This window comes from Nicotiana tabacum, chromosome 14 (assembly GCF_000715075.1).
Source record: "Nicotiana tabacum cultivar K326 chromosome 14, ASM71507v2, whole genome shotgun sequence".
NCBI lineage: Eukaryota > Viridiplantae > Streptophyta > Magnoliopsida > Solanales > Solanaceae > Nicotiana > Nicotiana tabacum.
In genome coordinates this window covers 74852969-74997147 of record NC_134093.1, presented here as the reverse complement: position 1 = coordinate 74997147, position 144179 = coordinate 74852969, and the positions used below count along the sequence as shown (strand labels likewise).

General features: G+C 40.1%; 3 protein-coding genes, 1 long non-coding RNA gene and 1 pseudogene across 8 annotated transcripts; 2 read left to right on the top strand and 3 right to left on the bottom strand.

Moving 5' to 3' along the window:
- Positions 1-103: 103 nt before the first annotated feature.
- Positions 104-13175, bottom strand: LOC107814127 (uncharacterized). 2 transcript variants are annotated; one of them, XM_075229666.1, is made up of 10 exons: positions 12887-13175; positions 12733-12808; positions 12263-12360; positions 3519-3620; positions 3318-3404; positions 2879-2995; positions 2221-2324; positions 1138-1277; positions 904-1040; positions 104-784 (listed from the first exon to the last, which is right to left on the bottom strand). In XM_075229666.1, exons 1-10 carry the CDS (start codon positions 13073-13075, stop codon positions 608-610), a joined length of 1227 nt encoding a protein of 408 aa, XP_075085767.1. In that variant the 5' UTR covers positions 13076-13175; the 3' UTR covers positions 104-607. The 2 variants fall into 2 exon arrangements, with proteins under 2 accessions (XP_075085767.1, XP_075085768.1); XM_075229667.1 differs by having other exon boundaries at positions 3519-3608.
- Positions 13176-67300: 54125 nt separating this feature from the next.
- Positions 67301-90155, top strand: LOC107814128 (uncharacterized; annotated as a pseudogene).
- A 17728-nt stretch (positions 90156-107883) lies between these two features.
- On the bottom strand, positions 107884-109294 carry LOC107814131 (uncharacterized). Its single transcript, XR_001654498.2, has 2 exons — positions 109185-109294; positions 107884-108254 (listed from the first exon to the last, which is right to left on the bottom strand). It is a non-coding gene; the product is annotated as an uncharacterized LOC107814131 (long non-coding RNA).
- A 149-nt stretch (positions 109295-109443) lies between these two features.
- On the top strand, positions 109444-113114 carry LOC107814130 (ENTH domain-containing protein C794.11c-like). Of its 2 annotated transcripts, none has more exons than XM_016639466.2 (5): positions 109444-109582; positions 112092-112228; positions 112324-112446; positions 112511-112672; positions 112743-113114. In XM_016639466.2, the coding sequence occupies exons 2-5, from the start codon at positions 112122-112124 to the stop codon at positions 113056-113058; spliced, it is 708 nt and encodes a 235-aa protein (XP_016494952.2). In that variant the 5' UTR covers positions 109444-109582; positions 112092-112121; the 3' UTR covers positions 113059-113114. The 2 variants fall into 2 exon arrangements, with proteins under 2 accessions (XP_016494952.2, XP_075085766.1); XM_075229665.1 differs by lacking the exon at positions 109444-109582 and adding an exon at positions 111724-111913.
- Positions 113115-113145: 31 nt separating this feature from the next.
- On the bottom strand, positions 113146-115853 carry LOC107814129 (actin-like). 3 transcript variants are annotated; one of them, XM_016639464.2, is made up of 5 exons: positions 115751-115853; positions 115065-115136; positions 114582-114975; positions 113543-114156; positions 113146-113393 (listed from the first exon to the last, which is right to left on the bottom strand). In XM_016639464.2, the coding sequence occupies exons 2-5, from the start codon at positions 115122-115124 to the stop codon at positions 113328-113330; spliced, it is 1134 nt and encodes a 377-aa protein (XP_016494950.1). In that variant the 5' UTR covers positions 115125-115136; positions 115751-115853; the 3' UTR covers positions 113146-113327. The 3 variants fall into 3 exon arrangements, with proteins under 3 accessions (XP_016494950.1, XP_075085765.1, XP_075085764.1); XM_075229664.1 differs by lacking the exon at positions 115751-115853 and adding an exon at positions 115432-115663; XM_075229663.1 differs by lacking the exon at positions 115751-115853 and adding an exon at positions 115231-115386.
- Positions 115854-144179: the final 28326 nt, after the last annotated feature.

The following is a 144179-nucleotide window of genomic DNA, read 5'->3' as shown; positions in this document are numbered from 1 at the left end:
TTGTTTGACTGCATGTGTTATTATTTAGTAGCAAACGATTTTACGTATTTGTCGAATTTTAAAGGTGATCAAACTCAACGGGGTCATGCATATCCAAGTGTGAGTGATAACTCCTACTTAGGTTGATTCAAGTATAAGCCATAGATATTTACAACAAAATATCGTGTACAAGCACATAATTTGGCACCTGAGTACATCATGCATCAACTTCTTGTATAAGAAACAACAGTTTTCCTCAACTACTAGTAGAGCATCTTTTTTATCATATCCAAAACTACTTTTTTTAATCTCTTAAATATTTGAGTATTTGCATTGCTGAACCACGGAGGAGCACTCGAGGCTGAGGATCACATCCATGCGCACAAGCTCAACAAATTGTTCGGTCATCCACCTACAAATACAATTCCTATAATTTCACCAACATCAAGAACTGCTGCCATGTGACCACCTTCATTAACCACTCTCTATCAAGAGCGACGGTTCCTTTCATCTTAACGCAGCAGCTTGTACCAAACAAGTCCTGTTCTTGAGAAGCTGTCGAGCACTGCTGATATGGTTTAGCACAGAACAAATGGAGTAGCTTCAAGCTTGCAAAACTTATATGATATCAAGATGCAAGTGCAACTACAGAATGAGATTCCTGAATTGCATTTCCAGTAAGCAAAGGACTCTTCTGAAACTCATTTCTCAACTGTCCACAAGCAGCACTTGCATCAAGTCCCCTTGTTTGACGTACACTAGCAGTTACTTTACGAGATTCAAGAGCAGAGACAAAAGCAAGAACCTGCGCCAAAAAATTCAACGTGAATGCATCAATGCAACATAAACTCAGATGAAGTGTTCGGAAGGAAGATAAATGGGGAAATCCATCAGCTAAGGTTGTAGAGATTGGACGAAGCATACTGATCTTTTGGATGGACGCTTATACTCCGAGCCCTCTATTGGATTAAATGGTATTAAGTTCACATGATGACCACGACCCCATTCATGAAGCAATTCTGCCAGTTCAATTGCATGCTCGACCGAATCATTCACTCCGGCTGCCAAAAAGCGAAAATTGGAAGTCACATACTTAGCACATGTTCTCTAGACAGTCCACCACAAAGGGGGAAAAAAAGAAAAGAATTCACTGAATACCTAAAAGTGTATATTCAAAGGAAACCCGTCTTCTAGTTTCCAGGAAGTAATCCCTGCAATCCTTCATAATTGCATTCAAAGGGTAGGACTTTGCACTTGGTACAATCTTTTCCCGAAGATTCTGATTTGGAGCATGTAAGCTGATGTACAGCGGTGAAACAAAGTAGAGATCAGAAATTCTAGATAGCTAAGGATAAATCAGCAGGGAACAAAAGAATGTCTCCGTTAATATGCAGCATCTTCACAGCTCTATGTAGGCCAATATAAGAGTCCTCGAGAAAACTTGTTGTAAAGTCCCAGTGAAAAAATGAAACTAATCACATCATGAAATATATAAAGTTCCACCAATATCTGAACTGTCCGTTCTAAATTCCTTGCCTAGAGTTTGCAGAAAACCACTCTTCAACTTTTGCAAATCCGGTTTTCTATTCAATGGCAAGAAAAAAAAAATGATTTAGGCCACAATCTCAGTACACTTGCTTCTTCTGCTACATCTTGTCCAGATCTGTTGGCCACACTTCTCTGAAATTAAGTGGGGTATCAACTTTCTTGCTACTGAAATGTGTTAGCTTCATGGTTTCTTAATCTAAAGTCGTCATTAGAGATTTGGTAGCAAACATCATTCTTATGCTTTTATTCAATGTTTAAGTTTAGCCTGCATATGGGCTAGAACAATCCCCAAAGTAGTATAAAAGCCACATATCAGGAGGCAAGGACATTATGCGAAGGGGCACAAGAAAATCTATATGCTGTAAAGGGCTCAGACTAATCCTTTTTTTTATTTATAAAAAGGGCTCAGAATAATCTTTACAACATATTGCAAGAAGGAAATAAGCACCCAAAGTCCCACACCACTACCATAGCAGTGCAAAATATTCTGAATCTCATGGACACAACTAGCAGTTAATAATGAAAAGCCAGAAGTATCTGCTACCAGACATGCATTTCTCAGCTGTCATTTTAAGATTCTTTTTCTTCCCTTTTGTTGTGCTTCATTTGAGTTGTTAGTGTGTGTGGTGTTTTTGTGTGTGTGTGTGTGTTGGGGGGGGGGGGGGGGTTGAGGAGGTGGCTAGTAACTACTACCTAAGAGCCAATGTTGACTGAAGTTTGTAAGATGCGAGCTTCTTTATGGTGTTTGGAACTCCAACAGTTGAAATCGTAATCATCCTTTGCCCAATCAAAATATCCTTATAAGAAAAGAAAGAATTCAAATTTCATACTATACCATATGAAATAACATGGAGCAATTTTGCTGCTTTTCTACAAAACTTAAAGGTCAACTATATGGAAGAATGATCCTACCACGCTTGTGTCAGCTCTTGGCACTTATTGTCCAGTGCTTTTATATTACTTCATCAAGTTTGATTTACATTTGAAGGAAAATATTTCTCTAGCAAGACATAATAGATCTCTGAGTCACTTGCATATTTCATACCCTCTGAAAAGGAGTAAGAACCAAGTGCCCACATTTTTCAAGGTGAATATTCATAGAAAGCTATTCAAGCAGCAGCCCAATTATGCAATGAAATGCATGTTTAAGCAATCGACACACCACTTAACCTCAGAAGCTTGAAGGCAACAGAATCTTGGGAGCCTTTTATACCAAGAGAAACATATAAAATACACACTTATGGACAGGAAATACGTTGTACCAGAAAACATTTAAAGTTCAATCAACATGTCAGACTCGAGGGAGTAACTCAAATGAACAAAAAAAGTCATATCAAGGATGTTACAAGACCTTATTCAGGCAACGATGTGCTTCAAGGACTTCTTTCATGTTCAACATTGGCTCCCCCATACCCATAAACACAACGTTTGTCACTCTCTGCTTGAATAGCTCTTCTATTGCCAAGACCTGCAGCAGTTAATTATAAATCAAAATAATCTCCATAAGTTTGTGCCAGACATACCATGTTCTTGAATTTGGCATCAACTAGAAAACGAAAATCAATACGTGTGCCCACAGAATCCTCTTGACTGATCAAGTTAAAGTTCAAAACCATGACTGATAAAGGTAACAGCTTTTAGCAGCTATGGTATCTTAACAGGCCATCCATTTTCTATCCAAAATGATGGATAGAAAATCTATTGAAAATCCCACGATATAGCTTTTATAGCTACAAGAAAGCAATTATGAAGACGCGGGTATATATTAAGGGCAGAGATGCAAAGAAAACCTGATCAACAATTTCATGGCTCTTAAGGTTCCTTGAGAATCCTCCTTTGCCAGTGGCACAGAACGAACAGCGCAATGGGCAGCCCACCTGATTAGCAAAGAAATGAATGACCACAGTGGCAGAATAAAGATTAAAAGCCACATAAAATTTTAGTAGCTAATTCTGAGAGCATATATTTAATCAATGATGACAATAAGTTACCTGAGATGAAACACATGCTGTCAAGCGAGATGAACCATCATTGTCTTTAACTGGAATTCCAACAGTCTCGACCAATCGGTTGTCCTCGAGCTTTATTAACAACTGAAGATAAATATCAGGAATTCTAAGATAGTTAAAGAGGGAAAGGATGACAGAAGAAAGAGATATGTACTACACAAAAGAATTCAACCTCCCAAAAATAATTATAACTTTTTTTCTTTTTTCTTTTTCAGACCAAAAAAATTATAACTAAAAAGTACAATCTTAGGGAAGATTTAAATAAAAACACCAAGACATACAAAATAAAAAGCTGTCTCAGGGCATAACACAACTTGCTATATAGCATATGCTGGAGGTCCATTATCTAACTCATTCTTTAAAAGTCACTTCCAATTTGCTCTCCTTCAGTAGCTGGATATGGACACAACATCCTTCCGTGTTAACACAATCCTAGCTTCCAGTTATGCCACACACACGCACCAGAAAAAAAGAAAAAAAAAAAGAGAGAGAGAGAGAGAAAGAGAGAACCAGTTATGTCCTAAAAAGTTCAGCTAGAAATTTAATTATTTCATTATTTCAACTTTAGCTTGAAATATTATTTGCAAATCAATGTTTGTCTTGTAATTTGGTCCGTTTTTTCAACTTTAACTCGAAATAGAGAATTTAAAGTTGAAAAACTGGTTTGAGGGTATTTCAAATGAAACAATGGTTTTCAATCAAAAATTTCAACATTTTTTCAAGTGATATTCATGTCTCCAAACACAGCTTGAACTTCCAGATACCCCTTTTCCAACTACAACTTCAAATACTCTTTTCAACTTCAAGTGAAAATCTTTTGTTTGTTTTCCTTTTCTGTTTTGTATTCGACCTCATTATCTGCTTCAGGATTCTTAATTCTCATCTTCCCTTCAACTTGCTTTAATTCTCATCTAGTCCCGTATTTATTTGTTGTGACCTTCCCCCATCCTCAATGCCAAGCTCCCAAATTGTTGGGCTTTGTTAAAACCTTTAGGTCCGTTAATCCTAAGCCTCCAATCTTCATAGGTGTTAAATAGTTATATCTAAATAATCCTATTCCCATATGTAGTAGGAGTAGAACATATATTATATATATAGGGCTCATTGTATCATTGTTCATAAATCAATAGAACATTTTCCCATGTATTATTTCTCACATGGTATCAGAGCATGAGTGAGACATATCCGGGAAAGTCAGACAGTCATCGTGCGTCAATTTCCGGCGATTCTAGGGCAGATTTATGTCAAACTAATTTCCGTCGGTGTTCTGCAAAAACCAACACCACCACAAGGTCCCTCAACCCCCGGCGACCAAACCCTAACAAATATCTCCGGCAGCAGAGCTCTCACGCACCTATCGGAGCAAAAAATTTCCTGCGAGATCTGGTCCACGCACAGGCGCATGGGACCCCTTCCTGCTATTTTTTGGCCGACCTTCTTTGAGACAGCTTGTTCGCTAGGCATTTCCGACTCTACCCATTTATGTTTCATCATATTCCGACAACTTTTTTATTTTTGGCGACTATTTGCAGATTCCCGCGACTGTTCCAGTTTCCGAATCAAGATTCGCCATCAAGAGAGGGAAGAGCCTTGACTTTAGGTTAGGCCGGTCTCATCATTCACGCAATTCCCTCGTCCATCAATTGATCACGCGAGTACGCAACCAGTCAGGCATCCAGTCAGCGCATAGCGAATGAAAAAAGCGTTCATCCTGGATTGCTCCAGCATGAAAGTTCCATTTCAGGCGGCTACAGTGTATTTTTTCTGTTGCTTCTCAACTGTTTTGTGACCCAACACAATTTTGGACCAACTTCGCCACCAATTTTTGTGACTTCGTACTTATTTGATCCAACCATGTCTCTCGGACTTGATGCATTTGGTTCCAAAAACAATGGAATTGGAAATTCAGCCTTTATGATTACTTTTGAACCCCTACTTGGAAGTTCAAATTATTTATCTTGGGCTTCGTCTGTGAAGTTGTGGTGTAAAGCTCAAGGTGTTCAAGATCGCTTAACCAAAAAGGCTAGTGAGGGAGATGAAAAGACCAAAGCACAGTGGAAAAAGATCGATGCTCAGTTATGTAGTATCTTGTGGCGATATATTGATTCCAAGTTGATGCCTTTGTTTCGTCCATTCTAGGCATGTCATTTAGTTTGGGAAAAGGCACGTACTTTATACACTAATGGCATATCTCGTTTCTATGATGTGATATTGCGGATGACAAATTTGAAGAAACAGGAATTGAATATGTCGACTTCCTTGGGACAAGTACAGGCAGTCATAGACGAATTTGAGAAGTTGATGACAGTTTCTGCTAGTGTTGAAAATCAACAAGATCAACGACAAAAGATGTTTCTAGTTCTTACACTCGCTGGACTTCCTAATGACCTTGATTCAGTGCGTGACCAGATTTTGGCTAGTCCGACTGTCCCTACAGTTGATGAACTATTCTCTCGATTATTTCGCCTTGTTGCAGCACCTAGTTACATAGTGATCTCATCACAGACGGTTGACTCATCTGTTCTCGCATCCCAGACAATGGAAAATCGGGTATCTCAGACTATGGAGAATAGACGAGGCGGATTTTGTTTTGGAAGGTCTCGACCCAAGTGTTCTTATTGTAATACAGTAATAGGCTTGGACACACTCGTGAGACCCGTGAGGTGTGTTACTCTTTGCATGGTTGACCATCTAAAAATGCTCATGTTGCTAAAACAGAGACTGCAGGTAACCAGAGGTTTTCTTTATTTGAAGGGGAATATAATGAGTTCCTTCAGTAACGAGCAAGTAACCAGACACCTCCACAAGTAGCCTCAGTTGCTCGGACTGATACTTCTGTCGCTGGTAATTCCTTTACTCTATTTCCCAGTCTACTACTCTTGGACCGTGGATCATGGACTCAGGCGCCTCTGATCATATTTTTGGTAATAAGTCACTTTTGTCAAATATTGTTTATTCACAGTCTCTTCCCAGTGTTACTTTAGCCAATAAAGTCCAAACAAAAGCAAAAAGAGTTGGACAAGCTAATCCCTTATCCTCAGTCACTTTAGATTTTGTTCTTCATATCTCTGGTTGTCCTTTTAATCTTGTATCGGTTAGTCGGTTGACTCGTGCCCTCCATTGCGGTATATACTTTATTGATGACTCTTTTGTTATGCAGGACCGCAGTACGGGACAGATGATTGGCACAGAGCGTGAATCACAAGGCCTTTACTACCTTGACTCACTCAATCCTTCCACAGCATGTCCAGTTACAGATTCTCCAGACCTAATTCACAGACGTTGAGGACATCCAAGTTTATCCAAGCTTCAAAAGACGGTGCCTAGTTTATCTGGTTTGTCTAGATTGTGAGTCGTGTCAACTTGGGAAACATACCCGAGCCACTTTTTCGCGTACTGTTGAGAGTCATACAGAGTCTGTTTTTTCTTTAGTTCATTATGATATATGGGGTCCTAGTAGAGTCAGTTCAACCTTAGGATTTCGTTATTTTGTTAGTTTCATTGACGATTACTCAAGATATACTTGGATTTTCTTAATGAAAAATGGTTCTGAGTTGTTTTTTATATTCCAGAGTTTTTGTGCAGAAATAAAAAACCAGTTTAGCGTTTCTATTCGTATCTTTCGTAGTAATAATGCCTTAGAATAGTCATCATCTCAATTTCAGCAGTTTTTGACTTCTCAAGGAATTATTCATCGGACAAGACTTGTCCGTATACCCCCAGCAGAATGGGGTAACAGAGAGAAAGAATTGACACCTCATTGAGACTGCTCGAACACTTCTAATTGAGTCTTATTGTGAAGAGGAGATGCACAGATGCACCGGTGAAGAGGTGTGAGAGGCTGGCATTGGAGGGCCAATGGGCCAACGGAGAGGTAGAGGCAAGCCGAAGAAGTATTGGGGAGAGGTCATTAGGTAAGATATGGCTTTGTTCCAGCTTATTGAGGACATGGTCATGGATAGGAAGGTGTGGAGGTTGAGAATAACAGTAAAGGATTAGGTAGTCGAGCGTTGTCCTTGTTTGTATCAGTAGCTTTGATACATCACTTAGTGTCTTTCGTGTATTTTCGTATTCCTAGACTTCTGTTATTACTTGTTGTCTTTGTTTCGGTTTTCTGATTGCATTACCTGGTGTTAGTTTTGTATTTTCGCTTCGGTTGTCAGATTGGTTTGCTTGTTATTGCCCTTCCCTTTATCTTTCCTGAGACGCGGGTCTACCAGAAACAGCCTCTCTGTCTTCTTAAAGGCAGAGGTAAGGTCTGCGTACACTCTACCCTCCCAGACCCCACTTGTGGGACTACACTGGGTATGTTGTTGTTGTTGTACTTACTTAACATCTTTATTTCTTTAATTGAGGGAAGGGAAAGAAGTTTTCGAAAATTCAAAACACCAACACATGTGACATGTATAATTTGGTTATCCGATTTCATCTGTATCAACTCAAGTTTCAGAGGTAGAAACAGACCAAATTAATGCGTTCAAGGAAGAATGTTTTCCCTTTTCTTCTCTAGTCCCCCTAGACGATCCATGCAAAAAATGGTCTTTCCTCTTCTCAAATGGCAAAGTCGCCAAACAGTCCAACAACGCTTCATTTTACATGTGCAACACTAAAAGAAAGTCTACATTTCAGTATAAATGTTTTAATTAAATACTACATCTCTCTACGAGTTATTGATCGAGGTTTAAACTCGAGAGCAATTTTTGTCAATAATTTCTAACACACCCAATTATTGGAATTGCGCGAAAAATGGCACCAGTACGGAAAAAGATTCAGCCTTTACGATGGTAATAATTCCTCTTTAATTTGCATTCGCACTTTCCTGACATGCGATAAAGGCTTGATAATGCTTTTAGCCTATTTATAATCGTGGAACCCATTTAGATGGATTGGAAGCATAATAAAGTTAAAAGGGTTTTCCATATGATGATTGAGGAACATTTAGGTAAATCCAAGTGAAAATACAGTTTAGTGTAAATGATAGGGCAAGGGACTTTCTATTGTGTCCAGCAACAAAGAGAAGAGCTACACCTTCAACTAACGAGCAAATATGCCAATTCCATAGACATTGCAAAATTTAGAATAAGGTTTGCATGTAACATGGTTGCAAGAGAATGAACTTATTAAAGCATTAGGATCAGAAATGCTCATGTCATGGGACCATAACTGAGTGATTAGTGGACCACATGCAGCACGTGTCAGTGAGATAAAATATCCATCAATCAAGGGAGGTTCATAGTATTGTTTGGAAGAAAGCCCACATAAAGACACATTCATTGTGCAACAAAACCAAGCATCCTCATGATCCTTGGTGGTATGTGTTCCCCCGGGATTGGCTCTCTCCATAAGATGGGACAAATTTTGCTTTATCCGTACTAATTTTGGCCTTTGGGGCCTTGGCTATCATAGTGAGGTGTGAAAGCACTATGTAGCACATAAGCAATGTATGTCGTAGTTGCATCAAGCTATTTGTTGGCACTAGGATCTTGTTTCAATAGTGCTAATGTCATTCTACACCTTCTCCAACCGACACTATAGATTTTGAGCTGGTTTGTTTCTTTTCTTCTTCTTTTTCACCAAGCTGGTTTGTTTCTACTTCTGAAAAATTTTGCACCTTCTGGTTTAGACAGGTTTAGCTAGTATCTTGGGTTAACTACAGTTCTTATAGCTCCTTAGCACCAGAATAAATCTTCGAGATGTCTCTTCTGGAGGGTAACCCTTGTGCTAATGACACCACTTGGGATCTCATACTTATAATAACAATTGTCCATCATTCAAAAATAAGCAAGTTCTATGAGTGTATGATACCACCACAAACCCCCAAGTCAACATTCAATCCCACAAAAATCACAATCACTTTTATACAACAACAACAAAGCTAGTGTAATCCACAAGTGGGGTCTGAGCAGGGTAGTGTGTACGCAGACCTTACTCCTACCTTGTGCAGGTAGAAAGGTTGTTTCCGATAGACCCTCGGCTCAGGTCAACATAGTCGCAGCATTAAAGCAAAAGAAAAATAGTAATGAGAAGGTCATGAAAAAAAGTAACAGCAGCGAGATAGTAATAAAACCGAGCCAGAAGCAACAACGGATAGTGATAAACATCCAAGAATAAGATAAAATAAGAGTAATACTAAAACTGTCGGTAAGGACAGGAAGTAAGCTCTACTACCAACTAACTTTTTACCCTAATTCTTGACCTACACAACTTCCTATCAAGGGTCATATCCTCAGTGAAGATACACCATGTCCTGCCTACTAATCACCTCTCCTTAAAACTTCTTCGGCCTCCTCTCCCTCTCCTTAGACCCACCATATTCAATCTCTCACACCTCCTCACTAGGGCGGTGGTGCATCTCCTCGTTACATGTTCGAACCATCTCAAACTTAATTCTCACATCTTATCCTCCACGAGGGTCACCCCCACCTTTTCCCGAATATCTTCATTCCTGACATATCCCTCCTAATATGCCCACACATCCATCTCAATGTCCTCATTTTCGTTAGTTTCATTTTCTGTACATGAGAGATCTTGACTGGCCAACACTCCGCCTCATACACCATAGTCGGTCTAACCACCACTCTGTAGAACTTACCTTTAAGTCTTAGTGGCACGTTCTTACCACATAAGACACCGGATGCAAGCCTCAATTTCTTCCACCCCACTCCAGTACGGTGTGTGACATCATCATCAATCTCCCCATTACCTTGGATTACTGACCCTAGGTACTTGAAACTTCTTCTCTTGGGGATGACTTGTGTATAATACCTCACTTCCACTTCATCTTCCTAAGTTACATCACTAAACTTGCACTCCATGTATTCAGTTTTAGTCCTGCTAAACTTGAAGCCTTTGGACTCCAGGATCTGTCTCCAGACCTCCAGCTTAGCGTTAACTCCGTCTTGCGTCTCATCAATCAACACTATGTCATCTGTAAATAACATGCACCAAGGCACCTCCCCATGAATGTGTCACGTCAATACATCGCGAATAAGAACGAGCTAAGAGTCGATCCCCGATGCAATCTCATCATGATTGGAAAGTGTCTCGAGTCTCCTCCCACTGTCCTTACCCGTATTTTAGCACCATCATACATGTTCTTAATCGCCGCAGTGTATGCTACAGGAACACCTCTAGCCTCCAGGCACCTCTATAAAACTTTCCTTGGAACTTTGTCGTATGCTTTCTCCAAATCAATGAACAGTACATGCAAGTCTCTCTTCCTCATCCTATAGTGCTCCACCAATCTCCTTATAAGATGAATGACTTCGGTAGTCGATCGTCCCGACATGAAGCCGAACTGGTTCTCGGAAATAAACAATCCTCCCCATCCTCATCTCCACCACCCTCTCCAAAATTTTCATAGTGTATCTTAGCAGCTTGATATACCTATAGTTGCCTTCAAAACACCAACATACAGGCATTAGTTTTAACTTCTAAAGACATGGAAAGCTCCTACCACCATATAGTCAGTACAGCTACTAAAATCATACTTTACAGCTCCTCTCAATCCAAGTAGTTATTCGAAATCATAATTTGGTTGATACTTCATCCATGCATGATGAGGTGAAGCCATATTACAGTTGTTCTGGGGCTAGTGGGATATTTGGGTCAAAAGAGGTCTAACATTAAATGGTTCATGACAGGAAGGATTCACAAGAATATGAACTCCATCGGCAAAAAGTCAACCTGTTGAAGAAAAAAAAAGAGGTTGAAAAGTCAATGCTACTAAAAAACATCACTTTGTCATCTAAAGTGACAGAGCAACGCAAACCGAGTTCTCCCATGGGTGAAATGATGCGCCTATGAGAACAGCATGCTTCAAAAATGAGGCATAGAGTGCTTGAGCAAAAACTGGTCAATGCTTTGAATCTGACTTTAATAAATGTAGAAAAAGGAAAAACAGGACCTCTTGCTATGTAGATTCTAGGTCTCCTCTCCATATACATATCAATGTTTTCACTGCCCTCGTTTTCTTCTACGACTGTTTCTCTGCTACATCGTCTGCTTCATGTTATTTTCATACACAAATAATCTTACTACTTCTTGCAGACTTCTCTTTTGCTTCTTTTTTCTACTCTCTTAGTTCAGTTACTAAAGTAACTAAACATGAGGTTCAATACTGCAACTTAATTTTCTAATAATTGACTAGCCGAATATAAGTATTAATTTTGTGATTGAAGTTATCTTTCTGTGGTCTTAGTGAAATTATATTTTATTGATGTCTGATTAGAATTGTTGGATTACTATAAAAGTTGTCATTATTATATACTGGAAGCTGAAGTTAGCAACTTGATGTTATAAACATATATTTGGTACTTCTTGTATTTTTCAAAAATGTGCACTTTACTTCTAAGATGTGTGCACTCCCATTCTCGATTTTCACTTAAGATCCCATGAGTTCTATCTCTTTTTGCTCTTTGCGCTTTTCATACTGCAAAAAGCCTGCACTCCATGGTATAATGGAGGCACCAGACATAAAAAATGGAGTCACCACATGCCAAAATGCCTTGTATAGGTATATCGACAATCTAGGATCAGCTTCAACTGGCCATCTTTTTGTATAGTCATTAAAATAACACCAGACTAAACAGTCAACCAAAGTTAAGCACACAAGAAAGTTATTTCTAAATGAAATTAACTGGAAAACTACTATACTTAGGGCAACAAAAAATCTGTAACCACTAACACACAGCATAACCAAAATATAAGCATGCAAGAAAATTCACCTTGATGGTCCCATCAGCTGCGGTGACTGCTTTATGAATTGGGGACCTTCCAACCCTCCATCCTGCTTCTTCTAAATCGTATCTGAATGCCAACGGCACTACAAAATTTAAGTAATTACAAAACGTAAGAGCAAGCATAAAAATTAAACAAACTTTGCTCTTCTTTTTTTTGATTTGCACCGGGTGTCCGAGTCTCTTTGAGCCCGACTAATCCCGGGGTGCACAGGCCCTCGGCAAGGAGTTTTCCGCCACCACGGTTAATTCAGGTTTTACCCAGTCCGATGGCCCTCAGAAATTGTTTGGACCCAGTGAGTTTCGAACTTGAGACCTTGAAAGGGAGCAAACCCCAAGGCTCAAGTCATTTGCAACCGGGCCAACCCTGAGGGTTCATACTTTGCTCTTAAATAAATAAAACTAGAAAACTATTTCCAACAGTAAGAAAGAAATAAGGGCTAAAACAAAAAACTCACGCTGACTAAATTCCTGAATTTCCTTGACCTTTCTCTTGTAGATGAGATGATACAGCTGTTTACCTCTAAAACTTTTCTGTAGCACGTTAAACAGAGTAATTAAGTGGAGTACTATTTAACAGTTTGGTTACAAATTGTTGGGCTGTGAACAAACCTGACCAAAGTCGAGCGCTATTTGCTGAAGTTGTTCGTCCGACAAGCCAAGGAGGACGTGCGAATCCATTTGAGAAGCCTTCTTGAGTGAGGGTACTCTGACGCTACTGGAGGCGACTGTAAAAGTGCGAGACCGTAAGGCCCGTGCGAGGGGAAGTGAGCAGCCGTACTGAAGAACAGCCATCGCCATTTCAGCTCAAACCTCAGAGTGCTCTCAAGAGGATAAACCCAAAAATAAACCTCTATGGATTTTAAATGATACAATAATATAGGAATTAAATAATAAAGGGACTTTAGTAAATTTTATAATGTTTGGTTAATTATAGATTTTTATTTTTAATTTTAACCTTGAATTATTTTAAAGGACATTGAAAAAGTAACTTTGAAGAAGGGCATCTTTGTAATTCGAGTTTTATTTCGAGATTATTAATTCAAAAATTGTTATCCCACTCTCAATATGAAATTTAATTTGTAAGTTGCTTATCCTAAAATTAAAAATTCAACAAAATGCGGAATAAACTAATTAAGTATTTTGTCTCGGGATTGTTATCTTTTATTACAACAAACAAATGATCAGTTGGAGTCAAAGAAAAGGGAAAGGAAAGATACTCATTAGATTTATTTATTTTTCATTAGAGGTCCTTTAAACTTGTGAAAGATTTTCATTTAAACAACTTAACTAAGTATCCGAGCTATTGAACACCTAAACTCTTTATTTAATGGGTCTATTGAATACTTAATTGACAATTAAAAAGTATGAATCTCAATCGTTATGACATGGCCAAAAAAATAAATAATCACATATTCTTTCATTCTTTTCTCCAAAGCAACTTAAGTAGTTTCTCTTCAATTTCATCCTTGTCACGGCCAAACAATAAAAATGAGTGATACGTCCAAATTATACCTTTATAATAGAATAAGCAGTCATCGTTAAATATAGAACCAACGAGGTTGGGTCGAATCCCACATAGAATACGACGAAGAACGGATTACTTGTTAAATGTAACGCCCTACTGAAAGTCTAATATTTTTATGATAGTAAGTAAAAAGGTTGAAATCTATACCTAAAAGCAAATAGATTAATGGGTTAAATACTACAACACAAGACTAATTTTATATTGTGTAACGAGTAGGTAAAGGGACTAAAGTTGTGGTTTCCATCGGAAGATAATGTCAATGGGGTATGTAGTATAACCAGTTTAATGATGTGATATTATGAATAATAATAACTAAACTTTTATTAAAAGTCTCTTGACTCATTAAATAAATATCACTCTTAGATTCTCTCAAAGTTAAAGTGTGTGAATGTGAACACTCAATATATTTTAAGTTAAACTCTTTCTATCACTAGATTGAATTTATTATATGGGATTTAAGCCCCAAATTCATACTATTTACTCTTTTCGAAGCTTAACTCTCTTTTTCAAGTAAAGTTTAAGGTAAAATGGCATTATTAGATGTTTGAAAGCACCAAATAACTAATAAAGCATAAAGAATAAATAGAAAATATAAACTTCAAAAGACATGTGCTTTTATATTCATACCCGTTCACTTAACAATAAGGAAGTCATGTATTCCTAACTAAGATATTTAGGTAGACATTAAGGATAAAGAAAGGATACAATAGTTAATGGGAACCATTGATTCTTATAATGCAATGAAGAAAATGAACAAAAAAGATAGATTCTCTTTGTCTTTAAAGCTTCACCAACCAGAAAGAATAATATTTAATGAGGGAGGCAAAGGTTGGAACAAGATTGGCCCACAAAACTCTAAAGGTTTTGTTTATAGTATCTGTAAATGTATACAAAAATCTGACAAAAAGGTTCCCCGATATCCTTCTGCGATCGTAAAATGGATCGTAGACCTGGTATTCGATTCGCAAAATCACCCTAGGGTTCGCAAATTGTACCTCTGGGAAATGGACCTAGAACGTCTGATATGGACTGCAGATCGTAAAATAGACCGCAAACTGGATTTGTGATACGCGGAGTGGTTCAGGTCTTCACAGACTGAAATTTTCCTTTTTTGATCTCTCATTGCAAAGTCGTTTTGCATCTTGCATGTCAGTTCTGTGACTCGTAGAATAACTCGCAGAATGCTCTCCAAAAACTATCAAGTTCTAGCTTCTTTTGTGGCTACCTACTTTCCTTTTACGGCTCACATACCCTTTCTCCGGCTTGAAGAATTTCTGGCAACACTTCCCACAAATATGATTCGACACTATTGCTTGTTTCTTACTCCTAGACTCAAAATTCCTACAGAAACATTAAATAATATAAGAAATAATAGAAAATATACGTAAAGGACATTAAAGCTTATGAAACGGTATCAAAAGTGCCATATTTTTCACGGGATATTAACACCCCTAACTTAAACTCTTGTTTGTCCTCAAGCAACTAAAATACAACATACACTATAGGCAGAGGCGGATGTAGAGTGTTGACGACGGTTTCAATTGAACCCATAATTTTCCAAGCGGAGTAAAAATTTATAAGTAAATATTCGTTAAAATTATAAAAATAGTAGATATAAACTCATAACTTTAAAAATACAATGGGTTCAATGCTAAAACCTTAAAAATTGTACCCATAAAGTTTAAATCATGAATCCGCCTCTAACTATAGGCTAAAAAATTCCTAAGTTTTACAAAGCGAGAATGACTACAATTGATACTAACTATTAATTACAAGCATACGACTTTATTAGAGTTAACCCCTCAATTTCAAAACAAGAACCCAAGAGTGCTTAACTATCAAACAATCACCTCTATGAATATCATACCATAGGATTGCCTTGATTTTAAATCGCCACTAACTCAAAGATCACATAGGACTTTTTCATGGCTTATAGCGTAGGCCTGGGAACGGGTAGGATAAGTATTTGGGATAAAAGTAATTGTGCCCTCCTAGATTACTACCCACATTTTTCTTTTTAGACACTTTGCTTCTTTGCCTGCCATAGAGCCGTGTTGTGAGTTATATTTGGATCGGGTTGTACGCTGCAACAGATTGATATTTGGATCGGTTTGCACGCCACAACAGATTGATATTTGGATCGGGTTGCATGCCGCAACAATTATATTGATTATTGATTAGTGCTTGGGTCAGGATCCACCCTCCGCAGTCTGATATTATAGTTAGCGCAGACATAGAGATATATGTGCTTTGGTGACGGAAATTTATGGTTCGCGCCGGTTGACTCTCGTCAATGTACACATTATTTAGGATCTGACCATACGACCTCGGCATAACTCGTGTGTAGTATCGCTAGGAGTCTGAATATTCTTGAGATCTCTCTTTTGATTGAGACTTGGTATTTACATAATATTATTTATCTATCTGAGATAGCGCTTGATATTCCTTATCTCTTAGAGATAGCACTTGATATTCCTTACCTGGTTGGGATAGCGTATCATATTGAGGGATTTATACGGTCACTGCAATTGTAGGATTTTGTTAGTTACACATCTTGCCTCATTATTGTTGTTGTATTTCATATCTATTTATAATTTATTATATTTATTTATTGGACCACTATAAGTGTCGATGTCGACCCCTCGTCACTACTTCTCCGGGGTTAGGCTAGACACTTATTGGGTACGTGTTGATTTACGTACTCGTACTACACTTCTGCACTAATTATGCAGGACCTGAGAGGTTCATTTAGTGGTCATCTTGGCGCGTAGGCGCAACTACTAATGGGGCTTTATGGTGAGCCGCATTCTATGCTATGTGTCGCAGCACACATAGTCTCCATCATATTTATTTATTTTATCTTGTCTATTTTATATTCCAGATAGATGTTGTATTATTATTGTACTCCTTAGTAGATGCTCATGCACTTGTGGCACCAGGTTTATGGAGTTTTTAGTAGATGTTTATAGATTTTATCTAATTGTCGTTACTCTTTTCTTTTATGTATTATTAATGCTTTATATTTTCATGGTTTTTTATGCCTAATTTTCTTTACTTAATAAAACCCATAATTTTTCAAAAATAATAAAATGAGTAATTAAGTTGATAGTTCACCGTTGGCTTGCCTAACGGCGATGTTGGGCGCCATCATGACCTATAGCGGGAATTGGGTCGTGACAACTTGGTATAAGAGAACTAGTTTCACTTTGGTCTCACGAGTTATGATCAAGTTTAGTAGAGTCTTGCGGATCGGTACAGAGACATCTGTACTTATCTTCGAGAGGCTACAGGGTTGTTAGGAGAATTTTCCTTTCTTGATTCCTCATCGTGCACTTTGATTTTGTTGAAGCTTATGTCTTCATATTCTTCCTACTCATTCTTACGTGACGTCGAGCATTCGGTCTCAGTTGGGCACCTACGAGTTGCGGAGATGCTACAAATATGGTGCAGGATGTCTTTCCCTGCGTATGCGGGCATACTATTATCGTCGCCTTGTGGAAGGGTGTTCTATCATTTCAGCCCAGAGTTGCATATAGTTTAGAGGCTATGCAAAGTGCATTATGATGTTCATGCTTATTGCGCAGTGCTGGTGTAAATGGTAAGGTGCTTATTTACATTTTGCGGCAATGAATGATTCAGGAGGAGGATTATTCGGCTCATGATTTGGGAAGTTTGGTATTCGTTACGGTACTGGAAAGGCAACTGGTCTATGAATGCTTAGGTTTTGGTTGACGGAGTAGCGAGATTTGATATTTCCAAGTGGTGGAATTCTTGTTTGTGTAGTGGCATCGTCATCCCTGTTTGAATGCAGTAAGGCTCGTGAGTATGATGATCTCCATTTGTTTGCCTTTGGGGCATGGTGTTGTGAAATGGTACCTAAGAAACGGTTATCAGAGATGGCGCTATGTGGAAGTTGCAGGGTCGAATCAGTGTTTCTATTATCGATGATTCGAGGGAGATGGTTGTCACGCCCCAAACCTGTGAAATAGTACATAGCTTGAGTTGATTAAACTCATTCCTTTTGTAACTATCATGGTCCAACATGGCCACAACTCATAATATACAATTGTAAGTGGGTAAACGTTGTATCAGCGATCCATCGTACTTAAAACATGAATACACGCGGGTCGTCAAGGCCTCTGACATACTGTACATAATGAACATGTGTCTACAAAGCCTCTAAGAGTGTTTGACATCAAAACGGGGCTGGGTCCCAACCTACCCATAAGTCTGTAGCAAAACGCTGACACGATGACTCACAGACTCGGCTGCACTCCGAATAAAGTGGAGTCTTACTGATCCTTCGCTGAATGCTAATCTTGTCTACTACGAGGGCTCATCAAACTGATTACCTATACCTGCAGGCATGAATGCAACTTCCACAACAAAAATGACGTCAGTACGAATAATTTACCGAGTATGTAAAGCGGAACGGAAACATAACAATAAGTCAACATTAATTAAAGAGATATAAGAATCAACCTGAATCTCTGAGGTGCCACCGTATATGCATACTAATTATACTTATAATATATATAATGCCTCTCTTTGTGACTATTAACCATATTGTAACATGACTACACAACTGATCAGTGGTAACTGCCTGACAGGCTCAGTGGTAACTGCCCGACCAGCCGTAGCTCGATGGTAAATGCATGACTGCCTGACCGGCTGTAGCTTGGTGGTTAATGTATGACTGCCCAATCGGTCGTAGATCGATGGTAAATGCATGGCTGCCTAATCGGTCGTAGCTCAGTGGTAAATGCATGACTACCCAGCCGGCCGTAGCACAGTGGTAAATAAAGATTCATGACTAAACAATCGGCCGTAACTTGGTGGTAAATGCATGACTGCCCAACCGGCCATAGCTCGGTGGTAAATGAAGATGCATGACTACCCAACCGGCCGTAGCTCGGTGGTAAATGAAGATGTATGACTGCCCAACCGACCGTAGCACGGGGGTAAATGGAGATGCATATAACACTACATTATGAATATTAACATCTTTATAGTATGCCTCAATAGAGACTTAGGAACATACTTTGACATGCTTTGAATATCATTTTACAGGAAAGAGTAACGTAGACATCCTTAACTTCTAAGAATATAACCATTTATGGAATAACATTACATTTACGTATCGTTAGTTTTATCAGGCCAAAAGAAGAAAGGATTAGCCTTAACATACCATGTCTTAACCCACTGGCTCAAGAGCTCAACTCGTATCCGCTTCACGACCTATACGATAACAAGAATAATACTATTGTCAATCGTACGAACAATTCTCTTAATCGCATAACGGAAGACAACCTATCCTAAAATGAAATGGATAGTATTTCCCATGTTCTTATCATTCCATCAAGCCCACCATAGGCAGGGTAATACAACAACACAACCAGCAGCTCCTATAATAAGGTTTACAACCCAAACAACGCTACAACGAGCGAAAAGCTCAGCTACGATTATCCATACTTCTCCAATCTTTTATTTCCTTCAAAACACATATCAATGACTACACCAACTATATACGCAAGTTACTCCCACAATTTCCAGCCATAACACAATTTAGAAAATTACCGAAGAGCCGATACGACAACAATAACGTCAAAATACGATTTCTCGCTATTAACTCCATAATTCTCATCCCACAATTTAGCTATGACCTAGACGAATTTAAATATACCAAGGAGAGAAAAATTCTTACCTTATTTTTTTAAAAATACTCTTATTCCACCTTACTTTCATATCGAAGAAAGCCCGGATTAACCAACGCGCCAAAATGGAACAACGAGATCGAGGTGGTGCGCAAAACCCGTATATTGATCTTGTGAAAAATTGAATTGTACTTCATTAAAAATGCAAGTGTCATTGATGCTATAACAATAAATTATCTTACGTTGCATCTATAGAAATATAAGTTACCATTTAAATATTGTTGTTTGCCTTCATAAAAGCCAAGAAAGTGATATAAGGTCTTAAGTAACCTTTTCCTCTTTACATTTGTCATCCCTAGGTCAAACTTTCATTAAATGATGACACCACATACTTTTTTTTCATGTATGGATATATAACAGTTACTTCCACTTATCGACATCCCACATGGCTTATGTCCACGTACTACTTATTCAATAGTCCTAATTAATTTCTAGTCTTACACTACAATCTTCCATTTAACCAACTACACATATAATTAATTTTCATTTTACTTAAATACTAATCACTTTTAAACTACTTCATATATCCTACTATCATGGTCATGTGGTATAACACTAGTCCATATATACGGGGTATTATAGCTTGGACCGTATTTTCTCCCAAAATATCAAACTTCAACGAAACTTATTTTTTTTAATTTGTTTACCCTCTGATCTTCACGAAACTTACTTATCACTTGTTATGAATAGCATAAATACTTATAACCTCAAAAATAATCTTGTCCTTGAACTTATGTCAATTATCTTACGACTAATCCAAGATACAAAAGTACGAGATGTAACAATGGTCCTCGAGGGGGCTCAGAGATTGTGGTAGTTTATTTGTTCGTATGCCATAGAGATGGGTTATGATTTGAGGCAGTATTTTTAGTAGCGAAGGATGAGGAAAGACATGGTGGGATGTAACTCGCGGTGGTTGAATTGTTAGCAGGTTGAGTATGAGTAGCAGATATCAAGCAGGTCGCTTCGGAAGATGGTTTACCCGAAATGGGAGTGTTAGCGTATCGTATGAATTTTGTGGTGGGATAGCCACATGCTTTGAGGAATCTTGGTGCGAGATGGGTTAAGGTGAACAAACGACTAAGTCTGTGTATTTCGTTTGAGATGGTGGTTTCTATATCTAGGAAGTTCGAATATGATAGAAAGCGTTTGCTTGGGGTGTAGAGGAATGTGAATGCTAGATTACCGTTTTGGGGTGTAATATGACTTCGAAGTATGAACGTATTGTTGGACCTTCGGTTGATGTTAATGGAATAAAAGGATTCTTGCGGCTGGCGGGTAAGTGTGGACCCAGGAGAATTAACTAGTTTCATAGTAGTTATAACTACGACAATGTCGTTGGGGGATATTGGTATGAGGTTACACAGGTGGGTTATCCCATGTGAGAAGGTTAGGGTCGCATGGTTCCTCATAAAGATCCTATGAAGAATTATATTTTCTATCCTACATGAGGTATGTACTACGAGGTGGGCTTGGATCGCTTGAAGAAGATGGTCAGGAGGTCGAGTTTTCGGTTGGGGATGATAATTCGGGATATGTCATGAAACGTTTAACAAGAGCTTGCAAGAAAAATGACGGAGTAATAGTACGAGATTATGGTAACTGAGAAGGACGAGTCATTGTGGGTTCCTAATTTATATGGTTGTGGCTTAACGCTAAGTGGGGGAGCCTACCGTCTATGATTGGGTCATGTGGTTATGTGCCTATGCAGTTTCTGGTTACAGGTACGTTGGTGGATTAGTTATGACTAAGGGAAGGAAACATGAAGGGTAATTCGGTAAGGAATTTGATGAATGTGTGCTACCTTTCGCCTTATCGATTCATGCGTAGATTTTGGGATGACTCAGATTTTATACTTCTTGTGGATGTGACGTACAAGGGAAAGGATTCATACTGTTGCTTATTTGGAGTGTTTATGTGCTAACGGAGCACTAGCTTTCGGTTGTATAAGGGACTGGATTAAAGTGGGCGAATCTCAATAATGGTTCTAGTGGGTTCAAGAGGTAAAGTGTGGTGCCTAAGGATTTTCGAGTTCATCGTGTGGCAAAGGAATTAGTTTTTCAGCAAAGTGTGAAAGAGACTTGGAGTATTTCTATGAATGTCACCTGGTCTGCGATGCAATGTTAAAGAGATGGAGGAAATAACTTCGGATCCGCAGAAGATCTTTTGGAGCGGGTGTATCAGTTGGAGATGTTATTGTATGCTTAATGGGAGTATAATTAAAATGGTTTATGGGTATTGAGATGACGAGGTCTCGTGATTTGGGTCACTTGGGATGAGTGTTGTTTGAGGTCCGTTGTGTGGTTGAATAGAAGTGTTGTTTCGAAGGCAAGTCAAGAGTAAATCGGAAGAAGTTGAGTCAGTTAGAAGTGGTTTGAATCAACATGGTTTAGGAAAGGGTTAGTTCCTTCGGTGCGATAAGGTTATTTAGGTATTCATGGCTACACTTGCGGTCTTGGCAGTGTCCGTAATTTGATTGATTTGGAGGTATTTAATTTTGATGGTTTTGTTATGTGTGAATGGTTCCCAAAAGAGTTATGGCGGTTTAGACTATGGTTTGAGGTTGGCGTATTCTGTGATTTTGGGAATTTGGTTGTGTGATGCAATTGTTCTTCTGAAATGAGTTAAGTAAAAGGTTTCTACCCGATGAAGTGTTTATTCTACTGGTGGTTCAGGAGTTATAATAAAATTCTTGTACTCTCGCGTAACAACATGATATATGTAGTGAGCGGTATAGAATTGGGATTGAAAGGTCAAGGTTGTGGTTTAGTTTTGTCGAGGATGTTACGAGTTTAAAGAAGCGGCAGAGATTTCAAACTTTTAGAGTATGCTGGCGCTATTTTAGTGTCACCTGAGAATGGTGATTTGTGGAAGAGGCATTGTATATTAACTTGCGGGTTCATGATTTGCATACAGAAATAGTATGGTTGGTAGCCATGGGTGTGCAGATTTTACTACCCGGTGTGGAAGGTTCGGGGAGTATATCCCACGGGATAATCGTATAAGTGTGACGTGTTAGTCATTTAAGTGTTAGAGATTGAAATATTGTATGAAGATTCTGGTACTGTCGCTGATTGGAGAGTTTGACTATCGATCATATGTGTCATGGATAGGGTTATTATGGGTTCTTGGGAGGTTATAGACTTATTTGGGGATGATCGGAATTAGCTTGAGGTCCGTTGGTAGATCTAATATGAATGTATGCTCTACATCAGGTTGGATGTGTTCATTCAGCATATTATTGCTTATGGAGGAGTCTTCGGCCGTTGGATGTTATTCCTGTCGTCAGCTACTCTATGTAAAACTCTATTATACCAAGTGGGTTGTGAGACAGCTTGATTATTTGCACATGTGTTGTGATTCTGTGTAGTTTGTGGTGTTATATGAGCGAGATAGCTCTCCAGATATAGGTCGTTTATTGCACCTTAGCCTTGTTTGGCATTTTATAGCACATGGCACTATTTGTCTCCCTAGGGTTGTGTTTATGCACTTTACGTGCAGGTGGTCAATATTCGGGCATTTCGTGGTATGAGAATTCTGGCTCGGTAGGTACTTCCTTATTTATTGTATGTGTGTATCGGGTGGCACGCCGCCATAGGTATGATGTTTAGATTGGGTTTCACGCCACATCAATGAAATATTGAGTATGGTTCCTTATACTTATTTTGGTGTGTGTTGTTTCTTACCCTTGGGATAGGTTCATAGCGTTTGAAAGGTTGATTTGAGTGTTATGCAGGTTGGGTAGTTCTTTACCCGAGTTTGTTTTCTCTATTGGTCATATTTGAGTTGTAGCTTGTTGGCGTATTTATGGCGTTGTATCAGATTTTAGACGGCGTTTAAGGTGGCTTATTGCCCGAGCGGCTTGTACTGGGTGAGACGAGGTTGTTGGATCTTAAATCAGTGCAATCAGATTCATATAAGGTATATTAGAAGGAAAATATTACTATTTAGTTCAGAATGAGGCAATGGTTCTTGTTGAGCGATTCCATGAATTATTGATTTGGCGGGTAGTTATGAGATTCTACACATCCCTTTCATAGTCGCAGTATTGCGAGGGTTGGAACAAGGATTATATGTGTTATGAGGTATATTACGGGCATTAGTTAGTGAATTTACAGCTTCTATGGTTGGATGATGTTATTATGGGCATACAAACGTGCATTGTGTGATTTCAGCATGGGTGCATGATCATGTTTTGGTACAGCGTGTTAAGATTGATGCTTTGTTCTTATGTTAGAATCGGGTCTTGTAGGGAATTTCGAATGTTGTAATTTGGTTCTAAGGCTTGTGGACTAAGGTGGCAAGAAGGATCTTCAGTTTGGCTTGAGCGAATGTGCTCATATGGGTTTTGGTGGCATGGGTAGGTGCACGAGGTTTTAAACAGTGCTTTTGGGCAACTCTGGAACGATTCTTGTCACGTTCAAGGACGAACGTATGTTTAACTGGGGGAGAATATAATGACCCGATCGGTCGTTTTGAGCTCTAGCATGTTGTTCGGTGGTTTGAGGCCTTGAGTAACTTCAGTTCATGTATTATGACTTGTACGAGTAGTCGGATTTGAATTTGGGGAAGTTCGGAGTTGATTAGGAAGAAAAATTCTCAATTCGGAGGCTTTAAGTTGAAAGAGTTGACCAAGGTTTTATTTTTGAGTAAATGACATTGGAATCAAAATTTGAAGGTTCCAATAGGTTCGTATGACGATTTTGGACTTGGGCGTATGTTCGGGTTGAGTATCGGATGTTCTGGGAGCGTTTCGACGCTTATTGTGAAAAGTTGGCATTTTGAAGGTTTTAGAATTTCTTAAGTTTGATTTGAAGTGGACTTTGGTGTTATTGATGTCCTTTTGGGATTCTGAGCCTTGGAATAGGTATGTATTGTGATTTGTGATTTGTACGTAAAATTTGGCATCATTCCGGAATGTCTAAGTGGGATTCGAATGCGTTCGGGGAAGCATGAAGGTTTGAAAGTTAAGAGAGTTTAATAAATTGAGTTTGTTCTTTAATTCTTGGTTTTGATGTTATAATTCGTGTCCCAAGCCTTTGAACAAGTTTACATAGGGTATATAAACTTGTTAGAATGATTGTACGGGGTTCCTTGGACCTCGGGTGAGCTTTAAGGTGATTTCAGACCACATTGAGGCCCTTTTGAACTGCTGATATCTGATACCATAGGTGTGAATCGCGACCGCGGAGGTCTGGGCTACGATCGCGAAGAGCAATGTGCATTTCTGGCCTTGTGAATCGCGATCGCGTAGGATAGGGTATCAGATATCAGCAGTTGAAAACTATAACTAATTTGGAGGTGATCCAAAAAGAAAAGTTGTAGTCCTTTGAATCTAGTTTTCAGAAAATCAAACAATTTATCATTTGGAATTTTGTACAAAATGTTATGGACATTATACCGAAGGGTGTTTGTGTAGAAGAAAACAAAATTTGTACAACGCGATTGTGGGATTTTGGCCACGATAGCGGTGAAGGAAATGATGCTGGAACTTTTATTAACTGCGATCGCATGGCTAATAACCGCGATCGCAATGAAAAAGGCCTAGCAGGTGTATTAAACATCTAATTTCAGGATTTTGAGCTCATTTCTTCACGTTTAAGTTCTTGGAGCACATGTAGAGCGATTTGGGATGATTCTTGAAGACCATTTTCACCGTATAAGGTAAGTTATTACTACTTGTTGTAAGTTATATACAAGGATTATATATGGATTTAAACATGAAATTTGGTAGAAATTATGGGATTTTTGAAGAAAAACTAAAAAAGAAAATCTTGGATTTTTACTACGAAATTGGACATGGAATTAGGAATAAATTATATATTTGAGTTCGTAGTTTTATGAGTAATGTTTATGTCACGACCCAAACCGATAGGCCGCGACGGGCACCCGGTACCTTACTCAATCGAGTACCAACATAATATATCTTTTTGTATCATACTATCAGATAACTGAGCCGGAGAGGCTGCCGTGAGATAGGTAGAATACAATATGTAATACCAACTTATACATAAGACATATGGGCCTATAAGACCAAAATAATCACTCGTACACTGAACATAGGCCGACAAGGCCATACAATCTTTTACGTACATAACATCTGTCTACAAGCCTTTAAGAATACATAATTGTCATAAAGGTAAGGACAGAGCCCCGCCATACCAAAGAATACACATCTAAATCATACTGACCAAACAAGCAACTCCGGAGCAAATGGAGTGCACCAACATCTTCCGTTGAGCCGATCGCCTACTTGGAATACTCTCGATCTGTCTATCAAGACCCGCGGGCATGAAACGCAGTGTCCCCAGGCAAAAGGGACGTCGGTAATATACCGAGCATGTAAGGCAATATAGTGAAAGTTGAAACTGAACTGATAATATAATAACTGAAAGTAACTAGGAGTCAAAGATAGTCTCAAGATATGCTTACCTGCTGATATTGACTCAACTCTCTCAATATAGTAAGTAAAATAGTTGCCCGGCCCTATAAGGCTTGGTATATGTACAACTGCTCTGCCATAGTAGGCTCGCTCATAGGCGCTCTGCCATACTAGGCTCTGTGTCTCGGCCAACTGGGCTCGCTCATAGGCGCTCGGCCACAGTAGGCTCGGTATATAACTTACCATCTGATCAGAGGTTGCCCAATAGGGGCCTGCCCATCGATTATAGCTAGATGGTAATAAAAATACTGTAATACTGTATATATAGGCTCTCTGCTCTCTTGACTGGAAGAAGACAATACTCAATTAAATATGAAGTCCCGATAAGGAGAATACTGTAATTTATGAGACTAGGATAATGTATATAAATTCGGGAGTATGAACTTCTCTTTATGTCTCGTTATCAAACACATGTAATTATGAGATCATGCCAAAATGAAGTAAGGGCTTAGCCTTAACATACCTGGAGTAGGAAAAATTCGTATGATATTCTTGCGAAAGATTGCACCGTACTCCCTTAGAATCGCAAAATCTCACGTTGCTAAGGTGCTAAGAAATCTCGTTGGATTGAGATTGCTAACGTTGGAATCCTTGTAGGTAATGGTTGAAGGTGTTATGAATTCTTCTTTATATAAATTCTTAACGTCTTTTTTGCAGTGTTTTGTATTTAACACATCCAAATGAAGTCAAAATGCTAATCTTCTATGTCTTTACACGTAGAAACATGTAGTGTTTTGTATCTAATACATTAGTTTGCCACATAACCCATAATGACTAAGAGTCATATGTTTAGGTAGTGGCTTGCTGCCACGTGGGGGTGGGTTTTTTTTAATCTTTATCCCATAATTCATTAGTTAATTTAGGTAATATCCTGTTACCCAATAATTAACCAATTACCCAAATAATTAAGAATTATCTCAAATTACTTAAAATACTACTTACTTTTAACACATTTTATGTATCCTACTATCATGGTCATGGGGTACCTTGTACGACACTAGTCTATAAATATGGGGTATTATAGCTCGCTCCGTATTTTATCTCAAATTGTCAAACTTTGACGAAACTTATTTTCTTCGATTCGCTTACCCTCTCACCTTCAAGAATTTACTTATCCCTTGTTGGAAATAGCATAATACTTATAATCTCAAAATAATCTCATTCCCGAGCTTTCATCAATTTATTTATGACGTACTTTCACGTACGAAAATATAGGGTGTAACATCATTCCCCTTTTGGAACATTCGTCCTCAAATGTTGACTGATGCGCTTATCATTCTCATAACCTATAGCTCTTGCTAATACTTTAGTACTCCTCTTGGCATCTAGGCAACTGTTCTGTGAATGAATCCTAAAGGCCAGGGCATTCCCCCATTTAGGCCTCTTTCTCACACCACGACTCGTGGTCGGAATCCTTCTAATCTCGTAATTGTTGCTACCTTTTTGTCATGCAGTCTGTACGACTTTTTTCTTATATGTGTGCTTATGCGACTCTTCTCTCCTTTTTCCTCCAGCTTTTATCCAATCTCTAGGCTTCACTTTGTAAACATATATAGAGTTATGACAAGTTGTCCCTCTGGGTGTCTATAGGTATACTTGAAGTTCTTCGCTTGGTACTTTGTTGAACTTACGAATATATCTATATCTTGTTTCATAGCTTTGGTTATCTCTCCTTATGGCTTTACTACATCTAGGTAGGTTAGTATACCATCACTCTTACTTCGATTTATCGTTACTGAGGTCTGCTACCAAACTCCAGGTTACTCTCGTTGCTTATCCTATATGTCTAAATCTAAGTCCTTTAATGCTTCCTCATTACTGTTCATCTTAAGAATGACGGCCTAATCTCATCTCATACTTTGAAACTTTTATCCATCCATTGTTGATTCACCTCAATATTAATCTACAATCCATAATTGTATTTCATAGTATCCCAACGTGATTTACCTTATGTGGGTATTTTAATCCTGTACAATTCATGAAATCATTACTCAGTCGAAGGTCCAAACGCCATCCTTCATCTATGACAATTACACCTTCATTCTACTACCAGGGCAACATTCCGTCTCTTTTAAATGCTACTAGTCTTAGACTCCTTTGAGTTCATTCAGGCTATACAGAACTTTCTATAACTTAGACAAACCATCAGCTCTCTTGTTTTCATAGGCGTAACCCCGGGGACTTATACATTTTCGTCACCTTCTTACTTGACTTTTCTTATCCTTACTCTTGTCTTTTTAAAACCTTATCGCTCTACCATACTTTAGCTTGCGACCTACATATATCTATTTTTATTATTCGCAACCTTCCTTCAACTTGCTTGCACCATAGATTTCCTTGTGTTATTCTGGAACATCAAGCAAGACATCACATCGTCTCTAACTTTTCTTTTACTCTCTTAACTAGACCTCTCGATACCTAGAAACCATAGGCTACAAGATATGCCACTGACGATGCCGTTATCATTCCTAGATATTGAATCCCTGCGCTTCTAACCTTCTATCTGAAGTATGGACTATTCACAACCTTCTGCATTTGAGTATCTCATACGTTGTTCACCTTTATCTTACTTACCTTAAAGTCTCGCATCACATCTTCTATCTCCTTCATGACCTCCCATTCACACAGGTATAATTCACATCCCCAACTTGAAGCTCTCTTATAATACTTGCACCTCTGGTGCATACACAATCTGGTGGTAGCTCCATGCTGACTTTTTACGAGGCTGGAACTCTTATAACTGGCTCTATCGTAGGGCCGTTATAGAATATGGTGGTTTTGTTGTACTATCTCTCTTATGCCTCTAATATTAAGGATGATCTTGCAAGGTTCTCAATCACGATTTCTATAATTGTCTGGGCCAATAATCAGATTCCTGATTTACTTGGTTGATGTAATTCTTTAGTTTCCTCTTCCTTCTGATCAACCTTTATGTAGGCTTAAGTTGTCTTCCGATCTGTGGCTCATGGTATTAGTTATTACTTTAGCCCTTCATTGACGCTATGGAATATCCAGGATACAATCTTGTAACAATTTAATCCTTTTATTTATGCCCTGGGCTCAATTCTCTTTTTAACTTATACCGGGGTCTTCTACGGCTGTATGATTGTCAATATCTATGCTGCATGGATAATACTCCGAACTCTTAAGTGGATCTAACTTTGGATCATTGATCAAATAGTTCCTTTTGTTCCTTCTCAGTTTTCTTTAAACGTAAGCTATTACTTCTTCTGGTCGTTCTGCCACTTGTTGCGTGCCTACTTAGCTTATCTTAGTTCCCACGCATGCCAGAATTTTCGTGCAACTCATACGATCTCAAGTATTACTTTTGGTTTCATTTCCCGCTTAGTAGTTCCGATAGGTGCCACTTTCTTATGGAATGCATACAATGTTGTAGTGAGACTGCTATTACAAGACCATTTCTTCTTCAAGTTACTATGCTTAGGTTGAAGCCTTCTTCCTTATTTCCTCAGCTAGTCTTTCATTGTCGTACTTAGGGAGGACCCTCTGACTCTTGTAAAGCTGCGAGCTTATTACATCGTATACTTGACGAAATTTTTGATGTTCTTCCTTGCCTATAATTATCCATAGTTACTTATTTCCACGCACTTGTGCTTGTAGGGTTGCTCCTGAACTGAAGTTTTGACTGTCTTCCCAGTGAGACTATTTTTAATTTCCATAACATTCATACGGTACCTTTAACTACCCCAACTCTTGTCTTAATATTTTCCAAGGGTCACGATGTCGTATCTACGAGACTGAATTCCCCATGTTGGGGTTCACTATGTTCGTCTTGCACAATCTGTTGATTTTTCTGTGTCCTCTTGTTTAGCCATAACTAGGCTCTTCTTGAATCAACTACTAACTACTTGTTGGCTCATTCTCATATCAATATTCCGCGTAATCTTTCTTGGGTTATTTCCCCTGTCTTAACTTACGTCTTGCACTGGTTCCTTATCTATCAATAACATCTCGGGTAGGAACCCTTACTCCCTCTCCTTGATATCGTGTTTGCATAATGTTCAAGAATCATAGCATATCTGTAGGATTTGAATGAGTGAAATCTCATCCTTTCTTATTTTTTATCGCATTCTTCTTTTACCATTCCATAGTTACTAGAACCACTTAATTCTGACTTAATGCCATATCACACCATATTCCCCCTTTAGGGGAGCACTAAGATTTAGTACTACGATAATCTACGTATAGATGTTTTACCTTTTCATCTTTGGCATCTTTTCAGATCATCGATGATCCTTACTTGCCTCGCGGTAATCCTTCTGTACCAAGGATAATAAAATTCCTTACTCGCGAAGGTGACACTTAGTATAACTGGCACATACAGTCCCTTAAGCTTAACTTTGCTCACATTCCTTGCTTTAGTGAAGCTTGTTCCTGAAAGACCATTCTCTGAATTTCTCATGAATCTCCTTCTGTTGTCCATTCTATTATCGCCGGAATGAAATCTGAAATTCTCACGATACCGACTATTATCAAATTACTCAGTCCCTAATTCATGGTTAGTTTACCTTGTTCATCAGTCCATATTGATTTCTATTACTATGGGGTCTAACTTTTCCTTATGGTAGTCGCGTTGGAGTCACAAACTTATTTCCCGAAATAAGGATATGACTTTATGGCCTATACTCTTTTGTTGTCTCAAGGCCTGTCACCTCTCGTGTTTTCCTTCACTTGACTATAGACTCTGTAATACTGTCATTCATTTCATTTTTTTTAATCCTCCGTTGTCATCCATGTATCACATCTTACTCGTAATACTTCATTAACTCTCTTCTTCATTTTCTTTTGCTAACATTTCTTTCTATCACTTTATTCTGAAAACTTCAACAAGACATTCTTTTGCTTTTAGCTCCCCTTGCTCCATCCATTGGTTCTTCAAATTGCCTAACATTCTCTCCCTACTAGGGACGGGAGCCATACTAAGGTAATATTTATCCCTTCAAGGCTTCCAGTGCCTATCTTTATAGTACTCATATCTAATTGTACTATTTTAGAATGCACCATCTGGGTGTTTCACAAGGAGATCTATTAGCACCTTTGTAATATCCTTCGGAAATGTCAACTAACACAAACAATCCATTCACCATTTTGGGTTACTCTAACCCCAGACGGATCCTGATATCCCGTCCTTTTCTTAAACTACACCTGTTAGCCCCCAATAAGGTATAACTGATATGGGTGTGGCCAATAATACATACCTTTGTTATTGTTGTAGGTAACTCAAAAGGCTTATATTTCTCTGCCTGAATTGTAAATACTAATAATCTTCATTAGTTGGATGCCTCGTACCCTTCTTCATCTTGCTTCTTTTACTTGTTGAAACTTGTATCTATCTTTTGGATCTCTCATTGCCTTTCACCATAGGGGTGGATAGATATTCCTGCCTTAAGGCTCCTTATCAAAAGGGTTACACGTCTTAGTACACACATGATCTACTAAAGACCTTACATTTATCCATCATAAGCATCATGCAAAATCGAGTTCCTCTGACTCAACTCTTCCATAGCCACATTCAATCTCTTCCCAACTACCTTTCTGGATGTAGGCGTCGTCGTATTATGAATAGGATAGAGTTTAGGAAATTGAGTTCTTAAAACTGAGCTCTACCACACGATCTAGAGTAAGAAGAAAGAGTGACAAACCTAAATACCCTGTAGCCTCCTGCTTATAAGTGTGGTGCACGACACACCCATAAATAAGACTCTACTAGACACGACTTGTAGACTCCCTAGGACAGAACTGCTCTGATTCCACTTTTGTCACGACCCAAACCGATGGGCCGCGATAGGCACCCGATACCTTACTTAACCGAGTACCAACATAACATATCTTTTCGTATCATACTGTCATAGATAACTGAACCATAGAAGCTGCCGTGAGATAGGTAGAATACAACATGTAATACCAACTTATACATAAGACATATGGGCCTATAAGACCAAAATAACCACTCGTACACTGAACATAGGCCAACAAGGCCATACAATCTTTTACGTACATGACATCTGTCTACAAGCCTCTAAGAATACATAATTGTCATAAAGGTAGGGACAGAGCCCCGCCATACCAAAGAATATACATCTAAATCATACTGACCAAACAAGCAACTCCGGAGCAAATGGAGTGCACCAACATCTTCCGCTGAGCTGATCGCCTACTTGGGGGACTCTCAACCTGTCTATCGAGACCTGCGGGCATGAAACGCAGAGTCCCCAGGCAAAAGGGACGTCGGTACAAATAATGTACTGAGTATGTAAGGCAATATACTGAAAGCTAAAACTGAACTGATAATATAATAACTGAAAGTAACTGGGAGTCAAAGATAGTCTGAATATATGCTTACCTGCTGATACTGACTCAACTCTCTCAATATAGTAAGTTAAATAGTTGTCCGGCCCTATAAGGCTCGGTATATATACAACTGCTCTGTCGTAGTAGGCTCGCTCATAGGCGCTTGGCCATACTAGGCTCTGTATCTCGGCCTACTGGGCTCGATCATAGGCGCTCGGCCATAGTAGGCTCGGTATATAACTTACCATCTGATCAAAGGTTGCCCAATAGGAGCCTGCCCATCGATTATAGCTCTATGGTAATGAAAATATTGTAATACTGTATATATAGGCTCTCTGCTCTCTTGACTGGAAGAAGACAATACTCAATTAAATATGAAGTCCAGATAAGGAGAATACTATAATTTATGAGACTAGGATAATGTATATAAATTCGGGAGTATGAACTTCTCTTTATACCTCGTTATCAAACACATGTAATTACGAGATCATGCCAAAATGAAGGAAGGGCTTAGCCTTAACATACCTGGATTAGGAAAAATTCGTATGATATTCTTGAGAAAGATTGCATCGTACTCCCTTAGAATCGCAAAATTTCACGTTGCTAAGGTGCCAAGAAATCTCATTGGATTAAGGTTGCTAATGTTGGAATCCTTGTAGGAATTGGTTGAAGGTGTTATGAATTCTTCTTTATATAAATTCTTAACGTGTGTTTTGTATTTAACATTTTAGAAATGAAGTGTTTTGCAGTGTTTTGTATTTAACACATCCAAATGAAGTCAAAATGCTAATCTTCTATGTCTTTACACGTAGAAACATGTAGTGTTTTGTATCTAATACATTACTTTGCCACATAACCCATAATGACTAAGAGTCATATGTTTAACACATTACTTAAAATTACTACCTACTTTTAACACATTTTACGTATCCTACTATCGTGGTCATGGGGTACCTTGCATGGCACTAGTCCATAAATACGGGGTATTATAGCTCGGTCCGTATTTTATCCCAAATTGCCAAACTTTGACGAAACTTATTTTCTTCGATTCACTTACCCTCTTACCTTCACGAATTTACTTATCCCTTGTTTGAAATAGCATAATACTTATAATCCCAAAATAATCTCATTCTCGAGTTTTCATCAATTTATTTATGGCGTACATTCACGTACAATAATATGGGGTATAACAGTTTATCTTCGAAAATATTTGGAATCCGAACACGTGGCCCCGAGGGTTAATTTTGTTGACTTTTCGAGCGGAGTTGAAAATTATTATAAACTGATTAATTAAGAGTCTTTGGGTATATTTTGATTGGTTTGCATGTTGTTTGACTAGTTTCGAATTATTTGGCATTGGTTGAGGAGTTAGAGAGGCATTGGAGCCGGTTATCAAAATTCGGAGCGAGGTAAGTCTCATGTCTAACCTTGTGAGGGGGAAACTACCCCGTAGGTATTAAATTATTATGTTCTACTAGTTGTGGATGCTACGTATGCACGAGGTGACGAGAGTCCGTACGTAGCTAAAATATGTTTATGTCCGGGTAGACTTAGGAATTTATCATGCAATATTTGTATTATTTGAACTCAATTTGTTAGTTTAATTACTTGAATTTATAATGGAAATTGATTTGGGATTATGTTAGATCGAGCTTCACCACCTTGAGTTGTTTTGAGAAATATTTGATAGTTGGTAAAAGTCATGTTTACTTTATGTTCATGTTCTTGTGTTGCAAACACGTGACCCGTAATTCGATAAAATTTCTTCTCTTCTTGTGGATCGGACCGAACGCCTCAGCAGTATATTGAGATGCATCTGTGATTCGCGTCGGTCGACCCTCGACAGTGTACACATTATTCAGGATCTGACCATACGACCTCGGTATAACTCGTGTGTAGTATCGCTAGGATTCCGAATATTCATGAGATCTCCCTTTTGATTGAGACTTGGTATTTACATGATATTCTTTATCTGTCTAAGATAGCACTTGATATTCCTGATCTGTCAGAGATAGCAATGATATTCCTTACTTGGTAGGGATAGCGTATCATATTGAGGGATTTATACAGTCACTGAAATTGGAGGATTTTGTTAGTTACAATTCTTGCCGCATTATTGTTGTTGTGTTTCATATCTATTTATAATTTGTTATATTGATTTATTTGACCACTATAAGTGTCGATGTCAACCCCTCGTCACTACTTCTCCGGGGTTAGGCTAGACACTTACTGGGTACGCGTTGATTTACGTACTCATTTTACACTTCTGCACTAATTGTGCAGGATCTGATAGGTTCATTTAGTGATCATCTTGGCACGTAGGTGCAACTACTAAGGGGACTTTATGGTGAGATGCATTCCATGCTATGTGCCGCAGCACACAGAGTCTCCATTGTATTTATTTATTTTATCTTGTCTATTTTATATTCCACACAGATGTTGTATTATTATCGTACTCCTTAGTAGATGCTCATGCACTTGTGGCACCAGGTTTTGGGAGTTTCTAGTAGATGTTTATAGCTTTTATCTAATCTTTCAAAATTTCTTTTAACGATATAATCTTCTCAATCTCGTATTCCATCTTAACAACTCAGAAAATATCAAGTGCCAATATCAAATGAATAAGAAACACCATATAAAATACAAGGCATCAGTGGAAGGAAAATCTCGTGAATATTCGGACTGCTAGCGATATAACGCACGATTATGCTAAGGTCGTACAGCCCGATCCCATAAGGAATATGATACTACCGAGGCGAACGATCCAATCCCATAATAATGTGTACACTGCCGAGGGTCGAGCGGCACGAACCATAGATACATCTATTATACTGCTGAGGCGAACAACCCGCTCCCATAAGAGTGTGGTACAAAATCCTGCCGAGGCGAACGGTCCGATCTCATTAGAATAAGAAGCTTTAATGGGTCCTTGACCCCACTCACAAATATACATGTGATTTATGAAATTTAAGGAAAACTTTATAATGAGTACGCACAACGCGGGAGAAATTCATAAAGGAAGCACAAATTATTCCGCGGATTATCAAGTTGCTCATCACATCTCTACAATAGCGAGTCTATCACCCTATGCAAGTCTAGTCTCAAGTCGTAACGCGAAATAAAGTAATTAAACGAGCAAAGATAACTCAAATAGTACAATTATAGCATGGCGTGAACCTAAGTCTACCCGTACATAATCAGGAATTCTAGCATAGGCACGGACACCCGTCACCTCATACATGTGTAGCTCCCACAACTTGTAGCACATAAGAATATAACACCTACGGGGGTAAATTCCCCCTTACAGGGTTAGACAAGAGACTTACCTCGCTCCAAAGTTCCATAACCGACTCCAATGCCACTCTAACACCTCAAACTGATGCTCGTCGCTCCAAAACTAGTCAAACAATGTGCAAACTAATAAAAATATACTCTAATACTCATAAAAAATCAATTTATAACAATTCCCAACTCCGCTCGAAAGGTCAATAAAGTCAACCCTCGAGCCCACGTGCCTGGATTTCGAAAATATTTGAAGCTAAACTTTACCCATAACATTACGAACTCAAATTTATGATTTATTCCCAATTCCATGTCCAATTTCGTGGTCAAAATTCAAAAATACCAATTTCTAGGTTTCTTTCAAAATCTCACAATTTCTACTAATTTCCATGTTTAAATCTACATATAATCCATGTATTTCACTAACATTATGTGGGAATTACTTACCTTGCAATAGATAATGAAAATCGCCCCTTGAAGAGCTCCAAAAATTGCCCAAGCCATGTGAGAAGTAGAAGAAATGAACCAAAACCCGCAATAAAACAAGTCTGCCAGCAACTTCCTTCTTTGCGATCGTGGAAAATGCCTCGCGATCGCTAAGGCCAATTTCCACTGCCCAAAACCTCTTAATCGCGAAAGCGAACCTTTCCACGCATTCGCGATATACAACAAATCCTGAGCAATGCGATCGCAACCCAAACTTCGCGAATGCGAAGGCATAATTTCCCAGCTCAGAACTCCCTCATACGCGAACGTGAGTCCATTTTCGCGATCTCATAGAACAACCATTCCTCCAGTCCACTTTACTCTTTGCGATCGCGTCCTCTATTCCGCAATCGCATTGCATACCCAAGACACCAGAAACCAACAATCACAAAACTAAGAAAAATGGTCTGAAACCATTCTGAAACACACCCGAGGCCCCCATCCAATCATACCAACCATTCCCAAAACATGATGCCAACTTACTCGAGGCCTCAAATCACACCTAACAACATCCAACCTATGAATCGACGATCAAAATCCTTCTTTAAACTTTCAAACTTCCAAACTTCGACGAACGCGTCTGAACCATATCAAAACATTCTGGAATGATGCCAAACTTTGCGTACAAGTCATAAATCACGATACGAACCTATTCCAAGGCTCGAAATCCCCAACGGACATCGACAACATCAAAATTCACTTCAAATCAAACTTAAGAAATCCTTGAACTTTAAAAATGTCAACCTTCCATAATAAGCGGCGAAATGCTCCCAGGCCACCCGATACTCGACCCGAACATACGCCCAAGTCTAAAATCATCATATGAACCTATTGGAACCTTCAAATCCCGATTCTGAGGTCGTTTACTCAAAAGGCAAACCTTGGTCAATTTTTTCAACTTAAAGCTTCCAAATTGAGAATTTTCCTTCTGAAACCACTCCGAACTTTCCAAAATTCAATTCCGACGACACGTACAAGTCATAAAACATGAAGTGAAGCTACTCGAGGTCTCAAATCACCGAATGACATGCTAGAGCTCAAAATGACCGGTCGGGTCGTTACACATATTTTGTTCATTTCTCTCAACTTGTGGCCAATTTTAGAGCTCTTTGGAGAGGGTTTTTCATCTAGCACATTGAGGTAAGTAATATATACATTGTGTGAGTTTAATACATGGATTGTGGGTAGGTTTTAACATGTAAAATGAGGAAATTTAGAATTTTATTGAAAAATTTAGGTTTTGATAAAAATGGGATTAGACCACGAAAATGATTATGGAATTGAGTAGAAATTATATATTTGTGTTCGTGAAGTTATGGGTTATATTTATTTATAAAAAAATTCGGAATTAGGGCATATGGGCCCAGAGGTGAATTTTAGGAACCTTTTAATTTGGGTTGGGTAATTACTCTAAGAGTGAAATTATAAACTTTTGAGCATATATTGATTAGTTTGTACAATATTTGGCTAGTTTTGGATTGCATGGCACTGATTTGAGGCTTTTAGTGTGAATTGTTGACCGAGAAGAGGACTTGGAAACTAGGTAAGTCTCTTACCTAACCTTGTAAGAGGGAATTATCCCTGTAGGTGTTATAAATAGTTATTTGCTAATAATTGTGGGTGCTACGTGCGCATGATGTGACGAGAGTCCGTACGTAGCTAAAATCATGCTTATGTCCGGGTAATTTTAGGACTCTACCATGTATTATTTGTATTACTTGCACCCAACTTGTTAGTTTAATTACCTAAATTTATAACTAAAACTGGATAAAAATTTTGTAAAGACTGAGCGTCATTACTTTGAGTTTTGGCGGAATACTTGATTGTTAGCGGAATTTATGCCTTCTTTGAGTATTATTCTTATGTAGTAGTCATTAATCGGAGTTTGTAAAGTATTCTCTATTCCTATGGATCAGGCCAAACACCTCAGCAGTATATTAGATACATCTATGGTTCACGCCGGTCGACCCTCGACAGTGTACACACTATTCTGGATTGGGCTGTACGACCCTGGCATAAATCGTTCGTGAAATTGCTCGGAGTCCAATTGTACTTGATATTTCTTATCTTGATTTGAGACTTGAAAATTACTTGGTGTCTCTTATGTGTTAAAGACTTGGCATGTGATAGTTGGAGACTTTAAATTGATATTATGTTTAAGAATCATTATTTACTACTTCTTATTTCAATGTTATTGTTGTATTTCATGTCTACTTATGATTTCTACATTTTATTTATTGACCTCTAGTAAGTGTCGATGTCGACCTCTCTTCACTACTTCTTCGAGGCTAGACTAGATACTTACTGGATATATGTTATTTATGTACTCACGCTACACTTCTGCACTACTCGTGCATGGTCAGACGCAGGTGCATCTGGTGGCCAGTCAGGCGCGTACCCCCGCTACCCGAAAATGTAGTGGTGAGCTGCTTTCTATTCTCCGTTATGCAGCACTCGGAGTCTCTTCCTTTTTGTATTTATTTTTCTATCTATCTTACTCCAGACAATAGTATAAGAGGTTTTGTATATTCTACTAGTTTGCTCGTGCACTTGTGACACCGAGTTTTGGAAAATTCTAGTAGATATTCACAGTTTTGATTATTAAATTCACTACTTCACTCTTACGTTTATTTCATGCTTTACATTACTATGGTCACCTACTAATTGTTTCTTTATTAAATAAAATCAATGACTTTAAAAATATTAAAATGAACAATTAAATGGATAGTTCACCGTTGGCTTGCCTAGCGGCGACGGTGGACGCCATCATGGCCTATAGTGGGAATTGGGTCGTGACAATAAGTTTGGCCATATATTAGGTGCCAAATTGGTCCAAGAGTGGAATGATTTGGACCTTCTCTAAGGGATATCTCTTGGATTCTAATCCACCTCTTCTAGCACATGAATTTGGGCCACAAAATAATTGTAAATCCTAGCCGATTCATATCTGTTATCCTTGAGCTCTTCCTCCCAATTAAAAATTTCTTTTTTTGATTTTGAATTCTAACGACCTTGTTTTGCACCTCTTTAGCTTGAGATCTTGTTAAAGGCCCTCTTTGAGATTCCAAAATTTTTTCCTTATCATTGAATAGAATTGAGCTTCCTAGGATGCTATCGTTCCTCTCTTCTTGAACAAAATTCGTCCTCGAATTTAAACCTCGCAAAATAAAGAAGACAAGCATTAGGAAATGGCATACACTACTTAGAAGTGAAAATTATAGTAACAAAATAAGATAGTGACCATGTGTCCACTTAACCCTATTAAGTCTAATAGATGTAAATATGTCACGACCTAAATTTCCAACCGAGGGATCACAATGGAGCCTAACACCACTTGGTATGCAAGCCAACAATTAATAGAAATAAAGAAACAATAGTTGGCATAAAACACTATGATATCATAATAAGGAATAACCCCGACGAGGTAGTGATGAGGATAAAACAGAACACCTACCTATAAACCCATGCAATTAAGTAACTAAAAATAATGAGAGATATAACAATTAAGAGAACAAGAAAAATAGCAAGAAGAAATAATACAATGAATAATGAAAGGAGTAACTAAGGAATATAATGACTATAACCTGGAAACAATACCAAACAAGCTTTTCACAACAGTTCAAGTCCAAGTAATTTAGCAATACAACCATGAAACAACATAGTCAAGCTCTCAATCTATATAGTAAAAGCGAGGAATAAGAGATATCAATCAAATGGCATGACATCACCCTTCGTGCTTTTACTCTCATCCTCACAAGCATGGAACACCCTTTGTGCATATTCAGTCTTCCTTACAAGCACAGAAACATCCTTCGTGCAATAGTAATAATGTAAAGAAGCACGAAAATACCCTTCGTGCATAATCACTCTTTGTGCAGTCCACTCTTCCTCACCAAGCATAAACATGTAAAGTAGTACCAAGCAAGGTGGGAAGCACAAATAATATTAAGAAGAGTGATCGAACATTACTCCTCATATGGAAAAAGTCATTACTTTGGTACCAATAGCCAAATCAACATTTTAATAGTCTTATTGCCCAATATCACAACAAGCTCAACACGACTATTAATCATGAATAAGAACAATCAAGGAGTGTAACGATCCGGCCATACGTTTTGAGAGTATTAGCCCCGAACCCCTATTTATTACTCCCTCTATTTCATTTTGTGGTTGCGTAACTTGCCGAGAGGATTTATTTTTGGTTTTGGAGTGAAATGTGACACATAGTCCCAAAAAACTAAAAGTTTGAGTCGTAGGAATTGACCATAATTTGAACTATATGAAGACAACCTCGGAATAGAGTTTTGACGGTTCCAATATCTCCGTAGGGTAATTTTGGTCTTAGGAGCATGTTCGGATGTTGAATTGGAGGTCTGTAGGTCATTTTAGCGTCAATTGGCGAAAGTTGGATAATTGGATCATTTTTGGGGAAGTTTGACCGGGAGTGGACCTTTTGATATCGGGGTCGGTTTTCGATTCCGAAAGTTGGAGTAGGTCCATATGTCAATTATGACTTGTTGCAAAATTTGAGGTCAATCGGACTTGATTTGATAGGTTTCGGCATCAGATGTAGAAGTTTGAAGTTTTAAAGTTCATTAGGCTTGAATCGATGTGCAATTCGTGTTTTCAGTGTTGTTTGATGTGATTTAAAGGCTCGAATAAGTTTGTATGTTGTTTTAGGACTGGTTGGTATATTTGATCGAGGTCTCGGGGGCCTCGAGTGAGATTCGGATGGTTAACGGATCAAATTTGGACTTGTGAGAATGGTTGAAGGCACCAGTTCTGGTGCAATCGCACCTTCGCAAGATTGACCGCAGGTGCGAGCTCGCAAAAGTGAGCGGGCAATCGTAGATGCGAAATGATGAGGATGGCCAGGGGTCGCAAATGTGACATGAAGACTGCAGAAGTGGAGTCGCTTCTGCGGAGGAATGAGTGCAGAAGTGGAAAGTCCTGGGAGGCCTGTTGATCGTAGAAGCGAACAAGGTTTGCAGGAGCGCGAGCATAGAAGCGTTCCTTGACCGCAGAAGCGGAAGCGCAGATGCGCATTTGGGTCCGCAGATGCGGACGTGCCTGAGCTAAGTTAGAACCGCACCTACTATGGAAATTCCGCAGGTGCGGAGCCGCAAATGCGGCTGTGGGTTCACATGTGCGACTTCGCTGGGAAGAAAAGGGCCAATTATGAGGGTTTAATTTCATTCTTCATTTTTGAACCTAGAGAGCTCGGATTGAGGCGCAATTTCGAGGGTTTTTTAGAGAAAATATTTGGGTAAGGATTCTTGACATGTTTTTGATTTATTTCCACTAAGATACCATTTATTCTTCATTTAATCAAGGATTTGGGTTGAGAAATTTGTGAAAAAGGTGGAAAAATCCTTAGGCCGAATTTTGAAGTTTTGATCGAGAATTTTGTATCAGATTTGAGTAATTTTGTATGGGTGAACTCGATATCGAATGAGTGTTCGTATTTTTTGACTTTTACCCAATTCCGAGACGTGGGCTCGAGTCTACTTTTTGGGGCGATTTTTTGATTCTTTGCTAAAGTCGTAGATTTATTATTTAAATTAGTTTCATGTTGTCGTATTTATATTATGTAAATGCTTTTGGCTAGATTTGGGCCGTTCGGAGTCGGAAAATCGAGGGAAAGGCATTCTTATCGATTGATTGAGCGAGATTTGAGGTAAGTGACTTGTCTAACCTTGTGTGGGGAAAATCCATTTAGGATTTGGTACTGTTGTAACAATTTATGATATGTGAGCACTGTGTACGCGAGGTGACGAGTGCGTACACGGGCTATTTGTGAAAATTCTTGTTCTTGCTGAGTAGTCTTCTTTTAAATTCCTTAACTGAGTTGCCTTAGCATGAGTACCTGTCATGTTTAGCCTAGTATCGCATGTCTACATGTCTTAACCTTTACTGAAAATTTGTGCAACATGCTTAGTTGAATTGCCTGTTTCCTTTATTATTGTATTCGGTCTTTAACTGTAGGATTTCTTGCCGAAATTTTGTTGTTCCATAATTTATGAGTAGCATATTTACTTTTGGGACTACAAGGCGGTACCTCGGGAGATCCCCCTGTTTCATATTTACTTTTGAAACTATGAGGCGGTACCTCGGGAGATCCCCCTATTATGTATTTACGTTTGGGACTACGAGGCAGTACCTCGGGAGCGTCCCCGTTGTTTACCTCTATTTGTTGTGCTGTTATTTTTCTGAAATTTCTCGTTGTTCACTTCTCAGTCATTTCATTGTATTATTATATTTTCTGTCTCATTTCCTTTTATTCTAGTAGGTCCCTGACCTGACCTGACCTCGTCACTACTCTACTGAGGTTAGGATTGGCACTTCCTGGGTGCTGTTGTGGTGTACTCATACTACGCTTTTGCACATCTTTTTGTGCAGATTTAGGTACTGCTTACCAGACCAGGTACCAGTGATCCAGACCGTACGTGGAGACTTCAGGGTATATCTGCCAGCGCCCGCAGACCTCGGAGTCCCCCTCTATCCTTATTATGTTGTTTTCCTTATTCTCTTTAGACTCTGATGTATAGAGACACTTAATATTTTCTCTTAGAAGCTTGTGACTTATTTCTATCGGGTTTTGGCAGTTGTAAATATTTGAATCACAGTTTCTATTTATATATCATGTGTTGAGATTTGAGTTCAGTTTTATATTTAGTTTTTCTGCAATTTGTTAGGCTTAACTAGTCTTAGAGACTAGGTGCCATCATGACATCCTACGGAGAGAAATTGGGGTCGTGACAAGTTGGTATCAAAGCTCTAGGTTCATAGGTGTTATGAGTCATAAGCGGGTTTAGTAGAGTCTCGCAGATCGGTACGGAGACATCTGTACTTATCTTTGGGAGGCTATGAGACTATTAGGAAAAGCTTCACCTCTTTGATTCCTTATCGTGTAAGATTTTGACTTCGGATTTTAAAATTGTATCTTTCTATTCTCTCACAGATGGTGAGGATACATACAACTGGATTAGATGACCAGACTCACGCGCCCCCTGCCGGGGGCAGGGTAGAGGCCAAGGATGTCCTTGTGGTGCAGCCAAATCACCTGCACGAGCTGCTACAGAGGAGCCATCAGTAGCTCCAGTGGGAGGGCAGGCACCTGAGATGCCTGTTACTACACCAGCCTTCCAGGAGACTCTAACCCAGTTTCTGAGCATGTTCAGCACCTTGGCTCAGGCAGGATTGATACCACTTGCTCTCTGCCACATCTCAGGCCGGGGGAGGAGGACAAACTCTCGCCGCCCGTACCCCAGAGTAGCGGGTTCAGGTCAATCGGGTTCCAAAGATCATACCGATGCAGCTGGTAGCTACAGTTTAGCCTGAGGTTAGAGCAGCAGTTTCTGAGGCGGAGCAGCTCAGGATCAAGAGGTACAAGAAGTACCACCCTCTTACTTTCAGTGGCTTGGCTTCAGAGGATGCCCAGGGTTTTTTTGAGGAGTGCCACTGTATCCTACGTACTGTGGGTGTTGCGGAGACTAGTGGGGTTTCTTTCACTACGTTCTAGCTTAGAGGAGCGGCTTACCAGTGGTGGCGAGAACATGAGTTGGGTAGTCCGGTCGAGGCAGCTTCACTCACTTGGACTCAGTTCTCAGATATGTTCTTGAGGGAGTATGTTCCCCAGAGTCTCAGAGATGTATGGTGCGCAAAGTTTGAGCAGTTGTGCTAGGATTCTATGACCGTGTCAGAGTATGCAGTCCGATTCAGTGATTTGGCTAGGCATGCGCCAGCCTTGGTTGCTACTGTTCGAGAGCGGGTTCCTCAATTTATCGAGGGGCTCAAACTGAGTATTAGGTTCAGCATGGCCCGAGAGTTAGAGATGGATATACTGATTATAGGGATCGCCAAGAGGTTGGAGGGTATATTGATTATGGAGAGATAGGAGAGGGAGGCCAAGAGGTATCGAGAGTCTGGCACTTATAGTGGTACTCGTGCCCTAGCTGCAGCTTGTTAGGGCAGGGGTCATATGGGTTCATTCAGCACTTCCAGCATCCAGTGGTGCTCCGGCCACTTCTAGGCCCCAAGATCTCTATTATGCACGATCAGCGTCTACTTTACCTCCAGTATGGGGTGCTTTCAGTGGTCAATCCAGTCGATCATGCCCGAGCCAATTACAGTAGCCATGTCCTCTAAGAGCTTGTTTTGAGTGTGGTAGCACTCGCCATATGGTGAGGGATTTCCCTAGATTTAGGAGAGGGACACCTCCATAGATTTCTCAGGCACCGCATGCTCCACCGGGTCCTTAGGCTATGGTTACAGCACCAGCTACCACCCCACCTACACAGCCAACTAGAGGTGGAGGTCGGACGGGTAGAGGTCACCCTAAAGGGGGAGGCCAGGCTAGATATTATGCCATTCCTGCTAGGAAAGAGGCAGTTGTATCCGATTATGTCATCACAGGTATTGTTCCAGTCTGTCATAGAGATGCATTAGTCTTATTTGATCCAGGCTCCACTTATTCCTATGTGTCATATTATTTTGCCCCGTATTTGGGTGTATCCCGTTATTCTATGAGTTCTTCTGTATATGTGTCTACATCCGTGGGTGATTCTATTGTTGACCATGTGTATCGGTCGTGTTTGATTGTTCTTAGTGGATTTGAGACCAGAGCTGATTTATTATTGCTCAGTATGGTGGATTTCGATGTTATTTTGGGCAGGGACTAGTTGTCACCCTATCACGTTATCCTTGATTGTCACGCCAAGACGGTGACGTTGGCTATGCCAAGTTTACCATGGCTAGAGTGGAGAGGTACATCAGATCATGTCCCTAGCAGGGTTGTCTCATTTCTTAAGGCTTAGTGAATGGTTGAGAAGGGGTGTGATGCATATCTGGCCTATGTGAGGGATGTTAGTGTTGATACTCCTACCGTCGAGTCTATTTCGGTAGTGAAGGACTATTCAGATGTATTCCTGACGGATATTTCGGGCATGCCGCCCGACAGAGATATCAACTTTGGCATTGATTTGTTACTGGTCACTCAGCCCATTTCTATTCCACCTTATCCTATGTCCCTAGTAGAGTTGAAAGAATTAAAGGAACAATTGCAAGAGTTGCTCGATAAGGGCTTTATTCGGCCTAGTGTGTCACCTTGGGGTGCTCCTGTCTTGTTTGTAAAGAAGAAAGATGGTTCTATGCGAATGTGTATTGATTATCGCCAGTTGAACAAGGTTACAGTGAGGAACAAGTATACACTGCCACGTATTGATGACCTATTTGATCAGCTTCAGGGTGCCTGAGTGTTCTCTAAGATCGACTTGTGTTCAGGCTATCATCAGTTGAAGATTCGGGAGCCAGATATCCCGAAGACTGCTTTCAGGACTTGGTATGGTCATTACGAGTTCCTTGTGATGTCTTTTGGGCTGACCAACGCCCCAGCTGCATTCATGCACTTGATGAACAGTGTGTTTTAGCCCTATCTTGACTCTTTCATCATTGTATTTATTGATGACATTCTAGTGTACTCCCGGAGTCGAGAGGATCATGAGCAACACCTTAGGACTATGCTTCAGACCTTGAGAGAGAAGAAGTTGTATGCAAAATTTTTGAAGTGTGAATTCTGGCTGGAGTTAGTGTTATTCTTGGGTCATGTGGTATCGAGTGAGGGGATAAAGGTAGACCCGAAGATTAAAGCAGTGCAGAGTTGGCCCAGACCGTCCTCAACTATGGAGATCCTGAGTTTTCTTGGCTTGGCGGGGTATTACCGTCGATTTGTAGAGGGTTTCTCGTCTATTGCAGCACCTATGACCAGATTGACCTAGAAGGGCGCTCCGTTCAGGTGGACCGAGTATTGTGAGGAGAGCTTTAAAAAGCTCAAGACTGCTTTGACTACAACCCTAGTGTTAGTGTTGCCTATTGGTTCGGGGTCCTATACGATGTATTGTGATGCGTCGTGCATTGGTCTCAGTGCGGTGTTAATGCAGGATGGTAGGGTGATTGCCTACGCATCTAGACAGTTGAAGGTGTATGAGAAGAACTATCCTGTCCATGACCTTAAGTTAGCAGCTATTGCTCATGCCTTGAAGATATGGCGGCATTATTTGTACGGTGTCCCTTATGAGGTCTTCACTGATCACCAGAGTCTACAGCATCTGTTTAAATAGAAGGATCTTAACTTGCGGCAGCGGAGATGGTTGGAGCTGCTTAAGGATTATGACATCACCATTCTCTATTATCCCGGAAAGGCCAATGTAGTGGTCGATGCCTTGAGTCGCAAGGCGGAGAGTTTGGCCAGTTTAGCATATCTACCAATAGCAGAGAGGCCTTTAGCCTTGGATGTTCAGGCCTTGGCTAACCAGTTTGTCAGAGTGGATATTTCCGAGCCGAGCAGAGTTTTGGCCTGTGTGGTTTCTCAGTCTTCTCTTTATGATCGTATCAGAAAGCGTCATTATGATGACCCCCATCTGCTGGTCCTTAAGGACACGGTTCAGCACGGTAATGCCAAGGAAGTCACTATTCAAGATGATGGTGTATTACGGATGCAGGGCAGGCTATATGTGCCTAATGTAGATGGTTTGCATGAGTTGATTCTCCAGGAGGCTCACAGTTCGCGGTACTCAATTCATCCAGGTACTGCGAAGATGTATCAGGACTTGAGACAGCACTATTGGTAGAGGCGGATGAAGAAGGACATAGTGAGGTATGTATCTCGGTGCTTAAATTGTCAGCAGGTGAAGTATGAGCATCAGTGACCGGGTGGATTTCATCAGAAGTTGGAGATTCCAGAGTGGAAATGAGAGCAGATCACTATGGATTTCATTATTGGGCTCCCACGAACTCAGAGGAAGTTTGATGCAGTTCAAGTGATTGTGGATAGATTGACCAAGTCAGCTCATTTCATTCCTGTGGTTACTACTTACTCTTCGGAGCAGTTGGCTCAGGTTTACATTCTCGAGATTGTCAGACTTCATGGCGTACTGGTATCTATCATCTCTGATCGGTGTATGCAGTTTACATCATGATTCTAGAGAGCCGTACATCATGTTTTGGGTACTCAGGTGGAGTTGAGTACAATATTTCACCTTCAGACAGACGGACAGTCCGAGCGCACTATTCAGATATTGGAGGATATGCTTCGTACGTGTTTGATGGATTTTGGGGGTGCTTGGGATCAGTTCTTGCCACTTGCGGAGTTTGCCTACAACAACAGTTATCAGTCGAGCATTCAGATGGCACCGTATGACGCTTTATTTGGTAGGCGGTGCTGGTCTACAGTGGGTTGGTTCCAGTCGGGCGAGGCTAGGCTATTGGGTACAGACTTGGTTCAGGATGCTTTGGAAAATGTTAAATTGATTCAAGATCGACTTCGTACAACCCAGTCCAGGCAGAAGAGTTATACGGATCAGAAGATTCGCAATATTGCAATCAGGGTTGGGGAGCGGGTCTTGCTCCGGGTTTCGCCCATGAAGGGTGTTATGAGGTTCGGGAGGAAGGGAAAATTGAGCCCTATGTATATCGGACCTTTTGAGATTCTTAAGAGGGTTGGAGAGGTGGCCTACAGAATTGCACTTCCACCTAGTCTCTCTACAGTTCATCCAGTATTCCATGTTTCCATGCTCCAGAAGTATCACGACGATCCGTCTCATATGTTAGACGTCAGCTCAGTCCAGTTGGACAAGGATCTATCTTATGTTGAGGAGCCGATGGCCATTTTGGACAGGCAGGTTCAAAGGTTGAGGTTGAAGAACATCGATTCAGTGAATGTTCAGTGGAGGGGTCATACGGTCGAGGAGGCGACTTAGGAGACCGAGAATGATATGCGCAGCCGTTATCCTCATCATTTCACCACTTCAGGTATGTCTCTATACTCGTTCGAGGACGAACGTTTATTTTAAGAGGGGGAGGATGTAATGACCCGGCCGGTCGTTTTGAGAGTATTAGCCCCGAACCCCTATTTATTGCTCCCTCTATTTCATTTTGTGGTTGCGTAACTTGCCGGGAGGATTTGTTTTTGGTTTTGGAGTGAAATGGGGCACATAGTCCCTAAAAATGAAAGTTTGAGTCGTAGGAATTGACCGTAGTTTTAACTATGTGAAGACGACATTGGAATGGAGTTTCGACGGTTCCAATAACTCCGTAGGGTGATTTTGGTCTCAGGAGCATGTTCGGATGTTGAACTGGAGGTCCATAGGTCATTTTAGCGTCAATTGGCAAAAGTTGGATAACTGGATGATTTTTGGGAAAGTTTGACCGAGAGTGGACATTTTGATATTGGACTTGTTTTCCGATTCCGGAAGTTGGAGTAGGTCTGTAATGTCAAATATGACTTGTGCGCAAAATTTGAGGTCAATCGTACTTGATTTGATAGGTTTCGGCATCAGATGTAGAAGTTTGAAGATTTAAAGTTCATTAGACTTGAATCGATGTGTAATTCGTGTTTTCAGCGTTGTTTGATGTGATTTAAAGGCTCGACTAAGTTCGTATATTATTTTAGGACTGGTTGGTATATTTTGTCAAGGTCCCGGAGGCCTTGGGTGAGTTTAGGATGGTTAAAAGATCAAATTTAGACTTGTGAGAATGGCTGAAGGCACCAGTTCTGGTGCAATCGCACATGCGCAAGATTGACCGCAGGTGTGAGCTCACAGAAGAGAGAGGGCGATCGCAGATGCAAAATGATGAGGATGGCCAGTGGTCGCAGGTGCGATGTGAATATCGCAGAAGCGGAGTCGCTTCTGCGGAGGAATGAGCGCAGAAGCGGAAAGGCCTGGGAGGCATGTTGATCACAGAAGCGGACAAGGTCCGCAGGAGCGCATGCACAAAAGTGTTCCTTGACCATAGAAGCGGAAGTGCAGATGCGCATTTGGGTCCGCAGATGCGGACGTGCCTAGGCTAAGTTAGAACCGCACCTGCGATGGAAATTCCACAGATGCGGCTGTGGTTTCGCAGGTGCGACTTCGCTGAGCAAAAAAAGGCCAATTCCGAGGATTTAATTTCATTCTTCATTTTTGAACCTAGAGAGCTCGGATTGAGGTGCAATTTCGAGGGTTTTTCAGATAAAACATTTGGGTAAGGATTCTTGACTTGTTTTTGATTTATTTCCAATAAGATATCTTTGATTCTTCATTTAATCAAGGATTTGGGTTGAGAAATGTGTGAAAAAGGTGGAAAATCCTTAGGTTAAATTTTGAGGTTTTGATTGATAATTTTGTATCTAATTTGATTAATTTTGGTATGGGTGAACTCGATATCGAATGGGTGTTCGTATTTTGTGACTTTTACCCGATTCCGAGACATGGTCCCGGGTCGACTTTTTGGTGCGATTTTTCGATTCTTTGCTAATATCGTAGATTTATTATTTAAATTAGTTTCTTGTAGTCGTATTTATAGTATGTAATTGCTTTTGGCTAGATTTGGGCCGTTCAGAGTCGAAAAGTCGAGGGAAAGGCATTCTTATCGATTGATTGAGCGCGATTTGAGGTAAGTGACTTGTCTAATCTTATGTGGGGGAAATCCCCTTAGTATTTGGTACTGTTGTAAAAATTTATGATATGTGAGCACCGTGTACGCGAGGTGACGAGTGCGTACACGGGCTAATTGTGAAAATTTCGGTTCTTGCTGAGTAGTCTTCTTTTAAATTCCTTAACTGAGTTGCCTTAGCATGTGTAGTTGTCATGTTTAGCCTAGTATTGCATGTCTACGTGTCTTAACCTTTACTTGAAATTTGTGCAACATGCTTAGTTGAATTACATGTTTCCTTGATTATTGTATTCGGTCTTTAACTATAGGATTTCTTGCCGAAATTTCATTTTTCCATAATTTATGAGTTGCATATATACTTTTGGGACAACGAGGCGGTACCTCGAGAGATCCCCCTATTGCATATTTACTTTTGGGACTATGAAGCGGCACCTCGGGAGATCCCCCTGTTGTGTATTTACGTTTGGGACTACGAGGCGGTACCTCAGGAGCGCCCCTATTGTTTACCTCTATTTGCTGTGCTATTATTTTTCTGAAATTTCTCGTTGTTCACTTCTCTGTCATTTCATTGTATTATTATATTTTCTGTCTCATTTCCTTTTATTCCAGTAGGGCCCTAACCTGATCTCGTCAATACTCTACCGAGATTAGTCTTGGCACTTACTGGGTACCATTGTTGTGTACTCATACTATGCTTCTGCAAATCATTTTGTGCAGATCCAGGTACTGCTTACCAGACCAGGTACCAGTGAGTCAGACCGTACGTGGAGACTTCAAGGTATATCTGCCAGCGCCCGCAGACCTTAAAGTCCCCCTCTATCCTTATTATGTTGTTTTTCTTACTCTCTTTAGACTCTGATGTATAGAGACACTTAGTATTTTCTCTTAGAAGCTTGTGACTTATTTCTACCGGGTTTGGGAGTTGTAAATATTTGAATCGCACTTTCTATTTATATATCATATGTTGAGATTTGAGTTCAGTTTTATATTTAGTTTTTTCGCAATTTATTAGGCTTACCTAGTCTTAGAGACTAGGTGCCATTACGACATCCTACGGAGGAAAATTGGGGTCGTGACAAGGAGTTCACAATCTAATTAAATATGAAAGACATAATACATAAAGCTACAAGATGTAAATAAGCTAATTCTACCCGCATGCTTGACCCATAGCAAACATATATACACGTTACCTTGCATATACGCCACTCCCAACACATATAGCACATAGCAAATAGACATAACTACACCTTAATTCCCTCAAATAAACATTAACCAAGACAATTACCACTTTTCGGCACAATTCAACCCTCCAAAATCGCCTTTCCTTTAGAACAAGCCTCCAAAACACTCGAATCTAGCCAATCAATACTTAAATAAGACAAAATAAGCTTTAGAAACAACCCATGTATAAAAAAATTTGATCTTCGACATATCTGGAAAGGTCAACAAAAAGTCAACTTGGACGGACATGGTCAAAATCCGAAATTAAGTCCAATTCCCATTTACCATTCTCCCTGAGTCCTAATATGTGATTTGCATCAAGATTGGACCTCAAACCGAGGTCCAAATCCCCAAAACAACCCTTATAAGGTTTTTCCCAAAATTCCAATTTCTACATATAAAATACTAGATTTACGGATAAATATCTATGGGAATTCATGAGAATAAATAAAAACTAGGTAAAAATTACAAACCTAAAAAGTTGAGATGAAAATCCCCTCAAAAATCTCCTCAATCCATGATCTAGGTCACAGAAATGGTGAAAAGTGGCTAAATCCCGATTTTCAACCCTTTATATACTTGGGCATCAAGTGTTCTTTGCGGTCGCAAAGCACCTGTCGCATTCACGAAGATGGCCAATTTGCCATCGCATTTGCTAAGTCTTCTTCGTGTTTGCAAAGGCTATCGCCCCCATATGTCACGATCCAAACTCCTACGGGGGCCACGATGACGCCTAACACTGCTTGCCAGGAAAGCCAACAGTTTCATAATAACAATGAATCTAATAAAACAGAACTTAATATTCTCAACAGCAAAAATATCATGAAATATTTGAGAAAAACAACGATAACACTACTACAACCATCCCAAATATTTGATGTCAACGAGTACATGAGCACTATAGAATCTCAATACATGGATACCTCAGTACAATTGTCTGAACAATAGAATGGTAATAACAAAAATAAATGAAAGAGAACTTCAAGGTCAGTGAACGACATAGCAGCTACCTCGTAGTCTCCATAAGCTGGTACCAATGCAACTCTAGCAATCACCGCACCCGAAAGTACCTAGACCTGTATATGAAGTGCAGAGTGTAGTATGAGTACAACCGTCCCCATATACTCAATAAGTAACAAACTAACCTTGGGTTAAAAGGAGTGACGAGCAAGGAAGAAAGTCAGTGACCAACACCAATAATCAATAACATTTCATAATATAATGAAGACAGTAAGAATGAATAACTTAAAAGATATCATGTTCCGCTCGTTCATAATTACGGGAAATTAGACATGCTTTCCAAGTATAATAGTCAAGGCCCAATACATATAAGACATTTCATTTACCAGCTAACATGAGGAAAAGACATCTCTATGCCTACATGTCAATTCAATAACATCACAATGAAATCATCAAGTACTCCCTCTCTTAGCACACTCACGGTGCCTGGCACAAATGCCCCTCACTATCACACACAACCACTTTCAGCATTGTACGGGTGCCTGACTTAAATTCCCCTCACCAAAGAACATATATATTTGTGCCTGCGCTTACTATAATATTAGACTCCGGAGGGGCGGATCCTTGGCCCAAGCGCTAATCAATAAAACTGTTGCGGCGTGCAACCCGATCTAAATATCAATATACTACAACGTACAACCCGATCCAAATATCAATCTGCTGTCGAGTGCAACCCGATCCAAATATAACTCACAACACGGTTCTATGGCCCACATTAGTCATCAACCGCTCAAGTCTCAATGGTTCACATCTCATAGAACTCAGCCCAAATAGTATCACATATAGAAGGCAACGACAACATGTGATATGACAAACAAATAATGTACAAAGACTGAGATATAATATGAAGATGAAGAATTATATAAATACAATTAAGGCAAACAGCTCAAAATAACAAGAATAACCTTATTATGTCTCAAGCAGATAAGCACATATCCTAGACATAATTTCTAACATGAATCATAGCTCAAATAATCATACAAGTAGAGAAAATACAGATATAACGCGTCATGATAATAAAATAAGTCTTGTATAGTCTAAAGTCCACTCGGATCATGAATACCACCGTGTGCGCCCACATGCCCGTCACCTAGCACGTGCGTTACTCCCAACACATCTCAAATATCATAGTTCTCAGGGATAATTACTCCCAATACCAAGTTTAGATATATTACTTACCTCAAAACGCAGGAATCAATACTCCAAAAATCCATTCTCACACGAATCGGCCTCCGAGCGACTCTAATCTAATCAAAATAACCTAATATCATCAATAAAAGCCATCAAAAATAATTCCAAATGATAAAGCTAAGATCATGAATTAAATCACCGCATCTGCGATTTCCCTCCATTTGTCGACTTACCGCATTTGCGGTCAACCTGCGCATCTGCGGTCGATTCCACTTTTGCGCCCAACTAACCCTTTCTGTGGTCCCTGCCTTCTCCAACCAAATTTGCATATGTGCTCACCTGTCCGCTTCTGTGGCCATTTATTCGCAAATGCGAAAACATCAGACTCAACAAAACCAGCACTGCCAATAACTCCACCAATGATCTGAAATCCATCTGAAACATACCCAAATCCCCGGGACCCCATCCAAACATAGCAACAAGTCCTAAAACATAACATGAACCAACCCGGGGCATCAAATAACACAAAATAACATCAAAACCACGAATCGCACCTCGATTAAGGCCTAATGAACTAATGTACTTTCAACTTCTAAAACTCATACCGAATAACATCAACCTCAAATTTTGCATACAATTTCCAAATGACACATCGTACCTATTCCAACTCCCGAAACCTCACTCTAAACCTGATATCAATAAAATCAACTCTCGGTCAAACCTATGAACCTTCTAAACATTCAACTTTCCAACTTTCTCCAAAAAGCATCGAATCGACCTACAACCCTCCAAATATAAATACGTGCATACGCCTAAGTACAAAATCATCATACAAAGCTATTGGAACCATCAAAATACCATTCCAGAGTCGTCTACACAAAAATCAAACTCCGGTAACTCTTATAACTTAAGCTTCCAACCTTGGGACTAAGTCTCCCAATTCACTCCAAAACCTCTCTGAAACCAAACCGACCACCTCGGCAAGTCACGTAATCAAAATTACATATATGAAAAGCATCAAACAAGGGAAACAGGGCTAAAATACTCAAAATGACTAGTCGGGTCGCTACATTCTCCCCCTCTAAAACAAACATTCGTCCTCGAACGAGTCTAGAATCATACCTGGAGTCTCAAAAAGGTAAGGATATCTGCTCCGCATCTCCTAATCGATCTCCCAAGTAGCCTCCTCGATCGGCTGACCTCTCCAATGAACCTTCACCGATGCAATATTCTTCGACCTCAAATTTCAAACTTGCCGATCCAAATGGCCACCGAGTCCACATCATAAGTCAAACCCCCATCCAACTGCACCGTGTTAAAGTCCAAAACATGAGATGGATCCCCATAATAATTTCGGAGCATAAAAAATGAAATACTGGTGAACTACCGATAGACTAGGTGGCAAGGCAATTCTGTAGGCCAGCTCTCCAACTCTATCAAGGCCCTCAAAAAGATCAATATACTTAGGGCTCAACTTTCCCTTCTTCTCGAACCTCATCACACCCTTCATGGGAGAAACTCTGAATAGAACCTTCTCACCCACCATATATGCAACATCACGAGCTTTCCTGTCTGCATAACTCTTTTGCTTGGACTGCGTTGTACGAAGCCGCTCCTGGATCAACTTCACCTTCTCTAAGGCATCACGGATCAAACTAGTGTCCAACAACTTAGCCTCCCCAGGCTCAAACCAACCAATCGGAGAACGACATCGCCTCCCATATAAGGCCTCATAAGGAGCCATCTAGATACTCAACTGATAGATGTTGTTATAGGCGAACTCTGCCAATGAAAGAAATTGATCACATGAACCTCCAAAATCAATGACACATTCACGTAACATGTCCTCCAATATCTGAATAGTGCGCTCAGACTGTCCGTCCATATAGGGATGAAATATTATACTCAGCTCGACTTGTGTGCCAAAATCTCGCTACACTAATCTCCAAAAATACGATGTGAACTAAGTGCCTCGATCCAAGATAATAGACATGAGCATACCATGAAGGTGAACAATCTCACGAAGATAAATCTGAGCTAGCTGCTCTGAAGAATAGGTAGTCATGACTGAATGAAGTGTGCAGACTTGGTCAGTCTATCCACAATAACCCACACTGCATCAAATCTCCTCAAGGTCCATGGAAGCCCAACAACAAAATCCATAGTGATACGCTCTCACTTCCACTCCGGAATATCAAGCCTCTAAAGGAAACCATTGGGTCTCTAATGTTCATATTTAACCTGCTGACAGTTGAGACACTTGTCCATAAACCCAACTATATCCTTTTTCATTCTTCTCCACCAATAGTGCTGCCTCAAGTCCTGGTACATCTTCGCGGCACCCAGATGAATGGAGTACCGCGAGCTATGGGCCTCCTCAAGAATCAACTCCCGAAGCCTATCTACATTGGGCACACAGATCCGGCCCTGCATCCTCATCACACCGTCATCACCAATAGTCACATCTCTGGCATCACCGTGTTGTATCGTGTGTTTTAGGACAAGCAAGTGGGAATCATCATAGTGACATGCCTTGATGCGCTCAAACAAGGACGATCATAATACAACACACGCAAGAATCCTGCTAGGCTCTAAAATATCCAACCTCACAAACCAATTGGCCAAATCCTGAACATTCGATGCTAACGGTCTCTCCCTAACTGGAATATAAGCAAGACTCCCCATGCTCTCAGTCTTCCTACTCAAAGCATCATCAACCACATTGGCCTTTCCCGGATGATAAAGAATGGTGATATCGTAGTCCTTAAGTAGCTCTAACCACCTCCATTGCCTCAAGTTCAGATCTTTTTGCTTGAATAAGTGCTGGAGACTCCTATGATCTATGAACGCCTCACAAGACACGCCTTTCCAAATCATACGTGCGTGAACAATGGCCGCCAACTCCAAATCGTGCATTGGTCTCATGGGGTTTCAACTTACGTGAAGCATACGCAATAATTCTACCATTATACATCAACACCCATCCAATGCCAATCCATGAAGCATTACAATAGACTGTATAAGAACCCGATCTAGAAGGCAAAACTAGAATTGGAACTGTAGTCAAGGCAGTTCTGAGCTTCTGAAATCTCTCCCCACACTCATCAGACCACCTAAATAAGGCACCCCTCTACGTCAATCTAGTCAATGGGGCTGCTATAGATGAAAACTCCTCCACAAAATGGCAATAGAAACTCAAGGAAACTGCGGATCTTAGTAGAAGAAAACGGTCTGGGCCAACTCTAAACTTCCCCAATCTTCTTCGAATCCACCTTAATACCCTCACTGGACACCACGTGCCCAATAATGCCACGGAGTCTAACCAAAACTCGCACTTAGAGAAATTAGCATAAAGCTTCTGCTCCCTCAAAGTCTGGAGCACGACCCTTAAATGATGCTTATGATCCCCTCCCCCCTCCCCCGGCTGCGAGAATACACCAATACATCATCAATGAAAACTATGACCAAGGAATCAAGATAGGGCAGAAATACGTTGTTCATCAAGTGCATAAAAGTTACTGGGGAATTGTTCAGCCCAAAAGATATCACCAGAAACTCATAGTGACCATAACGGGTCCCGAATGTCGTCTTTGGAATATCTGAAGCCTAGATCTTCAACTGATGTTACCCCTATAAAGTCAATCTTTGAGAATACCCTAGAACCCTGAAGTTGATCAAGCAAATCATCAATACGCGGTAGTGGGTACTTGTTCTTGATAGTGACCTTGTTCAACTATCTGTAGTCAATACATATCCTCATATATAAACCATCTTTCTTCTTCACAAATAGAACCGGTGCACCCCAATGTGATACACTAGGCATGATGAAACTCTTATCAAGAAACTCATGTAACTGTTCCTTCAACTCCTTCAACTCTATTGGCACCATGCGATATGGTGGAATAGAGATGGGCTGAGTGCCCGGAACCAAATCAATACCAAAATCTATATCCCTGTTAGGTGGCATGCCCGACGGGTCTACAGGAAACACATATGGGAACTCCCTTACAATTGGAATTGACTCAATAGTAAGAGTATCAGCACTAACATCTCTCACGAAAGACAAATCCAAACACCCCTTCTTAACCATCTGTTGAGCCTTCAGAAAAGATACCACTATACTAGGAACATGATCCAGGGAGCCTCTCCACTCCAACCTCGGCAACCCCGGCATTGCCAATGTCACGGTCTTAGTGTGATAATAAAAAATAGCGTGATATGGTGACCACCAATCCATGACAAAAATCACATCAAAATCAACCATACTAAGCAGTAAAAGATCAACTATGGTCTCATAACCCCCAATGAGTTAACCACACATGATCGATACACATGATCCACTACGATAGAATCACCCACGGGTGTAGACACGTGAACATGTATATCTAAAGAATCACGAGGCATATCCAAATAACGAGCAAAGTATGATTCCACATATGAATAAGTGGAACCAGGGTCAAAAAATATTAAAGCATCTTTGTGAAACACAAAAACAATACTTGTGATCATGGCATCAGAAGCAACTACCTCTGACCTAGCGGGAAATGCATAGCAACGGGTTTGGCCACCACTTGACTGACCTCTCCCTCTAGGGTAACCTCGCCTCGTATGACCTCCACCCCGAGCTGGCTGGGCGGGTGGTGTAGAACCTGGTGTGGGAGTCATAGTTTGACATCCATGCTATTCGGGACCTCTGCGAAAATAGGGGCAATACCTCCTCATATTCCCTAACACCTCACACTCATAGCAACCTCAAACAAGGGATGACTGCGGGGATTGAATCGAACCCCGTGAATTAGTGTAACAACTGGAAGAACCCGATACTGACAAGCCCTGAACTGATAGAGTGTGGTACGAGCTCTAAGCTAGGAGTGCACTGAATGGTGACTGAACTAGGCGAGCACTGTATGAACCGTGGCTAATTGATAAACCACGAGGAATCTGACAAGCTGCATGAGCGAGCCTAAAAAGACGACCTCTGCTATGATGTGACTAACTTCTAGATGAGGTGCACCAAAACCACCTGAACCACAGGGTCTCTTGCCCTCCTTCTCCTCTCGCTCAAGCCTTCGAACCTGCTCCAAGCTCCTAGCAATCTCAACCACTTGGTAACACCTAGCATCCGTCTCGGCCTCTCAAGATAAAATGTAACATAGACCATAGTTGAGGCCATCAATGAACCTCCTGATCCTCTCTCTATCTCTCTCTCTCTCTCTCTCTCGGTGGAAACCAACAATACTGTGTGATGAGCCAAATCCGCAAATCTCATCTCGTACTGGGTCACAATCATATCTCTCTGGCATAGCTACTCAAACTCCCTATGCAACTCCTCTCTGCGAGTTTGTGGAGCAAACTTCTCTAAGAAGAGAACTGAGAACTGATGCCATGATAGTGGTGCTGCATAAACTAACTTGCCTGACTCATAAGTCTGCCACAATTTGTAGGCTTCTCCTGTCAGCTGAAAATTAGTAAAGGTAACTCTATTGGTGTCCACCCATTGTACGAAGAATCTAATGACACAGATCCAGAAAACCCTAAGCTTCACTAAACTCGGGAGGATAAGCCTCTTAAATCGCTTCAATCTTTTCTGCTCCTCATCGAACATAGATAGACTAGCCTCTACCCGAGCATCAATAACTAACTAAACTAGTAACACCCCTGGTGTATGATAACCCTAAGCTAGCTGCTCCAGTGTACGGGCGGCGGGAGTATAGGCTCTTCGCCTATCCTGTGAGGTAGCTGGTGCAACTGGTATCATACCCACATGAGCTCGTGTACACACTCAAGATCTGAGCCAAAGTTTCATGAAGACCTAGTATGGTAATAGGCACCACAGGTGTCTAAGTCGGTATCATCGGCTCAACAGTATCCGGAACCTGCTCCTCTACTAGAGCAACTGGTGGATCCACAGGTGCTGCTCTAGCTGAAGTGCGAGCCCCACCCCGGCCTCTACCTCGGCCCTGACTGGTGGCACTAGTGCCTGATCAGCTAAACGTGTCCTCGCCATCTATGAGAGAATAGAAGAGTAAATGTTTAGACTTCAGAATTAGCAATTCCGCACGACAAAGATGCAATAAAAGTGAAGTTTCCTAATAGTTCGATTGCCTCTCGAAGACAAGTATATACGTCTCCATACCGATCTGCAACACTCTACTAAACTTACTCATGAGTCATGAGACCTAGGCAACCTAGGGCTCTGATACTGTCAGGACCCAAAATCCACTATAGGTCTTGATGGCGCCTAACACCGCCGTCAGGCAAGCCAATGGTGATTGATCAAATTAATTACTCATTTTTATAACTTTTCAAACCATAATTTCCATTAACTAAATAGTATAAAATGGAATTTACAGGGTAAAATAATAATATTTATGTGAACTACAATAATGAACTGTAGCACCCCGAAAAATTTTGAAGTACTTAAGCGCTATTAAGAAAGTTGATGTGTGCTAATTATATTATTTTGTGTGCAGACGAGGACTATTAATATAATAGATATCAATTGGATATGATAATATGTGTACGAGGCATATTATAAGTGATGTGGGGTCTAAGGAGAGCCCTAAGTCTAAGTCAAGTTGGAAATTACATGATAGACTAAAGTTCCAAATGAGAACGCACAAGTCCAAACTTTGGACGAGCATGATTTATGTGATGGACAACCTATCTAATGATAGATCTTTGAGTCTAGTTCTAACATTTTAAACAGGTTCTTCATTTTGAAACACCTACAAGAAGTTATGACCAAATTCCCAAAGGCTGGCAGAATGTGATTCTGCGGTCAATTCTGCGACCACAGAATCATTCTGCGAACCGCAAAAGTGATCTACGGACCGCAGAATGGTCGCAGACTGGTCCAGTGTAGCCCAATTCTGGGCATCAGTTTTGCGGTCCATTTTGCGGACCGCATACCTGTTCTGCGGTCAGTTTTGCGATCGCAGACCTGAGTTCGGAAGGTTAATTTTCCTATTTTTATAACCCGACCCCATTTTGATAAATATCCTTTGGGGATCATTTTGAAGGCAAAAACCTGATATTTTTAGAGAGAAGTGAGAGTGTTCTAGAGAGAGGAAGTACCTCAAGTGCTTTGTTCATCAAGATCTTGTCCAATATTTGAAATCCAACAAGGAAATCTCACAAGATCTTCACTCAAGAGGTAAGGATCTAACCCTAGTCTTCAATTTCGAGTTTGGGGTAAAAGATGGGTAATTGGGAGTATGATTCTTGGGTGTGAGAGTATTATGTATACATGCATGTACCAATAAGGTTTGTGGGAATATTGTTGAGCCCACATGGATAAAGATTGGGTTGTGAAGTGAAACAAATCTTGTGGAAGAACCTAGTAAATAATTTGCACATCAAGTGTTTGATAAAATGCTCAAATGAGCTAAGACCATGAATATCTTCCTAATTTGTGTTCAATTTTGTTATGTCTCAAAATAGATTGAAGTTGTTAGGATTTTCGGAACGTTGTAGTATTTTAAGAAAAGCTCAAAGCGAGGTATGTTGGCTAAACTACTCTCTTAGGATCGAATTTCATAATGTTCCCGTAAGTTTCAAGTATTGATGGATCAAGTTCCTAATTCTTATGTTCCGGGTTATCCCTTATAAACTTGGCTATTCCGAATGAGCCTTATGTCGAAATATATATGTTCAAAGTGTTGATTGTGTATTAAAATATTATGGCTTTGAGTCGTGTTTCAAATGAAAACTAGTAGGCCAAATTGTGTAAGAAAAACTCGATATGCCTAAGACTCTTAATTGCTCATATGGGTACTTAAAGTCTTGATTGGAAATATCTTGTTGTTGATAATCTATAAAGATGCTTGAAAATGAAATAAGTGAATAGGGGACATAGAATGTGGCCAACGTGCTAAGAATGAAAGTTATACTTGTGGCTAGTGGTGCCAATAAAATAAGATGATGTGAGAAAGATTATGAAATGAGCTTTGATTCAAATGTTCCAAAATTATTTCAAAATAGAATTGCCTAAAAGCTTATGTACTCAAGTCATGCCCATATGTGGTTGTTTTAACTAATGCTATGCTTGGTGAGTATTTTCAATGTGTTTTGCGTTCTTACATATTCGTGAGTGGAAATTGTGTATTGCCCTTTTTGGGAAAAAGTATTTCAAGAATAAATGGTGTGTTACTTGTTTATGATTTTAAGTTGCGCATCGATTGCCACTCATTTTACTCCATTCTTATAAAGAAATCTATTGTGCTTAAATTCTTCATTTCTAATGAACTTAAAGTTGTGATTTCCGGATTATTATATATGTTGATATTTATGATGATGATACATGAGAAGGAAGAAATAAAAGTGTGGAATATCAAATACGACCAGCGTGCATTGAATAAAGAATCTTGTGAATGGCCAAAAGAGCCAAGTTGTTGTTATTGGTTGAAAATACTAGTGGAGATTCATACAATGTGAAAGATGATGAGGTAAATATATTTTTACCTATGTTACCTTTGTGTGCAAAAAAATAATAATATTTTTGGAAAGTATCATTAGCAAACCGAGGAAGGGTGGGTTGTAACAACCCACACCTAAAACTACACGTGTCGGTGTAGGAGAGAATTGTGATTATTCCCCTTATTTGGGATGAGATTGATGGGTTGATATTATTCCCCTTAATTGGGATGAAACTGGTAATAATTGTAGATTGGAAAAGTTAACCCACACGACATATGTGGGAAGGCGGTCTAGCTGATCGGGTGGAGATCGGACGCCATGTTGCACACATGGTGGTACTACTCTTGGTAACATATTTCTTTCGCATCACATGTCGAACCACTTTGTTCGTGGGGATATGGCCTAGCCGATTGGGCGTGATCGGACTCAGTGCTACAAACACGGTGGTATATCGGTGATAATGATCTCCCAACCAATAATATATATTAATTTCGTATTTGGAAAATTGTTATATTTTAACTAGACATTTGGATATGGTTGATTGTGACTTGTTGTTATTATGGCTTTTCCTTTCTTATATTGGCATTCTATTTTGAAAGAGGACAGTTAGCTTTACATACTATTACTATTCCATATGTACTAACATCCCTTTTGTTGGGGTGCTGCATCTTCAATGGACGCAGGTGGCTCGTCAGCGGGCAAATTTTGTCCTCGTTAGCAGTTACTCCCTATTCAGCAGGTTTTAGTGAGCCTTACTCTATTCTGGGCCTAATATCATTTGATTTTTTTTTGAGGTATAGTCGAGGCTCCATAGACAGGTTATGGGTGGTGTTTGATATGGGGAAATTGAATTAGAAATGTTGGTCTTTGGCGAACATGTTTTTCATTATATCTATAAACTTGTAATATTTTGGAAATTATGAATGAAGTTACTAATGAATATGAAGTGGGAGTTGTTAATGAAATCTTTTCAATGTTTGATTAATGGAGTTCATCTCCTCTTTATTCATGAATGAATTTGGGTAGAAGTAAATCTAACAGGCTTGCTCGGTCGGGTTCACTCGGTTGAGCGCCGGTCGCGCTCCCTGATTTCGGGGCGTGACAAACTTGGTATCAGAGCCTAAGGTTTTAAAGTGCCCTAGGATGTCTCGGAGCCGTGTCTAGTAGAGTCCTTCTTATCGGTGTGTTGTCGACCAGATCTATAATAAAGAGGCTACATGGACATTTAGGAATTTCAAACTTCTTTGATACTCCAGATCGTGCGATAGAGCTCAAGATAGGAAGCTAAACTCCTCGTCATGTCTCATTTTCCATATGAGTAACCCACGGGTTCGAGGCAGTAAGGAGGGAATGAAAGAACCAGTTACTAGGGGAGGCGTCCTTGTTCCTATTAATGTCACTACGCTACCAGATCATGTGGTGAGGTCACCTAAGAAATAAAAGAGGATTATTGGCATAAATAATTCGGAATGTTTGATATGAAAGAATAGCCACTCGGGTTTATGTTGGAAGATTTTTGAAATATGTTATGGTTGTGGAAAGAGGGGGCACAAGAAGAACAAATTCCCCTAGGTTGGATACACCCGTCCCGGTCTGCCCGATATGCGGGCAGGAACATTTGGCATCGCGTTGTGAGTATGCTCAGGAGCGTGCTAGGGGTCGTAGGCTTGGGAAATTCCAAAGGCCCACGAAGAAAACCGGTACAGAGATTGTTACTCCCGCCGTGAAGGCCTGGAGGAAAGATAAGAGGGATTCTTATGACTTATGCAAAAAGGGTAAATATCAGATCAGTGGGGCGAGTCAGTTTAGTGGACCTCATCCTCGTTGCGTGAGGTGTAGGAGATGTCATTCGGGGGTATGTCACTATGGTACCAAAGTATGTTACGAATGTGGAGTCGAGGGGCATCAGTCAAGGCACTGCCCCATCAATCTAAAGTTACCAAGTAAGTCACTCCTTAGTATATCATTCCGAACACCGCCTAATTTTCCTTGTTGTATATGAGCATCCATATTAAAGAGCCTACATAAATATGGTCTTAACCAAAACGTTGAATTACAAAACATTGCATGTACCTACTCTTTGAACGAGACACAGTATTCGTGAAGCCTTTTGATCATCAATCTCTTATTTACGACCTCTTGAGGAATTGGGTTCTATAATTATTTCCTTGAATTGAGTTATAATCCTAGGCTAATACTTCCCACTTGCTTCCCTAAATTCTCAACAAGGGACTATACGTGATGAATTTCTTACAGAACCTTTTGATTCGAATGGATAACACTGCTTACTTGTGCCTATGCACACACCATCATAATATTTATCTATGTGGTATCAAATCTAATGCAAAGCAGCCTAGTATTGAGATCCTTCTTGAGCCACTCTTTCTCTCTCCGATGTATATGGCTCCTATGGTTTGAACAATCACTTTGCTCCTTTGTGAATATTATCATGAATCCTTTTCACCATCTAGTAACATGAGAGCATATTGAATTGAAAGACAAGGTTGTCGTATCTCTAGTCCTCTTATATAGGATCAACTATTGGCAAAGGTTAAGCTGTGAAAATGATAATAATCTCACAAGGGTTCAACTTCTTTTTTTTCAACCCCATGGGCTTGTGGCATAGATTCCTGGTGTCAGCATTCAGGGTGCCAGATTATTCTCATCTCGAGTTAAACTGATTTTCCCTACACTCCAGGAGAGGACTGGTCTCACGTACTTGGCTATTTCTCCTTGAGGCTTACTATTGCCAAACAAGGCACATATGGAATGAAACAATTGTCACTGTCCCTTTCATAACTCATAGCCATCCAAGAATGATGGATGCTAATGTCTTTATCCTCCTGATCATGCCTTCCATATGTCACATGTCTAAAAGCACTCACTTCTTTTACATCTCCAGATCATGTACATGTTTCCACATTATCAATGTGTACTAGGCAACTCTATGCCTCATTTGTCGAATTTATGATGTCATCATAATGATTAATCATGTCAGCACTATTAGTAGTAACCTTCATGTCTCTTAGGATATAACTTCCTGAAATACCCTTCTCAGCACATTGATGGATTCTTGAAACAATTCCAGCCCAATCTCGAACCTCATTATTCCTATTTGTGGTAAATCTATCGAGAGTTGTAGGTTCAAATGTGTCAAAGAAGAAGCATCATCCCGTGATCAAATATATTGGATATGAAATTTTATGGTCATATTCATGCTAGCACATCTTAGAGTAATTGTTGGAGGTCTCCAAAGGTTTAGTTTGGGCGTTCGGCGTAGAGATTTAGAGTTAAAGAAAGTGAACGGGTTATTCTCAATATTTTCTCCATGAGGATGTTATGTGAATTGTTAATAAAGGTAAAGTATGTGTAGTCACATTAGGCCTTATGAAATCTTGAAGGAAATATGCCGAACTATGAGTATGATGTTTCCCCATTATTGTCCTCCATGTACCCGGTGTTTCATGTGTCTATGCCTAATAAGGTAGTTGGAAATCCTTTGTCTATCGTTCCGGTGAAAGCTAGTGAAGGTGAAGTTAATGGATAATTGTATTATTAGGGGTAACTATTTTCCATCCTTGTTAGATAAGTCTGGGAGTTGATATTGCCTCTGTTAAAGTGCTATGGCGAAGTCTGTGAGTCAAGAAGGTCACCTTGAAGACCGAAAGTGTTGTGGAAACAAAATAGTTTCGCTTGATTGTATAGCAATATGTTTTGATTTGAAAGGTACTTTCAAGGTGTTATGATTTAAAAATGTACAGTTCATGACCAGATATCATTTTGATAATACAATGCCTGTAATGCTTAGATTAATGTTATTGGTATATACATTATGATTCTTTGTTGGGTTGTCGATGTGTTGTTAGGAGTTGTTTTGGTGTTACTCTGGCAGGTGGATAGGCCCAATTACAGGGGAGACTCTACCAAAATTTCTGAAAAATTTGGGAGTTAGTCAAATTTAGGAGCTTAAGATGTGTGGAAGAAGAAATGGGTTATGTTAAGTGTTTGGGGACGGACTCTACTCCTCATTCGAGGACGAATGTTCTTAAGTGGGGGAGAATGTAGCACCCCGAAAAATTTTGAAGTACTTAAGTTCTATTAAGAAAGTTGATGTGTGTTAATTATATTATTTTGTGTGCAGATGAGGACTATTAATATGATGGATATCAATTGGATATGATAATAAGTGTACGAGACATATTATAAGTGATGTGGGGTCTAAGGAGAGCCCTAAGTCAAAGTCAAGTTGCAAATTACATGATAGACTAAAGTTCCAAATCAGTACACACAAGACCAAACTTTGGACGAGCATATCTACATATATATATAAGGAGCTATGTCATGGACAACCTATCTAATGAAAGCTCTTCGAGTCTAGTTTTTAACTCTTCAAACCGTTCATCATTCTGACACTCCTACAAGAAGTTATGACCAAATTCCCAAAGGCTGGCAGAATGTGATTCTGCGGTCAATTTTGCGAACCGCAAAAGTGGTCTGTGGATCGCAGAATGATCGCAGACAGGTCCAGTGCAGCCCAGTTCTGGGCATCAGTTTCGCAGTCCATTTTGCGGACCGCATACCTGTTCTTTTGTCAGTTTTGCGACCACAGACCTGAGTTCCGAGTGTCCATTTTCCTATTTTTATAACCTGACCCCATTTTGATAAATAGCCTTTGGGGCTCGTTTTGAAGGCAAAAACCTAATATTTTTAGAGAGAAGTGAGAGTGTTCTAGAGAGAGGAAGTAGCTCAAGTGCTTTGTTCATCAAGATCTTGTCCAAACTTTAAAATCCAACAAGGAAATATCACAAGATCTTCACTCAAGAGGTAAGGATCTAACCCTAGTCTTCAATTTCAAGTTGGGGGTAAAAGATGGGTGATTGGGAGTATGATTCTTGGGTGTAAGAGTATTATGTATACATGCATGTACCAATAAGGTTTGTAGGAATTTTGTTGAGCCCACATGGGTAAAGATTGGGTTGTGAAGTGAAAGAAATCTTGTGGAAGAACCTTGTAATCAATTTGCACATCAAGTGTTTGATAAAATGCTCAAATGAGCTAAGACCGTGAATATCTTCCTAATTTGTGTTCAATTTTGTTATGTATCAAAATAGATTGAAGTTTCTAAGATTTCCAGAATATTGTAGTATTTTAAGGAAAGCTCAAAGCGAGGTATGTTGGCTAAACTACTCTCGTAGGATCGAATTCCATAATGTTCCCGCAAGTTTCAAGTATTATTGGCTCAAGTTCCTAATTCCTATGTTCCGGGTTATCCCTTATAAACTTGACTATTCCGAATGAGCCTTATGTCGAAATATATATGTTCAAAGTGTTGATTGCGTATTAAAATATGATGGCTTTGAGTCGTGTTTCAAATGAAAGCTAGTAGACCAAATTGTGTGAGAAAAACTCGATATGCCTAAAACTCTTAATTGCTCATATGGGTACCAAAAGTCTTGATTGAAAATATCTTGTTGTTGATAATCTATAAAGATGCTTGAAAATGAAATAAGTGAATTGAGGACATAGAGTGTGGCCAACGTGCCAAGAATGAAAGTTATACTTGTGGCTAGTGGTGCCAATGAAATAAAATGATGTGAGAAAGATTATGAAATGAGCTTTGATTCAACTGTTCCAAAATTAATTCAAAAATAGAATTGCCTAAAAGCTTATGTACTCAAGTCATGCCCATATGCGGTTGTTTTAACTAATGCTATGCTTGGTGAGTTTTTACAATATGTTTTGCGTTCTTACATATTCGTGAGTGGAAATTGTGTATTGCCCTTTTTGGGGGAAAGTATTTCAATAATAAATGGTGTGTTACTTGTTTATGATTTTAACTTGCGCATCTACTACCAATCATTTTACTCTATTCTTGTAAAGAAATCTATTGTGCTTAAATTCTTCATTTCTAATGTACTTAAAGTTGTGATTTCCGGAATATTATATTTGTTAATATTTATAATGATGATACATGAGAGGGAAGAAATGAAAGTGTGGAATATCAAATACGGCCACCGTGCCTTGAATAAAGAACCTTGTAAATGGCCAAAAGAGCCAAAGGAATATTGTTGTTGTTATTGGTTGATAATACTAGTGAAGATTCATACAATGTCAAAGATGATGAGGTAAATACATTTGTACTTATGTTACCTTTGTGTGCAAAAACAAAAATAATATTTTTCGGAAGTATCATTAGCAAACCAAGGAAGGGTGGGTTGTAACAACCCACACCTAAAACTACATGTGTCGGTGTAGGAGTGGATTGTGATTATTCCCCTTATTTGGGATGAGATTGATGGGTTGCTATTATTCCCCTTAATTGGGATGAAACTGGTAATAATTGTGGATTGGAAAAGTCAACCCACACAGCATATGTGGGAAGGCGACCTAGCTGATCGGGTGGAGATCGGACGTCATATTGCGCACATGGTGGTACTACTCTTGGTAACACATTTCTTTCGCGTCACATGTCGAACCACTTTGTTCGAGGGGAGATGGCCTAGATGATCGGGCGTGATCGGACTCAGTGCTACAAACACTGTGGTATATCGGTGCTAATGATCTCCCAACGGTTAATATATATTAATTTCGTATTTGGAAAATTGTTATGTTTTAACTAGACATTTGGATATGGTTGATTGTGACTTGCTGTTTCTATGGCTTTCCCTTTCTTATATTGGCATTCTATTTTGAAAGAGGACAGTTAGCTTTACATACTATTACTATTCCATATGTACTAACGTCCCTTTTGCCGAGGGCGCTGCATCTTCAATGGATGCAGGTGGTTCATCAGTGGGCAACTTTGGTCACCATGGAATGCAGCTCACCATAAAGTTCCCGCAATAGCCGCACCTCTGCACCCAGAAGACAACCGAAAACATATAAACATGCATAATAAGTGCAGAAAGTGTAGTATGAGTACGTAAATCAATATGTACCCAGTAAGCATCTAGCCTAACCCAAGAGAAGTAGTGACGAGGGGTCGACATCGACACTTACTAGTGGTCCAATAAATCAAATATAGTAGGAAGTAAACATATGTGAGGCAGCGTAAACAAACGAAATAAACAAGTATAAATACGTGGTACAGTCCTCCTCTCAACAATAAACTCAAGCTCTCAATTAGCAAGTTACCTCCTCAACCGGAGTGTATATACAATGGACCTCACCAGATAGGTCGTCATAATTCAAATTAGGAAAAACTCATAGATACACTGGCTTCTTGTCAAATATTACGCACAATTTCATAAGAGTATTTTATAGAAATGCCGAGGTGTACGGCCCGATCCATCATACTGTGTGCACTGCCGAGGGTCGAAAGACACGAACCATAGATGCATCTATTATACTACCGAGGGGAACGACCCGCTCCCATGAGAGTGTGGTACATAGTCCTGCCGAGGCGAACAGCCCGATCCCATTAGAATAAGAAGCTTTAACGGGTCATTGACCCCACTCATGAATAAATATGTGATTTATGAATTTTAAGGAAAACATTTGATGAAAACGCATAGCGCGGGAGAAATTCGTAAGAGGAGCACAATTATTCTGCGGGTAATCATGAAGCTCGTCAAATCTCTACAATAGCAAGTATATAACTCTACGCAAGTCTAGTCTCAAGTCGTGACGTAAAATAAAGGAATTTAATAGGCAAAGGACAACTCAAACAGTACAGTTATAGCATGGCGGGAACCTAAGTCTACCCAGACATAACATGAATCTAGCTACGTACGGACTCTTGTCACCTCGTGCTTACGTAGACCCGTAACAAGTAGCACATATCAAATACGTTACCTAGGGGTAGCTTCCCCCTCACAGAGTTAGACAAGAGACTTACCTCGCTCTGAAGTTCCATAACCGGCTCCAACGCCACTTTAACACCTCAAGCCGATATTCGTCGCTTCAAAACTAGTCAAACAATGTGCAAACCAATAAAAATATACTCAATACTCATACTAAATCAATTCATAGCAATTCCCAACTTTGCTCGAAAAGTCAATAAAGCTAATCCGAGGGCCCGCGTGCCCGGATTCCGGAAATTTTCGAAGATAAATATTACCCATAACATTACGAATTCAAATATATAATTTATTCCCAATTTCATGTCCAAATGCGTGGTCAAAATCCAAAAATACCAAATTCTAGTTTTTCTACCAAAATCCCAAATTTCTACTAATTGCTATGTTTAAATCCATATATAAACGTGTTACTTAACTCACAATATGCAGGAATTACTTACCTTGACCTAGATGATGAAAATGTTCCCTCCAAGAACTCCAAAAATAGCCCAACCAAATAAAAATGTGAGAGAAATGGGCTAAGTCTCGGATTAAAAAAAACCCTACTGCCCAGCGACTTTCGCATCTGCGGTGAAATAGCTATTTCTACAGCTCCGCACTTGCGAAAAAACCATCGCAAGTGTGGCTCTAACTCAAGCCAGTAGCCTCCGCTTTTGCGGCACAAATAGCGCATCTGCGGATAACAAGCGTTTCTGCATTCAGGCACCTGCGTGACAAAGTCCGCTCCTGCGGCTCCAGGCCTTCTTAGACAACTCCTCTTCTACGATCTCCACTCCGCATCTGTGACCTCGCAGGTGCAGAATATTCCTCGCACCTGCGCTCCCCGGTCCCGTCCACGAATTTCGTATGTGCGACGACCCCTTCCGTGCCTGTGTGACCGCACCTGCGACCACTTCTTCCGTAGGTGCGAAAGCACCAGTCTTCAGCAACACCGGCACTTCTTCAAATCCCAATTTCAATCTGTTTTCAATCCATTTCAAACCCGAGGCCCCCGAGACCCAGTCCAAACATATCAACACATCACAAAACATGATACATACATAGTCGAAGCCTCAAATCATGTCAAACAACATCAAAATTACGAATCGACGGCCAAAACCTTTCTTTCAACTTTTCAACCTTCAAAAAACTTTGCGGAACGAGTCTGAATTACATTTAAACATCACGGAATGATGCCAAACTTTACGTGCAAGCCACAAATCACGATACGAACCTATCCCAAGGTTCGGAACTCCAAACGTACATCGATAACATCAAAATCTACTTCAAACCAAACATAAGAAATTCTTAAACTATCAAAAAATGTCAACTTTCCATAATAAGCGCCGAAACGCTTTTGGACCACCTGATACTCTACCCGAACATCCGCCCAAGTCCGAAATCATCATAAGAACCTATTGGAACCTTCAAATCCTGATTCTGAGGTCGTTTACTCAAAAGTCAAACCTTAATCAATTCTTCCAACTTAAGCTTCCGAAGTTAGAATTTTCCATCAGAATCAACTCCGAACTTCCCGAAATTCGATTCCGACTATGCGTACAAGTCATAAAACATGAAGTAAAGCTACTCAAGGCCTCAAACCGCCGAACGACGCGCTAGAGCTCAAAATGCCCGGTTGGGTCATTACATTCTCCCCCACTTAAACATACGTGTGTCCTCGAACGTGCTAAGAACTGCTCTGGAGTTACCCAAAATCAATGTTCAACACCCCGGGCACCTACCCGTGCCACCACAACCATATGAGCACATAAGCTCGAATCAGACTGAAGATCCTCCCTATAACCTTAGCTAACAAGCTTTAGGACCAAATTCCAACATCCAGAATTCTCCACGAGACCCGATTCTGACATATTAACACTGCATCAATCGCCACACGATGTACCAAACATGATCATGCTCCTCCGCTGAAATCACACCCTGCACCTCATAAATCGTTTGACCAAGGCAACCTCCTCCAAGCACAACAGTTGCAAATTCACTGACCCAGGGCCCATAGCATACCTCATAACACATATAAGCCCGATTTCAATCCTCACAATACTGCAACGATGAAAGAGATGCGCAGGAACTCATAACCACCCGTTAAATTAATAACTCATGGAGTTTCTCCGCTTACAAGAACTGTTACCTTATTCTGAATCGAATAGTGACACTTTCTCTTTAATACACCTTGCATAAATTCGATCGCACCAATTTCAGGTCCAATAGCCTCGTCTCACCCAGTACAAACTGCTCAGGCAATAAGCCACCTCAAACACTGACCATGATCTCATATGACGCCATCAATGCGCCAATAAGCTACCATTGGAACATGACACATAAGGAATGACAAATTTTGGAAAAAGAACTACCCAGCCGCATAACGAATAAAACGACTGAACAGATGCTATGAACCCTTCTCAAAGAATGAAAAACAACGTACACAAGAATAAATATAGGGAATCGTACTCAACATCTTACTGTTGCGGCGTGCAACCCGATCCACACATGATACCGTTGCGGCGTGCAACCTGATCCAAATAACATACCCGTGGCGGTGTGCCACCCGATCCACACATAAAAAAAATATATAAGGAAATACCCATCAGGCCAAAATGCTTATACATACGAAATACCGAATACCGACCACAAGCACGCCAAGTGCAAGAATACAACCCTGGGGAGACGGATAGCGCCATACGCTACAAAACCCAAGCACAACCAAGGTGCGATAAATGACCTGCATCTCGAGAGCCGTCCTGCTCATATAACACCACAAGCTACACGAGACCTCAACACATGTGCGAATAATCAAGCCGTCTCGCAACCCACATGGCACAATAGAGTATTAACCTCCAATGCCCGACGACTCCTCCGTAACAAAAGCTATGCTGAATGAACACATCCGGCCAGATGTAGAGCACACATTCCCATTAGACCCACCAACGGACCCCGAGCCAATTCCGATCATCCCATACTAAGCCAACAACCTTTCAAAGATCCACAATGGCCCAATTCATGACACATACGAGCCGTCGTCACAATCCGAAACAAACTCCCACAGTTCAAAACCAGAGGAATAGAGCGCCTTCCAGGCATAAACTCCCACATTAACGATAGTACCATAATCTCCAGGCTTGGTTTCAATCTTTAACAATCAAGTGGCTAATATGTCATACTTATACAATTTTCCCGTGGGATATGCTCCCACGACCTTCCGTACCAGGTAGCAAAGTTTGCACCTTCACACTACCAACCGTACTAATCGTGTAAAGCCAACAAAGAATCCGCAAATCAATACACAAAGCCTCTTACACAGGACACCGTTCTCAGGTGACACTAAAGAAAATGTAGCTTACTCTGAACACCTAAATTCTTCCCTACTCATCCAAGCTCATGACATTCTTGCCAACACCAAACCGCAACCTTGATCCTCAACTTCAAATTCCCATACCGCTCACTGAACCTATCGCGCCGCTACACGAGAGTACAAGAATTTATCATAACCCCTGAACTACTAGTAGAATAAACACTTTATTGGCTAGAATCACTTTCACTCAACTCATTTTAGAAGAACCATTGCAACACGTAACTGAATTTCCATAACCACAGAAAATACAAATCTCGAGTCGTGGTCTAAACCGTCATAACTCTTTCGGGATCCATCTACACAAAACAAGGCTATTAGAATCAAATACCTCCTAACAATCAAATTATAGTGGCTGTCAAGCCCGCACATACAACCACCAACCACCTGTATAATGTAACGTGCCGAAGGAACTGATCATTGCCACAATCATGTTGATTCAACCATTACTAACCGACCCAACTTCTTCCAATTTACTCTCTACTTGCCTTAGATATAATAATAGCTCCATTTGAAACATAACGAACTAAATCTGCACTCATCCCGAGTGACCCGAATCACGAGACCACATCGTCTGAATACTCATGAACTATCTCATACCCTCCTCATGCACAACAGCATCTCCAACTGGTACACCCATTCTGCAAGACCTTCCGTGAATCTGAAACTATATCTCCCTTTTCTCTAATACTGTACTGCAGACCCGAAGATAACATAGAACACTCCAAGTCCCTTTCATAATCCACTACAAAACTCGATCCTTAACCACACAACGGACCCAAAATCCTTAGGCACTGCACTTAAATTCTTGAACCCACTGGACTGTTGTTGAGAGTCACCCACTCTGACTTGGTCCTGAATATAACCAAACTCCAACGCTATGCTAGCACACGAACACCCTCTTGAAGAAGCAACCAGCTGAATTCTTTTCCTTATACATCACATCCACAAGAAGCATAAACTCTGAGTCTTCCCAAAACCTGCACCTAAATCGATAAGGCGAAATATAGCGCACATTCATCAAATCCTCTGATCGAGTTACCCCTGATGTTTTCTTTTCTTAGTCATAAATAATCCACCAATACACTGATAACCACAAAAAGCACAAGAAGACAACCACGCAACCCAATCGAGACGGTGGTCTCCCCCACTTAGCTTTAAGCTACCATCACATAATGTAGAACCCACAAGGATTCCTCCTTCTCTATTACCAGGATCTCGCACCATCAACTCGCCAAACTTCTCAAAATCTTCTACTAAACTTTTCATGGACATTCCGAATTATCAGCCCCAATCGCATATTCGACCTTCTGCCGGGTAGCAAGTAGATCTCTTCGAAGAAACTTTCATCAAAATCACGCAACCGCTAACCTGCTCATAGGAGATAACCCACTTGTGGAATTCCATACCGACATCTTCCAACTGCGCTGCACTGGGTACAACTACTATGAAATCAGTAAACCCTCTGAAGCCCACACTCGTCCACTAGCTGTAACATTCGGTTCACTCCCTGTAGTCATCAACTAAAAGCCCGACAATACATTCCAAACTCAAAGTCATGTTGCATCCAAATCGATAATCAAGTCTTCACACCCCTCTTCATTTCAAGAAAACTCCTCTTTGCTATATTCAATCTTTCTCGGTACAGTATCCACCATCCCAAATAAAATCCATAGACCCAATCACCTTCTATCATGATTCCCAAATCGCCCTAAACTTTCTCAAGGCACTTTCCTGCCACAGAATCCATATGCTACTCTGCCACTCCCACTTCGGTTAAACCACATCCTTTAAGCAACTCATCGATCTTTGCTCTTCATACTTTGACCTGCTAGTAATTCAACCACCGCAAGACACCTCCCACATGTCCTTCCTCATTCTTCGCTGCCCAATTGTGCCTCAAATCAAAATCTGTACCGGTAGCACCAGAACTAATAAATTGCTACCAACTTTAAACCTTCTAGAAGACCGTCATTCCCGAGCCATTAACATTAGAAACACCAATTCGGTTTTTGAAACCGCTACACACCTCCATCTCTGACAACCACTTCTCATGCACCATTTCACAACACCCTGCCCCGAAGGCAAATTGAAGAAGACCATAACACTGGCGAACCTTAATGCATTCAAACAAGGATGACGACACCACATCACAAATGAGAATTCTACCATGCTCGAAAATATCAAGTCTCCTTACTCCATCAACCAAGGCCTGGACATCCATAGTCCGATTGCCTTTCCTCCACAGGAATCACATGCCGAACCTCTAATTCATGCACCGAGAAATCCTCCTTTCAATTCATTCACCGCCTCGACACATAAACAAGCACCCCACCATTACATCAATACTGTGCGATAATAATGCATGAACATCATAGCAATCTGTGCATAGCCTCAAAACCATCGAAAATACAGGTACTGAGATGCAATGACAGAACATCCTTCCGCAAGGCGACGATAGTAGCCTCCCCGAATACGTAGGGGAAAACACCATGCACCACGTCTGCAGTACCATTACAACTCCTCGATGTCCAATTGATAACAAACGCTTCACGTCGTATGAGATTGAGTAGGAAGGAATAAAATCATAAGCCTGAAAGGAATCAAATCGCACGATGAGAAAAATAAGAATGGAAGTGCTCCTAACAGCCCTGTAGCCTCTCGAAGATAAGTACAGATATCTCCGTACCGATCCGCAAGACTCTACTAGACTTGTTCATGACTCGTGAGACCTAAGTGAACCTAACGCTCTGATACCAAGCTGTCACGACCCAAAATCCACACGCCGGGCAAGCCAACGGTGATTGATCAACTTAATTACTCATTTTTATTACTTTTGAAACCATAATTTCCATTAACTAAATAGTATAAAATAGAATTTACAGGGTAAAATGATAATATTTACGTGAACTACAATAATGAACAACCAGTAGGAACCCCAAAAACCCGGTGTCACAAGTGCATGATCATCTACTAAGAAGTACAATAAAAATACAACATCCGTCTGGAATACAAGTCAGACATGAGAATATAAATAACTCTAATGGAGACTCTGTATGCTACAGATCGTAACATGAAATGCATCTCACCATAAAGTCCCCGCAATAGCCGCGCCTATGCACCCAGAGGACCACCGGAAACATATAAACATGCACAATAAGTGCAGCAAGGGCACTATGAGTACGTAAATAATGCGTACCCAGTAAGTATCTAGACTAATCCCAGAGAAGTAGTGACGAGGGGTCGACATCGACACTTACTAGTAGTACAATAAATCAAATATAGTAGGAAGTAAACAGATGTGAGGCAGAGTAAACAAACGAAATAAACAAGTATAAATACGTGGTATAATCCTTCTCTCAACAATAAACTCAAGCTCTAAATTAGTAGTTACCTCCTCAACCGGAGTGTATATACAATGGACCTCAACAGATAGGTCGTCATAATTCAAATTAGGAAAAACTCACAAATACACTGGCTTCGTGTCAAATATTACGCATAATTTTATAAGAGTATTTTATAGAAATGCCGAGGTGTACGACCTGATCCCATCATACTGTGTGCACTGCCGAGGATCGAACGACACGAACAATAGATGCATCTATTATACTGTCGAGGCGAACGGCCCGCTCCCATAACAGTATGGTACATAATCATGCCGAGGCGAACAACCCGATCCCATTAGAATAAGAAGCTTTAACGGGTCATTGACCCCACCTCACGAATAAACATGTGAGTTATGGATTTTTAAGGAAAACCTTTCGATAAAAATGCATAGCGCGGGAGAAATTCTTAAGAGGAGCACAATTATTCTGCGGCTAATCATGAAGCTCGCCAAATCTCTACAATAGCAAGTCTATCACTCTACGCAAGTCTAGTCTTTAGTCGTGATGCAAAATAAGGAATTTAATAGGCAAAGGACAACTCAAACAGTACAGTTATAGCATGGCGGGAACCTAAGTCTACCCGGACAAAACATAAATCTAGTTACGTATGGACTCTCGTCACCTCGTGCTTACGTAGACCCGTAACAAGTAGCACATATCAAATACGTTACCTAGGGGTAGCTTCCCCCTCACAGAGTTAGATAAGAGACTTACCTCGCTCTGAAGTTCCATAACCGGCTCCAACGCCACTCTAACACCTCAAGTCGATATTCGTCGCTCCAAAACTAGTCAAACAATGTGCAAACCAATAAAAATATACTCTAATACTCATACTAAATCACTTCATAGCAATTCCCAACTCCGCTCGAAAAGTCAATAAAGTCAACCCTCGGGCTCGCGTTCCCGAATTTCGAAAATTTTTGAAGATAAATATTACCCATAATATTACGAACTCAAATATATAATTTATTACCAATTCCATGTCCAATTTCGTGGTCAAAATCCAAAAATACCAAATTCTAGATTTTCTACCAAAATCCCAAATTTTTACTAATTTCCATGTTTAAATCCATATATAAACCTTGTATTTAACTCACAATATGCGGGAATTACTTACCTTGACATAGATAATGAAATTCTTCCCTCCAAGAACCCCAAATATCGCCCGACCAAATACAAATGTGAGAGAAATGGGCTAAGTCTCGGATTAAAACACCCCCACTGCCCAGTGACTTTTGCATCTGCGGTCAAATAGCCGCTTCTGCGGCTCCGCACCTGCGGAAAAATCATCACAGGTGCGGCTCCAGCTCAAGCCAGCAGCCTCCGCTTTTGCGGCCCAAATAGCGCATCTGCGCTTCCGCTTCTGCTGACAACAAGCGCTTCTGCGCTCATGCACCTGCGTGACAAAGTCCGCTCCTGTGGCTTGAGGCCTTCTTGGCCAACTCCGCTTCTCTAATCTCCACTCTGCATCTGCGACCTCGCAGGTGCAGAATATTCCTCACACTTGCGCTCTCCGGTCCCGTCCACAAATTTCGCACGTGCGACGAGCCCTTCCGTGCCTACGTGACTGCACCTGCGACCACTTCTTCCGCATGTGCGAAGGCACGAGTCTTCAGCAACACCAACACTTATTCAAATCCCAATTTCAATTCGTTTCGCACCCGAGTCCCCCGAGACCTCGTTCAAACATACCAACACATCCCAAAACACGATACGGACTTAGTCAAAGCCTCAAATCACATCAAACAATATCAAAATTACAAATCGACGGCCAAAACCTTTCTTTCAACTTTCCAGCCTTCAAACTTTGCCGAACGCGTCCGCATTACACTTAAACATCCCAGAATAATGCCAAACTTTACGTGCAAGACACAATTCATGATACGAACCTATCCCAAGGCTCGGAACTCTAAACGTACATCGATAACGTCAAAATCCACTTCAAACCAAACATAAGAAATTCTTAATATTTCAAAAATGCCAACTTTCCATAATAAGCGCTGAAACGCTTTCGGACCACCCGATACTCAACCCGAACATACGCCCAAGTTTGAAATCATCATATGAACCTATTGGAACCTTTAAATCCCAATTCCGAGGTCGTTTACTCAAAAGTTAAACCTTAGTCAATTCTTCCAACTTAAGCTTTCGAAGTTAGAATTTTCCATCTGAATCAACTCTGAACTTGCCGAAATTCGATTCCGATAACGCATAAAAGTCATAAAACATGAAGTAAAGCTACTCAAGGACTCAAACCTCCAAACGACACGCTATAGCTCAAAATGACCGGTCGGGTCATTACAGATACCAACTTGTCATGACCCAAACTCCCACCGGGGCTGCGACAGAGCCTAAACACTACTTGCTAGGCAAACCTATAGTTTTACAATACAATGAATTCAATAAAACATAACTTAATAATCTCAACAGCAGAAATATCATGAAATATCTAAGAAAAACAAGCGATAACACTACTACAACCATCCCAAAGATATTGTGTCAACGAGTATATGAGCACTATAGAATCTCAATACATGGATAAATCCTCAATACAAATGTCTGAACAATAGAACAATAATAACATATAAAAATGGAAGAGAACTTCAAGGTCTACAGATGACATATCAGCTACCTCGTAGTCTCCACAAGCTGGTACCAATGCAACTCTAGCAATCACCGCGCCGGGAAGTACCTAGATCTGCACATGAAGTGCAGAGTGTAGTATGAGTACAATCGACCCCATATACTTGATTTTTGGCCTCCCATCGACCCTTGGCCAAATCGCGCCACGAGCGCTCAGCATACAAAGAGGTTGAAATCAGTTGTCGAACCCAACCTGCAAGGTACGGGACTGCACCAGGAAACCAGGGGGAAGCTGCACCATAAAGAAGAATATAGATGAGAAGAGGTAAAGGAAACATAACAAGTAATCAAACGTTATCGGTGAAGTTCTACTTACTCTTTATGTTCCATTCTTCGGGGAATGACATTTTCTCGGCGGGGATTAAGTCGTAGGTCCTGACTCCGACAAACTGGCACATCCATCCTCGGTCTTTGTCCTCATCTATGCTCGAGAATAGCACCTTCGTGGCCTGGCACTGAAGCCTTATCAGTCCGCCCCGATAAAGATGGGGGTTGTATAGCCTAATGAGATGATCGAGGGTGAAAGACATCCCCCCGATCTCGCTCGAGAAGAATCTGAGCAAAATGACAATGCGCCAAAAAGAGGGGTAGATTTGGCTTAGGGTTACCCGGTATTGGCGGCAGAGGTCGATTATGACTGGATCGACTAAACCCAGTGTGAAAGGGTAAGTATACACACTTAAGAACCCTTTCACATGAGTGGTAATGTCCTCCTCGGGGGTAGGAATCACCACCTCTTTATTCTCCCAGTGGCAGTCCTTTTTCACCTGCTCGAGATTGCCTTCGGATATCGAACAAATGTATCTAGACATGGGCTCGCATCGGCTAGGAACCGAAGAGGATTTTTCGACTATAAAGTCGGAAGTAAGTTCACATGGCCCGGAGATGCACTCTTCGATACGTGGCTCCACCGGTGTTTTGTCACCGGCCGGCCGCGATGAGGAGGCCTTTTCTTCTTGAGGAACGGTCTTTGATATTTTTCCATTGCTATATGAGGTTTAAAGAAGAAGAAGGCGGAATTTGTGTTTTAATAAGAGATTGGCAAACAAAAATCGACAAAGTTGGTGAACTTGAAGAGAATAGAAGAGCTTTTGAAAATTAGAAGAAGTTTGAAAGTAAAGTTTGAAAAGATTATGAAGGTGGTCTATTTATAATAGCCATTTTGACGATTTGAAAGCACTGGTGGCCGACCATCAACTGGCATTAATTAATGACCTTGGGAACTGCACAGACGCGACGCTTCAATTGCTTCTATCGCTTACGTCACGATGCTGACGTCATAATTGATCGAGGTATTAAATCGAAGTCTCAAATTCGTTTCTTCTCGTTACACTCTAAAAATGAGGGGACTATCTGTATACGGTTGAAATCGGACATACCCGATTTCGTTGGCAGGAGAGTTGCCTCGAGGGTAACCTCATAATAGATCGGGCTCGAGCTCGAAGATAGAACATCACGCCTGGAGATTGAAGTGTTCATTAAGATCGAGGCCGGCAACAATCGAGATCAAACATGAGTGACTTCGAGTAAGGCGTAATACCGGAATGACGAGATATAAGTAACCGATCGAAGATCCCGGCAAAAATCCCGAAATAGATCAAATCAAAGTGGTTATTAGTGCCAATCATGAGATCTACTTCCGTTATTAGAGTTGTACCTTAGATTCCTCTATTATATAAAGAAGGATCCCATTCACTTGTAAGAAAAAGAAGGATTATTCACCGATAAGAATATACATATACGCTGCTTTCTTTATTTTACTTACTGTTCATCGTTGTTTATTCCATCCTTCACTGTTCTTATTAACTAACCTCGGGACTATCTCGAATCGAAGTCGAGGCATTATTTGCGGACCGGTTTGATTTATTTTATTATCCAATTTATCTATTTAATTCGTTGTTTATCAATCGGTACTCGTTTAAATCACATATCCTTAAAACCACAATATAAACTTAGTTAATCAATTTTTAGGGTAAACAAATGCTTTTCTCATTCTCTTTCAGACTTTCAGTCACGTTGAAGCTCTTCCCGTCTTTGAGGATCCAAATTCATTGAAGCCGGTACTTGTCGACCCCCCCGAAAACTCTATTTTTATTGTTTAGAAAGTACATGCCATTTCTACATATTATTTTCATTTATTTTTCTGTTTGTTTGGAATGTGATTTCGTATTTTTGGAAGTGATTGAATATGGAGATTTAGTTAACTTTGGCCAATGTGCATGTAGTTTCTGATTTGTGGAATGTAAAGGGGAAGCTTTTCTTGGATTTTCTTTTTGGTCATTTTGGGATTAAGAGGCTGCTTCTTTATTTATGAGCTTGAAATGTAACATGTTCAATGGACGTTCTTATAATTGCTTAAATTTCACTACCGAAATTGTTGAAGGAAGAACTTATTGCAATTAGGCAAAGTTCCTACGGTCGTGAAACTTGTGATGGATGAGATTTTGTGTTTACCAATATTTTAGTACTAAATTATTGGAGCGTCAAATTCCACACTGTGTTAGGTGTCACAGGGGGTGATATTTCTATGTCTGAGGTTCACCTCCATATCAAGTCCAAACTTGACTCAGCCTTTCCCAACACTTAGAGCCAAATTTTAGTGTCTTTGACTTTAACTTAGTTTTAGGACCGACAACCCACTCTACTTGGCAAAAAAACACAAGTCGTTCTAGGCCAACACTAAGACTCGCCCAAGCCGAGCCCCAGCCCCAGCCCCAGCCCCTTAGGAACACTCTTTAGAAACCCTTCTATGAAATTCCCTCGCGAATTTCCCACTTAAAAATCTGACTAAGTCCAAAGGCACACATTATAGCACATGTAACAACCTTTGGCACTTGACAACACAAGGATACTTGTCGTATACAACTTATGACACTTGTTCCAGTGTTGTCAAAGGCGCGCTTAAAGCGTGCTTAAGCCCTGAAGCAAGGCTCAAAACACGTTGAGCGCTTCGCCTCGCTTTGTGGGCGCTTTAGTGTTGAATCAAAACTCTAAGTCATACTTTTCCTTGCCAATGAGTGTAATCCTGAAAAGGCGACCTCAAACAATTGATATTTTACTTTATTGTGAATTTGTTTTTAATTTCTTTGTCCATATATTTGTTATTCATGCTTATAATGATTAGTGTTGGACTACATGCATATTTTTACTTTTCTTTCGTTGCGCCTTTTTTCATTAAAGTCCACGCTTTATTTACGCTTTGCGCTTAAAGCTCCAATGGACCTCGGAGCTTTTTTGTGCTTTTCGCCTTTGATAACACTGACTTGTTGGGCTCAAGGCTAATCAGTTCCTAACATGTAGTTGATATCCCCAACTACGTAGGCCATTATCCGCACGAATTAAAGAGACTACAAGCATAAAGACATACAACAGTTACAAATAAAAGAATTCGCCCAATTGCTCCTCATGTGCACTGCATGTGCTTGTGCTGCCCACCTGTTGCGCCCCCAAGATTTGCTTCGCGCCAAGCCTTGGCATCTTGACACTTCTCCGCCCCAATGCCATGCCCGCAAACTGATGCCAATGACTTAGCTGCACACGCCAATCACCAATGCCACTCAACACATGCCTTGGTTGAGTTTCATGCCTTGTCGTGCCAACTCTTGTTTCACCTGTGCCATTGCCTATCTTTAGCTTCAGCCTGCCTTTCCTTTGCTTTCTTAGCCTTATGCTGCTCGGCACCTATGCCATGACGCCTTCACTTGCCCACACAACTTTGTCAAACCCTTGCCAACTTTGTCTTGCCTCCCTCAAGACCTTGGCCTGTACTTGCACGCAGCCAATCTCATTCCGTGGTGTCATCCGGCACACCTTGGCCTTGCAACTGATTGTTGCTACTGACAATGCCTTCCCCATTGTCCTGCATGTTGTTTTCCACCCGCATGTCCATGACAAGGCCATCATGCCAAATCCTTGCCATAGCCATGCCATGTCCGATGTGAAAGAGTCAGACCCCTAACAGTAGGCTACTGAAGACTGAATTGATAACTGCTAATGTGTGGGTAACAGTACGGTTCCTCCCTTTATTACTACTAGAACTATGGAAAGCTTAAAAGTGCTTGACGTACGGGATATTATGAGAAAGTTGTGGTTGACTTATGAGTTATGACATATCCAAAAAAGAAATGAAGAAGCGAGAAAAGCTGTGTATCTTCACCCAGATTTTCTTTGTCTCTTATTCACACTTTTGGTAGAGATGCCTATTTGATAGTTTTGGGCTGGCATATTTAGGTGCTCAAGTAAAAAGTTGGGTTTTATTACCATTTCAAACAAAAAATACTGTAAATAGAGTTGAGCTTTGTTTTCCAGGAAAAAAGACAAGAAAGAAAAATAGTTAGTGTTTCAAATGCTAAAATCTTAAATACATTAAAGATAACTGTAACATGATTAAAGAAACTCAGGCATCGCATAAGCGGTTTTAATCATTAGTTTGAAGAGAAAATAGTTCATATATCTTGATGGGAATGTGGGATAATTTTGTCCATATATAGTGAAACTTTGACACTACATTCTTTAATACTTGAGGAGCAGTTCGTTGCCCTAGTAAATGTGTGACCTGAACTTTCATGTTATTTCATTAGGGCTGCTGGGCTCCTATCACCTCTCTCGCTTCCTAATTTTTGTGACAGATAACAAGATATAAAGTTCTAATTTAATAGCTATAGTTCTATACTACCTAAAAGAGATCGGATAAGAGTGTTCAATGTTAATCTTTTTATGTATTTAATTTTAGCCAGTACAGGGTGGATCTGGGAGTTATGGGGAAAAAGTCATGATTCAGCATAATATTTTTATGACAGCTTAGAAAAAAGTTGCATGGTTAATTCGGAATAGAGGAGTATTTATCTGATCTTTGATAGAAGAGTATCTTTTTTTTTTCTCTGTCTTCAAAGAACATTTGTCCTATTAGATTTCTCACCCCAGTCTGGTAAAAAGGGAGAGGGAGAGGGAGAGGGAGAGGAGAGAGGGATAGAGAAGCAGTTTAGGGTTAGAGGGATCAAACTAGTGGTACTAAGTAGATGAGATAGGTATGACAAAGAAGATTGCCTGAATTATGTCATACACTAGTTCCTTCAGGCGGCAATAGAATTGTCCAGATAGTTAAGTTGTTGTTCATGATATCCAGCCTTAAGGATTTCACATAAAATGTTCTAAGTTACTGTGGCACCTAACTTATCCAGAGACATAGAATGGAATTAAAAGGAAAACATTTCTCAAGAGGAATATCAACAGAACTATGTGTTTACATGCATTTAGCATATATTTTATGTTTGCTCTTTAATCAGGAATGTTTTATTGCCTACATATGCGGATTTATATCAAATGTTTATTGGGTATATGTGGATCAATTCCTCAAATGCTTCACTTCCTAAATTTGATTCTTCTAAACCTTCCATTTAACTGCAACCTGAATCTAGTTTGTCTCAATCTTAATGTCAGAGCCATCTTTTTAGCTGTAAAACCTGCATGTCACATGGCATGATATTTAGGCATCAGTCGTTTCTTAAATTTAACCTTGTTAGCATTTATCCAGGTTCCATGTCCTCATATATTACATCCTGCTGAGAAATATATATCCTTGATCGTACCTACGTACAATGAAGAGCGCAGGCTTCCTGTCGCCCTTGATGAAACATAGAAGTAAGTACAGAAATGATTTATCTCCTGTATCTGCTTTGTACCGAGTAACATCTGATCCAGGATATATAGCTCATACTTGTTGAAAGACTAGTCAAGATGACAATAATTCCCCTTCTATCTACTGAGTTCTGAATCCATTTTACTTTGTGACTTACAGACAGCTGGTTCCAGGATATATAGCTCGTGTTTTTCCTTGACTAGTCATGTTAACAATAATCTCCCTTTGTATACTGAATGCTGAATGCATTTGACTTTATAACTTGCGGAGGCTGAAGTTTTCTAGATTACTATGTAGTCTGACTCTTCTGTAACTATAGCTGCTAGAGAACCATCTCTTAAAAAAGCCATTATAAATTCTACTCTTGAAACTCCATTCTTATATTTATTGAGTCTAATGATACAACTGGTTTTGATGGTCTGGTTTTTATCTGTAAATGTTGTACATTTTGCAAATCTCTCATATATGCAGGCTGCAAAAAAAGTTTTGTTTTAGGTAAAGTTTCTAATCCATTCTGACCACTATGGTTAGTGAATTTTGCAACGGTATCGAACATATGAACCAGGTAGCTTAGTCTTACTTATCTTGATGAACAGAATCCATCTCCCAAATATTAATTTTTGTTGGTTATTGAGGCATAAAGGTGCACTCTTTATTTAGCTCACCTTTGATATACTAGTGTCTTGTTCGTAATTTGTTGAGCTTGATTCATTTTTAAAAACTATAACTTTTGGAACCTAAAATTTCATCTTCTAGGGGGCTGCACGTGTTCAAACGTGAATGTTGTCTATTAATTTCCTGTCTATTAGAAGATTAAAGGGTTAAGCAAGTACTTTTCTTTTATAATAATTTTTGTCACCTTTTTGGTGTTATGTCAGTTAGTTGAGAATATTGTTCAAATCAAGGCATCTCTATTTAAGAAGCTTACATATTTTTTTTTTCCCAATAACTGCAGTTATCTTCAACAACGTGCTGCCAAGGATGACAAATTTACATATGAGGTATGTGCTAGGTGTAGCAAGTAATTTCATTTTCTTTAGTTTGATTATCTTCTACTGGGAAGATCTGACCAGAGAGGAGAGATGTGGCAGCTAAGAACATGAATGAATACAGGCTGTTTTTATGGAATACTATGACTTCATGATAACTTTTCAGTGCTGATATTTCACATAAACTGTGATGATCCTGATGAATTGATACATTTGGGTGCTGATGTATTATGCATGAGAAAGTATATCTGGCGTTCATTAGTATGTTGAATCTAGCAACATTTATATTGCTTGATCTTCGATATGGTAAACTTTTCTAATTGCTTCTTGCCGAGAGAAATTCCAGCCCTACTTATTAAAAAACATAAAGTTCAAGCCCTGCAGTTCTCAAGGTTTAGGGTTTATCCATATTCCTGAGAACGTCAACGAAGAGTAATTTGTTTCCCATGCCTCTTTATACAGAGTTAATCGGGGAACACTATGAACAGATTGTACTGTTCCAGCTTTTCCAACTACTAGAAATGATTGCCTGTTCAAACTGAGAATGGATATTGCAACATGCTTGCATACTTTGATCAGATCATGGTCCCTTGGCTGAAATGAACTCCCTTAGTTTAGCTGTTATCCATGAGTTTTGATCCTTCAGTCCTATTCATAAGTCTCTCATACTGCTTTGTCGCCCTTGCATGGAGACTACTGTTCACCACCGAGCGCTTGGCCTTGGAAAACTCATCTCTTTAAGAAAAAAATGGGAAAACACTTCATTTTGTAGTTGGGGAAAGGGAACTTGATGAGGGGACTTGACGAGGGGAGTATGGACCTTTCTTCTTTGTCTTCTGACGATTAACACCTAATTGACTACTTGCTAAAATAGAAGACACTGAAGAAAGTCAAGATGATTTCTTCAAAAAAAAATTGGCCTTTCAAATTTTAGTGGTACTATATGTAGGGAAAACTTTTTTCCCCTTAAATCAGTACATTAGTAGGGAAAACTTCTCAGATGAGCCTAGAAAAGCTCGAAGTACAGAAGGCATGAGAGTACATGCATCTATCACTGAAATGTTGGAAATCAGAACCTTGAAAAAGTTGGTTCTACTTCGAGCAATCCCTTATTATCGCTGTTGTTTATTTAGGTAGCCTGAGATAACATTGATGGCTCTCTACATCCTCAGTCTGTTTAATGCTGCAATAGTTTGTTATCCTTGTTGGTGGGAGTGCTGATGGAACAAAAAGAGTGGCTTTTGACTTTGTGAAGAGATACTGCGTTGACAATGTGCGAGTTATCCTTCTTGGGAAGAACCATGGAAAAGGGGAAGCTATAAGAAAAGTGAGTCCAGTCTTACCTACTCATTAATTCATTCAGAAAGTTCTCCCGAGTCTTTATTCTGTTTATGTCTTAAGTTTTACTTTGCAATAGTTGTTTAAAGCTATTGCTTCTGTGAAAGCATCGTACAAACAGGGAATGATTCACTCACGTGGTGAACTGCTTCTAATGCTTGATGCTGATGGGGCAACCAAAGTACATGATTTAGAAAAGCTTCAAAACCAGGTTGATGACCATGCATTGGTTTTCTTTTGTTTCAGGTTCATGTAGTTGCTAAAAAGGATCGCCAATTTGGAGATTCTGCTGGTAGTGATTCCACTATGATAATAGCAGATTCTTGTTGCTGTCGTACTCATCTTTAAAAGAAGGCTTTAGCAACAGTTCAGTTTTCTATACTCGTTTATTATATAGTTTGAATCGTCCTATTAGTCATATATTCTAGTGCTTTCTCGTGCTTTGAAATATATGTAAGTGATTTATGCTCCATGGAAAAGGAAATGGTATAGGAATTTCTTGATGAAGGGTTTCCATATGGTGGTTCTTTTGGCTGCTGGTAGTGGAATAACACTCAGGTAATCTGCCTTCGCAGTATATATAGCTCAACCCCCTCCTCAAGACTACATTTGCATTTAGGACCTTTGGCCCACTAGAGTTCTTTTAATTTCAGTTGATTAAGACTGCATCTATCACAGTGCATGTTCAAGATGTTTACCGGAGTTGCTGCTCGGAAGCTTTTTCTAGATATATGTTTGAAAAGGTATTTTGCTGAAACAACTTCTCGTCCCAATCTATATGAATTATTTCTTTGCTGGCTGACGATATATTCTTTCTAGGGGCATCAAGTTCTAAAGGGAAAGTGTATATTAATTTGCTATTTCCTTGTTGCTTCTAGCCTTTTCTTCTTGGAGTCTGTTATTCTGAAGTCGTAACTTTTCGGGTAGTATTAACTTCAACCAAATCATGAATTTTGCTCCAGGATTTTTGATTCCTTGTCACAGTTTCTTTGGCCATTTTTCGCCCCTCGAGAAAAACCAGGCAAAATGTTCAGTATACTAGATCCAATGCCTTTTTGGTTCTTCTGACAGTTGCAGTTTTTTGAAATGGTGCAATTTTATAATGACCCGACCGGTCGTTTTGAGATCTAGCGCGTCGTTCGACGATTTGAGGCCTTGAGTAGCTTCACTTCATGTTTTATGACTTGTACGGGTGGTCGGAATTGAACTTCGGAGAGTTCGGAGTTGATTTGGAAAGAAATTTTTTATTTCGGAAGCTTTAAGTTGGACGAATTGACTAAGGTTTGACTTTTGAGTAAACAACCTCAGAATCGGGATTTGAAGGTTTCAATAGGTTCGTATGATGATTTCGGACTTGGGTGTATGTTCGAGTTGAGTATCGGATCACTCAGGAGCATTTCGGTACTTATTAGGGAAGGTTGGCATTTTGAAGGTTTAAGAATTTCCTAAGTTTGGTTTGAAGTGGGCTTTGGTGTTATCGATGTCCGTTTGGGATTCCGAGTCTTGGAATAGGTTCATATGGTGATTTATGACTTGTACGCAAAGTTTGGCATCATTCCGGAATGTTTTGATATGGTTCGGACGCGTTCGTTGAAGTGTGAAAGTTTAAAGAAGGATTTCGATCGTCGATTCGTAGTTTCGATGTTGTTTGGCGTGATTTTAGGTCTCGACTAAGTTCGTAATGTGTTTTGGGACGCGTTGGTATGTTTGGTCAAGGTCCCGGGGGCCTCGGGTGGATTCCGGATGGTTAACAGATCGGATTTTGGACTTAAGGAAAAGCTGGAGAATTCTAGTTGCTGGTGCAACCGCTTCTACGGAAGCTTCATCGCTGAAGCGACCTCACAGAAGCGAGGCAGTGAACCGAAAAAGCGGCTGGAAGTGAGCTGGGCAGAGGCCGCAGGTGCGAAGGAATTCCCGCACCTGCATGATCGCAGATGCGACCATTGGAGCAGAAGCGAAGGTTGGCCAAGAAGGCCTGGGCCGCAGAAGCGAACATGGAAGCGCAAGTGCGCGAGCGTAGAAGCGCTTGAGGCCCGCAGAAGCGGAAGCGTAGGTGCTCTACTGAGGGCGCAGAAGCGAGGGTTGATGGTTTGTGCTGGAGCCGCACCTGCAATGGATTTTCTGCAGGTGCGGAGCCGCAGAAGCGGCTACTGTTCCGCAGGTGCGAGGAAGCGCTGGGCAGAATTGGATTTTTATACGGGATTTGGCATATTTTCTTTCATTCTCTCTTGGTTTGGGCAATTTTTGGAGAGCTTCAAGTGGAGATTTTCATCAACCATTGCAAGGTAAGTAATTCCCACACAATTTTAGTGAAATACTTGGATTATATACGGATTTTTACATGAGATTTTAAGAGGAAGACCTAGAATTGATAGTTTTGGATTTTCACCATAATTTTGGAAATTGAATTAGGAATAAATTGTATATTTGAGTTCGTGGCGTTATGGGTAAAGTTTATCTTCGAAAATTTTTGGAATCCGGACACGTGGACCAGAGGGTCGACTTTATTGACTTTTTGAGCGGAGTTGGGAATCATTATAAATTGTTAAATTGTAAGCATTGGAGTATATTTTGAATGATTTACATATTGTTTGACTAGTTTCGGGATGTTTGGCTTTGAGTTGAGGTGTTAGAGAGGCGTTGGAGCCGGTTATAGAATTTCGGAGAGAGGTAAGTCTCCTGTCTAACCTTGTGAGGGGGAAAATACCCCTAGGTAATATTTATTATTATGTGTAACTAGTTGTGGGTGCTATGTACGCACGAGGTAACGAGAGTCCGTACATAGCAAAAACATGATTATGTCCGGGCAGACTTAGGACTTTATCATATAATATTTATAAATTGTTTGGACTCATTTTGCTAGTCTAATGAATTGAAATTTTTAACTGAAATTGATTTAGAAACATGTAAATATATTAGGCCGAGCTTTATCACCTTGAGTTGTTTCCAAGTTATTTGACAAATGTAAATGGGTATATTTATTATTGTGCCCACATACTGTATAGTAAGCATATGCCTCATAATTCGATAACTTCCTTCCTTTCTTGTGGAGCGGGACGAATGCCTCGACAGTATAATAGATGCACATATGGTTCGTGCCGCTCGACCCTCGGCAATGTACACATTATTCTGGATCGGGCCGAACAACCTCAGCATAATCGTGCGTTATATCGCTGGTAGTCAGACGCTCACGAGATTATCTTTCCACTGATGCCCGACGTTTTATATGGTATTCCTTATTCATTTGACATTGGCACTTGACATTTTTCTGAGCTGTTAAGGTAGAATATAAGATTGAGAAATTCATACGTTAAAAGAAATATTTGTAAGATTACGTAACTTACAAATTTACCCCATTATTGTTGTGTGCTTCATATCTACTTATGATTTATTATATTGCTTTATTGGACCTCTAGTAAGTGTCTCGTCACTACTTCTCCGGGGTTAGGCTAGATACTTACCGGGTACGCGTTGATTTATGTACTCATGCTGCACTTCTACAGTAAATGTGCAGGATATGACAGGTTCATTTGGTGATCATCTTGGCGCGTAAGCGCACCTGTTGAGAGGACTTCATGTGAGCTGCATTCCAGGCTACACATCGCAGTCCACCGAGTCTCCATCGTATTATTTATTTTATCCTATCTTATTGACATTCTGGACAAATGTTGTATTATTATTGTACTCCTTAGAAAATGCTCATGCACTTGTGACACCGCGTTTTGAGGTTATACTAGTTGATGCTCACGGTTTCGTATATTATTATCGCATTTCATTTCCTTTATAAACTACAAATGTTGTACGTTCCCGTGGATTTAAAAGTGTAAGTCTCTTTCCATATTAAAATCTATGATTTTGAAAGTAATAAAATGGGTAATTAAATTGATAAAGCACCGTTGGATTGTCTGACGACGGCGTTAGGTGCCATCACGACCTATAGTGGATTTTGGGTCGTGACAGCTTGGTATCAGAGGGTTAGGTTCACTTAAGTCTCACGAGTCATGAGCAAGTTTAGTAGAGTCTTGCAGATCGGTACGAAGACGTCTGTACTTATCATCAAGAGGCTATAGGGATGTTAGGAGCACTTCCCTTCTTGATTTCTTATCGTGCAATTTGATTCCTTTGAGTCTTATGCCTTTATTTCTTTCCTATTCAATCTTATGCGACATGAAGCGCTTGTTATCAGTTGGGCGTCGAGGAGTTGTGGTGGTACTGCAGATGTGGTGCATGATGTTTTTCCCTATGTGTTCGGGCGAGCTATTATCGTCGCCTTGCGGAAGGATGTTTTGTCATTTCGACTCATTATCCGTATTTCCTATGGTTTTGAGGCTATGCACAAGTTGCTATGATATTCATGCGTTGTTGTCGCACAGTGTTGGTGTAATGGTAGGGTGCTTATTTATGGATCGCGACAGTGAATGACTCGAAAGGAGGACTTCTCAATTCATGGTTTAGAGGTTCAATATCTAATTCCAGTGGAGGAAGGGCAATCGAACTATGGATGTTCAGGTTTTGGTTAATGGAGTAACGAGACTTGATATTTTCGACCATGGTGGAATTTTCATTTGTGATGTGGTGTCGTCGTCCTTGTTTGAATGTATTGAGATTCGCCGGTGTTATGGTCTTCTTTGATTTGCCTTCGGGGCAAAGTGTGGTGAAATAGTGTCTAAAAAGCAGTTGTCATAGATGGCAGTGTGTCGCGATTTCAGAATCGAACCGGTGCTTCAAAAGCGGATGGCTCGAGAAAGATGATCTTCGAGGGGGCTTAATGTTGGTAGCAATTTATTAGTTCAGGTGCTACAGAGAAGGATTTTGATTTGAGGCAACATTTGGGTAACGAAGGATGAGGAAGGACATAACGGGAGGTGTCTAGCGGTGGTCAAATTACTGGCAGGTCAAGTATGAAGAGCAGAGGTCGAGAAGTTGCTTAAAGGAGATGGTTTAACCGAAGTGAGAGTGGTAGTATAGCATATGGATTCTGTGACATGGTAGCCACATGCCTTGAGAAAGTTTAGAGCGATTTGGGGGTCATGGTGGAAAGTGACTAGGTTTACGGACCTTATTTGAAATGGTGGCTACTGCACTGAGGAAGATCGAATATGGCATAAAGGAGTTGCTGGAAATGAACAGGGGTATGAAAACTTGATTATCGTTGAGATGCAACATGACTTCGAGTATGGAATGTATTGTCGGACTTTCAGTTAATGTCAATAGGGAATAAATAAACTTGTACAATTGGTGGATGGGCACGGGCTCAGGAGAGTTTACTGAGTTTACAGTGGTGGTACCCAGTGCAGCGTCGTTGGAAGATGTCGGTATGGAATCTCCACAGATGGGTTATCTTCTGTGAGCAGGTTAGCGGTTGCATGATTTTGATGAACTTTCTACGAAGAATTCTACTTACTACCCGACGAAAGGTCGAATATGCGATTGTGGCTGATAATTCAGAATGTTCATGAAAATTTTAATAAGAAACTACAAGAAATTCGGCGGGTTGACGGTGCGAGATCATCGTAATTGAGAAGGAGAAATCTTTGTGGGTTCTAGGTTTATATAATTGTAACTAAAGCTTAGTGGGGGAGCCCCACCGTATACGATTGGAACGTGTGGTTGTCTGCTGGTGCTGTATCTGGTTATCAGTGCATTGGTAGGTCATTATGGCTAAGAACATGAAACATTAGGGGTAATTCGAGCGGAGAACTTGATGGTTATGTGCTAAACTTCGCCTTATAGATTCATGTGCAGTTTTGGAAGACTCGGAGTTTATGCTTCTTGTGGATGTGATGTGCAATGAAATGAATTCAGCCGGTTGCTTCTTTGAGAGGGTGATCATGTGCCAACAACGCATTGGAGTTTGATTATATTCGAGACCAGGTCAGAGTGGGTGACTCTCAACAACGGTCCTAGTGGGTTCAAGGATTAAAGTGCAGTGCCTGAGGATTTGGGGTCCGTTGTGTGGTTAAAGATCGAGTTTTTGCAGTGGATTACGAACAGGACTTGGAATGTTCTATGTTATCTTCGGGTATGCGGTGCATATTGGAGGAAAGGAAGAAATAGCTTTGGATTCGCAGAAGGTGTTGCAAAATGGGTGTACCAGTTAGAGATGCTATTATGCGCATAAATAGGGTATGGGATGGTTCATGAGTATTGAGACGATGTGGTCTCGTGATATGGGTCACTCGGAATGAGTGCAGATTTGGTTCGTTACGTTTTTGAATAGAGCTATTATCATTTCTAAGTCAAGTCAAGAGTAAACTGGAGGAAGTTGGGTCGGTTAGTAATGGTTGAATCAACATGATTGTGGCAATGATCAGTTCCTTCAGCGTGTGAAGTTATACATGTGGTTTATGGTTGTATGTGTGGGCTTGACAGCCACCACAACTTGATTGATTTGGGAGGAATTTGATTCAAATGGCCTTGTTGTGTAAATGGATTCCGGAAGAGTCATGACGGTTTAGACTGCGACTTGAGGTTTGTATTGTCTGCGGTTGGGGAATTCAGTTGCGTGTTGCATTGTTTCTTCTGTAATGAGCTAAGTGAAAGGTTTCTAGCCAATGAAGTGTTTATTCTACTAGTAGTTCAGGGGTTATGATGAATTCTGGTGTTCTCGCGTAGCGGCATGATAGGTGCAGTGAGCGGCATGGGAATTTGAAAGTTCAGGATCAAGGTTGCGGTTCGGTGTTGACAAGAATGTTACGAGCTCGGATGAGCTGGGAAGAATTTAGATGTTCAGAGTAAGCTGACATTATCCTAGTGTCGCCTGGGAATGGTGTTCTGTGGAAGGAGCATTGTGTATTGAATTGCGGGTTCTTGAATTGCTTTACAGATTAGTACGGTTGGTGGTATGGAGGTGCAGACTTTGCTACCTATGCGGAAGGTCGTGGGAGCGTACCCACGGGGAAATTTGTATAAGTGTGACATGTTAGTCACTTGATTGTTAAAGATTGAAACCAAGTACGGAGATTTTTGGTACTATCGTTAATGTGAGAGTTTATGCCTGGAATGCGCTCTATTCCTTGGTTGTGAACTGTGGGAGTTTGGTCTGGAGTGGACGGATACTAGTGTGTGCCATGAATGGGGCCATTGTGGATCCTTGGAAGGTTATTGGCCCAGTATAGTATGATCATAATCGGTTTGAGGTCCGTTGGTGGGTTTGCTGTGAATGTGTGCTCTACGTCAGGTCGGATGTATTCATTTGTCATAGCATTGCTTACGGAGGAGTCGTCGGGCATTGGATGTTATTCCCGTCGTCAGCTATTCCGTGTAATCTCTATTGTGCCATGTGGGTTGTGAGACGGCTTGATTATTTGCACATGTGTTGAGGTCCTGTGTAGTTTGTGGTGTTACATAAGCAGGATGGCTCTCGAGATGCAGGTCATTTATTACACCTTAGTCATGCTTGAGTTTTGTAACGTATGGCGCTATCCATCTCCCCAGGGATTTGTATTATGCACTTGGCGTGCTTGTGGTCGATATTCAGGCATTTCGTAAGTATAAGCGTTACGGCTTGTTGGGTGTTTCCTTACTGATTGTCATGTTTGGATCGGGTTGCACGCCGCAACAATGTCATGTTTGGATCGGTTTGCACGCAGCAACAGTGAGATGTTGAGTATGGTTCCCTATACTTATTTTTGTGTATTTGTTTCTCATTCTCTAAGAAAGGTTCATAGCGTCTCTTCGGCCGTTTTATTCGTTACGCGGGCCGGGTAGCTCCTTTTTCTAGAGTCCATTTTCCTTTAAGTGTCATATTCAAATTATAGCTTGTCGGTGCATTGATGGCATCATACAAGATCTGGGTAAGTGTGTGAGATGGCTTATTGTCTGAGCAACTTGTGCTGGGTGAGACGAGATTATTGGGCCTGAAATCAGTGCAATCAGATTTATATAAGATATATTAAAGAGCAAATATCGTTATTCAGTTCAGAATGAGGTAATGATCCTTGTCAGGAGGAGAGACTCCATGATTTGTTGATTCAGCAGGTGGTTATGAGCTTCTACACATCTCTTTCGTCGTGGCAGTATCGCGAGAGTTGGAACATGGCTTATATGCATTATGAGGTGTATTGCGGGCATCGGATTCATGAAATTTCAAGTTATTATGGTCGGAGGATGTTATTATGGGCAACCGACTTATGTGGTGCATGGTGTGATTTCAGCATAGGTGCATGATCATGTTTTGGTATAGTGTGTGGTGATTGATACAATGTTCGTATGTTAGAATCAGGTCTTGAAGAGAAATGCGGAGGATGGAATTTGGTTCTAAGGCTTATTGACCAAATAGAAGGGAGAATCTTTAGTCTGGCTCGAGTTAATGTGCTCAACTGGGTTGTGGTGGCACGGGTAGGTGCACAAGGTGTTAAACAGTGATCTTAGGGGCAACTCTGGAGCAGTTCTTAGCACGTTCAAGGACGAGCGTATGCTTAAGTGGAGGAGAAGGTAACGACCCGACCGGTCATTTTGAGCTCTAGCGCGTCGTTTGGCGGTTTGAGACCTTGAGTAGCTTCACTTCATGCTTTATGACTTGTACGGGTGGTCGGAATTGATTTGGAAAGAAACGTTTTATTTCGGAAGCTTTATGTTGGAAGAATTGACTAAGGTTTGACTTTTGAATAAACGACCTCGGAATCAGGATTTGAAGGTTTCAATAAGTTCGTATGATGATTTCGGACTTGAACGTATGTTCAGGTTGAGTATTGGATCACCCAGGAGCATTTCAGTGCTTATTTTGGAAGGTTGGCATTTTGAAGGTTTAAGAATTTCCTAACTTTGGTTTGAAGTGGGCTTTGGTGTTATCGATGTCCGTTTGGGATTCCGAGCCTTGGAATAGGTTCGTATTGTGATTTATGGCTTGTACGCAAAGTTTGGTATCATTCTGGAATGTTTTGGTATGGTTCGGACGCGTTCGTCGAAGTTTGAAAGTTTAAAGAAGGATTTCGATCGTCGATTCATAGTTTCGATGTTGTTTGGCGTGATTTGAGGCCTCGACTAAGTTCGTAATGTGTTTTGGGACGCGTTGGTATGTTTGGTCAAGGTCTCAGGGGCTGGATTCCGGATGGTTAACGGATCGGATTTTGGACTTAAGAAAAAGCTGGAGAATTCTGGTTGCTGGTGCAACCGCTTCTGCGGAAGCTTCATCGCAGAAGCGAGGCAGTGAACCGCAGAAGAGGCTGGAAGTGAGCTGGGCAGAGACCGCAGGTGTGACCATTGGAGTGCAGAAGCGGAGGTTAGCCTAGAAAGCCTGGGCCGCAGAAGCGGACATGGAAGCGCAGGTGCGCGAGCGCAGAAGCGCTTGAGGCCCGCAGAAGCGGAAGCGCAGGTGCGCTACTGGGGGCGCAGAAGCGAGGGCTATTGGTTTGTGCTGGAGCCGCACCTGCGATGGTTTTTCTGCAGGTGCGGAGCCGCAGAAGCGGTTACTGTTCCGCAGGTGCTCCCGGGTTTTGGGGTTATACTAGTTGATGCTCCCGGTTTCGTATATTATTATCGTCTTTCATTTCTTTTATAAACTACAAATGTTGTACGTTCCCGTGGATTTAGAAGTGTAAGTCTCTTTCCTTATTAAAATATATGATTTCGAAAGTAATAAAATGGGTAATTAAATTGATAAATCACCATATTCTTGCCTCACGGCGGCGTTAGGCGCCATCACGACCTATAGTGAATTTTGGGTCGTGTCAAATTTAGTACTCCGTTTTTATTCCGTTTTTATACTTTCTCATTGTTTCACATCCCGAAATTGTAGGAGAAGATTGAAGAAACATATGTTTGATATAGTTCAGTATTCTTGTTCATATACTGCTTACAATATCTAACGAGGGTTGGGTTACATGGGGATTTCAAGGGGTGCTCTTTGCTTCAAATGAGTTTTTGATTTGGCTTTTCAATACTTTTCTGTCTTAGCAATCTAGGAAGCACATATTAAGAAAAGAAGGCTAACATTATCATTCCAAAAAAACGGTATCGTGTTTCTCTCTCCACCCTAGGCAACTATGTTAACATGCTGGCTACTACTAAAGTGGTAACTTGTGTGGTTCTCTTATTTATTTATTTATTTATTTATTTATTTATTTATGTATGTATGTATGTTTTGTTTATGGTGCTCCCTGTAACTTCTTTTCTTTCTTTTCCCTGAGATATCTAACCGTCGAAGAACATAATAAAGCATATTATTACAGGTGGTGCTTTGACGTTGAGCTAGTCTACTTGTTTACCCTCAAATCGGATAACAATTGAATTTAAATGCGGTTTTAAGGATACGTGATCTAACTTGATACAAAAATTAGAAATTAGATTTAAATTTAAATAAATGATAATAAAAAAAAAATACAAACCACGCAGGTTGAACAATCTTGACCTTGGAGGTTGGTCACCCTCGAGTCAAAGAAGCTGCAATCGATGCCAGAACAGAGTGATAAGATAATAATGACTAAAAATAACAGTTTATTGCTTTGGGATACGTGTTACAATGTGTTGAATGAATTATTAGACCCCCTTTATATAGTAGATGAGTCATATTCTAGGAACATTTCTATAAAAGGTAAAAATCTCTTGATTTGCTGATTACCGGTTCCCTGCTGATACGTGCCGAGATTCTCGCCATAATATCCGTCCGGTTGCGTATATTTCGGTCTTTTGTTATTTATCTTTGAGCTCGTTCGAGGCTAAGGTCGACACCGGACTCAATTTTCCTCGAAGGTAGGTTTTTCGACCTTGGGTGCTAGCTCGGTGAGGCTCGAGGTCGGTCTTTAGTCCGTGGTCACCATGTTCCTAATCTACCAAGTCGAAATCGAGCTCGACTTCGACCGTATACAGATAGTCCCATCAATTTTTGGAGAGTAAATGACGAGAAACGATATGAGCCGCCGATTCTCACTTCGATATATCATGACGTAAGTGATAAAATCATGAGCCTCCGATTCTCACTTCGATAAATCATAACGTAAGTGATAAGAATGGTTGAAACGTCCCGTCGGTCCAGGTTTCAAGGCATTAAATGCATGTCAGTTAACGGTCGGCAACTTCAGGATGCAAACCGCCGTTTGAGAAAACTATAAATACCCTTTCATCCATTTATTTAGAACTTTTACATTCAAACTTTTGCTCTTGTGCTTTAAGAAACTTCATCACTCTTATCTTCTGGTTTTCTGAAAGCTTACATAAGTTGTCTACTAAACACACCTCCTCTTTTATCAGCACTTTCTTTTCTCCTCTATTTTAAAGCAATGGCAAAGACTTCAAAATCCGTTCCTCAAAAAGAAAACCCTTCTTCCTCGAGACCATCTGAGAACGTTTTGCCTGTTGTTACTGAGGAACCGATACTGGAACCCCCTCTAATGATGTTCGTCCCTATGGGGTGCCCAACCAGAGCCAATTTCAAGGTTGACAAAACCTCCTCGGTACCGGGTCGGTGCGAGCCGGTCTCGAGATACATATGTTCGGTCACCGACAGTGTCCTCGCCAAGGTCAAGGAGGACTGCAACTGGGTCCATAAGCACGTGGTGGTTCCTACGCCCGAGGAAGCGATCACCACCCACGTGGAGGATCTTTTAAGTGTTTACACTTACCCTTTCACATTGGGTTCTTTAGATCCAGTTATTATAGCCTTCTGCAAAAGGTATGAGGTGACTATTCGGCAGATTCAACCTTCGTTTTCGAGGATTGTAATTCTCCTTCGCTTCTTCGTGAGAAAACTCGAGGGGTGTCCCTTCACCATCGACCACCTGATGCGCCTGTATAGTCCCCGACCTTATCGAGGGGGGCTAATAAAACTTACCCGTCGGGCTAGTAAGGCCCCATTCTCGAGTATCGACGAGGATCGGGACCGAGGCTTGTTGGGCCGATTTATTCGAGTGAAGACCTCAGACTTAATCCCGGCCGAGGACATGCTATATCCTGAGAAATGGAACATGAAGCGTAAGTATAAGCTTGCCTTTAAGATTTCGTTTATCATTTTTCTTTTGCCTTTCTTCTTATCGATTCTTTGTGATGCAGCTATTGCTTGGATGCCGGATGTAGTTCCTCGACTCAAGGAGTGGGTCGAGGGCATCGTGTTGCAAAAACCCAATTCCGAGCGTGCGTGGCGCAAACTTTCAAAGGGCCGGTGGGAGGCCCGTGCTCACGGTGAGATTTCTCTATTGAGTGAATCAACACTTAGTTTTCTTAGTTGCATTCGTTCTCACTATTTCTTCCTTTGTAGGTCTTCCCAAAGATGTTGAAATGAGGCCCCCGTTCAGCGATGAAGACATCCTTCCCGAACCATCTGTTCCGAGGCAGGATAAAGAGAAGAAGAGAAAAAGGGCAAAAAGGAGGCTGGTGCGCAAATCCAAGGAAAGTGCCAGCGCCCGGGAGGTCCCATCGGATTTGCTCAGTTGATTGAGGGACAAGTCCGAAGAAGAAGAAGAAGCCTCCGAGCTAATGATCGCGTGAGAAGCGGTACCGAGTTGCCTCAAACCAGGGTAGCCGATGAGGAGGCAGTGGCCGAGGCCTCCGAACTAACAAAGGACGAGGCCATTTTGCCCCGAGCTAGGGAGGTCGACAAGGAGACCACGACCGGTACTTCTCGGGCTGAGGAAAATGCCCTGAAGGATGCGCTCGGGGTGATAGATCTTTCCGAGTCACCATCATTCACCGACTCCATGATAAACGAGGCCCAGATGCTAAAAGGACGCCCAAATGAGGGGCCTCAAAGGGCGGCAGATTCCTTTAACAACTTCTTCGATGGCTTCGATTCTACCACCTCGGAGGATGTCACCGGGTTAGGTGACTTACGGGTACCAAAGAAGATGCCACCTTCAGGAGCCAGCAGATTTTCTTCGAGTCCGAGATTAGTAGACCGGTTCCCAGCCCCGAGTGCAGATCCTGACCGGAAGCGGTCGATCATTATATCGATACCAGAGGATGCCCATGTTTTCTCCGCCCCCGTGGGGGTTGCCATCTATCTTCGATGCCTGGTGACCGAAGAGGATCAGGACAAAATGGACGAGGTGGAGGCCCCTATCTTTTCAACGATGCTCAATAGGCGTTGAATCGGGTAACTTCGAATGCCTTCTTATTATGTACTTAGATTAAGTTGCAAACAATCGTAATTCTTCTTTGTGTTCGCAGGCCTCGGTGCTTCATCACGAAACTTTTCTCTGATATCGGGAAGAGTTAAACCAACACGAGGCCGAGATACGGGAGCTTATTGAGAAGAGGGGTGCTTACAAGCTCCTTAGTGAGAAGCTCTAGGCCGAGTTAGAAGCGGCTCGGAAGGAACATGCCAGCCTAGTCGACCAGGTAAGACAAGCATTTGAAGTTAGTGACGATGATTCAGACACAGTGTCTAACGACCCGAACACGCAGTCTCAAAAGAAACTTGACCAGATCGAGCAGCTCCAGGTGGAGGTGGACATGGTGAAAGCTGAGGCCGAAGAATGGAAGAAAAACATAGACCGTCTGGCCTCGGAAAAGGAGACTGCCCATGCACAGTTGGCTTCGGCCGAGGTCCAGCTTTGGGCTGCAAAGGAAAAAACCTCAGTACATGCCAAAAAGATTGAGGAGCATCAGTCTCAGCTGGACTCAGCTGTCTCCAGTCAAGAAAATCTGGCCAATGATCTTGAGGCGGCCAAGTTAGAGGTTGTCGTGGTCAGGGCCGAGGCCGATGATAGGGTGGCTCAGCACAAGGCTGATGCCAAGGCGGCTCAGGACCAAGCGAGGAATATGGTGAAGCACGCGAAGTGGCAATCCCGAAGGGAGGCCCTCGAGGGAGTCCATGCTCGGGATTTTGATTTATTGGTTGAAATCGAGAATGCCAAGATATATGAAGCCAAGGCCAGGAAGCTGGCTTATCCCGAGGAGGAAGATTTCGAGGGGTCCGAAGATTCGGGTGAGTCCGATGGTGGCGAAGACCCCGTAGGAGATGATGTGGCCCCCGATGAAGACTAGGCCATTTAGGATCATTTTAGGCATTTTTGCCTTTTGTTTCTTGTATCATCTTTTTGTTGAGGCCGTTTCGGCCTTTGTAAAGAATTTGTATCGGGGCTATTCAGCTCTTGTAAAAGGAATTTTTGATATATATATATATATATATATAAGGCTTTTGTCCTTTTCACAGCTTTTGAATTTTTCCTTTCCTTTTTTATTTGTATTCGCAAAGATCGAAATGCCTTAGCACGAAATAGTTAGGTTATGTTCGAAGGTTCGAACAAACCTTGCCTTTAACATTATTTTGTTTTAAGGTATCGTGGGGATTCGGTGTTACCGAAAACTTTTCCCCAAAGTAGTTTAGGTTTATAATTTGCCGAGGGTAGCCTTTAGAATCGGTTATGAAGATTTTTTGAAGGCCTTATTTTTGTTATGGGTCTCGGACGTCTCCGAACCTTTTTTTTATATAATCGTAGTCTTTTCGAATTCGGGAAATGCCAAATAAGCTTTGTGCCCTCGGATTTTGTTATCCCGGCACGGCCGTAGCCCTTTAATTCGGGCAATGCCAAATAAGATTATGCCCCCGAGGTCTGATGTCTCGGACCGTCCGAGTTTGTTTTCGGGCGGCAGTCCCCGAGTAAGAGTGATTATTCGAACTAGGATTAAGGTGGCCCTTGGGTTTGATAACTTTAGGGGATCGTATGTAGGAAATTCTTCGAGAAATGTAAGAGAAATTTTAAAGGACAAGATGTTTATGCGCAAGGAAGAGACTTCTTTTCATTTTTGTGCATAATAGTCACACATGTATACATGCTTTATGCCAAGGTCCGAGCAGTCTATGTGGGCACGGTTCATTTGACCGTTTGGCCCTTACAATGAATTCTATCGATCGAGACCCTTCAATTTTGAAATCTTTTTCCATGCTAAAATCGATATCCGAGGGTAATGCCCCTAGTATTCGGGGTTGATCGAAGAGAGGCCATGAATGATGTTGTGATAATCAACGGCTCGTAGCCGGTCTTTAACTTTTAAGTTAGCACGATTTACTGGTTGCCTCGTTAAAAACCTTGCCGGAAAACCCATTTGGGACAAAACCGGTTCAAGGGAAAAAGAGTGCAACGCGTGCTTTCAGACCTAAAATCTCGTATCCCTTGTTGGTTACCTGCGAGCGTTAGTCTAAAATGTAAATAAAAGAAAGAACGGGGTCGTACCTTAGCAGTAATATTGCTTCAAGTGAGTTATATTCCACTTGTTCGGTAGTTGCTCGCCGTTCATTGTTCCGAGCTTATATGATCCTTTTTCCGGTGATCTCGATAATTTGGTACGATCCTTCCCAGTTCGGCCCCAATTTTCCTTCGTTAGGATTTCAGGTGCTTAGCGTGACCTTTCTTAGTATAGCAATTCGGCGCCCGAATGATTTCCACAGGTACCTTTGTGGATTTCCCTCAAAATATACTCAGTATCACCCGACCCTAGACATATTGCAAGTGGGCCATCAAATGTTCTTCTGAACAAGGTTTCGTCTTCGAACAGGCTAAATCGGGCCGCCTTTGTACGCAGGGCCCTCGACTCTTTTGGATCCGAGGGCAGTTTACCGGATCTAAGATATTCCACGTACTTATTCCTCTAGTCCCAAGTTAGGCTCATTGAGTTGATCTCAGCGTGGCCTTCTTCCCTCACTGATCTCATAAGTTGTACGACTTCTCCCGAGTTGAACTCATCGTCTTCGACCAACGACCCGAAGTTAGCGAGGGCATCGACCTCGTTGTTTTAATCCTGAGGTACGTGTTGAAAAGTCCATTCTTTGAACCGATGTAATGTCACCTGTAATTTGTCCAAATATCTTTGCATTCGTTCCTCTCTGACCTCGAATGTTCCGTTTACTTGGTTTTCCACAAGGAGGGAGTCGCACTTGGCTTCGATTACCTCTGCCCCCAAGCTCTTGGCTAGTTCAAGGCCTACAATCATGGCCTCATATTCGGCCTTGTTGTTAGTCAATTTCACAGTCTTAATAGATTGTCTAATTATATTACCTATTGGCGGCTTTAGTACGATGCCAAGTCCGGACCCTTTTGCGTTTGAGGCGCCGTCCGTGAAGAGGGTCCAGATTCCCGAGGAAGTTCCTGAGTTAACCAATAACTCTCTTTCGACCTTGGGTATCAGGGCCGGTGTAAAGTCGGCCACAAAGTCTGCCAAAATTTGAGACTTAATGGCGGTTCGAGGTCGATACTCAATATCGTACCCACTTATTTCTATGGCCCATTTGGCCAATTGGCCCGAGAGTTCGGGCTTATGCATAACGTTCCTCAATGGGTAAGTAGTTACGATCCATATGGGGTGGCATTGGAAGTACGGTTTTAGCTTCTTAGAGGCGCTTAGCAAAGCGAGCGCCAGTTTTTTCAGGTGAGGGTACCTAGTTTCGGCCTCACCTAAGGTTCTACTAACATAGTAAATTGGAAATTGCGTACCTTGTTCTTCCCGAACTAGGACTCCACTTACCGCTATCTCTGAAACTGCCAAGTACAAGTACAGTTGTTCGTCTGTCTTCAGTATGTGAAGCAGGGATGGGCTCGATAAATACCTCTTGAGTTCCTCCAAAGCTTGTTGGCATTCCGGGGTCCACGAGAAGTTGTACTTCTTTTTCAACAGTGCGAAGAATCAGTGGCTCTTATCGGACGACCTCGAAATAAATCACCCCAGGGGCGGCTATTCGCCCGGTTAACCTTTGCACGGCCTTTACATTGTCCACGACCGTGATATCTTCGATGGATTTGATTTTATCGGGATTGATTTCGATTCCCCGATTGGATATCATGAATCCGAGGAGCGTACCCGACTCAACTGCAAATGCACATTTTCTGGGTTCAGCTTCATATTGTACTGCTTCAGTATGCTGAAGGTTTCCTGCAAAATTTTTAAATGGTCCCCTGCTCGCAGGGACTTAACTAACATGTCGTCAATGTAAACTTCCATTGATTTTTCTATTTGTTCCTCGAACATCCGATTTACTAGCCGTTGGTAAGTAGCACAACATTTTTAATCCAAATGGCATTATGTTATAGCAGTATGTGTCGTGTTTAGTGATGAAGGAAGTTTTTTTCCTGATCACCAGGGTCCATCCGTATTTGGTTGTACCCAAAATAGGCATCGAGAAAACTGAGAATCTCGTGGACGGCCGTGGCATCGATCATATGGTCGATGTTGAGCAAAGGAAAAGAGTCTTTGGGGCATGGCTTATTCAAATCTTTGTAGTCTACACACATTCTTAGTTTATTCCCTTTTTTAGAGACTACCACTACGTTTGCTACCCAATCCGGGTATTTAACCTCCCGAATATACCCTATTTTAAGAAGTTTAGATACCTTATCCTTGATGAAAGCATGCTTGATCTCAGACTGGGGTCTCCTCTTCTTTTTAACCGGGTGAAATTTTGGGTCCAGGCTTAGCTTGTGAGTGGTTATCTCCGGCGGGATTCTTGTCATATCGAGGTGGGACCAAGCGAAACAATCTTCGTTAGTTATAAGAAATCGAATGCGTTTTTCCCTGAGCTCGGAGCTTAGCCCCTTGCCCAGGTATACCTTTAGATTGGGCAAGCTTTCTCGCAATATGACTTGTTCCAGCTCCTCGACCGTCGATTTAGTGGCATCGAAATCATCGGGGGCTATAAAAGATCTGGGAACCCCATAATCATCATCCTCGACTTCCTTTTGTTTGCCCAAATCTGCCGAAGATTGTATCAGTGATTGCTATTTGGTCCCGCTTTTTACCATCTGGTTTGGGCCTTTCGATGTCGAAACTGTAGATGCCGATATCACCTCCTCGACCGCGAACATTTCCTTCGCAGCTAGCTGTTCTTCGTAGACTGTTCTGACCCCATGGGGTGTTGGGAATTTCAGTGCCTGGTGTAGCGTCGAGGGCACCGCCCTCATGTTGTGGATCCATGGACTCCCGAATAAAGCGTTATACCTCATGTCCCCTTCGATCACATAAAATTTAGTCTCCTGGATGGTCCCGGCCGTATTTACTGGTAACGTTATTTCGCCTTTGGTGGTCTCACATGCCATGTTGAATCCGTTCAGAACTCGAACTGCAAGCACGATTTGGTCTTGTAGACCGAGCTGCTCCACGACCCTTGATCTAATGATGTTGGTTGAGCTACCTGGATCAATTAACACACGTTTAACCCGAATTTTATTTACGAGTACAGATATTACCAGTGCATCATTGTGGGGCTGCACGATCCCTTCCGCATCCTCGTCGTTGAAAGATAAAGTTCCCTCCGGTATGTAGTCTCGAGTTCGTTTCTCCCTAGTAATGGATACTTTGGTGCGTTTCAACATTGGCCCATGTGGTATATCAACCCCTCTGATGATCATGTTAATGACGTGTTGAGGTCCTTCTTATTCTGCCTGTTTGTTAGAATCCCTGTTCCTGAAATGATTCTTGGCTCGGTCGCTCAAGAACTCCCGAAGGTGCCCATTGTTGAATAGACGAGCTACTTCCTCTCTCAATTGTCGACAATCTTCCGTTCTGTGACCGTGAGTGCCATGATATTTGCACATCTGGTTAGGATCCCTTTGGTTTGGATCAGACTGTAGAGGTCGAGGCCATTTAGTATCTTTGATGCGCCCGATAGCTGATATAATGGCGGCAGCATCGACATTGAAGTTATATTCCGATAGCCTCGGTGCGTCTTTGGACCTGTCGAAGCCATTTTAGGTCATAAGCCCACGTCTGCTTTGACTTTGGTCATTTCTTCTTTCGTTTCTCATTGAGTTTCGCCCGGACCCGCTGCTTCTCTGATCTCCGTTATACGGCTGATACCGATCCCTGTTTGGCCTCAGTTCGCGATTGATATCTCTCTTGACTCTGTCGAGGGTTCTGACAGGATAGACTGACCCCGAAGGTGCCCCGAGTTGATCATCTTTGACTATGATTTTCGATTGTGAATTAGCGTCAATCGGATTTGCGATCGGAATTCCAACGGGATCAGCAGGCGATATCTCGGGCGCTATGTTGTTATTTTCACCTTGGTGACCGGACCCGTTGTCAACATGCAGAGGTGCTGATTGAGAGTTTGCCATTTTTGTATTTTAGCCTGGAATCAAAGACACTTCAAAGAGCAAGTATAAACCAGTGTGTGTTATGGAGATTTTTGTATCAAATAACCACTATTATCCTTAGCCCCACGTTGGGTGCCAAACTGTTTACCCTCATAATCGGATAACAATTGAATTTATATGCGGGTTTAAGGATATGTGATCTAACTTGATACAAAAATGAGAAATTAGATTTAAATTGAAATAAATGATAAAAAAAATAAATGTAAACCACGCAGGTTGAATAATCTTGGCCTTGGAGGTTGGTTACCCTCGAGTCAGATGCTGCAATCGATGCCGGAATAGAGTGATAAGATAGTAATGACTAAAAATAATAGTTTATTGCTTTGGGATACGTGTTCAATGTGTTGAATGAATTATCAGACCCCCTTTATATAGAAGAGGAGTCATACTCTAGCTACATTTCTATAAAAGGTAAAAATCTCTTAATTTGCTGATTACCGGTTCCCTGCTGATACGTGCCGAGATTCTCGCCGTAATATCCGTCCGGTCGCAGATATTTCGGTCTTTTGTTATTTATCTTCGAGCTCGTTCGAGGCTAAGGTCGACACCGGACTCAATTTTCCTCGAAGGCAGGTTTTCCGACCTCGGGTGCTAGCTCAGTGAGACTCGAGGTCGGTCTTCAGTCCGTGGTTGCCATGTTCCTAATCTACCAAGTCGAAATCGAGCTCGACTTCGACCGTATACACTACTTATGCAAGATGTTTCGTGTTCCAATGATTGAGATATCTGTTAATTGAACTGAAATACATGGATCAAAAGTTAAATCTGTTAAGCATCCCCAACATGATGTGGGAGTTGGCGCTCATGTCATTGGGCTATAGAATTGGCATCTGGAAAATCTACAGCTGAGTGCCGTTTATTTTCAGGCAAATTAATTTGGAGCAGCACCGATATGCAGTCTCAAAACTCATGATGCTTCAGCACGTTTAACACCTTTTTGCACTACATCTTATCGGCTAACAGTTTGGCTATAGTTGCCGAGTTTGTATGAGCACGATATTCTCAAGCTCAGATGTAACTCCATTCCCCAACTTTTGCCTTATGCCAACTTAAGTCTATACAGCGAGATTATCAAATACTAGCAATGGTTTCTTTAGAGACAATGTATGTCTTTGTTTACAGTGGCCATTTCCTTGTTAAGCTGGGACCTATGTTGTCCTCACCGTTTCTCCTAGTCCTTCTCGCTGTCCCTGTATTTTCTTCCTTTTGCTAGGGATCTAAGCATTGACTAATTATTTTCTGCAGCTGTGACGGCATTAATGGCCTGCATTTACGTTCTAGCGATGCTACTGGTACTAGACCTATCTAGTAGACCCAACATTTTATTTGACTTTTGAAAGGGTACTTTATGTGTGGCTTGGCTAAAAATGCTGATCTAAGAGTTCACCAGCGTCCAATGCCTCGAAATGTTCAATTTTGATGGCAAACTTGGTGATGATTATTACAAGCATTCTGCTTACTTATGTACAGCCCCATCAATTGCGGTTGGAGAACCCTATAAACCAGTCTTGGGGGCTGGTATTTCTTTTGCTTGAAGATTAACTGCTTGATACGCGTACAAGGATTGTACATTTACTCCAATTTTAACTACCCATCAGATCTAGCTTTATCCAAGGGCAAAAAAAATTAAATAAACAAAAGAAATTAATTTAGTGCCTTGATATTTCAAAGAATATAGAGGGCTGTGTGTGAAATTGAAAAACAAAAAGAAGAGAAAATCATTATGGCTTCTTGGCTTTTATTTTCTTCATTCATCATTTTTTTTGGCTTTTATGCTATTTAAATATTAATATTTTATACCTGTGAAGAATATAAAAATAAAACTTTTATCATAAATATTACTTTTTGCCAGTTGATCGAAGGGACAAAAGGTCATTTCGGGGACATCCGATAAAATGGAAGGGACAAAAGGGATATGTGTCGCGTACACAATAATTACACATGTTTGGAAACATTACATTCTTTTTATACACATTAATATAGATTTCAATTCAAAGTTTGAAAAAGATAATGCTAAGAAATTGATTTGTGCCTTTTCCTATACGAGTTCAAGATGTGCCCATATTGTAAGTGAGATAATTAATTAAAAGTTTATAAAATCACTATAATGGGGAGCACTTGTATGATCACCCCTTCTTTGCATTTTCGAAATTAAAGTGCTTAAATTACATCCAAACTATACACGATCACTATACAAAAACATATACAACTATGATCTCACTATACAAAAGATATACAACATATAATATCATTTATACAAAACATATATAATTTTAAACAACAAAGCCAGAATCTTTCAAATATTTTACTTTACTATAGTTCATGTGCACACTAGTATAAAATGTATACGCTTTTTACACATCGTAAAATAGTATATATATTTTTATACCTCGTAGAACAGTCTATACACTTTGGATACACAAAAGCGTTCGGGCTACATACATTGGGGATACACTGCAACAATGTACGATACACTTTATATACAAAAATTATACAATATATAAATGTGTATATATAATTTTTATACACTATATAAAATTCCAAATTTAGTGTGGTGCTTCGTATGTTATTGGCATAGAATGGTCAGCATATGCAACTCTTAAAACACAATCCTTTCCATCCACCTTTTCTTTTCTATCATCTGTTAGACATCCACATAGAAAACTCCACCACCCACCGCTCTGCATTGTGGCTGTCGCTGCAATGCCACCACCATCGCCACTGCACTGCCCTACTCGTACCCCTAAAAACAGATTTTCAAAAATCAGACTCGCCCATCCCTGAACCAGCCTTATCAATCCATAATTTCACCAACCAACCTAAAGAATTAAGGTCTAAAAGAGAGAAAAAGAAAAAAAGAGTGAGAATTTATACAAAAAAATAATCACAAAAAGAAGAAGAAATAGAAAAGTAAGAATGAGAAGAATAAAAAAATAAAAGGGGATGTATATACAGTTTTTATACATTATGTAAAAAGACTATACACTCATAATACACAAATACACTCGTGGTACACTCAATATAACACTTTGGATAAACACACACTCGAGATATACTCAATATACACTAAGAATGCACAGCTAACGTAGACAATTTTTATATATTACATGGCAATATATACAATTTTTATACAAAGATACAATATAATTTCGTGCATGTATAACTTTTATGTACCTGATTTATAATTCGTATACATTGTATAACTGTGTATATATAATATTTATATGAAATTGCAATACAAATACTGCTTAGCCATCCCATTAAACCCAAAACCACTACCAATACCCACTTCAAAAGATCTTCACTCATAAAATATCATTATGACCCAAAGAAGAAAAATAAGAAGAAGAAAAGAAGCAATTACTCTTACAAAAAAGAAAAACCTGCTGAGTTACCATACAATTTCATATCCTCATAAAAATTACTATAACTACCAATAAAACACCATTAGAAATACACAAAGCTTTGACTAGAAAATCTCACGACTTCTACTGCCACTCTATTATTATTCACCGTAGCTTTAATAGAATAAATTCTTTTTAAAATTTGAATTAAACTTTCTTTGAGTTTTGTCGGTACTCAAACAAGCTTTTCCAGTATGAAGTAAAAAATAAAGAAAAAGAAAATATAGATCTAAATAGAAAGATAGAGAAAGAAAAATAAAAAAATAAAAAATAAAAAGAGAAATAGCCAAAGAAAGAAAAAAATAAAGACAAAGATAGTACAAAAAAAGAAAGAGGTGAGAAAGAGGGTGAAAAAATTACCTAGGTTTAATTTGATAAAATGGAAGAGAAAGAGAATGAAATTGGTCTTGGGGAGAAAAAGTTATGCATCAAATACAATGAAAGAAAAAGAAAGAGGATAGGAATAAAGGTGGCCTTGGGAAGAGAAATACATTGGGAACAGAAGGTGGCTACAACTTGTAAATAAATTAGGTGGGAAGGTCATTTCGGGTCAATGATAAAAATATTGGCTAATACATTTTTTGAAAGGCCATACAATGTCATTTACTCAAAAAAAAGAAGTCGAGAATGAGTGGTAAACTAGAGCTGATACCTCATATCTTATGCGGCTTCTCACTAAGCTATATAAAAGTACGAAAGTTCTAGGAGTAATTGATAAAATAATACCACCAAACTGACAAGAGAGGACGGCTCATGTGGTAGGTATCCTTCACCTCTAACATTTGTGATCTTTTTAAGTTATTGAAATTATTTTTAAGAATAAAGATAATTGCTTAAAATAATGAACTAAGGTGATGTTTGGTTGGGAGAAATGGAAAAAACAATCTCCACACAAAATTTAACATTGTTAATACAATGCTTGGTTTCACTTTTCCTTTCACATTAAAGCCGGCTCTAATGTTTTGAGTGGTAAGGCTCGTGCCTTAGGCTCTCAAATTTGGAAAGCCCCATTTTAAAAAAATAATATGTTTAATGGTATTTAAAAAATAATATCTAGTACTTTTAATATAAAAGTCGAGTTTTTAATATAAAAGGAAAAAAAGCTCTTTAGATATTTAAAATAATTTGACTTAGTTAAAATGAGTAGATGAATAATTTTTCCAATGTTTTAATTTTTCACTTTTTATCCCTTCATTAGGTAACGTGTCAAACTTTTACTCTCCCTTTCTTAATTTGTCCAAGTCAATCTTTCTTTTCTTTGATCTCTTCATATTTCAGAAATCCTTACATATTTTCTGTCTTTTCCTTAAATATTCTTACTCATCTTCTTTCTCCACGATTTCATTACTCATCTTCTTTTTCTGGATTTGATTAGTTCAAGTGTTCCACAATAATTTTAAGTTTTCAATAGTTCTATACTTCTATTGCGCTATTCACTTATCTGAGATCAATAATATCTCAAGAAAGATTAAATGAGTTGGTCATATTATCAATTGAAAAGGAATTATAAGAGAAAATTGATTATAAAAAAGATGATTAATAACTTTGTATCTCAAAAAGTTAGAAGAATAGACTTCAAATAAAAACATATCTTATAACTTTCTTTTTAAAATGTAGGCATCATATTAAACTTTGGCTTTAGGCCCCGTATATCCTTGAGTCGTCCCTGTTTCACATGAAGTTAACATTATTTTATACAATGTTTCGTTCCACATGTTATTTTTCTCATAACTAATACATGCAAAAATTATGCAAGAATTTATGTATTATTATATGCGAGATAGAATATGGATTAAGAATCTGGGGACTAGTAATATAAATAAATGAAAAAATAACCTTTCATGAAGTAACCAATACTTTATTTGGTTAGAAAATAAAAGCATACTCTAAAATTTACACTATATAATAATTTTTACTACAACAGACCATACATCAAATAAATAAGAAAAACTATCAGTTATGTCAATTTATAAGTAGCTTATTGCAAAAATTGGTCAATTTATAAATATTACTAATATTAGCCAAATATTACTAATATTAGTCAAATATTACCAATTAACTATTTGTAGCTAAAACAAGGTCAAATTTTCTTTCTTTTGAGTGGGTGTTATTAGAATAGATTGAGTACATCTTAAGGAATTTGAATCTTAGTTTTGGGATGATTTGGCGGAGTTTTGAGGTGGTTTGAATTGAAAATTCGAAGTAGAAGATGAAACATGAAAAAAATAATTTGTGTATCACACTGTGTATCATTTGTGTATCACATATGTATTATATTTGTACCAAATGTGTATCACATGTATATCCATGTATATCTGTGTGTGTGATACATTGTCGCAGAAGAATTTTTTGAATTCGATTTTAACTACGAATTTTGATACTAAAAGTCTAAATGAGTCCAAATCACCTCCAATCTTCCTCAAAATTTGTATATTGACTCAGTTTTCAATGAATTTCAACCATACCCATTGAAAAATGGTCCTTTTTTGCTTAGATTTTTAGAATATTGTATATATATTTTTTGTATTTCATCGTCTTGTTTGCAACCTCATCCATAAAATTTTCTTTTCGTCTTGCATCTAATGTTGCTGATCACGCTTAAAAATATGGAATGAGATCTTTGCATATGATTCTTGGAGAGGAAGAACCTTATTTATTTGGGTTTTCAATTTTTATATGTGCCTGGTTAGTTTTGGAAAGTCTATGCTTAATGGATAGAGATTGGTAAGTTGAAACTTATTCGGGACATTTATGTAAGATTCCCAATAAATAATTCTTACATCACAATAGCAACCTATATTATAATCTTTCCATTAGAATCCCTTGAATTACTAATCCTTACATTACATTCCTTGCACTATATAACTTGCTTCTAAACGAAACGGACCGGACCATAAGGGAAATGTTGACAACACGCCTACTCTGACAACTCCTTAAATTTGCTTCTCATCTTGTACTTGTTTGCAGTGGTAAAATGGTACTATAAAGCAGTATTTCCCTCTTGTTTTGTTAACGCTGAAGGAATTAATTAATGCTGGAAAATGCAAACATAGGCAGCTGCCTGATTACATTTGACAAATGACGTTGCGGTATTTGTCTTTAGAATATCTAATTGTCAAATGTTGAGGCCTTCCTAATAGTTCCATTAGTCTCAATTACATACGCAAATCCACTTTATAGAGTAGTTGTTTGTTATGTTAATGGAGTAGTTAGTTGTATTTCCATCGACAATTTTTCTAACTATATATATATATATATATATTTCAGTTGATCGATTATCCCCATAACAAATTCGACATGGATTCTTCTCTGTTGCATGAATTCAGAAGGCAGGCTTCCTTGTTCCTCAAAGAGAAAATCAGGACTGCTCGACTGGTTCTTACAGATGTTACTCCTCCTCAACTGTAACTTTTCTTGAAAACTAACTTTCATTGGCTTATCTTTAATTTTCAGTCAGTTTCTTCTTATCATTAATTTTTGTTGATAATATATATATAAGGCTGGCAGAAAAAGCAACAAATGGAGATTTGAGTGCACCAAATATGCAAACCATGAGACTAATATCACGTGCAGCCTTTGAAGTTGATGATTATTGGAGGATTGTTGATATTCTGCATAAGAGGTTTGTATTATATTGTTTGTACTAGCCTGGATTTGGAATTCATTCATTTTAGGTATGTGCACAGATTGTCGAAATTTGAGAGAAGAAATTGGAGGTCATCTTATAAGGCTCTAATGTTATTGGAATACCTGCTAACTCATGGACCACAAAGTATTGCAGAGGAGTTTCCAAGCGATGAAGATGTTATCATACAGATGGCAAGTTTTCAATATGTTGATGAAAAAGGGTTGGTATTTATTTACACTTTGCTTTCCATTTTCTCAATATTCTATTAGCATTATATATGTGCAATGCAGGTTTAACTGGGGATTAAGTGTTAGAAATATGTCAGAGAGGATCATAAAGCTACTGGAAGACAGAAGCTACCTGAAAGAAGAGAGAGACAGAACGCGAAAAGTGACGGTTGGAATAAAAGGGTTTGGGAGTTTCTGCAAACGTCCGACCATTTCCGAGAGGTGCAATACTGACTGCCAATACAAACAAAGGCTGGGAAGTGCTCTCAATGATCCAATTAGTGATGAGAAGACATATCCCTTGAAATGGGATCACCATCCATTCTGTGATACAGAGAATAATCATAGCCAAGCTTCCTTGCTTTCCACCTCAGGATGAAATCATGTACTAGTATTACTTTTCTTTATCAATGAGATTGTTACCTCATCAAACCATCTAGCATGGTGGACGCATATAGAAATATGATTATGGAAAGTTGAAACTTCTAAATCAATAAAAATAAAAGAATAAGATCATCCAGCAATCAACTCCTTTCAATCAAACACAGAGAACAACAAATACAGAAAATAAAGCTAGAATATAAGATGCTGCATTTCTGGTCCAGCCCACAGTATGTTGCTTTCACCAACATTATCATTCTTGGAAAATCAGAAGCACTTTCTGTGAACGATTGACGGACCAGCTTCATCATACTCTGTCTTTGCTATCCACATCTGCAGGCAAACAAGACATACAAACTGCATTAGCAACTGTCTCAAGCTTCTCCATTTAAGTAATTATTAGACAGACTGACAAAACCGCTGTGACTTTTTTCTTTTAGGTAGTGGAGGGTGGGGAGGGAAGGGGGGAAGGGAAAGCAAACCTGCTGGAAGGTGCTGAGGGATGCTAAGATAGAGCCTCCAATCCAGACACTGTATTTCCTCTCTGGTGGTGCCACAACCTTAATCTTCATGCTACTTGGAGCCAAAGCAGTTATCTCTTTGCTCATTCTATCAGCAATACCGGGGAACATAGTAGAACCACCACTAAGCACTATGTTTCCGTAAAGATCCTTTCTAATATCCACGTCGCACTTCATGATAGAGTTGTATGTGGTCTCATGGATTCCTGCCGCTTCCATTCCAATCATTGAAGGTTGGAAAAGTACCTCTGGGCATCGGAAACGTTCAGCACCAATGGTGATCACTTGTCCATCAGGAAGCTCATAAGTCTTCTCGACAGAAGAGCCAGATTTTGAAGTCTCCAGTTCCTGGTCATAGTCAAGAGCGATGTAAGCAAGCTTTTCTTTCACGTCCCTCACAATTTCACGCTCAGCTGTGGTGGTGAACGAGTAACCACGCTCAGTGAGGATCTTCATCAAATGATCAGTGAGGTCACGACCTGCCAAGTCAAGACGAAGAATGGCATGTGGAAGGGCATAACCCTCATAGATGGGGACTGTATGGCTAACACCATCCCCAGAGTCCAACACGATACCTGCAGAGAGAAGAAATAATTAGTTGCAATGATCTGAAGTGCTCCTAAGTATGCAAGAAAATATGGGTCCAGTGCCCCAAATATCTGCAATAACAAGTGAATCACATAATCCCCGTGTAAGCTGACAAATGAACAGTTTCTTCCATGGTAAGTAAAGAAGTTTATAGTCAGCATTGGACATTGGTTTTTCGCAAAGGATAACAGAAAAGAGACTACTACTTTGGTACAACATCTAAGACAATCATTCTCGAAATACAAATAACAAGAACTTTGCAGTATCTGCATCAGTCCATACGAGGAAATCCCATAAGTAAATAATTGTAATCACCAAGCCCGCAAGGTCTTTTCATGGTAGCAGAATCAATAACTTGACAGCTCACATAGTAAAAACAGAATAACTTAACAAAAAAGTAAGGATTTATTACCAGTAGTACGACCACTGGCATAGAGTGAGAGGACGGCTTGGATAGCAACATACATAGCTGGAGTATTGAAAGTCTCAAACATAATTTGGGTCATCTTTTCACGGTTAGCCTTGGGGTTAAGAGGTGCTTCAGTTAGGAGGACCGGATGCTCCTCAGGGGCAACACGGAGCTCGTTGTAGAAAGTATGATGCCATATCTTCTCCATATCATCCCAATTGCTGACAATACCATGCTCAATTGGGTATTTCAAGGTTAAGATACCACGCTTTGACTGAGCTTCATCCCCTACGTAGGCATCTTTTTGACCCATGCCCACCATCACACCAGTATGGCGGGGGCGTCCGACAATGCTAGGGAATACAGCTCTTGGAGCATCATCTCCCGCAAACCCAGCCTGTATAATAAGAATTTCAATAACAATAAATCACAAGTTAACAAACATCATTAACACAATATTATAGGACAACAGAGACTTGAGCTTACCTTGACCATTCCAGTTCCATTGTCACAAACGAGTGGCTGAATATCCTCGCCGTCTGCCATCTATGGTATTTTCTACATCCAAAACTGAAGCCTCAGTACAAGATAAAAATCACCATCTATCTTGCTTCTGTATTAGAGCATTTGATGATTCAAAATAACAATTAACCTTAACAGTAATCAGCACCCAATAAAATGAGCTTTCTTAATCAAATACAAATCTATCCAGAAACCACAACTTATTCTTCTTCTCTACTAGTTTGTGCTTTATAGAGAAGAAAGCTTCACGTTATTTAGTTTTTCTCTCACAAAAGGAAAGGTGTGCACACAAGCAGGCTCAGAGGGAAGAAAACACAGAAATAGCTATTACATTGCAAAGTAATGGGGCCCGCCCGATCCAAAATTCAACTAATTGAGAGCCTTTTGCTAATAAAAGGGGGAAGAGATCCATATGTGAGTCAGAAATGCAATAAAAAAGACACAAGGTTATGAATGTCAAGCGAAGACCCATCCGAATAGCATTTCAAACTAAGTATGTATAAATATAGCTGATATCGGACCCAGATCATTTTATCTTCCTTCAACACAATAAAGCAGAAACTAATGAAACGACACAAGAAAAACGACAAGGATCAACATGTAGCTATCACAGGGACAGAAGACCAAAGGAAAATGCACAAGAATTGCACCTTTTTTTTTGGATTGGAGAGAGAAGATGTATCGCTAGGCAAAAAGGGATGTGAAATGGTGAAAAGCCTTTTTCTTTCGAGAGAGAGACATATTGGAAGACAATATATTGAAGAGGGGCAAGACATCTCAGCCGTTGGATCATGTTTACTGATACGTCGTGGGGCCCATCATTAAGTGGTCGCCACACCTCTCTTCCTCTTCTTACGCTTTTTCTCCCATTTCCTCCTTTCTTTTAGGCTGCATATCTTTCTTTTTTTTCTTTAGTAGCAGAAATTTTTATTTTATTCATGTTTTCTATTCCCCCTCCCCCTCTCCCTCCCCACTCCCATGTTTTCTATTATACACCATAGACGAGTTCGAAATTTGAGTTTTTAGAATAAACACCTTAAATATTATTTTTTTAATTTTATTTTATATGATATTCTTTTTCTTTTAATATACTTCAAAAAGAATGACATCTTCTATATTTTAAATTTTTTTATTTTTTTATTATAACTCTTATGGGTCGTTTGGTTACAAGAATGAGAAAAAATAGTTCTAAAATAAAATCTTAGAATATTTTAACTCGCGTTTAATTGGTACACACAATCCTAGCATAATTCACCATACTCAATGTGATATTACAATTCTGAGATTGTTTACCCTAAAATTGGGTAACAATTAAATTTGTACGTGATTTAAGGATATGTAATTTAATCCAATACGAGCAATTAAGAATATCAAATAAATGAGTTAGAAATGAAATAAATGTTCAAACCAGTTGCAATATTACGGCCAAGCCTGAATTATGACTGACTAATGACCTTGTCCTCGGTTGGACCCTCGATTCAAGCCCAGTCGTGAATGAAGAACAGAACAAATGAGCAAAACTTTAACAATAGCTAAAAGGAAGAAAATAAACTGGTATTGCTTTGATTCGCGTGTTACAATGTGTCCAAGAAAAGAAAAACCTCCCCTTTATATAGCAGGAGAGTTTTAATTCTAATAGAAGTCTAAAAAAGATAAAAATCTTTCTTTTCCGGTAATTGTTGATCCGCAGTCGACATCAAGCGAGATTCGCGCCGTGATATCTAGTTGAGGGCGAGTATCACTGCCCTCTATCCGCCATGCACAATCGTTCATCGTGTTTCCCGAGGTCTATAACTTATACTTGGCCCGAGGTGCGTTGCTTTACCACATCCGATGACAGATACATCGTTTGCTCCCCTTGGGCCTCGATATGAAGGGTCTCAGACTCGATTACAACTTCATGGATCCGTGTTCTCCCTTCGTTTCCTCGTCGGGAAATCAGGGTAGACTTTTATCCCCGACTTTACTCGTACACAGATAATCCCCTCGTTTACCGGAGAGTAGATTTACCGAAATGACGGGAAGCGATAAATGGACCTCGGTTCCTTTCTTTGCACGTCCCAACCGAAATGACGGGTCAATGAAATGTCCCATCAGTCGCGTCGTTCTGACTTCGGACATGTGTCAGCCACCGGTTGACTGTCCTCGAATGCGAAACGTCACACATTGATTGTTCTTCCCCTATAAAAGCTCCGACCCTTTTTCACTTCTTCCACTTTCCGATTCCAGAACTTACCCTCGAATTCTCTAATTGCTTTTGACTCCTCCAAATCTTCATACATTGCTCCTTAAACCTTCATATCTTCATATTCAATCCTCATACATTCTCTTTGGATCTTCAACCCAGACCTTCATACCTTCATCCCATTTTTAAATCTTCATATTTTTTCTTTAAACCTTCATATTTTTCCTTCAATCCGTTCCCGAGGTGGCTCAGGAGCCCCCCTTGAAGAGTTTTGTATCCGGGGGCTGCTCAATCGGGAATGATTTTAACGTTGAGAAGCCTCTAGTCAACAAGACCGAGGCGAGGGAGCATGAAGGTACATATGCTCCATTACTGAGGAAACACTACCCACAATTCGGGTGGACTGTAACTGGGAGGGCAAGGAGGTGGTCGTCCCCTGCCCCGATGACGACATCACTACTCATGTGGAAATGTGCTTGAGTGTTTACACCTACCCCTTCACATTTGCCCCGATGGACCCCATAGTCTTCGATTTCTGAAAAGGTACGAGGTGTGCCTTGGGAAAATCCACTCGTCCTTTTGGAGGATCGTAATCCTCTTACGATACTTTGTGAACAACACCGAAGCCCTTCGGTTCACCCTGGACCGTCTGCTTTGCCTATACAGTCCCCAAATCTTTCGAGGGGGGCAAATCAAGCTCGTTCTCCAAGCAAGCAAGGCTCCGTTCTCGAGCATCGACGAGGACTGAGATCGAGGCTGGCAGGGGAGGTTCGTTAGGGTGAAAACCGAAGAACTCATCCCTTCCGAATTTCTACCGTTCCCCGAGAAATGGAACGCATCCCGTAAGTATTTTCCTTCTCGAGTATTTGTCATTTTCCTTTGTTCTTTCTCTCACTGCCTGTGTTTGTTGTCGTGAAGCTATTGCCCAAGTTCCTAATGCAGTTCCCTGCTTCAAGGAGTGGATCGAGGGGATCTGCAAATAGATGCCATACTCCGAGCGCGCATGGCGCAAGCTCTCGAAGGGCATATGAGAGGCCCGTTCCCATGGTGAGGTTCTTTCCTGAATAATTGCTTTCGTGTTTTTAGCTTACATATTGCTAAGTCATCTTTTTTCTTACAGGTTTGCCCAAGACCACCGAACTCATACCGTTGGATGAGGATAGGTATCCGTCCTTGCTTGCCGAACCCTCCACTTCGGGATAGCCCGGGGCTGCCACAAAGGAGGAGAAAAAGAAGAAGGAAAAAAAGTCCTCGGGTTCCCCGGATGCCGAGGCGAAGAAGAAGTAGGTGACCATCCGGGTTCAAAAAATCAAAAAGAGCACCAAGTCCAGGGTACCGGACTTTGATTCCCTCTATCGGCTCAGGGATGTGCCCTAGGATGATGACCTTTTTATTTCTCATGGGTCGACTCTTAACGAGGGGGAGAAGGCCGTACTCGGTAAAGACGACCAAGAGGTCGATCCCCCTCTAGCTCGGGAACCAGAGGGAGAGACGGAGGTCGCGGCCTCTCCGGAAGCCGCTCCTATCTCGAAGGAGGTAGTTGGTGTCATTTACATCGTAGAAACACCCTCCTATACCGAGTCCATGCTCTAAGAGGCCCAAAAGGGTAAAGAAAAAATGAAAATGATATGGCGCAGGGCCCAGATGATGCCCTCAACTTATTTTTCAATGGAATGCATATGGCCGCACTGGAGGACTTTTTCGGGCTTGGTCACCTGGAGGTTTCAAAAAAGGATGTACCATCGGGAGCGAGCAAGCCGAGTTAGAGCCCAAAACTAGTGAAGCAATTCCCCGCTCTGAGCGTGGACCCCGAGTGCAAAAGAATAGCCGTTCTTACGATCTCGACAGACGCCCGGGTCCTGTCTACTTCGGTGGGCGTAGCCAGCTACCTTCGATGCCTGGTGACCGACCGAGGAGGACCAGGCAAAAATGAATGAAATGGGCACGTCTAGTCTCTTCAACGAGGCATAACAGGCGCTGAACCGGGTCAGGCATTTACCCTTCATACACCTTTGTGAATCTTGCTTAGTTTCAGACTTGTTCTAATAACTTCATTATTTTTCAGGCTTCAGTGCTTCATCATGAAAGCTTCCTTCGATCCCGCTTGGAGATCAGCCAGCTCGAGTTCGAGCTCAAAGAGTAAGTCTGAAAGAAGGACATGTATAGGGATCTTAGTGAGCAGCATGACGAGGCCCTCAAGGACCTCCTAATTATCTAAGTCGAGTTGGAAGCTCAGAAGGAGGCTTCGTCCTTGAAGAGGGAGCGCGACGACCTGGTCTACAAGGTAAGGATATTTGAGGCTAAAAATGAGAAGCTACTCGTGTTGACTAACAACGCAACTTCGCAGGTCCAAGAAAAGGTAGACCTGATCTACTAGCTTCGTCCTGAGATGGATGAGGTCAAGGTCACGACTGAGGAATGGAAGGGCATGATGGACCTGCTCGCTTCAGAAATAGAGGCTGCAAAGGCGGAGCTGGTATCAGCCGAGAACCAACTCCGGGTGGAAAAGGACAAGGACGATAAGTGGTCTCGGCTAAATGATAATCTCCGGTCACAACTGAGCTCGGCCATCACGGAGCGGGATGCCTCATTCAAGAATATGCCGCATTAAGGTCCAAATTGGATGCAACCTCTTTTGATGAGCAAATGTTGGCCTAATATACGGCTGATGTAGTGGTGGTCGAGGCCCGCTTAAAGACGAAGACTGAATATATAAAGCTGATGTCCCGGAGAGAGACCCTCGAGGAGATCTATGCCTGAGGTTTTGACCTGTCGGCCGAGAGTAAAGAGCCAAGAAACTCGAGTCCGAGGCAAAGGAACTCTATGAACCGGAAGGTTCAGAAGGCTCCGAGGGTTCTGACGGCTCTGGTGATGAATCGAGCCTCGATGAAAACCAGGCGTAAATGCCTTAGTTCTTTTTTAGTTTTTCCTTGTGTATTTTCTTTTTGTTTATTTATTTTGAGGCCATTTTATCGTGCCTTTGTAAATATGTTTTGGAATATAAACTATTTCATAGAAGTTCATTAATATCTTCTTTTTATAAAGCAAATCGACTTCGATTCTTGAATAATTCACATCACTTATGCTTCTATTGGAACACAAGATTCCCCTTTTATGTTATATAAAATTTCCCTTTTGGCAATATCGTATCTTCACTTTCCAGCATCTATCTACGATTTTTTATTTGCATATTATTTTTAATGTCTTAGCACAGAATCAAATATAGACTAGAGTATCCATTCTTTCAAAGGACCAAATGGTTTCGATAGTGACTCCGGGTTACTTGTGGCTTCAAGTCTTCGATAAAACCATAGGCCGTTAAGATGCTTAAGTATCTTAGACGATGTCTTTGCCGAGGGTAACCTTTTAATAGGTTTCAATTTTTTGTAAGGGCCTTACTTTCTAAGTACGGACTTCGGACGTCTCCGAGCCATTTTCGGGGTGGCCATAGCCTTTCGAATTCGGGCACTGCCTAATAGGCTTGGTGCCTCCGGGATTCGGTAGCCCGGGTCGTCCGAATTTTATCGGATGATAGTCCCCGAGTGGGGATAGCCCGTGGGCTTGATAGTCCCCGAGTAGGGGTAGTCTGTGGTCTTTAGGATCCAAGATTGAAGAAGCAAAGTGCACAGTAATAAAGTGTAAGGGAAGTAGAAATTTCTTTCATTGCTTGATATGTTAGGTACATTATCGGAGGCGCAAAAAAACTTGTGCCGTGGCTAGAGTGGACTATATGGGTATGGTTCGCATTACCTTTTAACCCTTACAATGAATCCTAATCGCCAAGCCTTAGCTTTTGACACATAAAATTTTCTTTCCCCTTGCTAACAATCTTAATCTAGGGATAATGGCCCCCAGTATTCGAGGCTGAACTTGTGAGGGCTCGAATACTGTTGATCTGATGCCAACGATCACTAATTTCAGTTTAGAGCCGGTCTTCAAATCTAAGGTAGCACGTTTTATTGTTTCCTCATTAAAAACCTTGCCGAAAAACCCACTTTGGGATAAAACCGGTTTAAGGAAAAAAGAGTGCAACTCGTGCTTTCAGACCTAACAGCCACATCCGCCCCTAGCCAAGTACCTGCATACGTTAGTCCATAATGTACAAAATAAAAAAAGAATTAAGTCCTTACCTTAGCCGTAGTACCGCTTTAAGTGTGCCATGTTCCAGTTGTTTGGTAGTTGTACACCGTTTCCCGCTTTGAGTTTGTATGAGGCTTTGTCGATTATTCCGACAACTCGATATGGTCCTTCCCAATTTGGGCCCAGTTTCCCTTAGTTTAGGTTCTTGGTATGTAGTGTTACCTTTCTCAATACCAAGTCCCCGACTTGAAAGTGTCGGAGGCTGGCTCTTCGGTTGTAATACCTTTTCATTCGCTGCTTCTGGGCGGCCAATCGGACCATGACGGCCTCCCTCCTTTCATCCAACAGTTCCAGGCTTGTGATCATGGCCTCATTGTTTGACTCTTCAGTAGGATACTGGAACCTGAGGCTCGGTTCGCCCACCTTGACTGGTATTAAGGCTTCGGCTCCGTAGACCAAAGAAAATGGGGTGGCCTCAGTGCTCGATTTCGAAGTCGTACGGTATGCCCACAGGACTTCAGACAACATTTCCTTCTATTTTCCTTTTGAACTGGTTAACCTCCTTCTCAGGTTTTGGAGTATAGTTTTGTTCGCTGATTCAGCCTTCCCGTTCCCACTAGGGTGATAAGGCGTCGATAGTATCTTCTTGATCTTGTGATCTTCGAAAACCTTACTGACCTTGCTACTGTCACGACCCAAAATCTGACTAGTCGTGATGGCACCTAACCCAACCCGCTAGGTAAGCCAGTTTAACCATAATCCAATTTCAAATGAGATTTATTGAGAAATTAATGATAAAATGATTGAAATCTTATACAACTTCCCAAGGACTGGTAGTACAAATCATGAGCTTCTAAGATTTAGAGTTTACAAAGCTGGTATGAAATAAATACATCATCTGTTCGAAATATACATAAACAAATTCATAAATCTAAAGCTACCAAGAACAAGATGCCGCTATAACCAGAACACAGGTACATCTTCAATGCCAGCTCCCGCCAAACACAACAACATCAGCTCCGAAATCTGCACGCAAGGTGAAAAAGTGTAGTATGAGTACAACCAACCCCATGTACTCAATAAGTAACAACCCTAATATTAAGTTGAAAGCAGTGACGAGCTTGGACTACGGTTAGAGTCCGACACCAACAACCAAGAAAAAATTGTAATAATATAATGAAAATAGTACAAGTAATACTCAAAGATATGATACTCAACTCGTTCATAGATACATAAAATAGACATGCTTTTCAGTTATAATAGTAAAACCAAAATATTTTGCCGAAATCACCAAAATGTGAGTATGTCAGAAAAACTGAGATTCTTCCCAAAATTTTCAACAACAGATAAGATGTTTCATTATCAGATGGCATGAGGAAAGTACATCTCTATGCCTACATGTCAATGTGCATGTGAAGTCAAGAATGTCACAATACCGTACATCATGAAGAAAAACATCTCTATGCCTACATGCCAAGTATGCATGTCAAGTGTAATGCACCACAATGATAAATTCATGTGCGGCTCTCGGAGTAGTCAGCCTCACTCAACATGCTCAATCACTGTACTCTCAGTCACTAGTCCTCCCAATCATTATGTCCTCCCAATCACTCAGTCCTCCCAATCATTCAGTCCTCCCAATCACTCGGCACTCGCGCTCAGTAGGTACCTGCGCTCACTATTGGTATGTCAGACTCCGGAGGGCAGATCCTGCCCAAGCGCTAATATAAGCCAATCATGGCATGAATCAATAAAGTCTGCTGCGGCACGCAGTTCGATCCCATAAATAACACTCACAATCAGGCCCTCGGCCTCACTCAGTCATCAATCTCTCCAGCCTCTCGGCTCACAAATCTTATGTCAATCAGCCCAAACAATGATAATATGATGTGACAACAAATGATAACATATATTGAGATATGATATGCAAATGAATGAATATGACTAAGTGTATAATTTGAATATAAGCAAATAACTCGACAACAGAAATGACCTCAGTGGTCCCAACAGGATGAGCATATAGCCTAAACAAGGTTTTTAACATGGATCATAGTTCAATTACTCTAGCACGTAGAAATTTCATGGATAGAAACAAGATTAGGTAAATATAGGGGTGGCAAATGTGCGGGTTGGGCTGAATTTGGGCGGGTCAACATGGGTTAGGTCAATAAATGGGTCATTGTCCAATCCAGCCCAAAGTTTACTTGGGCTAAGATGGGCCGGGTCAAGATGGACAAAACAATGGGTCATAGCCCAACCCGCCCAACTTGACCTATGTTTTAGAACCATGCTCATTTTGCATAAACAAAGCCTTTTACCTTTTATACACCTATGTATAAAAGGTAAATAAATACTATTAGTATTTTAAGAATCAAAATATATTTTCTTAAATAATAAATTAGTATTTAAAATGTGTAAGTTGAAAAATATTTTGCGGGTGGGGTGGGAGTTGGGGTGGGTGGGTGGTGCAGGAAAACGAAAAAATAGAAAATAGAAAATTAGAAATACAAAAAAAAAAGTAAAGTTGAAAAATATTTTGCTGGTTGGGTGGGGGTAGGGGGTTGGGGTGGGTGGGTGGTGCAGAAAAACGAAAAAATAGAAAACAGAAAATTAAAAATACAAAAAAGAGGGGGTGGGGGTGGGTGGTAACTAAGTAAATTTCTAGATAAGTTGGGTTGAGATACTTTTGTTTTGGGGTGAGCTTCATGGGTTGTATTTGGGCTACTTCATGGGTCAGAATGGGATACAAAAAATAATGGGTTAACTTGGGCTCAACCCAAATTGACCCATGAGCTAAAATGTTGTAGCCCATCTCATTAATCTCTGGGCGGGTTGAATGGGTTTGGGCTCAAATTGCCACCCCTAGGTAACTACACAATACCACAGAATCAACCGAGTCATATTTCTCACGGTGCACGCCCACACGTCCGTCACCTAGCATGTGCGTCACCTCAATACCAAACATATAACACGTATATTCAGGGGTTCATATCCTTAGCCAAAACTAACTCAAGAACATCAAATAATGCAAAAATAAACAAACCCAATCGATAAAGGTTGAATCTTTAATCAAAAGCCCAAAGTTAATCAAAAATTCAAACTCGGGCCCGTACCTAGGAACCTGACAAAACTCACAAAATCTGATAACCCATTCAATTATGAGTCCAACCATACTAGTTTTACTCAAATCCGACTCTGTATCGATGTTCAAAACTCAAATATTCACTTTAAGAAATTTTAGACAAAACCCCCCAAATTTCACTTTGAAATCATCAATCAAATACCAAAAACGAAGATGGATTCAGGAAATATAACTAAAACTGAGTATAAAACACTTACTCCAATCCATATGGTAAAAATCGCCTCCACAATTGCCCAAATCCGAGCTCCCCAACTCAAAATATGACCAAATAAACAAACCCTCGATATTAAATATTTTTGCCCAGCTGTTCTGCCTCGTTTCTTGTGCCAAATAATCTCGAAACTCTCTTTTAATGGCAGCAATGTATTCCTTGTAAAATTCCAGTCAAGTTAGGCTTTTGAATCACTCCATTTGACCTTATAATGAAGGAGATATGCTGGTTTCAATATTTGGAAATTGTGCAGATTTTTAAATACGAATTCAACTGCAATTTCGTAATTAATCTGAAAAAAAATCTAGCAACCAAATTCGTAGTAAAATGACCATAAATTCCTCATACAATATTAAAACTTGATGATTCTAGTTGCTATGGTTCCAAAATTATGATACAGATCTAATGATTCAATCAAAATAAGGAAAATTGGAGCTCATTTACTTAATGTGGTACTATTTATGCTTGAAGAAACGACGCTGAAACATAAAAAACGAGCGCACCACAACCCAAACCTATCCGAACGTCACCCGAGCCCCTCGAGACCCCTTATGAACATACCAACAAGTCCCATAACAAAACACGGACTTACTCGAGGCCTTAAATCATGCATAGCAACATCAAAACCAAGAATCGCACCTCAAATCGAACTTAATAAACTTTGAATCTTTCAACTTCCAAAACTCGTACCGAACCTTATCAGATCAACTCGGAATGAACTCAAATTTTTCACACAATGCCCAAATGACATAACGAATCTATTCCAATTCCCGGAACCACAATCCGAATCCTATATCATTAAAGTCAACTCACAGTCAAACTTATGAACATTCCAAACCTTCAAATTTCTAACTTTCGCCAAATAGTGTCGATACTTTCTAGAAATATCCAAATGCAAATACGGGCATACGCCCAGGTCCAAAATCACCATACAGACCTAACAGAACCATCAAAACTTCGATCCAAGGTGAAGTACTAAAAGTCAAACTTGGTCAACTCTTACCAACTTAAAGCTTCCTAATTAAGAATCAGTCTTCCAAATCAATTCCGAATAACTTGAAAACCAAAACCGACGATTAACACAAGTCATAATGCATCATACGATGCTTCTCAAGACTTCAAATAGATGAAAAAAATGCCAATGCTCAAAACGATCGGCTGGGTTGTTACATTCTCCCCAACTTAAACATATGTTCGTCCTCGAACGTGCCAAGAGTTGTTCCAAAGCCATCAAATCGCTGTGTAACCTTACCATGCACATACCAGGGGGTGATTACACATCACCCCACTCCATGCAAGCCAGACAACATATCATAACTGAAGATCATTACTTTAACCTTAGTCCGTAAGCCTTTGAACCCAATTTCCAACATCCGAAAATCCTTACAACATCCGAATCTCGCATCTACACACTGTATGGGTCTGAATAGGCTGTATCAAGCCATAACCATAACCCAAAATGTAATCACATGATATACCTCACAACACGCATACTCGTATCGATAATTCCCGATTACAGTAGTGTCACGACCCAAAATCCCACCACAAGCGTCGTGATGTCACTTAGTCTCTAAGACTAGGTAAGCTGATTACAATTACAATTCAAGCCCTTTTTTTGAAATTGATAATCGAAACCCACAGTGGAAATAATTATAACAATCTCCCAAGACTGGTAATACAGATTCACGATCTCTAACTGAATACATGCAATGATCTCAAGGATCGAATATATAATACTGTTCGAATAAGAGTTGCCAGTACAATATAATGGAAAGACTCCAAGGGACTGCGACGATCAAGCAGTCCTACCTTGAATCCATGCGATCACACTCTAATCTCTCTCCAAATCCGATATCTCCAATACTTGGCTCTGCATAAAAATGTGCAAAAGTGTAGTATGAGTACACCATAGTCGGTACCCAGTAAGTATCAAGACTAACCTTGGTGGAGTAGTGACGAGGTACAGTCAAGACACTCACTAGTAAAAAAACACCCTGTGCAATATAGCATACAAAATAATAGAAAACAAATAGTAGTGATGGCAACAATAATCAACTTGTGACATAAACAACAAGGCAACAAGAATACCATAAATATTGTTCAAACGAATAATAAACACAAGTACAACCAATTAATCAAGTCCTTCAAAATATACATCTTTTATCTATAAGTTTTTCAAATAAAAAGCTTTAGAATGTAATCCGTACAATTAAATATATCCCGAATATACTTCCTTCAAATAAATATCTTACGAATATAATTCTTTCAAATAAATATCTTTCAAATATAATTCGTTCAAGTAAATATCTTTCAAATATAATTCTTTCAAGTAAATATCTTTCGAATATAATTCTTTCAAGTAAATACCTTTCGAATATAATTCTTTCAAGTAAAAGTCACCATGTGACATCTCACTTAACTTTCCCGGTATGAGAATTATATTCAACATATCACATCGAATGGCACGGTAATACTTTCGTGCACTTGTCTCATTCTCACCCGATATATATATGTAGATCAAATCAATTTGCACGGCAACATCCTTCGTGCATTTTCCACCGTGCATACATATAACAGTACCAACTAGGTGGGATAAATGCCAATAACAATAAAAAAAATAAAGTGGGAGGCACACAGGAAGCAACAACGACTACAAGTCACATAGAAAATATAGGTGCACAATAACAGCTCATGATAAAGGCATGAATGTATACACAACGAAAAAAGATATCACAAAATAATGTATGTCTCTTGTCCCGCCTGTACGGAAACACCCTTCGTGCCATGAACATATAATAATATAAAAATAATGGCACGACATCACCCTTCGTGCATATTCAGAATAGCACGATATCACCCTTCATGCTTTATACGTTTCCTCACATGATAATATAACTAAAATGGCACGGCATCACCCTTCGTGCTTTACACTCTTCCTTACCAAGCACATGTATATCATTAACTAGCAAGGTAGGAAGCATAAATAACATCAAGGAGAGTGTTTAAACGATAACACAATACAACAATTCATATCCCAATTTTCCCACCCGCCACAACCAACTTTAAAGATACAACAAAATTAATTAATTTCAAAGCAGATAGCCCAGGGCTCCACACATTGTATATAAAGCCTGAAAAACAACAACAGAGATGGAAAAGTAACTCAGCCTAGGACACCGTCTTCTTTAATCTATTTTTTTTGATAAATATATATTAATACCTCATTTTAAACTTATTTAATAATTATTTACAGATAAGGAATCCATAATGAAATTATTTCCAAGAAATGTCAACCCAACTAACCACGGTATTTCACATAAAAATCACAGTGACAATTACGCCAAATTATCATATAAAAATAACCTCGGCAAACAAGGAATTAGGGATGACAAATACATGATTTAATAAGTACCAACAATTTCCAATTTAATACATAAGGGCATCTTCGAATTTTAACCGATAGAATTTGCACATATAAACCAAGTATGTACTCGTCACTTCGCGTACATGATTTTTAATTATACAATTTCCACATACGACTCAATGCCTATGGGGTAATTTTCCCAACTCAAGGTTAGGCAAGATACTTACCTTTTTGAAGTTATGTCGATATTCGAAAATAGCCTTCTTGCTTGAATTGACCTACGAACAGCTCAAATCTATCCAAATTGATTGTATAACTTCATTACAATTCATCGAAAATAATTCTGGATAATAAAATGTCAACTTAAAATTTTGCATTAAAAAGTCAACCCAAAAGTCAACGCAGGGACCGCCTCTCAGAACCCGACAGAATTTTTATGAAATCCAAATACCCATTCCGATACGAATTTAACCATACCAAATTTACCAAATTCCGATAACGAATCGACCTCCAAATCTTAAATTTCTATTTTTGAAAGATTTTGCAAAAATCTCATTTTCTTCCAATTGATTCACTAATAAAAGATGAAAATAATCATGGAATAATAAAATATAATGAAAACCGAGTAGGAAACACTTACCCTAATTCATTTGGTGAAAATCCTCTCAAACATCGCCCAAATTCGAGTTTCCTAGCTCCAAAAATGTTGAAATGAGCTAAAAAAAAATGAAACTGCTCACTAAAAACCCATTTCCCGTCACTAAAAGTCTATTTTTCGTCACTAAAAGTCCATTTCCCATCATTAAAGGTCTGCACCAGAACCTGCTTGCACCAGCAATTTAATATTTCACTAAAAAGGCTCTAACTCCATCAAACGAACTTGGAATTCGACGATTCTTGTTCCTATTAGTCACAAATAATAATATAAGCCTAGTCGTTCAATCAAAACTCAATTCAGAGCTCATTTGCTTGATGCAATACTAATTTCACTCGTTAAACAATTAACTCATGTTTCGCGCTAAAAACCTTATCACGACTTGATGAAATTAGACCAAACATTTCAGATCATTTCTATAATTCATTATCAAACTCTCGGAAGTCTCGAAATCGAATTTCGGTCTCTAGAACTAATAATGGACCTTTGGATCATTACGTGCTTATGCTCAAAACACCAAACTCTTCCGAGACAGCATGTAGTATATCAACCACAACTTTTTGTACCAAACTCCAACTGCCAAACGGTTTAATTTATGAAAATTAGATACAAAGGGATACAACTTATATTTTTGTATCATCACCAAATTCCTTATAGATTATGAGATATAAGCTTCCAAAGTCAGTCCTGTGGAGCAGAAATTTCTGCGATGCACACTGCCAGGCAAAACAACTACAGTATCAGGCTTCAGTTAATCGATCATAACTTTCTGTACAAATATCCAACTGATGAATGGTTTACTTTTCTAGAAATTAGACTTAAAGGGCTACAACTTTTATTTTTGGATCATCTCCAAATTCCTTACAAATTACGAGATATAAGCTTCCAAAGTCAGCTCTGTGCAACAGAAATTTCTGCGATGCACACTGCTGTAGCAAAAAACACCACCAGTTAAAAATGGCCTAGAAATGGTCCGAAAACACTTTGAAACTCACCCGAGCCTCTCGAGACCCCGTCCGAACATACAACAATTCACAAAACATATTACGGACTTAGTCGATAACTCAAATCACATCAAATAACGCTAAAAACATGAATCATACCCAATTCAAGCCTAATGAAACTAACAAATTCCAACTTCTACATTCGATGCCGAAACCTATCAAATCGAGTCTGATTGACCTCAAATTTTTGCACACAAGTCATAAATGACATAATGGACCTATGAAAAATTTAGAACTGGATTCCGACCCTGATATCGAAAAGTCAACTCTTCGGTCAAACTTTCTAAAAATCTTCCATTTTTTATCTTTCGCCAAAATGCTCGAATTGTCCTACGGACATTCAAATCCAAATACAGACATACGCCTAAGTCCGAAATCACCATACGAAGCTATTGACATCATCAAAATTCCATTCCGGAGTCATTTTTTCAAAAGTCAAACTCCGATAAACTCTTTTCATTTAAGATTCAAAAATAAGAACTGTTCTTTCAATTAAATTCCGAATCTTTCGAAAATAAAACTCAACCGCACACGCACGTTATAATACATATTATGAAGCAGCTCTGTTCCTTAAACAGTTGAACGGGACGCTGATTCACAAAATGACAAGTCGGGTCATTACAAGTAGCTACTCAAATAAAACCTTGTTCAAAACCTTCGTACAGTGTCGATGATGAAAGAAACATGCAGAAACTCATAACCACTCATCAGATCAACAAGTCATGGAGCTCTCTCACTCGTCCTACTAGAACCAAAGCCAAATTCTTAGCTGACTTCCGATATTATTCTTCCAAACATGCCGTAATCAAATCCGATTGTATCCATTCTAGGTCAATTGACCTTATCTCATCAAACACAACTATTCTATTGACATGCCACACCCATACAACCTAAAGTCACAACCGTGCAGTTTGTGCACCAGCAAGCAACAATTCAAATGTACTCAAACATGGAAAATGACTCAAATGAGAGAACCGTCCCACAAGGGCAACAAGTGCCACCACAAATGCAATGCTACGAACCTATCACACATAGTAGAACCAAGACACACAAATCTATCACAAAAGGGTCATATCCTAACATAACCCAGATGCAATGCATGACCCCATCCAAACACTGGTCCATATGAAATACCTCAAGCCACAATGCTTAAAATCAACAACCACAATGCAATTTGACATCAACTGCACGAAGTGCATGACCATAACCATGGAGAAGCAAATAACACAATATACCACAACCCGGAAAGACCATAAGTAACACGCAATCAACCATTCCACACCCCAATCACCATCTCGCTCGAATTCCGCTATAAGGCCCAAAGAGAACTGCACCATGTGTGCATATAACCAACGAATCACAACCCCTCGTAGCATGCAAGAGTAACACATAGAACATATTGGATACGAATAAAATCAATTCTAACCATATGGCACATCCCTCGACAATATCACTACGGAGTCAACAAATCCGACCCAGTGTAAATTACCCATCCTTATTGGGCCTACCAATGGGCCCCCAAATCAACTCCGATCATCCCCGAATGGACAAATAGACCTCCAAAAGTCCACAACAACCTAACCATAACACGTAGCACCATCTGTCTAACTTTGGCCACATCTTCACAGTCCGTAACCCCGAAACAATATGCTTATTTGAACTCCCAGTCTCCAAATCTACAGAACACATGAGTCACCATAGTAGATCCCAACTCCACCACTCGAATGACTAACACATATCTCATACACAATCATCCCATGAGAAATACTTCTATTATTCCCTCACGCCACATGGCAAAAATCTGAATATAAGTTGTCGATCAACCAGGCGAGTACCGCAATACCAATGAAGCATCCAAAGTCAAAACACAATGCGCCTTCTGAAATACGCACCATTCTCAGGCAATACCAAGTAGTTATAACATTCATCTAAACATCGAAAACCATCCATGCCGTCTAAAATTTAGGACCTTCCCTCTAAAACTGAACCGCCACCTTGTAAATGCAAATCTCACTTCCACAGGACGCACCGCATCTATCATGCCATCATGTGAAAACCACGAGAATCTCATTATCAACTCCGAGTCACAAGCAAAATACATACCCGATCAGTCAGAAAACTTTCGTTTGATCCCATCTAGAAGAAAATCACAATATGCAACATGCTACTCATGCCGGTAGGAAATATCCATCTCAAACCATGGTGGAACCACCGAGAACTCTTCGAAACCTATTTGCATATAACCAAGCCATCAGAACTGAATCTCTCTAACTCCACCAAGCCACGCAGGTTGCCAAACCCAAGAGTATTGCCACAAAACACATATGGAGACTCACCACATCATAAGTACACTAAGGACCGATCATATCCATTATCATGCTGATCCAGCCTACTACCAAGCTGTCCTATTTCTCTAAGTTTCTTTCGAATTACCCTCAAGTTGACACTTCTCCTTGCCAGAACACCACGATCCTTACCCAAAGCTCACCACAAGAGATCCTAGCATAAAACCACACCACCCTAAGGCCCATAAGCCACCGTATTCCCTCTTAAGCACCCCAAAAGTACCACATTCGAGACACCCACTCTGAAGAGACCTTCTGTGAATCTAATGCCGTTTTCTTCACCCCCTTGATACTGAAATGTAGAATCCATAATGATATATAAATACCGTGAGTCTCGACACCATCTAATATAAATCTCAGATTCTGGCCATATACAAATCTGAAATATTCTAAATTGCTACATATAAATCTTGAATCCATTAGAACCTTCTCGAGAGTCATCTACTCTACTCAAATCTCAATTGCACCGCCCAAGCAGATCAAACAACTTGTTCCCCATTAGCACAACAACACCCAAGAAAGTAACCCTGTCTTAACACAATGGAGTAAATTTCTACTCTATGTGCACTACATCCATCACAAATAACAACTCAAATCATCCCACGATTTCCATATACCCATAAAGTGTAATATAACTCATATCCAAAAATTCCCATACTCGAGTCATCCTTGATCTCAACCTCTGCAAGATAGAACTGATCCATAAGTATGCCTCAGACCAAAACTAATATTTAACACATAACCATGCAATCAAATCATCGATAGAAGGCTCCCCTACTTGGCTCAAAGCCAACGATCAAAACATTCGATAACTCACAATACCCATAACTATTACTGCCATAATACCGCAGTGAGATTTAACTAAATTCTTCACAAGCTCATGCAACACCAACCATAAAATACCTCAAATAATCCGCTAAGCTCGCATTCATCCCCGTGACAATCAGGTCAACCTCCTCAAGCGATCCAAACCAAATTACAACACATATAACTCACTTGTAGCAAGAAACTCTCCACACAACCATCATAAGGGTCACACATCCATAGATTACCTCACAAGTGATAACCCACATGCTTAGCCTCAAACTGACATCTCTCTATACCCTTTCACAGCCACAACTACTACACAATCACTTAATTTTCCTGAGTCTGAACTCATCAACAAGACATAAAAATCTACTTCATTCCACAAATGAAATAACATAAAAGAATCTCTCAAAAACCTTCATAACTCAAGACCGTATGACACATCCACAGAAATCGAGCATCCTATAGTCCTTTTCAATCTTCATTCAAATTCTTCCCGTCACATTCATCCATCTGAACACATCCCGCAGTCACATCATACTCATCATATAGGCATCCAACCACTCACCGAGCCACCAGTCCCACTCATAGGGACACCACTAGATATAAAAGTCCAAAAGCACATGCTCAAACAACTGAAACTACCGAGCCTAAGCTGTGGTCCAAACTAGGCCTCAAGTTCTCTAGACTAACCCATCACCAAAATACAGAAAACACATTTCGCACCTTATCCATGGAATCCATAAGCCGTCGATGTACAACTGATACCGAGCGCTTTGTACCACTAGTCCTTGGGAAGTTGTATAAGAGTTCAATCATTTCATCATTAACTCAATAAATCTCATTTGGAGTTGGATTATGATTAAACTGGCTTACCTAGCGGGTTGGGTTAGGTACCATCATGACTAGTCGGATTTTGGGTCGTGACAAATTGGTATCGGAGCTCTAGGTTCATAGGTTCTACGAGTCATGAGCAAGTATCTAGTAGAGTCTTGCGGATCGGTATGATACCGTCCATACCTATCTCCTTGATACGATACTTTCTTTTAAGTGAAATATTATTTTTGTAAGTGTTGGAAAAATATGATTTTCTAATTAGTAGTATACTATTTTTTTGGATACGTTTTTAGCTAAATACATGATATGAGGAAGTTTATAAATAAGATTTTTTTATTATAAGAATAAAAGTTATTTTCTCATAAGAAAGTTATCTTTTTACCGTTTTAAGAATTAATAGTACGAAAAAGTTGAATTCTTGATATTAAAGTGAAAAAACTAAAATCTATATGTTTTTATCAATAACTTCATCCTTATGAAGTATTAGTATATGTCTTAATTTTATAAGATACCTATGATTTACTATTAATAACTAGGACTTTAAAATTTGGATAATGAAGTAAAGATAATTTAATGTACATGAAATATTAAAATATAGAGATAAGTATGTGATATATATGTTTTGTATTAGTAGGAAATATTTCTCACAAATATAGGACTCCCATCGCCAATACATGGCCAGGTGGAAGCCAAGCATTAAATGTCCATTTGCTTTCATTTCGATAAATGTTACTTATAAATATTACACTTCATTTTGTGTGGAGAATGAAACAATAACATTCAGCAACACTTTTAGTTAATGATTCATTCTTTCATCTGGGGAATTGATGCCTAACACCGTGAGGATAAGTTATTTTGGAATAAGAAAATGTTGGTAGTAATCATGGTTCTCACTTTGAGGATAATTCTTTTGAAGGCGATCCAAGTTTGATTCTTCATCTACGAGCTCGTATGAGCAATTAAGGTATGTTAAGGCTATCCCTTCTTTCTTTTTGGCATGATCCATATGATACAACGAAACGAGCAAACACGCAACTTTCACAAATGACTCTATTCATAGAAGTACTAGGGGTGCCTATGTTCTTGATTCCCCATGTGTCCTATTATTATATCGTCTGTTCATGGGTCTCAGAAAATACGTAAGTTGATAAAGTTTATTTCATGATATTAACCGAAGGCATATTGATCTTATGACATCCCGAGAGATCTTATTGACTTACTTCTTATGCATTGCATTCATTTATACATGTACATTGACCCATGACCAGATGGCGTTATATACGCGTATATTATATGTATATGGGGTATGGGGAAAGGTTATGGTGTTATATACGCACCACCACCTGATCAGTTGGTATACGCTGATGATTTCGCCCACAGTGGCTGAGATGATATGATGGGATGCCTTTAGAGGCTTGATGATGTTATGTACGCATATACCTATGCATTATATGATATTTTTACACATATACATGACATTATAAATGTTTCATGTCCACAGAGCTATTCAGACTTACAGGTTGAGTCCTTTACTCCATGTTTTTTTTCACGTCTTTTATATACTGATTTTCATGCCTTACATACTCGTTACATTATTCGTACTGACGTCCTTTTTGTTGTGGATGTTGCATTCATACCTGCAGGTGTAGGTAATCAGTTTGGCGAGTCCTTATAGTATACGAGGTTAGCATTCAACGAAGGATCGGTAAGACTCCACTTCATTCGAAGTGCAGCCGGGTCTATAAGTCATCTTGTCAGATTTTTGCTACAGACTTATGGGTAGGCTGGGGCCCTGTCCCATTTGATGTCAAATACTCTTAAAGGCTTTGTAGACATAGGTTCATTATGTACAACATATCAGAGGCCTTGACGGCCCGTGTGTATTCATATTGTATGTACGATGGATCGCTGATACAACATTTACCCACCTACAGTTATGCATTACGAGTTATGGCCATGTTGGCTCATGGTGGTTACATATAGAATGCGTTTAGCCAACCCGACCTATGTATTTCTAGTTTTGTTCAAACGATCATGAGTTATAGAGTGGTTCGCTTGGGCTAGTAAGATACCGAGTGCCAGCCACGCCACCCCCAGGTTTGGGGCATGACATGATCGACCCTGGAGTTGTATGTTTCCACCTTCTTGTCATTAGTCTCAATCTTTTTCTCACACAACTCTACTCATTTTGTCAACTCTTCGAGTATCTTCATCACCTCGAGATTTACCTCAGGCTCGGCTTCACCCGGTCTCTCGATAATCTGCTCATCTCTTCGAGTTCTTTTATGGGATCGTTCGGGCTCGACCCTGTTGGGGGCATGGCTTTGATTCTGCAGCTACGCTATTGCCGTCTGTTGAGCCTACAACATTTCAAAGATTAGCCGTAGACTTACCCCATCACCTTTGCCTTCGAGCGCTTCCCGAGCTGTTGGTCGGGGTCCCTCGCGAACACTATTTTCGGGATCAGTTGGCAAATTGACGTTGATGGCCACCTGCGAGTTAGCATCAACCGGATCGACAATTGGGACACCGTTGGGATCAGCAGGAGGCACCTCATTACTGGGAACTAAATTATTATTTTTGCCGTGATGGCCAGAGTCAGCTTCAACATTTAAGTGAGCAGATTGAGAGTTGTTTGACATTTTTGGGCTGACCTGAAATTAAGACTTCAAAGAACAAGTGTAAAATATGGTGTGTTATGGGGATTCGTATCAAATCACCACTATTATTCTTGGCCCCTTGGTGGGCGCCAAACTGTTTATCTTAAAATTGGGTAATAATTAAATTTGTATATGGTTTTAAGGATATGTGATTTAATCCAATACGAACAATTAAGAATATCAAATAAATGAGTTAGAAATGAAATAAACGTTCATACCAGTTGCAATATTATGGCCAAGCCTGAATTTAGACCGACTAATTACCTTGTCCTCGGTTGGACCCTCGATTCAAGACCAGTCATGAATGAAGAACAAAACAAATGAGCAAAACTTTAACAATAGTCCCTTTTATATAGTAGGAGAGTTTTAGTTCTAATAGAAGTCTATAAAAGGTAAAAATCTTCCTTTCCTGATAATTGTTGATCCGCAGTCGACATAAAGCGAGATTCGCGCTTTGGTTGAGGGCGAGTATCACGGCCCTCTATCCACCATGCACAACCGTTCATCGTGTCTCCCGAGGTCTATAACTTATACTTGGCCCGAGGTGTGTTGCTTTACCACATCCGATGACGGATACATAGTTTTCTCCCCATGGGCCTCGATATGAAGGGTCTCAGACTTCGATTACAACCTCGTAGATATGTGTTCTCCCTTCGTTTCCCCATCGGAAAATCGGGGGAGACTCTTACCCCCGACTTTACTCGTACACAGAGATTACTAATCCCACAATAAAATAAAAAATTAATAAAGATCCAAAGTTCTTCTCTCAAAGTCTTTTTAGAAAATCAAGGTTAAAATTAGAACAAAAGCTTATCCAAATTTATGTAGTGTAAATCCAAATATTTATTTTTGTTGTACAGTCAAACCTCTCTATAACAACCTTGTTTGTTTCGACATTCTTTGACTTTTATAGCAATTAATTGTTATACACCTATAACTATATTTGACGTTTATATATGATTTAATTGTTATAGATAAAAATTATCCAATTGTCCATGAAAAGCTTAAGCTATAGTAGTATGTTCAAATCTAAAACTTTATACAAGATGGAATTTTTTATGCAATAATAACTATGCTGCAATCCCAAATAAGATGGAGATGAGAAACTTTCATCCATTGGAATGAAAATATTTATGCACATCCTTTAATGAAATAAATTTTTAATTATAAAAGCATGTACTAACGTTATATTATTTTTTAATTATAAGTGGTGTACTAAAGTTTTAAAATATTTTGTCAAAATCTCTAGACCTGCTATCGATAGCCTTAAAGATTTTATTTTTATAAAGATTGCTATTATAGAGGGGTAATTTTATAAATACCATACTATTATAAAGATGGTTGTTGTTGTTATAGTTAAAAAGTTATTACACAGAGGTAAAATGTAACATAAAAAATCGATACAGAATTTTTTTGACTTTTATAGTGAAATATTGTTATATAAAGTGGTTCTTATAGAGAGGTCTAACTGTATATCGTATATTCTATTTTTGGTTCGATGAATTAAACATCTATTAATAAAAGTATATTTGCAAATGAATCTCGTCATTATTTAATTCCTACACTATATCCCCACATTATACCTAGTATAATTGTTCACAAATTAAATGATGCCTAGTGTGTAACGAACAAGCTGGTTGTTTTGTGTATTTGAGTCCCATTTTCGTATTTGATGCTTCTTGTGTGTTTGGTTGTTGTGTTGTAACTTGCGGGGATGGCTGGTTTGGTTCCGGGGAGGTTTTGGAGTGATTTGGAACACTTAATTCCTTCGTTGGATGCTAAAGTTATAAGAGTTGACCAAAGTTTGAATTTTGTGTAACCGACCTCAGATTAGTGATTTGATGATTCCAATAGGTTGGTATGGTGATTCTGGACTTAGGCTTATGTTCGGATTTGGATTTGGAGGTTCCTAGGGTGTTTTGGCGCTATTCGCCTAAAGTTGGCAACTTGAAGGTTTGGAGAGTTCTTACGTTTGACCGGGGGTTGACTTTGATGATATCGGGTTCAAATTTTTAGTTTCGGGAGTTGGAATATTTTCTTTTAGTCATTTGGAACTTGTTTGACAAGTTAGGTTATAATCCAGATTGGTTAGGCTTGAATCAGACGTCTGGTTTAAAGTTTGATGGTTCTTGAACTTAAGAGAAGTTCAATTTGCATTTTGACCTTTGATTCATTGTTGTGGCGTTATCGTATGTGTTTGGAGGCTTTGGATAGGTGCTTATAGTATTTATTTACTTGTTGGTGTGATTGGACGGGGTCTCGGGTGAGCTTCGGATAACTAAAACATTTTTAGAAGTTATAGATTTTACTTGTGTGAGGTTCTTCTTCGCGATCATGGAGGTTGTATCGCGTTCACAGACGGAATTTTGGTGTTAGGAAGACTTGATCTTTGAATTCGTGATGGGTTGTTGATGAGTGGCCTTTGCGTTCGCGACAAGTGGGTCACGTTTGCGAAGAGATGAGGTAGCTGGGGGCTTGGCTTTCACGTTCGTATGAGAGGGCCCGCATTCGCGTAGGCCAGTGGAGTTTGTGCATTGCATTCACGGGCTAGAGGCTGTATTTGCGAAGGAATAATTTGAGGCAGTGCACTTTTGTGCTTCGCGGATGCGAGGCAGCGGCCACATTCGCAAAGTGTATCACTGGGCAGACCTATAAGTGATATAATTTCGAGATTTTACCCATTATCTCATATTTTGAACCCTAGATTTCGAGAGGTGAAGATTTTGGAGAGCAAATTCGCTATTACATTGGAGGTAAGCAATTTTCACTTGGATTTTGGCTTTATATCTTGAATTCCCATGGTTTTCTACACCTAAAACTTGGAATTTTAATGGAAGTTTGGGATTTTTGCCTACAACTTAAGAATGTAAAAATCTTGGGAGTCGACTTGGACTCGGTTTTAGAATTTAATTATATATTTGGACTCGTGGGGTTATGGGTAGTCGGGATCTACCCCTTGATTTGGGTGTTGACCGTATGGGCCCGAGTTGACTTTTGAGAATTTGATTAAATATAGACGTTTTATTGTTTGGGGTTATTTCCTATGGCTTTGTTTGATGTTATTGAGTTGTTTTTAGCTAGATTCGAGTCGGTCAGAGGTGGTTTCTAAAGGAAAGGCGATTTGGAGGGTTGATTTGGCCCGTTTGAGATAAGTATCATGCCTAATCTTGTGTGAGGAAATAACCCTTAGGCTTGGACCTTATTTTTCTAATTGTAATGTATGTGATATGACGCATATGCACGGTGACAAGCGTATATGCAGGTGCTATATATGAAAAAATGACCGAATTGGACTCTAGGCTTCTATTATGCCTTGATTTGATTGTGTGCTTTCTATGATACATGCGTAATTCATTGTATGACTACGCGAGCTTATCCTTTCATGATAGAGATCATATTTTAGGATTATTATTTTTCTAATTAGCCAAGATGGCATTTGTGAATTGTTGCTAAATTGATTTAGCCGTAGTCATGTCTTATATCTTGAGAACACATCCGTACCCTTTTGTCTTCATGTCCTCGTGCACTTTATTGATGTATTATGAGAAAATATCTCTTGATGATAAATTTTTTATCTTGAATTGGTTATGTTTATGGCACATGTGGACATGTTGGGGCAGATATTGTTATTGTGATGAAATGTGGAGTATAAGGGTGGCATTCTTATTGATGAAATATGGAGTATAAAAGTGAATTCTTGTTGATGAAATGTGCAGTATAAGGGTGGCATTCATATATATGATATGTGGAGCATAAGGGTGGCATTCAGATCTATGATATGTTGAGTATAATGGTGATATTCTTGTTGTTGATATGTGAAGTATTAGGGTGGCATTCTTGTTGATGAAATGTGGAGTATAAGGGTAGCATTACTGATTGAGCAAGTGCATTCTTTATGCTTTGTTATGCACTTTACATGATTTCACGTTGATTTTAACATGCTACTCTACGCCTCTGTTATTGACTGATAATTCTTTTGTCAAACATAATTTACCTATGATGAGTTGATAACTCTTGTTTTGTTGTGTTGATGGTACTACATCTCGTTATATTATTGTTGCCAGTTATTTGTTATATGATTAGTGAGTATCACACGACTTGAATCTCATCACTATTTTACCGAGGTTAGTCTTGAGACTTACTGAGTGCATGTTATCCCGTACTCATACTACACTACTGCATATTTTTGTGCAGATCCGGGTGCTGGAGGTAGCGGTCCTCGAGAATGAGCTTTAACTATTTGGGAGGATTCAAGGTACTATTGCATGGATTCCGTAGACCCTTGGAGTCCCTTTCTATTATTTTCATATTGTTGTATTACTTTCAAATAGTATTATACTTATTGAGACTTATTATGTATTCTATTTAGAGCTCATGACTTAGTATTACTTGATTTTGGAAAGTTTGGCTTATGTACCTATGTTGGCTTTGTTGAGACTTTATTTCGCAATTTATGTTAAATTTAGACTTATTATATCTTATTTCGATGTTTTGTATCATCGTGTGATTGGCTACCTAGTATTAGAGGTTAGGTGCCATCATGATCTTTGGTGGCATTTTTAACGTGACAAGTTGGTATCAGAGCTCTAGGTTCATAGGTTCTACAAGTCATGAGCAAGTCTAGTAGATCGTTACGGAGACGTCTATACTTATCGTCGAGAGGCTATCGAGATGTTAGGAAACTTCACTTCATTTCATTCTTTTCGTGCGGATTTGCTTATTCCAAAGTTTGAATCTTTACTCTTTCATTCTCTTACCAATAGTGAGGACACGTTCTGCTCGATCAGTTGAGCAGGCACTAACGCCCCCTGTTAGAGCCGCGAGAGGCCGGGGCCGAGGTGGAGCACGCGCCACAGCTAGAGCCTATGCTAGAGTAGTAGTGGTTGAGCTACCAGTAGCTCTAATTGAGACGTAGGAGCCTGATCAAGTTGAGCAAGTGGGACCCGCTCGGGCACTTGAGGGGCCTATTTCTACCCTTGGACTTGAGGAGACCTTACCTCATTTTATGAGTATGTTCGAGAGCTTGGCCCAGGCACGGTTGATTCCAGTTACACCAGCTACTTCATAGGCCGGGAGAGGCACTTAGACTCCCGCCGCACGTATACCTGAACATTTTACTCATGTTTATCACACACTGGGTGTTATGCCTGTGCAACTAGTAGTTGCAGGTCAGACTGAGGTAGGGCCTGTTGTGTCTATTGAGTAGCAAAAGAGGTTGGAGAGGTTTAAGAGACTTCATCCTCCCTAGTTTAGTGGAGGGGCTTCTAATGGTTCACATGGTTTCATGGATTAGTGTCATTGTATTTTGCGTACCCTAGGTTTGGTAGAGTCGAACATGGTCGACTTTACTACCTTTCAGTTGATGGGGCTGGCATACAGATGGTCGCAGACTTGTGAGGAGAGTAGGCTAGCTGGCGCAACACCACTTTTATGGCCCTAGTTCTTAAATCTTTTCTTGGGGGAATTTATCCCACAAGCACGCAAGGATGAGTTGCACTGTGAGTTTGAGCATTTGCGCCAGGAGGGTATGATTGTGACCCAGTATTCTATGAGATTTATAGAATTATACCGTTATACATCTCTTTTGGTTTCTACTGAGAGGGAGAGAGTCAGTACATATATTGATGGACTCACCTACAGGCTTAGATTTGAGATGGCACGGGAGATGGAGACTGAGATTGCATTTCATCAGGTTGTGGAGATTTCTAGGAGGTTAGAGTGTATCTGCGGGAAGGAGAAAGAGGATAGGGAGACTAAGAAGCCTCGTGGTTCTGGAGGATTTAGTGGCTTCTACTCTACGGCTAAGGTTCGACATGGTAGAGGTCATTTCAATCGATGAGTTCAGTCCGCACTTCCGATTTCATGTAGTGATCTAACTAGCCATGGGTTTCAGAGCACTCGCACCGGACAGTCATCCTTCAGTGCATCTCCAGCGTGGGTTTCTTACAATGGTTATTCCAGTCATCCAGGGCGGACTTAGTTCTAGAAGCCACGTCCGTAGAGAGGTTGTTTTGACTGTGGTGATACAAGGCATATCATGAGAGATTGTCCCAGACTTTGGACGAGTGTACCTCAGTAGGTTACCCAGGATATGATTCCCGATCTAGATGCTACACCACATGCACAACCGGCTAAAGGTGGAGGACAAGAGAGTAGAGGTCATTCTACAGGGGGAGGCCAGGCTTGTTGTTATACTTTCCCTCGTAGGACTGAGACAGTCGCATCAGATGCAGTCATTACAGGTATTGTTCTGGTCTGTTTTATAGATGCCTCAGTTTTATTTGATCCGGATTCTACTTTTTCGTATGTGTCATCCTACTTTGCTTCATATTTGGATATGTCTCGTGATTCTTTTGCTACTACTATTTATGTGTCTACATCCGTTGGGGCAATAAATCACAATTTAAGACTCACGGTCATGCTCGACACTAACGTATAGATACTCGTCACCATGATTGTTAAATATGGTGGACTTTGATGTGATTTTGGGTATGGATTGGTTATCTTCATACAATGCTATTCTTGACTGTCATGCCAAGACTGTAACGTTGGCTATGCCGGGGATGCCGAGCTTGTAATGGAGGGGATCACTTGGTCACATTCCTAGTAGGGTGGTTTCTTTTATGAAGGCTCAACGAATAGTTGAGAAGGGATGCTTGGCGTAGTTGGCCTTTGTTAGGGATGTCAGTACTGATACTCCCATGGTTTATTTAGTCCCCGCTGTGAGAGAGTTTCCAGATGTGTTCCCTAAAGATCTATCGGGCATGCCACCCGATAGAGATATTGATTTTGGTATTGATTTGGCACCGGTTACTCATCCCATATCTATTCCACCATATCACATGGCTCTAGTAGAGTTGAAGGATTTAAAGGAATATTTGCAGGAATTGTTAGATAAAGGTTTCATTAGTCCGAGTGTTTCACATTGCGGTGCACTAATACTATTTGTGAAGAAGAAAGATGGTTCCATGGGATTTTGCATTGACTACAGGCAATTGAACAAGGTTATCATCAATAATAAGTACCCACTGCTGCGCATAGATGATTTATTTGATTAGCTTCAGGGTGCTAGGGTGTTCTCTGTGAAGAAGAAGGATGGGACTATTAGCTGAAGATTTGGGACTCAGATGTTCCGAAGACTGAATTTCGGACTAGATATGGCCATTATGAGTTTTTGGTAATGTCTTTTGGCTTGACTAATGCCCCAACAACATTCATGCATTCGATGAACAGTGTGTTCCAACCTTATTTGGACTCTTTTGTCATTATGTTCATGTCACGCCCCAAATTTTGGAAGGCGAGACCGGCACCGAGTGCCTTACTTGATAGAGCGTACCAACTGAAATTTGTGTTATCTAAACATATATGACTGCTTAGGCCAACAAGGCCAACTGAACACCATTCCGAAATATCTTTGTCACGACCCAAATCGGAGGGCCGCGACTGGCACCCGGTGCCCTACTCGACCGAGCACCAATGTTCATTTCATCTTTTTCAATCATTATACTCAACATAAGCCGATAAGGTCGTACTAATAATCATTCTTTAAGAAGCATAACTCTAGACATGATAAACAACCCACTAAGGAGTATACATATATATATATATGGGCCAACAAGGATACCATTATAGATCAACGACATCATATGCGTACTATACACATGACATTATCTTCAAAGACTCTAACATGGAACATCATACTCGTATAGGGGTCGGGACAGGGCCCCCGACGTACCCAGCATACAAAATGACATATACATATGTACACTGACTCGGTAAGACTCCGGAT

Coding starts and splice junctions, on each gene's coding strand:
- LOC107814127 (XM_075229666.1), bottom strand. CDS start 13,075: ATGGCGATGGCTGTTCTTCAGTACGGCTGCTCACTTCCCCTCGCACGG. Junction 1,041..1,137: donor CTTTGAATATACACTTTTAG/GTATTCAGTGAA, acceptor GCTTTTTGGCAG/CCGGAGTGAATGATTCGGTC. Junction 785..903: donor AGCGTCCATCCAAAAGATCA/GTATGCTTCGTC, acceptor TTTTTGGCGCAG/GTTCTTGCTTTTGTCTCTGC.
- LOC107814129 (XM_016639464.2), bottom strand. CDS start 115,124: ATGGCAGACGGCGAGGATATTCAGCCACTCGTTTGTGACAATGGAACT. Junction 114,976..115,064: donor ATGGAACTGGAATGGTCAAG/GTAAGCTCAAGT, acceptor CTTATTATACAG/GCTGGGTTTGCGGGAGATGA. Junction 113,394..113,542: donor CCCTCAGCACCTTCCAGCAG/GTTTGCTTTCCC, acceptor GTTTGCCTGCAG/ATGTGGATAGCAAAGACAGA.
- LOC107814130 (XM_016639466.2), top strand. CDS start 112,122: ATGGATTCTTCTCTGTTGCATGAATTCAGAAGGCAGGCTTCCTTGTTC. Junction 112,229..112,323: donor GATGTTACTCCTCCTCAACT/GTAACTTTTCTT, acceptor TATATATATAAG/GCTGGCAGAAAAAGCAACAA. Junction 112,447..112,510: donor GTTGATATTCTGCATAAGAG/GTTTGTATTATA, acceptor GTATGTGCACAG/ATTGTCGAAATTTGAGAGAA.